Source organism: Lepus europaeus, chromosome 4 (genome assembly GCF_033115175.1).
Source record: "Lepus europaeus isolate LE1 chromosome 4, mLepTim1.pri, whole genome shotgun sequence".
NCBI lineage: Eukaryota > Metazoa > Chordata > Mammalia > Lagomorpha > Leporidae > Lepus > Lepus europaeus.
Window position 1 is genome coordinate 56,699,265 of NC_084830.1, and position 107,963 is coordinate 56,807,227.

At 40.7% G+C, this 107,963-nt stretch overlaps 2 protein-coding genes and 1 non-coding gene across 5 annotated transcripts; 1 reads left to right on the top strand and 2 right to left on the bottom strand.

Moving 5' to 3' along the window:
• Positions 1-2,859: 2,859 nt before the first annotated feature.
• On the bottom strand, positions 2,860-62,867 carry CPNE3 (copine 3). Of its 2 annotated transcripts, XM_062188291.1 has the most exons (16): positions 62,760-62,867; positions 42,850-42,989; positions 42,407-42,586; positions 40,885-40,959; positions 39,588-39,659; positions 36,856-36,939; positions 34,627-34,716; positions 29,457-29,555; positions 27,808-27,894; positions 26,475-26,534; positions 25,826-25,959; positions 17,533-17,587; positions 17,402-17,453; positions 14,205-14,338; positions 11,958-12,194; positions 2,860-9,811 (listed from the first exon to the last, which is right to left on the bottom strand). In XM_062188291.1, the coding sequence occupies exons 2-16, from the start codon at positions 42,979-42,981 to the stop codon at positions 9,701-9,703; spliced, it is 1,602 nt and encodes a 533-aa protein (XP_062044275.1). In that variant the 5' UTR covers positions 42,982-42,989; positions 62,760-62,867; the 3' UTR covers positions 2,860-9,700. The 2 variants fall into 2 exon arrangements, with proteins under 2 accessions (XP_062044275.1, XP_062044276.1); XM_062188292.1 differs by lacking the exon at positions 34,627-34,716.
• LOC133758964 (small nucleolar RNA SNORA52) lies at positions 55,678-55,812 on the bottom strand. Its single transcript, XR_009865860.1, has one exon. It is a non-coding gene; the product is annotated as a small nucleolar RNA SNORA52 (small nucleolar RNA).
• An 8,725-nt stretch (positions 62,868-71,592) lies between the features above and the next one.
• RMDN1 (regulator of microtubule dynamics 1) lies at positions 71,593-106,407 on the top strand. 2 transcript variants are annotated; one of them, XM_062188293.1, is made up of 10 exons: positions 71,593-71,840; positions 77,070-77,187; positions 84,456-84,543; positions 87,114-87,273; positions 94,014-94,103; positions 98,442-98,497; positions 100,384-100,471; positions 102,658-102,688; positions 105,713-105,846; positions 106,285-106,407. In XM_062188293.1, the coding sequence occupies exons 1-10, from the start codon at positions 71,712-71,714 to the stop codon at positions 106,321-106,323; spliced, it is 933 nt and encodes a 310-aa protein (XP_062044277.1). In that variant the 5' UTR covers positions 71,593-71,711; the 3' UTR covers positions 106,324-106,407. The 2 variants fall into 2 exon arrangements, with proteins under 2 accessions (XP_062044277.1, XP_062044278.1); XM_062188294.1 differs by lacking the exon at positions 105,713-105,846.
• The last annotated feature ends 1,556 nt before the right edge of the window (positions 106,408-107,963 follow it).

Below are 107,963 nucleotides of genomic sequence, written 5' to 3' on the forward strand. Positions count from 1 at the left end.
GAGGAGATCATCTGCAGCCATTTGGGGAGTGAACCAGTGGATCTGTCTTTCTCTCTCTCTCTCTCATTCTCATGCTCTTTGCCTCTCTGTAACTCTGCCTTTCTTTTTCTTTTTCTTTTTTTTCTTTTTTCTTTTTTTGACAGGCAGAGTGAACAGTGAGAGAGAGACAGAGAGAAAGGTCTTCCTTTTTGCCGTTGGTTCACCCTCCAATGGCCGCCGCGGCCGGCGCGCTGCGGCTGGCGCACTGCGCTGATCCAAAGGCAGGAGCCAGGTGCTTCTCCTGGGGTGCAGGGCCCAAACACTTGGGCCATCCTCCACTGCACTCCCGGGCCATAGCAGAGAGCTGGCCTGGAAGAGGGACAACCGGGACAGAATCCGGTGCCCCAACCGGGACTAGAACCTGGTGTGCCAGCGCCGCTAGGCGGAGGATTAGCCTGTTGAGCCACGGCGCCAGCCTCTGCCTTTCAAATGTATAATAAACACATCTTTAAAAATTTTTTCTGACTATCTGAATTCCCTGTTGATTGCCAGTAGTAAGCTACTCAATAAATATTTATACAAAAAACAAGTAAATACTTCTTACTAGATGGAATAGGTGGTTGTTAAAGATAAATTATTTCCTACTCAGTCAACTGAGAACTCCCTAGAGCTTCCCAACTCCTGTAATCCATCTATGCCCAATTCTAGAAAACAAGGGTCTGTTACAAAATCTGACAATTTTAATGTCTGATGAAAAGACCAAAGATATAGCTCTGCCTTCCCAGGCCATATAATTATACTCTGATCATTTCTTTCTGAGGAGGAAAGACTCCACTACCAAGCCAGAGTACCATTCTCCAAGGACACCTGCTATGATTTTGGGGAGATGGGGGGAGATTTGCCCAAACATACCAATACTTGTGAATAGGTGACAAGAGTGATGGTCTTGCTATAAGCAAAGGTTTGACAATGTTGGAGAGCGGTGTTACCACCATGTGGGAGCCAGCCTATAAACCACTAAGAACTAATAATACCAACTTATAGATGATTTGATATGAAGGTAGGATTGTGGTAAGAAAAGCATCAAACTTGGAAACAGACCTGGAATCAGATACTTAGCAAATGTGTGGCTAAACGGTTGAGTCCCTACCAGAGGTGACCACCATCAGCTCCATCATCTGGGCCTCACCAAAGCCAATCCACTGTGGCCAGATCCCAAGCATGGAAACTCTAAGTTTCTGAGCCCATCAGTATGCCCTAAAATATAAAGTCCTCCAGTTTTTCACACTTGATCTTAGCAAAAGGCCAAGAAGTGATTCCAGTTTTTCAACAACACAAATCTGATCACATAGTTCCTTTGCTTAATCCATGCAGTGCCATCCTGATAGCTTTGCCTTGAGTCAGAACTCCCTTACCTATCCCGGAGGGTATCCCCAGGTGTAAATCCCACCAACCAGTCCACTGCTTCTCCTTGTTCTTCTTTTACCACTTTCCCTCTAACTCTTCATATTCTAGCAAACTCAAACTTCTTTTTATTCCTAGAACATCCAACCACGTATTTGCTGTTGACCTGACACTTTCATAAGTGCTTTTAACCTTCTTCACCAGCAAGCTTTCATATCTAGGGTTGAATAACACATCCTCAGGGAAGTGCTTCTTGCCTCCCAATGGATTAAGTGTATAATACATCTCACACTGACCTCATGCCTCTGTAATTACTTCTTTAATGTTCTCTCTCCTCCATTAGACCATGATTTCTATGAAGGCAGCAACTATGACTGCCTCGTACTTCCAAAGCCCTGTTCCGTGACTGGAACCTAACAAAAGCAATGCAAAAAATGTTTTCAGGATTGGGTAGATACACTGTCTAACTTCACATGACTGATAAAACGTGTCATATATCTCAGCTTATCCAAGCTAGAGCCTGAGAACTTTTCCTTTATTGTACCCCAAAAAATAATTTTAACCTTTCAGTATCATTTTTTTTTAAAGATTTACTTATTTATTTGAAAGTCAGAGTTACACAGAGAGAGAAGGAGAGACAGAGACAGAGAGGTATTCCATCCACTGGTTCACTCCCCAATTGGCTGTGCTGATCTGAAGCTAGGAGCCAGGAGCTTCTTCTGGGTCTCCCATGTGGGTGTAGTGGCCCAAGGACTTGGACCATCTTCTACTGCTTTCCCAGGTCATAGCAGAGAGCTGGATTGGAAGTGGAACAGCCAGGTCTTGAACCAGCGCCCATATGGGATGCTGGCACTGCAGGTGGTGGCTTCACCCGCTACACCACAGCGCCAGCCTCAACTTTCAGTATCTTTTAAACAATTAAATCCCCCAAAATAATATAACATTGCCTTAATTGTTTAATTTAGTAAAATTTGGAAAATAGACCCCTTTATACCATGGTTTGAATGTTCTCCCCAAAATTTGCATTGAAATTTAACCACCTTTCTAACAGTAGTAAGAGGTGGGACCTGAAGAAGTGATTAGGCAGGAGCCTTAGGAACAGATTAATACCATCATTGCAGGAATGGGTTAGTTATTGTGAGAGTGGGTTCCCGATAAAAACACTGAGTTCAGCCCCATTTCTTCTTTCTGTGTGGTACGTGCTCACTTGCTCTTCCGCTATGTTATGACACAGCATGGAGGCCCTCATCAGATGCCACAGCCGTGCTCTCAGACTTCTCAGTCCCACAAAGTATAAGCCACATAGATTCTGTTGCTAATAAATTACCCAGTCTGTGTGTTCTATTATAGTGGCAAGAAAAATTAAGACATTTTATTTTCAACTTTTCCGCTGTTTCAATAATATGTACAGAAAGAACAAAAATGAAACCAAGACACTATTATATCACATCAAGAAATAACTTCATCCAACAGGAATCCAAATGGAAGATATATTTAGTATCAATTCATATATTAGTAACTTATACATGTATTGTCAAGTATGACATTCATTAAAGCACAAGAGAGTCTCTCAATTTCCTCCAAACTTATGGCTTCCTTTGTGTGTCCCTTCCATGATTATCAACTATGCACAAAATGAGACTAGGAGAGAACCACTGAAGACAGCTTTCCACAAAATTTACAAAATGAAGAGGCAAAGTAGGTCAAAACATACCATAAGCAACAGGGAGCCCTAAATTCACTTAGAAAAGTTGCCTTCTTGCCTCTGGCACGTGTTTGCTCTGTGTGCATGCTGGTAGTTAGCCACCTCTGAAAATTTATTTCCCTTGAATAAATTCGTTTTGGCTGTGAGTTCATATTCTGTCTCCTCTCTGTTCTGGCCCTCTTTTACTTACTGTTGGTACCCTGTGTGAGGAGGGGTGTGGGAGATCAGCCTCTTGCCCAGGGTGTTCCCTCGGAGACTGGTTGCTCCTTCATTCTCTGGGCAAGAGCTGTTATCTCCCCTTCTTCGATCTTTCTTCTCCTTGCTGTGGCAAACTGCCTTGGTCACTCATCTCATCCCCACGTGCACTTTCTCATCTCGGGATGAATTCACAGCCAGCGTCCTTTGCCAGATCTCACCACTGCATGCAACACCGCATCTGTTATCACGCCATCGGATTGGTAAGAGAGGCCCTTGTCGCTTCATGCATGGCCAGCTGACCTCCCCTTTTAAGGCCTCCAGTGTTTGGTGGATTTCCCCCCTCCCTTACCTCTGGGAGGTGTGGGAAATGGTCATCAGCCCTGGCTTAGAACTGGGACACAGGTCTAAGCATGGGGATTCTCACTCTCTCCTCTAAGAGAACTCAGAACTTAGGTTCTCAGTTGAGGTGACTCCTTCTCAAGGGATGCCTTGTGACTGGAGCCTGCTTCCCTCAGGCTAGATTTTGCTTAATCCATGGGTTCAAAAATTTCTCACACTTTGTCCAACTCCCTTCTGGCCTCTTAAAAAAACTTATGCAGCTTGGGCAAGAAACAAGTTGTCTCAGAGACAGCCTCAGTTGACCATTGACCTGGTGTTGGCCTAAGGTGTTTGTTGGGGAACAAACAAACCCTAGACTCAAATTCAATTTAAAACCTAAAGAGATGTCATTGGCAAATAACAATCTCATTCATGAAAATGCCAAGGTAATGACTCTCATCCTAATTTGGTTCAGCTGTTACTGGATATTTTTTTCTTTTTTTTTTTTTTAAGACTTATTTATTTATTTGAAAGTCAGAGTTACACAGACAGAGAAGGAGAGGCAGAGAGAGAGAGTCTTCCATCCACTGGTTCGCTCCCCAGATGGCCCCAATGGCTGGATCTGTGCCGATCCGAACCTAGAAGCCAGGAGCTTCTTCCAGGTCTCCCACACAAGTGTAGGGGCCCAAGGACTTGGGCCATCCTCCACTGCTTTCCCAAGCCATAGCAGAGAGCTGGATCGGAAGAAGAGCAGCTGGGACTAGAACCGGCACCCACATGGGATGCCAGCACTTCAGGCCAGGGATTTAACCAGCTGTGTCACAGCGCCGGCCCCTGATTAATGAATTTTATAATTTAACCAAAGATTAGGGATGGGATTGAGCACCCCCCTGGCTGACACCCTAAAGGCTGCCTCTTGTTGTCTACTTTAACAGAGACCAGGAAGAAGAGGGGCAAGGTAGGCAATAGCAATAGCAATGTAAAGATCAGTTAATAACAGCTTTACACAGTGAAATGTCATTAAACAGACCAAACAAAGCCAATTCCACCCCCAAATGGCATTGGTTTTCGATGCGGGAAGCCAGGGCTTTGGACAAACAGCAGTCGTGACAGAAGCCAGCCTCTGAAGAGTCTGTCAGCTCTGCTAAGAGCTGGGTCCCTGGGAACAGAACTGCCCTGGGATCGAAGGACTCCCAGGTCAGAGCTGCAGATCCTGTTCACCCTCCCTAAGCTGAAAAAGGTCTTCACTCTGCCCAGCTTTCAAAGTAACTACGGCTATTAAGGGGATGCCTAGGGACAGTAATATTGCAAGCAGGACTGTAAATTTCCTTTTAGAGATGCTGCCGATTCAATATTGACCTTCTACTCAGGCCAGCTCTCCTTCCAGGCCAACTAGGTAACAGGCATCACAGGATGTCTTCCCTATGGAGGTTCGCACCTCCCTTATGGTGTCTCTTCGGTACCCCATGTGAAGAGATAGATAGGTCTGGTTTTCACATATACCTGGCGAGGCCTTAACACCCACCTGATTATTATCAAACCGCTCCTGTCACTTTCTACTTACCTCTCAGTGAGAAAACTCCTTCCTGGTTTGAATAGCACATTTCCTAGGTCCTCTAATAATGACTCTGCCATTTGTTTTGGATCCTGTATATTTAATCTGCTTGTTAGATCCGTTTCCTCCAGACTTGAAGCAATGAAATTCTAAATGGCCATGTACATGAAACCTCAGATGGAAGCAGTTTCTGTGAGCTGGCACTGTGCCCCTGCTCAGTAGGCGACCTTATGCTGGAACCCTGTCTTGACTGAGGGTCCCTACTTAGCACCTACTCAACTTGAGGAAGCCAGATTGGTAATCACCCTAACCCCTGTCAGCAGCCTGGGTTTCCATAAGAAGGAGGCATTGAGGGAGCCCGGGACTAGAACCAGGCCAGATCAACTCCACCCCACAGCTCCTTGCCAGTATATACACACCAAAGAAAACAGGAGCATTCTTTCCTGTGGCAACCAAGCATACGTCTGTCTCCCAACAATTTGTAAAGGGACTTGTACTCTTGCCTTCTATATCCCCCTTTGTCCTATACCCTAGACCAATCTCTATTTTCCATCCCTCTAACCCACCTTATCAATAGGGATTTTGGATTCACTCCCTTGCTCATCTCGGGTGTCTTGGCAGGAATTGGGACAGGAATGACTGGACTGGCCATTTCTGTAGACAAGGCAGAGCTGAAGACTTATCCCGCAGTCTCAAAGAAAACAGAAATGACCCAGCATAGCAATGGCCTCATCTCTAGAATGAGATGGATTCAATGGTGGCAGTGGGCCTTCAAAACTGCCAAGGGAGGATTTTGCCTCTTCTTGGGTGAAGAGTGCTGCCTTTACACCAATAAGACGGGTGTGGTAAGCGAAGGGATAGAGGGGCCAGTGCTGTGGTATAGTAGGCTAAGATTCCACCGCAGTGCTGTCATCCCATATGGGCACTGGTTGGAGTCCCCATCTGCTACTGTTTCAATGTAGCTCTCTGCTTGTAGCCTGGGACAGCAATGGAGGATAGCTCAAGTGCTTGCGTCTCTGTACCCACGTGTGGGACCCAGAGGCAACTCCTGGCTCCTGGCTTCAGATCGGCCACGTTTAGCCATTGTGGACATCTAGGGAGTGACCAGCACCAGCAGCTGGAAGACCTTTCTCTCTGTCTCTCCCTGTCTGTAGTGCTGCCTCTCAAATAGATAAATAAAATAAAAGAGAGAGAGATAAGGAATCAAGCACTGATGAAATCTATTGCCAAACTAGCCCTACTTCATTTTACCATGTTTTCTGCCATGGACAATGTCTATTATCTCTTTTGATCCTCATAATCACAGTGCTTCTATTCCTACCGTGTATAATTAACATGTGTCAAAAGTTCTCACAGTAATGAGTGACAGCTATATCCCAAGCCATCACACAGGAACAACACAAGACTGCTCTTCTTCAAGGGATACTCCACTCCACATCAATACCACATACAAGTAGGAAGTAGCCAGAAACTCAGCGCTCCATCTCCCTATCTCTACTCAGAGTCATGACTGTTGGAGCAAGGACAGAGGTCTCAGAGTCATTTTGGCTCATTGCCTGAGAGCAGATCTGGTCACCCAGAGGACTCCCTAGCCTCTGTATTCTTAGAATACAACATTCTTGGTCCCACACCCTGTATTCTTCTCCACCCCACTCTGCATTCTTTTCCAACTAACCTGCTGCACAGAGGAGACCCACTGAGTCTGAAAAGCCTGTAAAAAGCTAGCTCACCTCCACCCTTTCCTCCTACCCACCACGGCCCTTACCTGGCTACCTTACCAGCCCATAACTACATTGTTCCTCTCTGCCATGTGTTTGGTCTGTGTGCCTGCTGGCAGCTAGCTACTCTGTGAATTTATTTCCCATGAATAAATTCATTTTGGCTGTGAAAAAAGAAAGAAAGAAAGAAAAGTTGCCTTGCCTAAGCTGTAAATCCCAAATCAGATTTAAAATTTTTAGTGCTCTTACAATTTCAGTTCTAACCACAAGTGGAGGACTAGGCTCGTTGGTATGCCATTTTCTCAGTACAGGCTAATACGAGAAATATTACATTTCTCCAGGGCACAGTCACTCCAATATATATTTGTAGTACATCTGATTACATGAGATGTGAAAGTCAATTTGGTCACGTTTCCTTTAAATGCATTTTAAAATTGAATGGCACTTGAATGAATGATGGCACAATAATGAAAGGAACTACTTTAATTTAAAATAATATTAAATCAGCATGTGATAAGGTCAAGTATTGAAATTCTAAGAATTTTATAAAATGATAATTTAGAAATCATAAATGCCTGTATTCAACACTGCAGAAGGGGCAGTAATTACCCTAATTTGCTGGAATCACATCTCTCATGAAAAATAACATCTACTGATGCACCTGATTAAGAATGAATTTAAAAAAAAAAACATTTTAAAAAAGGAACAACTGGGCAAAACCAAAATATAAATCTATGAATGCCAAATCAAATCACCAAGGTGTCTGATGTTTGGCCAATAGAAACAATGAATGCTCATGAGCAGCAGTTCCCAGGGCCCTGTACAGGTGTTTGAGATGCTACTGAGGGGTGTGTAAGGAGAATGAGGAGCAGGCAAAGTGACATCTGCCCCAGCATCAGAGAAGCTCTCCTATCTGTTGTACCACACATTGAGAATATGTGTACGCCATTTTGTTAATAGCTTCTATGTTAAAAAAAAAAAAAAAAAAAAAATTCCCCAAATCACAGCAACCTACCTAAGCTATTTCCAAGCATCGCAAAGATGAAATCAGGATGTCTGAAACAATGACTCCAAACAATGGGAGGAATGATCATTGTTCTTTTCCTCTATTGATAAAACCACAGTGACCTGACTAATGAGCCATGCTATACAGGAGCAGACTATGAGTTAAGCATCTTCAGGTTAACAGCACATAGTCAGAGGTCAGCTAGCCAAGAGGGAAAGTGGCAACTGCTCACCTGGGCTAAGCAACCATGACAGCAAGGAGGTCGCTCCCGAGCCAGAACTTGGCATTGAGCTGTTTCTGAGACACGAAAGCTGCTCATGGATGGGAGCTCACTGCCTCCAGACACTGTGGAGAACATGAGGCCTGGGCAGTAGTACAGGTTTTCCACACGCTGAGAGGCCTGTCAACACAGCACTGTGTGCGTCCACTCCAGGATATGTGATAACATACAACTGGAATGTTAAGTTAGTGAGAACTGAACAAACTATGGATATGCATGGTACTTCATACACAGGTCATCAGTAATGTTGCTACTGAATCTATTCTGAAAATACAATGTTCACTAAGTAATATGTCCTAAATGGTAAGAGGAAAAAAATTCATAAAAAAAGGACATAGAAGCTACTCTATCCTGATGTAACAGTTGGAAAAGTGTTGTCTGTTTGATTTTTTCAGGTTTTGTTTTTTGTTTTTTGTTTTTTTTTAAAGTTAGATGAAAGTTTATGTAGGATGCATTCTGGACTTAGGAAATAGCATGGTAACAAAATGTAAAATATGATTTTTGATTAGTAGATAACCACTATTATGAGCTCAAAATCAGAAAAAAGAAATGCTGTTCTGAAAAAGAAGAACATGTCTAGCTGAATCTGTGTAAATCGACGTAGGGGGCCTTAGCAAGGAAAGTGTAGAAGCCATTCTTTTGTAAGTAAAGTCTTTCATTAGAAGGATATGGAATTATGAACTTCATGTCATATGTTTGGTCTTTGTAGCTTTCCTGGGCAAAGCAGTTCTAACCAGTTTAACAATCCCCAATTAAAATAATCTAATAATGTCGACTCCAGAACAACCTATGATATATACATCTACAGAATCCTGAGAGTTGTGTTTAGTCAATGAAATGAATCACAATGAAAACAAAAGATCTAGAAAGGCAAATACAAATGGCTTTCTTAAAGGAGGTTCTTTCGACTTGTTGATTGTACATTTTAAAAATTGTGTATGTGCTTTTTTTTTTTTTCATGAAGTCTCAGGTGAGTGCAGGTTGTTTTGTAAACTGTGCAATGTTTAAATTACAGCAAAAAATCAGGTGCCGAATAAAGGTAGTTTTTACCCTAGAAAGAAAAGGACTGCATACGGGATTACAGGAACAAATGATCAATTTTAAAAAGCTTTCATAATCAGGTGTGGACATTGGCATATAAAACATTAACTGCAAAGTGTGGCTACCTGCAAATCACATCATCCCAATAATTTTCATTCTTTCTGTTGAGAAACATTTAAAAACAGCACTGTCATCACAGGAAAGTCAACCACAACAAAATCAGCTTTTCCCACAATCATTTCTAATTCAAACAGTCTCACTGCAATTACCATAAATCATTAGCAACCATTAAATTCACTGGGCAAAGCTGGATTTGGCATTGACCCCACCAAAAAAGGATAAAATGTATGTGATAAACAGATGTAACATAGAGAACCAGGTTTATATGTAAAGGCTGAGGGTGAAAAGCACGTAACAGGGCAGATACACGATGTTGCGTGGGAGATGGCACTGCTCCACATACACAGGGATTCTGTTGAAGTGGGCGCAGCTCCTTCTACTTCGTAGCTGGTTTCTTGGGAGGGAGGAGTTTGTATGTGTTGAAGTAGCCCACCACCTGCTGGGGAATCTCTGCCAAGACACACTGAGCAAGTGCTTCTTTTGGAGCCTTTTGAAAAACAAAATCAAAGTCACCATCAGCAACCGAATTTTTACTGGCTTTTTGCAGAGAGGCTAGGGTTAACTCACCTCCCATTTACAAAGCAGTAATTCCCTATTCCTAGGTTTGTATCTTTTCTTAGGAAAGGTCTACAATATATGGAAGAAGGTAAGTAACCAATGTTATTGTGACTGCAATATTATTTCTGCTTTTACCAAGTCCTTTATTGGTATTAGCATTTTAGCATTTGATGATTTTGTTTTGTTCTTTAATTTTCAAACATAAGCCTTTCCTTCCTTTGTTAATAACTTTTTTAAAAAAAAATTTCTATTTTGAGAGAACTATAGATTCACAAGAAGCTGCAAAAATAATACAGAAACATCCCAAGCATCCTTAACCAGTTTTCTGCAAAGGTAACAACATCTTATAAATCTACAGCACAATATCAAAACTAGGAAACTGACACAGAAACAGTGATTCACAGAACTTCAGATTTCACGTGCAGTCATTTGTGTGTGTGTGTGTTCCTATACATCTTTTTCTCTATAACCATCACAATAAGCAAGATACAGAACTGTTAGTTACATCACTACAGAGATCCTTAATGTTACCATTTTATTATAATCACACACACACACTCTCCCTCGCTCTCAGTGAAGGTAGAAATATAAAAATGGTATAACCACTCTGGAAAACTTAACAGTTTTTTTTTTTTAAATTAATGGCTTAATTTTCCTGAATTAGTTTTTCTGTGGCTGGTGCCAATTGAGTATCTCATATCACTATTTTTTTCCTTTTTTTTTAAGACTCATTTTATTTATTTATAGGAAAGTTAGAGTTACAGAAAGAGAAGAAACAGAGAAAAATCTTCCAACTGCTGATTCACTCCCCAAATGGCCACAATGGCTGGAGCTGAGCCAGTCTGAAGCCAGAAGCCAGGCACTTCTTCCTGATCTCCCAAATGGGTGGCAGGGGCCCAAGGACTGGAGCTATCTTCTGCTGCTTTTCCCAGGACAGTAGCAGGAGGCTGGATCAGATGTGGAACTGCTGGGACTTGACCCAGCAACCACATGGGATGTTAACGCCGCAGGCTTTAGCTTAAGTAGAACAAAACCATAGATTCACACAAAAACTCACACATGAAGGTTTATAGCATCTTCATGTTTGATAGACAAAAACTGGCAACAACCTAGATCTCCTTGGGTGGCTGAATGGTTAAACTAATACATCCAAATCATGGAATGCTACTCAGCAATAAACAGGAATATGTGCAAAGACTCAGGTGGCCTGAGAGAATTATGCTGAGTCCCAAAAGGCTACATACTATATGATTCCACTTACATAACATTCTTGAAATCAGAAAATCATAGGGCCAGCGCCGTGGCTTAACAGGCTAATCCTCCGCCTTGCGGCGCCGGTACACTGGGTTCTAGTCCCGGTTGGGGTGCCAGATTCTATCCCAGTTGCCCCTCTTCCAGGCCAGCTCTCTGCTATGGCCCGGGAAGGCAGTGGAGGATAGCCCAAGTGCTTGGGCCCTGCACCCGCATGGGAGACCAGGAGAAGCACCTGGCTCCTGGCTTAGGATCAGCACAATGCGCCGGCCACAGTGGCCATTGGAGGGTGAACCAACGGCAAAAAGGAAGACCTTTCTCTCTGTCTCTCTCTCACTATCCACTCTGCCTGTCAAAAAAAGAAAGAAAGAAAGAAAGAAAATCATAGACATGGAGGAGAGACTAGTGGCCTCCAAGGGTTAAGGTAAGGACAGAGGTAGGAAGAAAATGGGTGTGGCTCTAAAGGGGCAGCATGAGAAACACCTGTTGTTCCGTACCTTGATTGCATCAATGCAAACCTGGTTGTGATTTTGCACTATAGTTTTGCAAGGTGTTACCAGAGGAGTAAACTAGTTCAAAAAGTCTTCAGAGAGATTTTCATCAAACCACATCCAGTTTGATAAATTCAACATATCCTGTGTTTTTTTTTTCTATTGTTACTAAGATATAGATAAAAATACATCTTTTTAACATATCTACACCAATATTAAATGAACCACTCATCATAACGACTGCATAAAGCACGGAGGCACACATTCTGACACAATGACGCCAAATCCAAGCAAAGCTCTCACATGCAAATGGATGTGAGGAATGGTACTCACATTCTGGAACTGTCTGAAAGGCACAAACTGCACAATATCTCTGATGGCCACCTCGCCTGATGGAGAGCGGAGACTTCCACCATCACCATCCAGAAACTCCATGGCACTGAAGTCAGCTCCTCCCACTCCAACAATGATGATGGACATGGGCAGCTTGGCAGCATTAACTATGGCTTGTCTGGTTTCATCAAGGTCTGTGATCACACCATCAGTAATGATCAACAGCACGAAATATTGCTGGCAAAACAAGAACATATGTCTACTAAGCAGGTCAAGCTCCCAAACAATAAGAAATGATTAATGCCATCTCTAGCTTGATGAGTCTTTCAGGCTCTTTCTTGCTCCTTTTCCTTGCCAGTCTTTACCCAGGATACCATCTGCATAAAATATTCTAAGGTTCTCTGGTGCCAAGGAAATTGACTCTTAGAAAAACTGCCGGTTCGTTAAAAGTACAGCACACCACAAAATAGAGCTAGCAAAATAGCTCGGAAGTGAGGCATCTAAATGTCAAAGATTAATCATTCACCAAGCAAAGGAATTGATACTTTAATTGAAATATTAAGTATGTCAAAGCATAGATCAAGGGAGTGGCAACTCCACTCTCAAAAGATCAAGTCAGAATGCACAGTTAGCCCAGTGGGTGAGAAGCTAGTTAAGACATCTAGTCCTCTACTGGAGTACTTGGGTTTGACACCCGGCTCTAGCTCTTGACTCCAGCTTTCTACTAATGGAAGGCCCTGGGAGGCAGCAATGATGGCTTGAAGTGACTGGGTTCCAGCTCCCAGCTTTGACGCTGGCCCAGATGGATTCAGAGAGTAAAGCAAAGAATGAGATCCAATTGTGCTCTCTCTCTTTCTCTCTCCCCCTTAAATCAATCAACCAATCAATCAATCCACAAATATTGAATAAATATGGAAGTAAAATATACTTTTTTAAGATTTATTTATTTGAAAGGCAGAGTTATACAGAGAGAGGAGAAGGGACAGAGAGAAAGGTCTTCCATCCCCTGGTTCACTCCCCATATGGCTGCAACGCTGGAGCTGAGTTGATCCAAAGCCAGAAGCCAGGAGCTTCATCAGGGTCTCCCACATGGGTGCAGAAGCCCAAGGACTTGGGCCATCCTCCTCTCCTTTCCCAGGTGCATTAGCAGGGAGCTGGATTGGAAGTGGAGCAGCCAGGACTAGAACCCGAGCCCATATGGGATGCTGGAACTACAGGTGGTGGCTCAATCTGCTACGCCACAATGTGACTCCAAAATATACTTTTTAAAAAATTGATATGGCAGGGGCTGGCGCCGTGGCTCACTTGGTTGATCCTCCGCCTGTTGCGCCGGCATCCCATATGGGCGCTGGGTTCTAGTCCCGGTTGCTCCTCTTCCAGTACAGTTCTCTGCTGTGGCCCGGGAGGGCAGTGGAGGATGGCCCAAGTGCTGGGACCCTGCACCCGCATGGGAGACCAGGAGGAAGCACCTGGCTCCTGGCTTCAGATTGGTGCAGCGCCAACCATAGTAGCCATTTGGGAAGTGAACCAACGGGAGGAAGACCTTTCTCTCTCTCTCTCTCTCTCTCTCTCTCTCTCTCTCACTGTCTATAACTCTGTCAAATAAATTTTTTTAAAAAATGGATATGGCTTAAAGGGGGAAATCTTCCTCTTATTTCTGTCATCTCTGATAAAACTTTTCAGAGAATAGAAAGGTGTTCCATAAAAGTTGTGTTCCATCTATTGGGCCATTTAAGCCTGGAACAAGAATAAATTTTAGAATAGTAGCTAACATGTGCTGAGTGTTCACTCTGACCCAAACACTGTACACTTTACATGAATTACCTTATTTAATTTTTACTGTCTGAGGCAGTTTCTCCCACACTACTTCTAAGTACACCGAAGCTAAAAAGAGAGTTGATATCCTAGATCTAATAGGTAATGGTTAACTAACTCAAATCTTTTGAGCACAGTAAGTAATCTTGCAACAACAACTAATACACATCTCATCAAATCTTAATTTGTTAAGCCTGCATCAAAAAGAAATTACCTGATTTTTTTTTTTTTTGGTAGAACCTATCTACCAAAATGTATTCAAGTTAGAAAAGACTTATGAATGCAAGCATTTTGTGTTGTCTTATTTGTAATGCTCACTAATGTAACAACAGATGTTACTCTCAAACCAAGAAAGACTATATCATTGAAAAATGGCACCAGGTGCAACCACTAGTCTACATTCTTCCTGTCCCCTGGCCATCGAGCACTTACAGAAGCTGTCTGCTGTTGGGTGGCTGCAGCAGCAAACCTGGCCACATGATTGATGATTGGAGAAAAATTGGTTGGTCCATAGAGTTTGATCTGAGGAAGACAGGCCCGATATGCCTCTACAATGCCTTGGATTCCTAGATCAGAAAAAGCAGCAGTGTTATAAATTCTCAAGTGCAACATATATATATTCACATGACTGGCTAATTAAATATCCACACCAACATATAGTGCCTTAAATAATCAAAAGATCCATTGTAGAAGTTCCTCTTAGCTATTTACTATAAAATTCCATTACAAAAGCCTATAAACTGCCCTCTCCCAGAAGGCAATTCTTCTCATCTCAGTCAAGATATTACCTTGTCTATGGTAGGGTTGTTAAATTGTGCTTAATTCTGATGTGACTCTGAATGTGATGGAAATGGAAAAAGAACCATGAAAAAGGTGTCGCATCATACAGCTGATGATGTATGGCAAGAAAAAGTTGCTGATAAAATAAAACATGATTTGTATATATGGCCAGAAAGTCTACAAAAATATTGGGCTATAAACCTAATATGAATTCTAGCTAATTAATTGATGTAAATCTTTATTCAATAGCTGAAAAGTTAAGCATGACATGGGCTATATTGGATTAAACTGGTAAAACTGCATTAGTTTCAAATATTCACTACCAGATTACTTACTGCATTTTGCTGCAGAAACACGAATGTGTTTGTTATGGGGTACTGCCCCTGGATCTGTTGAAATGCGATGTAACAAAGTTAGATAGGGCCATTTGACTAGCTGTGACCAAGGCATGGCAGTGGACATGACATCCATGCCAAAGCAGATATTTTAAGAACTGCCTGATTTCTCAAAGTTTTCTGGATCTTTCCCTCTACATTGGGAGCAGCACATCCCAGACAGGGGCTGCTCCATCAGTCATGGAACAAGGCTGCAGTCTAGACACATGTAAAGTGGGCAAGAAATCACTGTCCCATGATAAGCCACTGAGAAGGAGAGATTGTTTAGTACAACAGCACAACCTAGTGAAAGGTGATGGACATGGCTGGGAAAGCACTGCTGATGAAACGTGTAGCCCCGTCCACACTTGTTGAATCTGCTCTCAATAACAAAAGTGTTTGGGATGTAGGTAGATACCACACATCCCAAAGAATTCCCCACCACACTTGCTGAGATCAACATACAAATCTGCCACAAAAAAAAACTTTTACCATAAACCAGAATTGGTCTCTTGTTTTAAAAATGTCCAACAGAAAACAGATCAACAAGGAAAAGCAGCATATATTTGGTTTAAAAGCTTCACAAGGCCAACTCTCTTGAGTCCTGATAAACTCCTACTAATCACTTAGAACTTAAGAACATGTAACCATGTGAACAACCTTTGAGAACATGCCTAACTCATGCAGAGGTGATTTTCTGTGCAGCAGGTGATGCTGAACTAGGAGTCAGTCCAGTAGTAACAAAGCTCCTTCTTACAACAACCTATGCTGAAGAAAAATGGAGCCCATCAAACTGTTGAAATCTTTACTTTATATATACTAAACTGATTTTCTGTATATAAAGAGAATTGAAAATGAATCTTGATGTGAATGAAAGGGGAGAGAGAGCGGGAAAGGGGAGGGTTGCGGGTGGGAGGGAAGTTATGGGAGGGGGGAAGCCATTGTAATCCATAAACTGTACTTTGGAAATTTATATTCATTAAATAAAAGCTTTAAAAAAAAAGAAAAAAAAATGGAGCCCATAACCACAGCAATAATATTTTCTTCCTTTTGATCATATTAACTTGTTCTTCAATCTGAAGGTGTAAATAATTGGATTTCTTCACAAATAGCAATAGTCTTCAGTTCCTTAACTAAAACTGAATTATGCCAAAATCTTCCCTATGCATTAAAGGAACATGTGGGATGTGTCATTTCTAGGCAAATGAGGACAATGATTAATTATTTAGGAACTGGGGATCAGACGTTCCAGCTTTAAAATAAGGCTATATTGTTTTTCTGTCGAGTATCTCCTTTGTCTGCAGCTAAACTGAATCTTTTTCTGGACTATAAAGCAAACATTAAAAAGCCATGCTTCGTGAGCGGCCCAAAATTGGGCCCATATTATTTACAGGGCAAATAAACCTCTATGATGAATTACCACAAAATTATGCCATCTCTTTTTAATAAATAAAACCTAATAAAAACAATTCTCAAAAATTATTCCAAATTCACCATAAGTATGAAGTACATGTCTTGAAAAATGTAACATTCCTAGGTTCAAATGGTTAGGGGAAAAAAAGAGCCCACAACAGCCATTGGCAGTGCCTCAAGGGAGCACTGAATTAGAATACAAAAGTACCCTGGACACAAGGAGACAAGCCCAGTGCAAACTGCCCCCAGCGAGCTGCTCCAGAGTCTGCTACTTCACGAACATTGGTTCGGAAGAGAAGGAAAGAGCACATTCTTCTGTTAGAAACCTATGCATTTTGTAACAGTCAAAAGGACTTCGTAGAAAATTAGCTTCTTGTCTGAACATTTTTAAATTATACCTCTCCCTCTGTGCTTACCTTTCCTCCTCCAAACCTTTGAATCTTATATAATGAAGTGGGAGACTTGGCAGTTAGGTTGATTGTTCAATGTGGTAAAGAGGAGGAAGCACTTGGCTATTTGAGGTTAAAGAAGGAAGTTAAAGACAAATATCCCCTGCTGTCCTCCGCACAGAGGAAAGCTGCTATAAAACCTCAGCCCTTTGATCCTTCTGCCCACACCACTTACAGAACACAACAGTCATCACGTTAGCCATCTTTCCTTTGTAGAGTGAGACTGACAGACTCTTACAGATCTGTACGCTGAACTACTCATTTTATCGAAGGCTTATTTTTAAATCTATTTATATGTGAAAATACTTTCAACATATGAACATTTTTCTTGATCTACTCCCAAGACTGAGAATTTGTTTTTTTCTATTAAAACTCTGAAGGGAGAAGAACCTGGCCTCCAATCCTCACTATGATGATACTGAATTTCTCCACAACTATCATTGTCACCCTAACCATCAGCCTAGTACCATGCTCCTTATACAACAGAAAGATAAATACATCACAGGTGAAGCTTAGGGATGGCATGTGAATACTTTTAAATCACAAGGAAATAAAATAACAAAGACTAGTGAGGTTTTCAGTTTAAAGTCTTCATGTTTATTTTTTCACTTACCATTACAATAGGGATTGACTGGATTAAAGTTCATTGGAAACTCATGTGATACCTGTCAAAAGACAAAGGGACAGATGAGGCCCGTTTTGTTTTTTTAGGAGGCAAAGTTTTAAAATGAGCTTGTCTCTTACCTGCCACTGAGGAGGTACCTGAGCTCCAAAACCAAAAGCCGGGAACATTTTATCTCTGAAATGGAAGTTTGAAAAATGGTAAGATGTTTGGTTTTTTTCAAAATAGAAAGAGCTTTATCTTCACTCACAATAAAATCAAAACGAACTCATTGCCCCCCCCCCAAATTCCTACATTAAAGACTTAAGAGAAAAAAAGCTTACCCACAGTAACCGCCAGAACATCAACATTGATATGTGACAACTCATTCTAATTATTTTTCTGTGCACTGAGGGAGAAAAATCCCCTCTCCATATGTATTTTATAAAAATGGAATTTATATGCATGTTTTCTACCCCACTCTTTTAAAATGATGTCTATCATTTGATTGGACGAATGTATAAATAAATTCATAAAGCCCTAAAACCATAAGTGTTTTCATTAGCTTATAGCAAAGTCATCTGGCAGCCAAACCTGACTTGAATTGACAAGTCATTATTATAGTATTTATTTATGCCACTTAATATGACTATTCACACATTTGGCCATGGAAATGTGGTGCAAATGCCAACCATCTTTAATCTCTCAGGTTTCTGCAGTAAAATGCCTGAATATTTGACTCAGGGTTAAGAAATAAGGCCTGTGGACCTGAATTTACAAGCATATCATACACATGGCTGCTAAGTATTCCCCTGCAGGGATTTTCCCCCCCAACCGACATCCAATGCTCCACCATCATAACATATTAACACTAGGAGAGAACATACTAATTTTTCTACCAGGTACATTCTTTGTGTGCTAACTCTTTTTTTAGTACATTATTACTATTTGTTTATTTAAAAGGCAGAGATAAAGAAAATGTTCCTATCTACTAGTTCACTCTCCAAGTGGCCATAACAGCCAGGCTGGGACACTGGGAGCCAGAAACTCAATCTAAGTCTCCTACATAGGTGTCAGAGACCCAACTACTTGAGCCTCCCAGGACATACATTAGCAAGAAACTAGAATCAACAACAGAGCTGGGACTCGAATCCAGGCACTATGCAACATGATGTAGGCATTTTAACCACCAGGTCAAATGCCTGCTCCTGTACATTAAGTTTTTTTTAAAGATTTATTTATTTATTTGAAAGGCAGAGTTACAGAGAGGCAGATGCCTGGCAGAGAGAGAGAGAGAGAGAGAGAGAGAGAGAGAGAGAGAGAGAAATCTTCCATCCTCTGGTTCACTCCCCAAATACTACAACAGCTGGAGCAGCACCGATCTGAAGCCAGGAGCAAGGAGCTTCCTCCGGCTTTCCCATGCAGGTGCAGAGGCCCAACGACTTGGGTCATCTTCCACTGCTTTCCCAGGCCATAGCAGAGAGCTGGATCAGAAGTGGAGTATCCAGGACTTAAAACAGCACCTGTATGGTATGCTGGCACTGCAGGTGGTGGTTTTACCTCCTACGGCACAGCACTGGCCCCCTTATACATTAATTCTTAATGGCTTTTTCTACATTGAAGATAAAATCTATCTCATGTCAGAAATATTTTTCCCAGTATGTAGTCTGTTTTTGACTTTAAAATATATCTTCTTTCATTGTTTTTAATATTAATCAATGTGAACACATAAAACTTCTTTCAGGATTTCTGCCTTCACTGTCTTCCTTTTAAAGACCTTTCTCACTGCAATATCATAAACAGTTCAGGTAGCTTTCCTCCAAGACGTATCAAGATTTGTTTTTGCTATTAAATTTCTAATTCATCTGGATAGTGGTTTGGACTAAGATATGAAGCAGAAACTGCTGCTCTCTACCAAGATCCAGTCTTTTTTTAAAATTTTTTTTATTAAACTTTTATTTAATGAATATAAATTTCCAAATTACAGCTTATGGATTACAATGGCTTCCCCCCTCCCATAACTTCCCTCCCACCCACAACCCTCCCCTTTCCCGCTCCCTCTCCCCTTCCATTCACATCAAGATTCATTTTCAATTCTCTTTATATACAGAAGATCAGTTTAGTATATATTAAGTAAAGATTTCAACAGTTTGCCCCCATATAGCAACACAAAGTGAAAAAAATACTGTTGGAGTACTAGTTATAGCATTAAATAACAGTGTACAGCACATTAAAGACAGAGATCCTACATGATATTTTTTAAAAATTAATTAATTTTCTATGCCATTTCCAATTTAACACCAGGGTTTTTTTTTTTTTCATTTCCAATTATCTTTATATACAGAAGATCGATTCTGTATATAATTAGTAAAGATTTCATCAGATTGCACCCACACAGAAACACAAAGTATAAAAATACTGTTTCAGTACTAGTTATAGCATCACTTCACATTAGACAACACATTAAGGACAGATCCCACATGAGATGTAAGTACACAATGACTCCTGTTGCTGACTTAACAATTTGACACTCTTGTTTATGGCATCAGTAATCTCCCTAGGCTCTAGTCATGAGTTGCCAAGGCTATGGAAGCCTTTAGAGTTCGCTGACTTTGAAGATCCAGTCTTAACACTATGACACCTCACCGAGAAACCACTCTTCTTAGCTTCTCTGGGCTGGATATGGTAAGGTAGGTTCTAGCCAAGGCGATGTAAGGAGAAGTGATTCATAAGCCACTTCTGAATCATGTTCCTAAAATGGAGTACATACGTAGTCCCAGGTGCTTCTTTCCTCTTCCCATTCGCTAGAGAAGCGGAGCAGCAGCCATGGACTCAGGGTTGGAAGTGTGAGCTGGGAATTGGGAATTGGCAGCCCTATCAGCCCTGAACTACTCCCCTTTAGGCATTCAACATGAAGGGGAAATAACTCTCTGTTCTGTCAAAGCCACTTTGTTTTGGGGTGTCTATTTTAGCAGCTTGGTCTATAACTAACAGAATAGTATCCTAACACAATCAAGTATGAGTCAGGGATCCAAATTCAATTCTTGTCTACTTTGACAGCTATTATCAAAAATTCTATCTTGTAAGACAGCACTTGGGATGCCCACTTTCCATATCAGAGTGTCTGGGTTTGAGTGCCTGCTCTGCTGTGATCCAGCTCCCTGCTAATATGTACCTTGGAAGGCAGCAGTTGATGGCTCAATTACTTGGGTCCCTGGCATCCACTAAGGAGACCTGGATAGAGTTTCAGACTCCTGGCCTCACTTGGGCCAATGTGGGCATTTGGGGAGTGAAGTAGGAAATGCAAGATCTCTGTCTATCTCTCTCACATGTATCTATTTCTGAACAGCTTGCTTGGTTTCCCCAGTCATGGACTAGCCCCATACTCTAGTTTTAAATAAGCTTTTTTTTTTTTTTTTTTGACAGGCAGAATGGATAGTGAGAGAGAAAGGTCTTCCTTTTTGCCATTGGTTCACTCTCCAATGGCCGCTGCGGCCGGCGCATCTCACTGATCCAAAGCCAGGAGCCAGGTGCTTCTCCTGGTCTCCCATGCGGGTACAGGGCCCAAGCACTTGGGCCATCCTCCACTGTCTTCCCGGGCCATAGCAGAGAGCTGGCCTGGAAGAGGGGCAACCGGGATAGAATCCGGCGCCCCAACCGGGACTAGAACCCGGTGTGCCGGCGCCTCTAGGTGGAGGATTAGCCTGTTAAGCCATGGCGCCGGCCTTAAATAAGCTTTAATACTTGCTAGAGCAATTCTCCCTTCATTTGTTCTTCTTTCTTTTTTCTGAAAAATTCCTTAATTATGCTCATTCATTTTTCATTCTAGAGAATTGTTAGAATCATTTTGTCAGGGTTCCATGGTAATTTTTAATTCTAATTTTGATTAAGTCAGATAATTTTTTTATATTTTACATCATTATCATGACATCTGCCTATCTAGAAATTGTGGCATATATCTCCATTTATTTATTTTTTCCCCAGAAATCTTTTATTTAAGGTATACAAACCATGCATTTCATAAATATAACTTTAGGAACACAGTGATTCTTCCCACCCTACGCACTCTTCCACCTGCACTCCCACCCTTCTTCCTCTTCCCTCTCCTATTCCCATGCGTATTTTTTACTAAGATCTATTTTCAATTACCTTTATATACATAAGATTAACTCTATCCTAAGAGTTCAGTAAACAGTACGACAAAAATACTGTTCCTCAACAGTCGAAACAAGGGCTGTTCAAAGTCACTGCACCTCAAAGTGTCAATTTCACTTCTATAGATTATCTTTCAGGTGCACTATTAGTTACCATAGATCAGGGAGAACATATGGTATTTGTCCTTTTGGGACTGGCTTATTTCACTAAATATGATATTTTCCATCTGCCTATCTAGAAAGTGTGGTATATCTCTCCATTAAAACAGGTTTCCTTCTTTGTATTTCAGTATACTTTTGAAGTTTTCCTCACAAAAGACCCTAGGCCTTTTATTAAACTCATTTTCATTTTCTATTACATCATAAATTTTGATTTTTATTTACTATAATTTTTTTAATAAGCTATTGCTGCTACTAAGAAATTGACTTTTTAAAAAATTTCATATTGGGGCTGGCGCTATAGATGCTGTAGGTTAAGCATATGCTTGCAGTGCTGGCACCCCATATGGGCACAGGTTCAAATCCCAGCTGCTCCATATCTGATCCAGCTCCCTGCTCATGGCCTGGGAAAGCAGTAGAAAGTAGTCCAAGTGCTTGGGTCCTTGCACCCACAATGGAGACCTGAAGAAGCTCCTGGCTCCTGGCTTCAGATAGGCCCAGCTCTGGCAGTTGGGGCCATTTGACGAGTGAACCAGAGGATGGAAGACCTTTCTCTCTGTCTCTCCTTCTCTCTGTATCTCTGTCTTCTCAAGTAAATAAATAAATCTTTAAAAAATTATATTTTTTTTGGCCGGCGCCGTGGCTTAACAGGCTAATCCTCCGCCTTGAGGCGCCGGCACACCAGGTTCTAGTCCCGGTCGGGGTGCCGGATTCTATCCCGGTTGCTCCTCTTCCAGGCCAGCTCTCTGCTATGGCCCGGGAAGACAGTGGAGGATGGCCCAAGTGCTTGGGGCCTGCACCCGCATGGGAGACCAGGAGAAGCACCTGGCTCCTGCCTTCAGATCAGCGCGATGCGCCGGCCGCAGCGGCCATTGGAGGGTGAACCAACAGCAAAAAGGAAGACCTTTCTCTCTCTCTCTCACTATCCACTCTGCCTGTCAAAAAAATAAATAAAAAATAAAAAAATAAAAATTTAAAATTATATTTTTTTGACCACCTTTTTAAACTTTCACTACTTTCTGCTTTTTTTTCGGTTGATACTCTCAGATTTAAATTCTTTCCTTATAGGTTTGTTAGAATTTCTGTAGGAATTTGTCCGGGCCTGGAGGCTTAGTGAGGAATGGCTATTGAGTATTTGTTCCATCCCTTCCGCAAATATTCTTTTTATATAAGAGGCCCATTACAATTATGCTACTTTGAAATATTTAATACTTTGATACTCTTAAATAACAGAGTATTAAACATTCCGGATTATGTAACAAAGTGTTCTATAAAGTAACTTTTCTTTAGATGCAATAATTTTACCTGATATTGGAACTGTCACCTTTGCTTCAGCTTTGCTTGCATTTGCCTGAAAATTTTGCTTACATGCTATGACAGATGAATGAAAAACTCTATCGGCCGGCGCCGCAGCTCACTAGGCTAATCCTCCGCCTTGCGGCGCTGGCACACCGGGTTCTAGTCCTGGTCGGGGCACCGATCCTGTCCCGGTTGCCCCTCTTCCAGGCCAGCTCTCTGCTGTGGCCAGGGAGTGCAGTGGAGGATGGCCCAAGTCCTTGGGCCCTGCACCCCATGGGAGACCAGGAAAAGCACCTGGCTCCTGCCATCGGATCAGCGCGGTGCGCCGGCTGCAGCGCACTACCGTGGCGGCCATTGGAGGGTGAACCAACGGCAAAAAGGAAGACCTTTCTCTCTGTCTCTCTCTCACTGTCCACTCTGCCTGTCAAAAAAAAAAAAGAAAAAGAAAAGAAAAACTCTATCAATACATAAAAAAACTCTCATAAAATAAAAATCAGCAAAAACAAGTGAAAATTTTTCCTGTACACTAACAGATCCAGGAAAAAAAATGTAGATTTTTTTTTCCCATTGTTTAGGAAACCTTCAAGAGGACCTATTCAAATCTATTCCAAATCTAACCATTGAGAATATTTTATAGCAATTAGATCACATTATCCCTTAGCTCTTGTCAGAAGTCACCATCAAAAAAATAATTTGAGGGACAAGTATTTAGCACACCACCACTTGGGATACCCACATCCCATTTTGGAGTGCCTGGATTCTAGTCCTGGCTCTGCTCTCCATTCTGGCTTCTTGCCAATGCACATCCTAGGAGAAAGCAAATGATGGCACAAATCACTGGGTCCCTATCAACCACATGGGAAACCCAGACTGAGTTCCTGGCTTCAGCTTCGGTCTGGCCCGGCCCTGACTACTGGGTGCATTTAGGGAGTGAATCAGAAGATAGAAAACCTCTGTGTCTCTCTGGTGGATGTCTTTCTAATTGTCAAGTAAATAATAAGCAGATAAAGATTTTTAAAATAAAATATAATATTTTGATGACTTCCAAAAAAAATAGATCTGTTAAGAGATAGTATCAGAGGGCCGGCGTTGTGGTGTAGAGGGTAAAGCTGCCGCCTGCAGTGCCGGTGTTCCATATGGGTGCCGGTTTGAGTCCTGGCTGCTTCACTTCCTATCCAGCTCTCTGCTATGGCCTGGGAAAGCAGTGGAAGATGGCCCAAGTCCTTGGGCCCCTTTCACCCATGAGGGAGATCCAGAAGAAGCTCCTGGCTCCTGGCTTCAGATCGGCACAGCTCCAGCTGTTGCGGCCATTTGGGGAGTGAACTAGCAGATGGAAGACCTCTCTCTCTCTCTCTCTTTCTCTCTCTCTCTCTTTCTGCCTCTCCTCTCTCTGTATAACTCTTTCACATAAATAAACAAATATTTAAAAAAAAAAAGAGAGAGAGATAGTATCAGGGCCAGGGTTGTAGCAAATCGGGTTAAGCCACCATCTGCAACACCAGCATCCCATATGGACACAGGTTTGAGTTCTGGCTGCTCCACTCCAATCCAGCTCCCTGCTAATGTGCATGGGAAATCATCAAAAGGTGGCCCAGGTCCTTAGGTCTCTCCACCTATGTCAGATTCAGAAGAAGCTCCTGGATGCTGGCTTCAGCCTAGCCCAACCCCACTGTTGCAGACATTTGGGGAGTGAACAGTAGATGGAAGATCTCTCTCTTTCTTCCTCTCTCCCTCCCTTCCTCCCTTTCTCCATATCTGCCTCTCTAACTCTGCCTTTCAAAAAATAAAATAAGGGGCTGGTGCTGTGGCGCAGCAGGGCTGGTCTGAAGCACCAGCATCCCATATGGGTGTCAGTTCAAGATCCGGCTACTGCACTTCCGATCCAGCTCGCTGCTATGGCCTGGGAAAGCATTAGAAGATGAGCCAAGTCCTTGGGCCCCTGTACCCATGTGGGAGACCCAGAAGAAACTCCTGGCTCCTAGCTTCGGATTGGTGCAGCTCTAGCCATTGCGGCCAATTGGGAAGTAAACCAGCGGAAGGAAGACTCTCTCTCTGCCTCTCCTTTCTCTGTGTAACTCTAACCTTCAAATAAATAAATAAATATTTAAAAAAAAATAAAATAAATCTTAAAAAAAAAGAAATAGTTTCTAGGGGCTGGCATTTTGGCGTAACGGATAAGGCCTGTGATGCCAGCAACCCGTGAGGGCACCAGTTCCACTCTCAGCTATTCCACTTCCTATCCAGCTCCCTGCTAATGGCCTGAGAAAAGCAGTGCAACATGGCCCAAGTGTTTTCCCCAGCCATCTATGTGGGAGACCTGTAAGATGCCCCTGGCTCCTGGCTTCAGCATGGCCCAGTGCTTGTCATTGCGGCCAACTGGAGAGTGAATCAGCAGATGGAAGATTCTCTCTCTCTCTCTATCTAACTGTGACTTTCAAATAAATAAATAAATCTTTTTTTAAAAAAAGATATATATTCCCATATATAGTTTCTACTAGTGTTTAGAGAATGTGTCATCTAGATTTCAATCACACACATGACTATACCTTAAGAATAAAATCCAAGGAAACCACATCAAAGAAACAAGAGCCTGGCCGATGTCAGCTGTCTACCAAATAAGTAAGCTATATAAAATAAAATGTGTTACAACTAATCATAGCAGGAGATTAGAGATCAAAGGTAAATGCTAAAATTGTCACAAAGAGAAAATCAGAAAAGCTACTCTCACCCTACCAACTATAGCAGCATACTGGCAAAGAATACAAACTGCCTTTTCCGGGGAATTAGGAAACAAGCATCTTAGTTTTCCTAAAGTCATACTCACGCATCATAATCCTGAATGACCAGTCCCACAGACCAGATAGCAGTCAAATACTCATTCACACCATTGGGACTGATGTAATGGAGGGAGTCCGGAGACCTTGGGTCACCATTGGAGCCAGTGAAGTCCACTCCCACCTGCCAAATAGCAATTACAACCCTGATTTTAAAGGAAACTGCAGCAGACAAGACAGCAACATTCATCCCAGAGCCTGCTACTGCCATTTCCTAATACATACCTACCAGCATTTCCATTGACAATTACGCAAGTACAGCCTCAACTTGAAACAACCTGCTGTTCCTATTTTTATAGCCATCTTAAATCACAAATTATTATACCCATGACTTAGGCTTTTTTTTTTTTTTTTTTTGCAAATTTATTTGACTATCGCTTTCTATCCCTTAAATCATGGCAGGATAACCATGGTTGGTACGTATCAGCCTTCTCTTAAGAGGACGAGATCCCATGAACAAAGCCAAAAGCTTCATGATGAACCTCAACAACACGTCTGAGGTCTCTGAGAAGCCCACGTCAACAGACTATACATTTTTACCACAAAGTCTGTTTGGCAATAAAAGAAAGAATCCTGCAAAATGGAGGAAAATAGAAAGATGCTCCAGCCAATGTTGGAAAAATTCAGCGTGTTACTTACAGTAAAATTCAGCTGACATCCTCCCATTATATAGTCAAGGAATGTGCATTCTACTGTAATCTAAAAACAAATGTCAATCTATTAGACAACAGAACCAATAAGCCCTTTTTTGCACAGGTTTGTAAGAGTTGTGACTTGAATAGCACATGATAAAAACAGGTGAAAAATCACGACCACATTTGAATTTAAGGCACCCCATCCCTACCTACAAGTTCATGAATCAGTAATATTTGACTTCAGCATTGTAGCTTAGCAGGTAAAGCCATCTCCTATAATGCTGTCATCCCATTTGGGTGCCAGTTCAAGTCCCGGCTGCTCCCTGTCTGATCCAACTTCTCTCTCTCTCTCTCTCTCTCTCTCTCTCTCTCTCTCTCCCTCAATCTGTATCTCTGCTTTATTTCAAATAAAATGAAATAAAATAAATCTGAAATTATAGAAATGTTTATTGGAATTTTAATATTCAGAGATGGAATATACTCCCTTGTACATTTTAAGAGATTACTCATGAGTCTAATATGTTGAAAGATTTAACAACCATAGTATTCAAAATTTAAAGAAACAAACAAAATTCCACTTGTTTGGTAGATAAAATTTTGGTTTTTTTCTCCTACACTTGTAACATCTTATCTTGAAATTATGACAGGACAAGTGGCCAGGTCAGGCCCATTAACATAAATAAGCTGGAAAAATACCATGGTACCCACATTTCCTAAGATAATGAAAAACTATAATACTTCCTACAAATATTCCTTTGCTAAAAACTTATTAAGCGGGGACAGGCATTGTGGCACAGCAAGTTAAGCCACCACCTATGATGTTCACATGCCAAACTGCAGTGGCTGACTCAAGTTCTGGCTACTCTGCTTCCAATACATTCCTGGGAGGCAGTATAGGATAGCTCAAGTACGTAGGTCCCTGACACCAACATAGGAAATTTCGATGGAGTTCCAGATTCCTGGCTTTGGCCAGACCCAGTCCAGCTATTGTGGGCATTTGAGGAGTAAACCAGTGAATGGAAGTTCTTGTTCTCTCATTCTCTCGTTCTCTCGTTCTCTCGTTCTCTCTCTCTCTCTCTTTCTCTCTCTCTTTCCATCTTTTGCTCTGCCTTCCAAATTAAACAAAATTTTAAAAAAAAGGTAGGTATGCAAACCTTGGAAACAAAGTTACTTCAAAGATTTCCTTACTGTTTACTACTCTACTGTTTTCCTTAGTGGTGACCAGAGGCTCATGTGATTTTCAGCTACCTAAAATTTATGTATTTGTTATAATTCATACTGATAGAAGAAGTCAAAATGTAATCTCATCATATCATAAATGGCCAAGACCAACTGACCTCACACTGTTTCACACAGATAACACCTGAATTCTTGTAGCTTTTTTTCTTTTGCCTCTTTTTTTCATTAATACATTCAAATTCAATCTGTAGGAAGAAAAGACAAAATGTAAATTTTTACTAGCAATATTAGAAATGCCAATGTGAATTTAAGTGAATGACTTCTCCCCATGGAATCAAACAACTTAGTATTACAAGTCTATTGCAAAATGCAACTCCAAAATAATTATAGAATACATTAATTATGTGAAATTTATCAGTTAAATTTCCAACAATAAAGATACTTCTAAAAATGGAATATCTTAAAATGTTTCTCAAGTACAAATTTTGTCTCTATAGATGATTTCCTTGTGAATGTTCCCAGTAATAATCTTTCCTCTTTAAAATAAAGGAGATAAAATATTACTCCTGGAAGTTACCAATACATATTCTACTTAGAAAAGGAGAAAACTTAGTGTGGTAAAACACAAATATATGAAGCCCAACCTTACGATTGCAAATATCATCTCTTTCCACTGAGAAGACATATTAGAAATACGTCTAATATCTAATGCTTCCTTTACAGTTTCTTCTACCAGACAGAATGATCTTCCTTCTACTTCCTACCCATCTGTTTGTCTTGAAGGGTTGGCCCAGGCCATCCTTCTCTATAAACGTTCCACTGCTGTCCTAATCTTTTCTGATTTCCATCCATTCACAACCATAAAATGTTTAGTTACATACCCTATATTATTCTCAAAGTCTAAAAAGTCTTTTTCCTTTCACAGGAGTATTTCTGTATAGGATACTCTAGTATTTGTGACCAGTATTTGATTTGTGACCAGAGAGTAGTCAGGACTGGAGATCATTATTATGACTGTTGAATAGCCTACCCCCATTACGGTTTTCCCCCTATCATTTAGAACAAATAGCTCATGTACAGTCTTTGACAGCTGCTCAGCCACACAGGATGGGCCTCAGCTCTAGAACACTTCTTTATCATGAGACAAGATTCCTCACGGCCTGTGTTAGGCTTATTACCTGCATGGAATTATCTTTTCCAGTTTCAGATTCAATGAGGACTCTGCTGCTTAAGCCTGTGCATCATTGGCCCTTAGGACCACGCCCTATGGGGGAGAGACACTCTCCTTCTACCACAGAACAAGTGAAGTGCACACAGACCAGCCATCCTCAGTGTACACATAGGCAATTTTCCAGTGTTGGATAACAGAGAGACCCACTAGCCTGGGGGCCTGGTGCCTACACTGAAACCAGTCTTCCTCTGCCTCCTCTATGTGAGTCAAGTATTCCGTCCAGTGTTTGATTGTGTTGTTACTCTTGTTTATTTTGACACCATGACACAATGGGCAGAAGTGTGGACTTCTCTTCCTAGTAACTGACACTGTCATGATCTTTGCTTTCTTGCTTACTGCTGGAGTCCCCACCTGGTATTGGTCACTATCACATAGTGCTCTGCTCAATAAAACTCATAACCCAAGTATGAATTTTGGAGAACCTAATTATAAAATAAATAAAACCCATATATTTCAGAGCATTTGCAACCTAGAGTAAAAACATAAGGAACTACTTATTATGTTCATGGGAAAAAAAGGAATAATTGACTCATACCCAAGCTGTAATATATATGCAAATACAAAGATGTAACTTACAGGTGAGTTTCTAGAGGCTTCTTTCAGTTTTGTCATGGTGGTTTGAAATGTTCCAATCAGATCATGGGACCCATCGTTGTCATAATCGTAACATTCTACCTGTAATTAATGTAATAAAATATGTAAAATCCAATAACATCATTTAAAGTATTAGCTGCAATAAATGTGCCCTTCTAAGAACTTCTCTTTTAATTAAAATAAACAAAAATGTTTAATAGGCAGTTTCTACTGTAGAAGCAGAACTTCCTAGAAAAGTGATACTGAAACACTTTGAAACTCCAACTATCCTGGGAATTGGATTCCTCGATAAGAGGGAAATCAAAACCACAAATGCTGTTTAAATTCCACTTTAAGCAGTTTTCAGCTTTTCTATGATGCCCTGTATAAGAGCTCTAAGAACAGGCAAAATAGAATTACATCTACTCTCTCATCCACGTCTTTCCCTTGTTATTACTACCCAAAGGCTGAAAGATATTATCTGGGGAAAGAAAGGAAATCAATATCCTAGGCAGCTAAAAATTATATCATTAAATCCTAGATAGTTTAGAATTACGGGAAATTATTTTATTAGCTGCAATCTGGTGAGGCTAGGCTTCCGTTGGGGGTTAGGCATGATGAAGTGAGGTTTACAGCATTCTGAAAATCACAGCTCTTATAATAGAAAGGAAAATTCCAAGGCAAGACTACTTGGTCTACCGAGGAAGATTCTGTACTGGTTGATATTTACTCCTATTTCCATGTAAGCTAGGGTAAGCCTTACATCTGGCTCTTATTAAATGCCTCTCTCTCTCTCTCTCTCTCTCTCTCTCTCTCTCTGAAAGCACACAGAAGACAAGTAAGAGTATTTGTTTTCCATGTTGCTTTCTGCTGAGTTGATAGATGTAGTCAAAGAGTAGGCACCATAATACTGAAATATTCCTTGTAACAGGAAAAAATAAAGTGCCATGAACTCTTAGCAGAGGTATGCAAGGGAAGCTAAAAAATGATCATGATCGTGAACATCCAGCACCAGTGATTGCATAGTGCTTTACCATCTCAAAACAGATTATTTCATTTCCAAAGATGAAGATTATGTGTACTGTGTACATTCTATAATAGCTTTGTGGGGCAGATAAAGTTGGAATCCTGTTACTGTTATTCCCATAACCAAAACCTGGGAAAAATTCAATAAAAAGTCTTGGAAGACAATATATACGACTTGTGTGGTAACCAACACAAGTAAAGGAAAGCTGTGTCAAGGACGCTTTTGAATCCTTCTATACCCTGTATCTGGGAAGCAATTTGCATTTGCCCTCAGCCTACCTGAGCTACTATCTCGCTATTATCCTTCACAAAGTTATGTTAATCACCAAGCAAAAGTGCTCAGGAGTTTTCTATGTTCACTTGACAAAAGAACTGCTTTTCTTCTCTGTTCTTTGAATTTAATGATTATTATAATTCAAGACCAAAAAAAAAAATCAGTCAATAAAAAACAAGCAAGACCTAGAAATGAATTTAAAGTAACAGTAAGGGATTTTATTTCTGTAAAGAAATGCTTTGCAAACATTCTGACCACCAACCAAGTCAGATGGTTGGACTCTTGTCCTAAACATTTAATATCCAGTTTTAGAACCAAAGGCCCTCTATCTGACCCTCTCATATGTCAAGGGAAAACAAAGCTAAAAATTCCCATGATTTTTTTCTTAAAGGAAATAAAACCTACATAAGGTGGAAAACTACCTTAACATTTTAATGAGTTTTAGCGGACATTTTTCAGTTAAGAACTTTATATTTAAGATTTACACTCAGCTTAAATCTAAGACAAAGCTAAGCTTTGATAAAGTCAAGATTTCTCTTAAACAAAGCTTTTGAAGGATTAAAACTATAAATCTGCAGCCCGTGTTGTGGCACAGCAGGTCAAACTGCTAACTGCTTCCTGTGATGCCACCATCCCATGTGAGTCCCAGGTGTTCTGCTTCCAATCCAGCTCCCTGCTATCATAGCTGAGAAAGCAGGAGAAGGTGCCCCTGCCACCCACATGTGAGATCTGGATGCATTCCAGGCTCCTGGCTTCAGCCTGGCCTAGCCCTGCCCTGTGGGGCCATTTGGAGGATGAACCAATGAATGGAAGATCAATTGATCTCTCTCTGTCTCTGTTTCTCGCTCTTCTGTAACTCTGACTTTCAAATACATAAATCTCTTTTTAAGAAACACACTGTAAATATATTTAGACTCACTGAAATGTCAGGAATCTAAAAAATATTGTTAAACTAAAAGTTCTGATTAGTCACTACAATAAATTCACAGTAAAAGCTCCCTTGTATCCCCTTAAAGGCAGATGAACATTGCTATTGCTAGCATATGTACAAATACAGGTTGAGGTAAGATTATTTGCATCATTTAATTTCTTTCTTCCATTGGTTGTCTAACAACATCGTAACAGTGCTTGTGAAATTTAAAGGTACGTATATATACATATGTGCATATGCATATATGTAAAAGAACACACACATCACACAATACTACATTCAGTAAGGCATTCCCATTTTAGGTAAAGTGGCAGCATGCATGATTATTTCTGATTCACTTGATCTTATGGAAATAATACATGCCAGAATGATAACGCATTGCAGCAAAGAAACTACTGAGATTCTGACTTTGTTCTCTGTTCTATAATGACTTATGGTGCCACAAACAAATTTCAAATGGTAAGAGAATCACAGATGTATTTGTGATTTCTGATATTGCAAACAAATATAGAATTGAAGAAATAAAGTGAGTGATGATAAGACAAACCAAGTTGTGTATAATTAAAAGCAAACAGAGACACTGAAGAATGGAAGACACTCACCAAAGAAATCTAGGAAAATCAGTTTACTTACTATAATAAAATAGCTCTGTAAGCATGGCACTGTGAGTAAAAAAAGTTTAAAAACATTGTTTCCTTGTTAATATATAATTACAACAATCAGATACTTGAAGCCTACACATTTTCCCCAGACTTTTGTGACTTCTCAGATCTAATGATGCTTCCTAGTTTTAATGTGAAAAGCAAAATTTTAGATTTGTTCTAATCAAAAAGAAAGTAATGCTTATAGCTACTTCATGACTATTATTTTGTACCTAGATTTTCACTGTTGTTTGAAATACCAAACAAATCATATTTACGGGGGCTAGCACTGTGGCGCAGCGGGTTAACACCCTGGCCTGAAACGCCAGCATCCCATATGGATGCCGGTTCTAGTCCCAGCTGCTCCTCTTCCAATCCAGCTCTCTGCCATGGCCTGGGAAAGCAGAAGATGGCCCAAGTCCCTGGGCCCCTGCACCTGCGTGGGAGACCCGGAAGAAGCTGCTGGCTCCTGGCTTCGGATTGGCGCAGCTCCAGCCATTGCGTCCATCTGGGGAGTGAACCAGCAGGTAGAAGACCTCTCTCTCTGTCTTTAACTCTCTGTAACTCTGTCTTTCAAATAAATAAAAAATAAATCTTTAAAAAAATCATATTTATGTTGATTTTTCAAAATACTCTCTGCAAACTAGGAACAATTCTGTATGGATTCAAGAAACAAAGTAGTTTTCAGTGGTAATGGCATCTCTACTGTATTTAATAGTTCACAAAATTTTCACTTTTGTTAATTGCATTTTAACTTTTTGTAAGGCATAAAATATTATCTCCATTATATTGAAAGAAATCAGGTGATTATCCACTCTTCATTAGCTGGTAAAAGGGCTAAGTTAAGCTTTAAACTGTGGTCTGACTTCAAATCCTGTACCTATTGCACAAGCAGTACCTTTCCCCTTTCCTTCCTTCCTGTTTTCACCATAGCAATTACAGAAAAAAAAAAAAAAAAAAGGAAGAAAGAAAATGAAAACAAGAAAAAACAAAAATCCAAGTCTGCTCACTTCTGAATGTAAAAAATGCTTTCATCTGGGATCAAGTAAAGATTATGACCCTAGAACAAAAATATCCTAACTACACAAGTATTTGCATGTTTGTGTGTGTGTGTTTGGGAGATTAGAGGGCTGTAAACACCTATAAATAAAAATATTTTTAAAAAACACAGACACTTTGATTTTCCCTGTTCCTACTCTACTTCCCTGACTCTCTAAAACTAAAACTTATAGCTTTCAAGGAATTCTATCTTGCTCTGAAAATAGGAACAGAAATGCCACCACTATTCACCTCCTATGCTAAGGGTAGGAGGGTCCTCTGGGTTCTTAGGCAAGGTCGGCTTTATTGACAAGGTACACACCAAAGGCAGAGATCATAGTTGCCGATTCCTATTCACAGAGCAAAGGGATCTTGTCAAAAGGAAAATAATATTTTAGTTGAATGTTTTATTTTTAAAAATAAAAGAAATTTTATATTTTTGATCAACACTTTAGTTAAACATGTCTCCTGCATAAAACTGACAATTTTATTTACCAGAAAATATTTCTAGTTTAGTACATTATTAGATGTAAAATTCAGCTCCAAGAGCCAGCATTGTAGTATATCAGGTTAAGCCACCACTTGAAATGCTGTTATTCCCGTATCAGAGTACAGGATCAAGTTTGGCTGCTCCACTTCCAATCCAGCTTCCTGCTAATGCACCTGGGATGTCAATGGAAGATGGCCCCAAGGGCTTGGGTCCCTGTCACCCAAGTAGGAGAATTTCTGTCTCTTGGTTTTGGCCTGGCCCAGCCTGAGCTGTTGCAGGCATTTGGGGAGTGAACCAGCAGATGGGAGATTCTCTCTTTCTTTCTCTCCCTCCTTCTCTCCCTTTTAAATAAATAAATTATTAATATTTAACACATAAGTGAAGACATGTGTTTTTAATGTGTATATTAAGACAGTCTCTGATTTATGACGGTTGGATTTAATGATTTTCCAACTTTAACACAGTGAGAAAGAATATGCATTCAGTAGAAACTGTTGAGTTTTGAATTTGGATCTTTTCCTGGACTTTTAATATAACCTCTAATGTTCTCTCATGATGCTGAGTAGTAACAGTGAGCCGGAACCCCAAGACACACAATCAGGAGGAGAAACAACTCACACTCTCTTTAATGCACTGCATTGCTGAAGCTGAGTTATGTGGCAGGTTAGTTGTATTAACTGCACTTTCAATTTGGGATATTTTCAATTTATGATGAATTTATCAGAATATAACCCCACTGTAAATTAAGGGGCCTGTATATAGTTCCAAATTACCTTAATGGTTTTGTCCATATCTCCATAGCACAGAGAATTAAGAGAGATTTTAAAAGGTCTCCAAACAGGATTCAAGTTATTTTTAATAACCTATAAAAAAGGAAGGTTCAAAGATTTGTTAGAAAAACATACAGCTCATAACATTTTGCTTTTGTCCTTTCTAGGTTTTTGCTATACTCTCACCAAGCATCCCTCACTTCTTTACTTAACTATTTCAATGAAAAAATAAGTATGACATTTCTGTACAATTATTACATTAAAAATATAATAGATTGTCCAGCTGTGGTATATTCTGGGGAAACAGGGAAACTATTTGCGAAATACATAAACCTATTACAAAGTACATTTAGAAGCTATAGAAGATTATCAATTTTTTTTCCTTTAAGAAACTTGGGGTTTCACTACAGGATGCCATGGAATACAATAGGGAAGAATCTTGCTGTGTTGACTTTGAATTGAAAAAACAAGTCTAAATTCATGATTGAAAAATGTAAAATTATATATGTATAAATAATAAATTGATAGACATAAATAATAAATCGATATTATATATGCATAAATAATAAATTGATAATATTATATATGCATAAATAATAAATTGAAGTCACCTAAAAGCAATGGCATCACAGTAGCAATGAACATATCTAGCATTCATATCTTGGTGTCTCACTATTACTTTCTTATCTTACAGGAATAGGTGCCTTGAGAGAAATGGCTCATTCTAGTTCTGAGACAAGGAATGTTAAAGGCAAACTGAGCATATACATTACCGTAATAGAAGATAAATGCTTAAATATTGATAAGATCATGTTAAAACAACCCTAGAATCATTTGAAGACACTCTCCATGACCAAATATGACTTAAACTGAATAAGAAAAATGACACTATTGAATTATATCATGTTACAATAATCCATGAGTTTAAAATTATACTAAATATTAAAGGAGAAAAAGCTAGAGAGAAGAGATAAAAGAGGAATTCCTACTAAGTTGAGTAAAAGAGATGAAAGACTGGGGGGATCACTATTTCACAGCCCCCAACATAATGACTGATTTAGGACGTAATCATCAACTGATGCTAAAACCACTGGGTAAAATGCCAAAGAACAGGAAACGCATACAATCTCAAAATATCATAGTACATACTACTTATTGATTAAAATGGGAAAAAATGCGACTTTATGATAGTGAGATCTGGTGGTAGCCACATTGGGCAGCTTGACTCCATGAGCCCCCTGATGATGTACAAGAAGGTACACAGATAATAGTCTTGACAGAAATGTTTGAACTGGATCTGGTTATGAGAAACATAGTGCTAGACAATCTGGTCAGTAGATCCAATGGCATAAAATACCAGAGAGGTAGGGAGAACATACATTCTATTAGGAGAATGATAGCCAGATGATTGGAAAAACAAAACAGATATAAAGACCTGCATGGTACAGCTGAGAAAATCTGAAGATGAATTGAAAGATGTTACTTAATCAATGTTAATTTTCTTAGGCATGGTTGTGTAGGATGTCCGTGTTCTTGAGAATTGCCTGCTATAGCATTTAAAGCTGCAGTCATGATGTTTGCAACCTACATTAGGATGGTTTTCAAAAAGGGAAGTACATGTGTGACTAAGTTTGTATGCGTGCATGTGTGAGAGAGAACATAAGTATGTGCAGGTGTGATCATTTGGTGAATTCACGTGAGGGGTACACATTTAGTGTTCTTTATAGGGCATAAAACTTTCCCAAAAAAGGAGACATGGCAGCATAAAGGGAAGTATGCTGACCTTGTGTCATAAATATGAACTCAGATTAATATTTTCATAGGGGCTGGTATTGTGGCGTAATAGGTAAAGCCGCCACCTGCAATGCCTGTATCCCACATGGGCACCGGTTCCTGTCCCAGCTGCTCTACTTCTGATCCAGCTCCCCACTAATGGCCTGGGAAAAGCAGCAGAAGATGGCCCAAGTGCTTTGGTCCTTGCCACCCATATTGGGGACCCAGAAGCTCCTGGCTCCTGGCCTACCCCTAGCTCTTGTGGCTATCTGGGAAATGAACCAGCAGATGGAAGATCTCTGTTTCTCTCTATGTCTCACTCCCTCCCTGTAAATCTGACTTTCAAATAAATCAATCTTTAAAGAATATATATTTTTATATATATGTAACTTTTAAAAATTCAGATTACTATCATCCCAAAGGAAACTTGCACCCTACTTTTCAGATTCAGTTATTTACCTCTGTTCGATAAACCATCAGCCAGTTTCCATCGGACATCTGTTTGTGGAATTCCAGGTATGGGTCTGACTTTCCAAACAGATCCTACATGTAAAGCAAGCAAGCAAAAAAAAAGCATATGTTCTCCTCTGGAACCATGTGTGATCATACTTTATAGATGTTAACAGCCACCTCAAGTGTACATAGTGCAGAGGTACTGATGTGTACACAAATTCCAACCTTTCTCACTACCTTGTAAACATGCTGTCCTTTTAATGGGAACTATTAAGGTATTTTTGATAAATACTCCTAATCCAGAATGTCATATATTTACTTCTCAAAAACATTACGGCTTTAAAATATAGTAATCAAATGGACCATAAAATACCTTTTTGGCTTGTTTTCATTGTTGATAGTTTTCATTTACATAGCAATGATAGTTTGATATAAGTGATATCCCAAACATTAGCCAAACCAACTTCATGAGAGATAGTCCAACACCCTTTCACCAACACCATACGTATCTTCACACACACAAAGGAGCAGAAATAGGTAAATGCAATGCACAACAGAAATATTAAAAAAAATAAACTACATCTTCTATTTCCTCTGCACTTACTGTAGTAATTCTTAACAGCATTCAAGTGCAATGAGTCCTCAAAAATACCTTCATTACCATGCTCAATACATACAGAAACTTACACAGAAAATTCTGAAAGGATATACAAATGACCCACAGAAGTTAGGCTCAGTTTATAAAATTATGGCTTATTTTATTTCCTTATTTTTATTTATCTTCATCTTGAAATTCATAGTCTATCACCTATATTACTTATTACTTTTTAAAGGATACTTATGAATTCCACTATAGTATACACAAATATGGCCCTGAATAACTTGATTTCCTCCTGAATTAACCTCAGTATTGAATTGAGAACTAAGGTGGGGCTGGTGCTATGGTATAGAGGGTAAAGCTGCCGCCTGCAGTGCCAGCATCCCATACGAGTGCCACTTCAAGATTTGGCTTCTCCATTTCTGCTCCAGCTCTCTGTTATGGCCTGGGAAAGCAGTAGAGGATGGGCCAGGCCATTGGGCCCCTGCACCCAAGTGGGAGACCCAGGAGAAGCTCCTGGCTCCTGGCTTCAGATCGGCCCAGCTCCAGCCATTGCAGCCATTTGGGGCGTGTACCAGCAGATGGAAGACTTTCTCTCTCTCTCTCTCTCTCTCTCTCTCCCTCTCCCTCTCCCTCTGCCTCTATGTAACTCTGCCTTTAAAATAAATTAATTAATTTAAAAAAAACTAAGGTAACATTACTTCCCTTTCAGGCATAAAGTTTATTGTCAAGGAAATAACAGATTTGGTATAGTCAAAAATATAAACATAAGACGATGAAGAACTTTAAGAGGAATCTTATTAAGTAAATGAAATAAGCCACTTATGTCCCATTTTAGCAAACAAATAATTAACAATACTATCATATACAGAAAAGTTAACTGTTTAAAACACATTAACAGGGATGTCTTGATTTATCTTAAAAACAATCCTATGAAAGGCAGAATATCCTTATTAACATTTTCAAGGTCAGAAAACAGCCCTTATTTGAAGGTGAAAGAAGCTATACTACGACAGGGATGGGAGTGGGGAATATAAATATAAATACATACCTATACACATGTCTGTATCCACACACATATATGCTTGTATGTGTGTTTCTATGCACATACTCACATAGGAGGAATATTCAAAAAAGTTCATGAAAAGTAACTATTGTGAAAAATTCATGCATGGATTTCCAAAATTTGGAGAACCAAAAAAGTTTATTTTTAATTGCATTTTTTCCATGTGAAGTGTCCTCATATATACACATAGTTAGACACACACACAAATAGATTTTTAGAAAAATGAACAATTTGAATTATAAGATATATATTTCAAAAAATTATTAACTATATGGAGAAATGAGGAAACAGGTAGAACCATAAAGAAAAATTAAAGTTTTAAACATACTTTGTTTTGTTGGTTTGGCTTTGGAATTATGTAAATCTTTTACATGATTATAAGGCAAAATTAAATTAAAATGGTTTTTAAAATCACCTTTGATCAGTTATCATGGATTCCTTCCTTGGATGGATGGATGGGCAGGTAGACCAATAGATGAGTACAAGGAGAGGGTAGATGAGTAGATGGAAGCATGCATGGAAGATGGAAGATGGATGGAAGGAGGGAAGGAAGGAAGGAGAGAGGAAAAAAGTAAGGAAAGTAGGGAGTTTATAGTATCATTAACACTTGGATTTAACTCCTCTTTTAACCTAGACAAACCCTTTGATTGCAACTAGCCTTGTAGGGATGGAGAACCTTTTTCTATCAAGGGCCATTAGGATATTGATAACACAGGCCATACAAAATTATCAACTTAAAAATTAGCTTGCTATAGATTTATTGAATTTCAAGTCCCACCTGTGGTTGCCCTGGCAGGGCCATACCAAATGATTTTACAGGCTGTTGGCTGGACGTTCCCCACCCCGGAGAAAGAGGTAAGGGGAAATGGCTTTGTTTATTTGCTTAAACATGCACACATACACTTTCATACACACACAGGCAAACACACAGAGAAAAGCAGAATTTTAAAGTAGCTAAATCTCTGTGTGATGCTCAGATGATGAAGTTCACAATTTTAATTGTATTATCTTCTCAAAAAGAGAATAGTGATAAGTAAAATGACATGCTTCTTGCCATGGGCAAAATCTACCCACCTTATTATCCAGTTTTCTGGCTTCCATTTCAAACAAGACCACTCTATTATCCTTTATTTCTTCAGCTGAGATCTATACATAGATAAAGTAAATGAAAGACAATACATTTTAGGGATTCTGATATACTCACAAAGTAAGTACCTAACAGTATATAAATATACTAATAAATATACTAATGTAAATGGTAGCATTAAAAAAGATTTGCTATTATTTCTTTTATGTAGTGAAATAAATATTTTCCCAAGTCTGTGTTATGCAACATCATTTTTAAATGAAATTGTCCAAACTAGGTCTTCCCCACTCCAAAGAAAAATCAAAGCCCTGAAGAGTGATGGATACACACTGCTCCAGACCAGCTGGAGCTCTCCAAACATTGGGTAGTAGGAGTAAATCAGACCTACAGAAATCTATAAACTGAAATATCAGACCGTTTGTTTTTCATCCAAGCAAGCACTTACTATACTTTAAAATAAATCCCAGAAACTCACATTCTAAGAGTGTTAAGGTCACTACTGATAAGGTTATCTGTCTCACAAGCCAGCATCTCCAGCAAGGGCAACCTTATGCCTTTGGAAATCTAACCTAGGGCAAAACAGCTGTTCACACACAGGAACTTGCAACACAAGAACTTAAACACATTCTCTCAAGGAATCTTCTATCCTCAGAGAGAGTTAAAGTTAGAAAATTATCACTCAAGACAATGGTTATCTAGGCGGAAACTCTAGAACACAAGGTATTGAAAAGCTTGGCATTCTATAATTTGAAATGTAAACTGTGACAGAGCATGTATTTGTTTGCCCAAGCCAGAAATCAGAAATTAAAAATCTGTATGGGAGGATGGGCAGCAGAGCACAACCACAGAAAGAAATGATGGTAAAGAGTTTATAGACTGGAAGGTCATGCCATAATATGACCTCCACTTGGAATAAAAATCGACTGAACGGTTCTTGTCATATTGGAAGCCAAACTGATCCATTCAGATTATTAAGCAATTTCTCTCTAATTGACACTTCCATGGAGGAGGAGCATGTATTATCAAAGTGCACCAATCACTACATGCAACTTAAACAACTTTTGAAAGAAGGGATTGCCACACTGCATTTTTCTCCTGTTTGGCAGCACTCATTGTTCACGTGAGCCTTATGGTGTGATCATTATAAGATACAGGTGGACGGAATGCAACATTTGAGATCAAATGATAAAGCACAGCTACAGAATATGTGTCTGATATGTACAGTTTCAGCAGGTCCTAATTATGTTAATCTTCTGAGATAAAAGACAATTATCCTATCCTTACCGTAATGCTCCCTTTCCCAGCAAGTTTGCCATTTTTTAGCACCAGTGGTCGGGTTAGCTTCTTACTGGATACAATCTGTTAAAATTGGAAAGTGATATGAACAGCTACTTTACTTCAACATATGAATATTTTAACCGAATAGTCTCAAAAAAAGAATATAAAGTTCACTTAAAATTATCAGAAATGGCAACATTAAGTCCATTCCTTAAAGATGTAGAGATTATAAAGACACTTAAAATGCATCTATATATGTAAACTCATTGCAAAAGATTTCCAAGAAGTCCACCCTGGCAGATACAATCTCCCTACCCACTAGTTTCTTAACTAACTACTTCAAAGTTTAACTTCTTCCTCTTAATGGAATAAGAGGGCTAGATTTTCATCAAATATAGAAATCACTATAGGTAAAATATGGACATTTGAATAAGAACATTTGTTCGATGGGATTCTACTTTTTAACTGACATATAACTTCAATATCTAACTTCTACAAAATATCATTTTGCTTAAAATAATCAGGGTACTTCAAAAAGTTCATGAAAAGTGGATTAAAAGACAATCTTGATGCAAAAATTTCAAGTATATGCAATGTTAACATAATGCACATTTTCCATGGACTTTTCGGTGCTTCCTTATATAGTATACCTAGATACTTTCTTTTTGCTTTTTTATTGATTTGAAAGGCAGAGTTACAGAAAGAGAGAGGGAAAGACAGAGAGTGAGGTCTTCAATCTGCTGGATCGCTCCCCAAATGGCCACAATGGCTGAGGCTGGGCCAGGCAGAAGCCAGGAGCCTGGAATTCCATCCAATACTTCTACATGAATGCAGGTACACAAGTACTAGGGCCATCTTCTGCTGCTTTCCCAGGTATGTTATCGGGGAGCTGGATAGGAAGTGGAATGGTGGGTGATGAACCAGCTCTTGTCATATAATAGGAGCACAGATAATAAGCAACTACAGTAAGCATACTATACTATGTTTCTGCAACTGCAGACAGTGTTGAGTGAGCTGAGGGAAGAGCTCCAAACTAGCCTAGGAGATCTGAGACGGTTTGCAGGGGAAGTGAGGTTTAAATTGTCACACATAAGGTTGAGAAAGAGCAAGCCAGGTAAAGGGGTGGTGTTGTGGTGTTGGGGTGTTGGGCGTCAAAAGTGTCAGAACATTAAAGAAGTTGCAGGGCTGGCACTGTGGCGTAGCAGGTAAAAGCCGACACCTGCATTGCTGGCATCCCATATGGGCACCGGTTCAAGACCTGGCTGCTTCACTTCCAATCCAGCTCTCAGCTATGGCCTGGGAAGGCAGTAGAGGATGGCTGAGAAGATGGCTCAAAAGAGTTTACAGGCTTTGTCAGAAACATAGTCTCTGCGCTTATGAAAAATAAGGTATACTCTGTAATGTTTGTGCCAATCATACTAACAGATGAGCTCTTTAAGGTGATTACATGGTTTTCAACTTTTAAAATCAAATCAATAAACACCTACTTAAAAAAAAAAAAGAGAATACAGCAACTATTTATACTTACTTGTCCAAGAGTACATTCACATTCTCCTAAGAAGTCATCATCGCTCAGCTCAATTGTTTTGTTGTCAATGTCATAAATTCCAAATTTCAATTTCTGAACCACTTCAAAGTAGTAATCAATAATAAATGTCTTAGAAAATTTGGGATTCAAGCAATTCTTAATTCTTTCCGTGCGGTCAACCTACACCCACCCCCCAAAACAAAACAATTTCTTTAGGTCAAAGATACACTTGGATTTGAACATCTTTATATACTAAGTGTAATTAAGTACAGGCATGACAATTAAAGGCAGTTTCTATATGCGTATAGAAAATGCCCACAAGCAAAGACAAATTTGTTCAAAAACTGAAGTAATAGATGAAACAATCCTTTATTTTTAACATTTTAATAAATTCTTCACATTGTTAGAACAAATCATACTGCTTATCACCTATTTAGTATTACCTCATACCACTGCTGACCACTTGTATTCAAAAATAACACACATAAAGGGTCTGACTTTGATCCTATATCTGCATCCAGAAGGTTGTCACAGGAAATATTCAGCTCCACCTTCGTGACACATTGGGCAGCCATCTCTGGAGCTGTGAGAAGACCAAGGAAATAAAACAAGTGAAACTGTGTCTTTAAGAAATACCCTCTGGCTTTCCGCGCACGCAGTTCGGGTCTGCGGGACACCTTCCCTGGAGCAGGAGCTGTCAAACCCCGCGCTCTGTTCCCTTTTGTGTGGTAACCAATAAAGGCCGTTCATACTGCAAAAGAAAAAAAAAAAAAAAATACCCTCTGAGCAGTCATTTAACCTAGCAGGCCCACATCAGAGTTTGATTCCCAGCTCCAGTTCTGACTCCCAGTTTTCTGCCAATGCAGACCCTGGGAGGCAGCAATGGTGGCTCAAATAATTGGTCCCTGCCGCAGACATGGAAGACCAGAACTGAGTTCCTGGTTCCCAGCTTTGACTACAGACCAGTCTAGCCCACTACAAACATTTGGGAATTAAGCAGTGGATGGGAGTGGTCCCTTGCCACCCTCTTCTTCCTTTCTTCCCTCCCTCTCTTCCTCCCTCCCTCCCTCCCTCCCTCCTTCCTTCCTTCCTTCCTTCTTCCTCCCTCCATCCCTCCCTCTCTCTTCCTCTCCCCTCTTTCTCTCCCTCCTTCTCTCCCTCTCTCTCTCAAATAAAATAAAACACAATAAAGAAGCAGCACACTCATTTCTAATGGAAACAGACAAATTGTCACAATGGGCTCACAGAGTTAACTTGCTGGAAGGAGACTGTTCTGTGTCTCCTGGGGATGTGGGTGTTTTATAGCTTATCCCAGTGATATTGCTTCAGTCAAATTCTCCTACTTTGACAAAACTCACTTATTGTATGACAGTAAAATGAGCTTTTGAAGATGGCAACTAAGATATACCAATCTTTTCAGTCTACTATAAATTTTACAATTCAGAAAAAGTCCAAGTGAATCTTGATCCCTCATTTAAAGGTAAACATAGCATTATACCACAAAACAAAACATTAAACTATAGCATTAAATTTTTAATTCATTTACTTGATAAGATACTGAGTGGGATATTTTCTGCTTTCCAAGAATTTTGGTGAAGATTTAAATCTGGAGAATAAAAGGCTCCAAACAGCCCTCCTCTCCACTTTACCAACCCCACTCCACCCCCCAACTCTGCATACTTTGCTGCAGGAGTTCTCAGTCTTGCCTGCTTATTGGAATCACCTTGGGGGAGCATGCAAAGCTACTGATGCTGTACCCCCAAATAGCAGTTGAATTCAAGTGCTTTAGGATGCAAAATGGGCATTAGCTCCCTAGAAAATTCCAAAGTGAGGATCAGGTTTGCAAAGTCACTGTTCAACATAGAGCATTCAGCAAATAGGTGTGGCCCATCTTTCTTCAGGACTTGCTATGAAATGCAGGCTGGCCTACTGAAGGCATGCAGCATTGAGGCTGAGCCACTTTCCTCTCCAAAACCTAAGGAAGAGGAAGGGAGTGCAGGTGTCACTGAATAGATAAAAGGCATTACACTGTCAGTTGGATGTCCACTTAATTTGCTTCTAGAAGTGGAGGTTGATGGTGGTAGAACAGGTTCTATGGGTGGTAAGTTATTTCCTCCCTTAAAATGTGCAGTATTTAATCACTTTTGCTCCACTGAGATTTAGCTGAAATTCTAGGGCAACAGGAAAGTATCCAAAACTCACTCTATATATAGCGGTAGAATTTCTGTCCTATATAAAATAACTAATCAAGTTTGAAAAATCAAGAATTACTCTTATAGGAGGCCTTTGGCAATGTCCAAAAACAACTCCTATCTTACAAAAACTCTTAAGGATTCTATCAAAACAGTAGCAATCACCTATCAAAAATCAATACTAGCATTTAAGGAGCTAGGTCTTAGGAGCAATAGGTAGAAATTCATTTTTTTTGACATAAATTCATTTTTAAAACAATGTTATACATATATCTTCACTTAGAGAACAACTGAAGGTATTGTTTAATGAAAACAAAGTTCACAAATTCCTATTTGCTTCCTAAACCCCCTACACAGGGATATTACAGTAGAACTAAAACTATTATATACCTTTATTTTTTAAAGATTTGTTTATTTATTTGAAAGTCACAGTTACAAAGAGAGAGGAGAGGCAGAGAGAGAGAGGTCTTCCATCCAATGGTTCACTCCCCAATTGGCCTCAATGGCCAGAGCTGCGCCTATCTGAAGCCAGGAGCCAGAGCCAGGAGCTTCTTCTGGGTCTCCCACGCAGGTGCAGAGGCCTAAGGACTTGGACCATCTTCTACTGCTTTCCCAGGCCATAGCAGATAGCTGGTTTGGAAGTGGAACAGCCAGGTCTTGAACCAGCGCCCATATGGGATGCCAGCGCTTTAGGACAGGGTGTTAACCCACTATGCCACAGCACTGGCTCCTGTTATATACATTTATGAAGTCAAAGGTTTTTTGTTGTGGTAATTTGGTTTGGTTTCGTGCCATTTTAATATACATCAAAAGGGTTAAGTGCACATGCTGACAATATGTACAAAAGATATCAGGGGAAGGAAAAATCGATGAAGCAGCTGAGGCCATCCAGTGGGGCTGGGAGGAGGGTCTATTTGTCCCGCAGACACAGGTAGAATGTTCTATCACATGGAGGCTTCCAGCTGTGGCTGAAAAGCTTGTCTCTAGACTGACGGGCATCTCCCCTTCTAATAGCTTCTTGTGCTACCTATGTAGCACATAGATTTAGCACATAAATCATACTTTCAGGGTGATTGCAATCTTTCACCCAAAGCTGACAGAGGAAAGGGCTGAGGCCCTGGGGAGAGCCAGCCTGGCTCCAGAAGACCCAGGCTATTTTGTGTTACCTTGCAGATTTAAGTCACTCCTCCGGGTTGGTTGCAATCTTTCACATAGAGTTGGCAGAGGAGGGGGCTGAGTCCCTAAGCAGGAGACAGGCTGTCTCCAGGAGACATCCTCCCCCATCTCCCATCTCTGTGAGCTCCAAGCCAATCAACATATGCATGTGAAACCCCCTTCCAATGGGCACCCCCAGTAGAATGATCCAATGAACAGATAATAATGCCTTAAAAACCCTGGGCACTTCCTCTAAGCAGTGTCCCATTCGGGCACTCCGCCTGGTCTCCTCTTGAACCAGACACTTTTCTGTCAAATAAAAGTTTCTGCCTCTTTGCAAATTGTTTCCGGCTTTTTATTTCTATACTAAGCTGAGGAAAAGAATCCACGAAACTCACTCCAGCAACTGCCCTCCCCTCGGACCGGTAAGACCAATCAGACAAGAATTAACAATGTGGGGGCCGGTGCTGTGGCTTAGTGGGTAAAGCAGCCACCTGCAGTTCTGGCATCCCATATGGGTGCTGGTTCAAGTTCTATCTGCTCAACTTCCAATCCAGCTCCCTGCTAGTGTGCTTGGGAAAGCAGCAGAAGGTGGTGCAAGTGCTTGGGCCCCTGCACCTGTGTGGGAGACCCAGAAGAGACTCGTGGCTCCTGGCTTTGGCCTGACCCAGCCCTGGGTCATTGCGCCATTTGGGGAGTGAACGGGCAGATGGAAAACCACTCTCTCTGTGTAATTCTACCTTTCAAATAAATAAATAAATCTTGAAAGAGAAAGAATTAATAGCATGGGTGAGACTTAACACTCTCTGGGCTCAGAAGGATTCCTCCTGAACATAACATGGGAGACAAAAGAGGTAGGAAAGAGCAGGATATTGGAAGACAGTAGGGACACCTCAGCCACTGTGTGTCACAGACATGAGCATCTAGGTAAGAGAAAGCAAAGCCAGACGTGCAGAGAGGACAAGTTTAGTACCTGGAGAGCCAGCTTGAAGGATGTAGCGGGTGGCTAACAGTGCTACTGTAAGTTCTCAAACTGGGGACAACAGGGTGAAATGGCTCTCTTTAAAATGTCACCCATCAGGATGGGCATTGTGGCACAGTGGGTTAAGCCACAGCTTGTGATGCCTACATTCCACGCTGGAGAACCAGTTCAAATCCTGGCTGTTCCACTTCTGATCTAGCCCTCTGTTATGCGCCTGGGAATCAGCAGATCGTGGCCGAAATACTGGAGTTTCCGCTACCCACGTGGAAGAACCTAGAGTTTTGGCTCCTGGCTTTGGCCTAGCCCAGCTCTGGCTATTGCAGCCATTTGGGAAGTGAACCAGAGGATGGAAGATTTCTCTCTGTCTCTCCCCTTCCATCTGTCACTGTATCTTTGAAACAAATCAATAAAGCTTTAAAAGAAGAAGTCACCTGTCAAATCTCTTCTAATTCTATAGTGTCTCACAAGTTAAAACACTCTTACATGACACCTATAATGTCTCTTTATCAAATAGTAATAAGACAGAGAATTCAGAACCAAAAATTAGCAAGTCTTCATACCACCCAGTTCAGAATATTAGCTATTCTTTTCTGAAGTACATGCCTACAATATTAGAGAGCATTTCTGTTAATTACTATAATAATTGTCCCTCTTAACTTTGATTTATAAAAAATTTGAAATGCTAAAAACAAAACAAAATGCAAGAAAAAAAAAAAAAACTGGTAGAAAGGAGAAATCAGGGCCAGCATTGGGGTGCAGCAAATTAAGCCACCGCCTACAATACCAGCCTCCCATATGAGCATGGGTTCAAGTCTCCGTTTCTCCACTTCTAATCCACCTTCTTGCTAATGTGCCTGGGAAAGCAGAGGAAGATGGCTTGAGTCCTTGGGACCCTGCCACCCACATAGGAGACCTGGATGGAGCTCCAGGCTCCTGGCTTCAGCCTGGCCCAGCCTGAGCCTTTGCAGTCATTTAGGGAGTGAATCAACAGATGGAAGATCTCTCTCTCTGTAACTCTGCCTGCCAAATAAATAAATCAACCTTGGGAAAAAAAAAATGAAAAGGAGGAATCATCACAAAACACAGAAACACAGAAAAGACAGAACAGTTCATCTGAAGCCCATGTCCATGAAGTCCTTACCATACTGACCCCAGGACCTCCTTCTCAATCTCTTCTTTGGATTTTCCAACATCCTTTAAGGCTGTATCACCACCTGGTCTTTGTCTATACTTACTTCTTCTTTGACCTTAAATCTCACAACTTCAGATATCTGGTTGGTATCTAAGACTCCCCGAACCAATACCCCAATATGCCTTGCCCCTCACCTTCTATGTACAATCACTTTTCCCCTTTTTTACATCTACTTACTCAGCCCTGAAGTACCCCCACCTCCTTGACTTGCCCCTTCCTGTTCACTGCCCCATATCACAGGCTGTAGGGACAAAGTGCTCATCTGGATACCATTATTTAAGGCATGAATTTGGACCAGATCCCCTACCTCTCTGTTTCCTCGGGATTTCCTCATATACAACATGAAGGAAACTGTCCCTACCTACCTCAAAGTGTTATTGTGAAGACTGAATGAGGTAATATAGCTAGACAGTGCCTACTGTATGCTAAGGGTTCAGATGTTTATTATCACTATTATTATTTATAATTATTATTTTCAAACTGCTTGCCTCCAGGGTCTGATCTTCCCTTACCTATCCCATGTTACATATATATATATATATTTTTTTTGTCTGCTTGTTCTATTTTTTTTTTTTTTTTTGGACAGGCAGAGTTAGACAGTGAGAGAGAGAGAGAGAGAGAGAGAGAGAGAAAGGTCTTCCTTTTTCCATTGGTTCATCCCCCAAATGGCCATTACGGCCGGCGCGCTGCACCAATTCGAAGCCAGGAGCCAGATGCTTTTTCCTGGTCTCCCATGAGGGTGCAGGGTCCAAGCACTTGGGCCATCCTCCACTGCCTTCCTGGGCCACAGCAGAGAGCTGGACTGGAAGAGGAGCAACCAGGACTAGAACCGGTGCCCCAACCCGGACGAGAACGCAGGGTGCCGGCGCCACAGGCGGAGGATTAGCCTAGTGAGCTGCAGCGCCGGCCTCCATGTTACATATTTTTTATTATTATTCCATTCCATGACAATTTCCCTGATTATTCCAAGCCACACCAAGTTGCTCCTTAGAATTTCTGCTAATATTAACATATCCCCACAGTAGAGCAACAAGATCAAACGTGAATTAAGACACCCCTGTGCTGAATCCTGCATCCAGTGTTAGCTGTGGGACCACATGTAAGTGACTTCAGTTCCCTGAATCTTGATTTCTTCATTAGTAAAAGTGGAGAAACTATAAGGACACTTGCACATCTACTGTGTGCCAGGCACCTTACTTTTTGTATCTAACACAGAATAATCAGTAGAATAAATGTTTAGTTATATTTTTCATTTTCACAAGGTAGTTTAAAGTATCATAAGTGGCATGTCAGCAGCACCAAGCATGACGCAGCATCCTGTGAACGACACAGAATAGTAAGGACTGCTAAAGCTCATGCAGAACACCATGTAGAGAATCTCCCACCAGAAACCAGAAGTCTTCGCATTTCCAACCATGGGGACAATGAAGCAGATACTTATGTGCAAAGTCACTCTCACAGCAAAGAGACATAACATATCACAAAAGCATTATTTTTCCCTAAAAATGTTCCTACAAAAGCTACCAAAACAACATGCCAGGCAGAGCAAATTATGTAACAAATTTTTGACAGTTAAATTACCACACTGCTGCCAGGAAATAAGTTTCTTCTATTAGCAGCATTCTTCCTTGAAAATGACTCTGGCTACAGCCTCATTTTCCTCTGGAAACCCACATGACTGAATGGCAAATGAAAAAAATTATATAAACATCCAAGTTTAGAGTCTTGTTAATAGCAACATTCATGAAGTTGCTCTTTTCATTCCCTTTCTATGTAATTATCCAGTACACAATGTACAATTTTTTAAAAAAAGGATATCTTATCCACAAACTAGGATGGAGAAAATAAAACATGCTTTGTACCCTCTGAATGAAGAAAATAAATTTGAGTAGAATGAGTGACCAGGGAGATGAATGAATGCTTGAGTATCTAAAGAATGAGTCTATATATTTTGGTCCCCCAAAAGTAGGAAGAAGGACAGATGTTTAGCCAGTCAATTAAGGGCTTGATTAAGATACCCAAGTCCTACATGAGAGTGCCTGGGTTAGATACCAACTGGGCCTACTGCTTCCTTCCTATTAATACAGACCCTGGGAGGCAGTGGTACATCCACATGTTAGACCTGGATTGCATTCTGGGCTCCTGACTTCAGCCCAGTCCATTGCAGTTATTTGCAAACTGAATTAGTGGCTGGGAATGCTTTCTCCCAAATAAAAAATAATAATAATAATAAAGAGTAAGATAGCAGAAAGACAAGACAGAAATAGTTCTTAGATTAAACAGGAGCTTCCCTACAGTATAGGTGACATAATGGAAAATCCTTTGGTTCAAATTTATCTGAAATACAAATAATTTCTAGAAATGCTAAACATATCACATTCTCTCAGTAACCCTAATTTTCTGACTCAACATCATAATATAAATAATGCAAAGAAATAGAAAATTAAGACCATATTTGAAGTGGGGCCTGATGTGTAAAATTTAAGACACAAGTCACCCATGTTCCATTTGAAAATCCTGAAGCTTATCACCTTCCTTTGTTTCTGTCACCCCTTAAACCTACTCAACCTATTCTAAGATTTATTCAGTAGAGCTGTCACGGAGATTCTACCTACTGCAACCTCAAATCTCTCTCAAAACAGAGATGCAGATCCATCCCTACACCCATAGTCACAACCCTTCTTGAGGTCTCTCCACCCTACTTGCTACTGTAGTAGTCTTTTAAAGGGCCTTTCCATTGCCATTCCCTCTCCATTCACATCATGATTTCATCACCCTTGATTGAAAAAAAAAAAAAAAAAGTCATTACTGGCTATCTAGGGTCTACCATAGGCCAATAAGCCAAGCCTAGAATTCATAGTCCTGCCCACATCTGTCCCCAGCATACCTGGGCATCTAAGCTCCTTAAGATCCACAACAAATAATACTTCATAAAATTACTACTGATACCGACATGCTATTGTGATCCTAGTTTCTTTCCACTATTGTTACTTGTATGTTGCTCATCACCCTGTCCATGTACTGCAGGCTGAGACAGCAACCATGCCTCACTGCTTCCTCTTCTCCCTGAAGATGATGACATCTGGCACCGGTTATTTGTAGCAGAAACAGTGAGAACTTCAGAGCCCATATGTGTGGCTCAAATTTCTTTCTTGTCATTTATTTTGGAGTTTCACCCTTGCCAAATTACCAACTAAAACTAGATTTCCTCATCTATAAAATAGAGATTACAAAGTTACCTGGCAAGGCTAGGTTTCCAGCATACTCACCATATATTAGATAATCCATGAATTATAACAACTATTTTCTCAACTACTTGAACATTTTAATTGATTGTCTCAAAATAGATGATTTATTTTTAAGCAGTAGGACATAAAGCACCCAACTTTGGATTTATACAACCAAAGTTAAACAACCTTGATTATAGAAAATTTAGGAAATAAATAATAAATTAATAATAAAAATATACATAAATAAATGGCCGGCGCCGTGGCTTAACAGGCTAATCCTCCGCCTTGCGGCTCTGGCACACCGGGTTCTAGTCCCGGTTGGGGCGCCGGATTCTATCCTGGTTGCCCCTCTTCCAGGCCAGCTCTCTGCTATGGCCCGGGAAGGCAGTGGGGGATGGCCCAAGTGCTTGGGCCCTGAACCCGCATGGGAGACCAGGAGAAGCACCTGGCTCCTGGCTTCAGAACAGCGAGATGCGCCGGCCGCAGTGGCCATTGGAGGGTGAACCAATGGCAAAAGGAAGACCTTTCTCTCTGTCTCTCTCACTATTCACTCTGCCTGTCAAAAAAAAAAAAAAAAAACATAAATAAATAAAAAGGGTTTACTTTTTTTTAAGGTTTTATTTACTTATTTGAAAGGCAGAGTCACAGAGACAGACAAGGAGACAGAGAGAAAGAGATCTCCCATCCACTGGTTCATTCTCCAAAGGCCCACCAGGGCTGGGCTTCTTCTGGGTCTCCCACATGGGTGCAGGGGCCCAAGGACTGCTTCCCCAGGCGAATTAGCAGGGAGCTGGTTGGGAAGTGAAGCAGTCAGGAGCAGAACTGACATCTATATGAGATGGCAGCATTGCAGGAGGTAGTTTAACCAGCTGCCACAGCACAGGCCCCTTGTTTACCTTTCCGGTTGGTGTACTCGGAACATGGAGGAAGGGAGACAAGGCTAGTGTCCCTGACTCATTATTTGTCTGAAAACAATTCAGAGGAAGAATTTAGTTCCACTAAGTAATAATGCCTTCAGTAAATTTCCTTCAGTCTTTAGCTACAAAATGAGATAGTTGGTCTACATTTAAAAAAATTTTGGAAGTTCCTTTTAATTCTTACAGCATGATTCACCAGCTGCTATTCCACAGTGTATCCTACATGGCCTCTGCTCAAAGTCAGCAAGGGCAACCTTGGGGCAGCTGGAACAGGCCCAGCAACATCAGCAGTAAACCACTATGAGTGTTTCTCAAACAGGATTCTCAGAACAGTAATAGTGTCCCCTTCCGAAAACAACCTAGCCAAAATCCAAGAGCTGCTACATTACTGGGAGGTCCCAGGTAAAGTGGAAAATGTATACATTACTGTATGCCCATCACTATGCGAAAGTATGGATCATGATACAATCATAAAACACCTTGAAGCTCATTGTAATAATAGTGGCGAGATCCATTCATTCAATAATTATTAATGAATACCTTTAGGTGTTTTAAAGCAGGGGGTGGGGGCAAAAGCAAAACAAGTACCTAGCATACAAATAAACAAGAGCATAAAATTCTGTGGTAAAGGCAGGGTGCCACCAAAGTACTCTTGAGGCAGAAGAAGGTCCCTGGAAGAGAGTTCTACTTTCACTGAAAATTAAAACTTATATACTTCACTATGTATTTTTAAAAGTATATTTATATACTTCATTATAAAACAATGTAAGTACATGCTGCCACTGACTGCTGGATTTTTCTCCTTACACTTAAGCAAGTAGGAGAGGAAGGAGTGGCAAGAATAGGGAGAAAGACAATTATTCTGTACATGTGGACAGTTTTTTGTTTCTTTACAACTTTCAAAGTGTCCCAATTTACAAAAACCCTGAGAGTTCAGCGGGACAGGAATACTAAATGCTAAGAGTTTCCTATGTTCTATCTATGACTCTAACATTAAACAATCAAGTACCTGCTTCGACTGCCCCAGAATATGTAGATAATTTTCAGAACATCATTAATTTTCAAAACAATGCACAGTGGCTACTAGGGGAGAAAAAGAATTTGTTTCAAAAAAGTTCAAGTTACTGACTCATCCAAAGTCACCAAGCTAGTAAAGGGCAGCACCAGGGCAGGAGTCCAGTTTTCTCCTGGTCAAGCCCAAGTGCCCTGAGGACTCAACTCTCCCCCCTAACAATGACTTAGTCTAACAGTAACATTCTCTAATGGATTTCCTTATGGCTTGTTACTTGGTATATCAAATGTAATATTCAGTCTGACACAGATTAATAATGAAATAAGACCTTTACAATTTGAGAAGGCAAACAGTAATATCTTCCTTATTTACTTTAAAGATTTATTTATTTATTCTTAAACAAATGCAACCAGAATAACAGTAGTTTGCCAAAGAAGTAAAGGAACTGGAATGGTTTATATTTATGTGATAGCAGTACGTCCTCTACAAGATAGTCCACTAGATCATAAATTACTGAAGGCTAAGCATCTTATTGCTAGTCCACTGCTAATCCTTTGTCTTTTTTATCCCAGATACTCAGATACTGTCCCAGAATGGGATAGTGAATTAGGTGAAGCATAAAAGAACATAAAACAGAGAAAAGGGCATGATTTCTTTGCATGTGAGAAAGGGACAGACAGGAAGGATGAGGAGTTTAAAAAACTGAACACTGGAGTAGGTATTTGGCCAAACAGTTAAGAAGGCAGTTGGGATGCCCAAATCCCACATCAGGGTATCTGGGTTCAATTCCTGGCCCCGGTTCATGATTTCCAGCTTCTAAGGATGCAAACCTGGAAGACACAGTGTTGGCTCAAGTGATTAGCTTTCTGCCACCTGTGTGGGAGACCTAGGAAGGGTTCCTGGCTTAAAGCTTGGACCCTGTTCCAGCTCCACCCACTTACAGGCATTTGGTAAGTGCAGTGGATCAGAGCTCTTTCCCTGTCTCTGACTCTCAACTAAATAACTTAAAAATTAAAAACTAGGAGCTGGTGCTGTGGCACAGTGGGTTAAAGCCCAGGCCTGAAGCACCAGCATCCCATATGGACACTGGTTCCAGTCCCGGCTGCTCCACTTCCAATCCAGCTTTCTGCCATCGCCTGGGAAAGCAGTAGAAGATGGCCCAGGTCCTTGGGCCCCTGCACCCGCATGGGAGACCTGGAAGAAGCTCCTGGCTCCTGGCTTCAGATTGGTGTAGCTCCAGCCATTGCAGCCATCTGGGGAGTGAACCAGCGGATGGAAGACCTCTCTTGCTGTCTCTACCTCTCTCTGTCACTCTATCTTTAAAAAAAAAAAAAAAAAAAAAAAAACTGGACTCTAAGGGCTGGTGCTGTGCCGCAGTAGGTTAATCCTCTGCCTGCGGCGCCAGCATCCCATATGGGCACCGGTTCTAGCTGTGGCTACTCCTCTTCTGATCCAGCTCTCTGGTATGGCCAGGGAAAGCAGAAGATGGCCCAAGCACTTGGGCCCCTGCACCCATGTGGGAAACCCAGAAGAAGATCCTGGCTCCTGGCTTCAGATCAGACCTGTTCTGGCCGTTGCAGCCATTAAGACCTTTCTGTTTCTCCCTCTCACTGCAACTCTACCTCTCAAATAAATAAACAAAATCTTTTAAAAAAAAAAATAGACTCCAGTTTTGTATCAGTCACAGCAGAATGGTTGGCATGTGGACAAATGTTGCATCTTCTCTAGGGCTGTTTCTTCAACAGTTAAATCCAATCATTGAATCAATCCCTTTAAGTACCTCCTAAAGTGTCTTCCAGTTAATGTTCTATGACTCTAATTTAATTACAGTGCAGATGGAATTTGTTAAAAAGTGGTACTAGGGGCCTGAGCTGTGGTGCAACAGGATGCAGGCATCCCACATGAGTCGGTTCAGGTCTCTGCTGTTCCACTTTCAATCCAGCTCCCTGCTAATGGCCTGGGAAAGCAATGAATGGTGGCCTGGGTGCTGGGACCCCTGCCAGTATGTGCAGCCCTGACTGTGGTTCTGGGGTCCTGGCTTGTGCCTGGCCAAGCAGCCATTGGGGAGTAAACTAGCAGATGGTCTCTCTCTCACCCAACCCCCTCCCCCCCCACCCCGCTTCAACCTCTCCCTCTCTCTGTAATTCTGCCTTTCAAATAAATAACTAAATCTTTTTTAAAAGAAGTGGTACTAAAAGACTTTAAAAAATATATAATAGAGGGGCCTATGCTGTGGTTCAGAGGGTTAAAGCCATGGCCTGCAGCGCCAGCATCCCATATGGATACTGGTGCAAGTCCTGGCTGCTCCTCTTCCAATCCAGCACCCTGCCAATGGGCCTGGGAAAGCAATGGAGGATGGCGCAAGTGTTCAGGCCCCTGCACCCACATGGGAGACTCAGAAAAAGCTCCTGGCTTCCTCCTGACCCAGCCCCAGTTATTACAGCTGTGTTTTTTTGGTTTTGTTTGTTTTTCATTTTTCCCCTTCTTTTTCTTTTTTCCTTTTTTCTTTTTCTGTCTTTTTCTTTTCTTTCTTCTCCTTCTTTTCCCCTTTTTTCTTTCATTCTCTTTTTCTTTTTCTTTCTTTTTTTTCAAGTCACATAGATGTGCCCATGGCCTGAGCACACCGAAGCCTTGCTCACAGGCTAGGGTGAGGCTTCCATTGTGCTCTGGTCCACAAGAGAAACCTGGAAGGCCACAGGCTGGCCAGCAGAGATTAGGATGGATCCCATTGCGGCCACTGGAGGAGTGAACAGCAGCTGGAAGATCTCTCTCTCTCTGTCTCTCCTTCTCTCTCTCTCTCTAACTCTGCCTCTCAAATAAATAAATCATTTTTTAAAAAATAATTTTAAAAATTTAATAGAAAAACCATATTTCATAATCAAGAGGATACATGGAAAGAAAAGGATAGAGTTTTCCAAACTCAACCTCCATTTCCCACTATCAGGAAAAATACAAATCTAGATATTCCTGACAAGTTAGATACTCTTGTTTGAAATTGTTACTAAAGTCTCAGATGACCTGAAAAAAACAATGTACTTCAACAAATAAAGCACAGGACCAGTCCATCAAGTATATGCAACATGATGAGGAAGTAAGCTTTACTAATATCCAAAGAATCTCACATTATGAAGAGTTTGTATATATCACAGTAGCAAAAGGAATCAACTTTTGGTCATGCTTTAAAGAAAAAAAGTTTCCAAATTCTTGAACTATACTGAGTAATATCAGTTGCTGACACTTAGACATCAGAATTGGGGAAAGAAGATATTAATATGAAAGTGCTGACACATGATCACTCTCACTTCAAAACTAAGCACACGTTTTGGCACTTTTATCTTGTCCTTATTGCTACAAAATGATCAATCAGCTAAGACTCCTTCCTTAATTTCTCCAAATAATTTCTAAGATATACAGGTCTATTCCATGATTCATAGCAGGCAATGGAGTTTACTTAATATGCGCTTCAGGTTACATTTTTCTAATCCCTTGGCCACTGTATACACATTTTAGAAATGTCCCCGATTATATTTCCAAGCCTATCAAGTGAACAGTTCATTACAGGTTCACTTAGTGAGGTGTTAACAAAAACTACAAGCAGTGACAAAATCTAAATATTTACACACTTTATGAAACTTAACATCATGGCAAAGTTGGCTATAAAGTACATATCTACAAAATAAAGTATCTTTTATCCTCAATTAAAACCAGAGCTGCATCCCACAAGTGGGAATTTCAGTATGCTCTGTTGAAAAAGGTTTAAAATGATAAGCACTCAGTATTAAGTGGTTGGCCAGCTATGCAGCAGGCAGAATGGACTGTACATTAAAGCACATAAACTTGCTGAGACTAATGTCCCTCAGGGTTCTTATTCCGCTCACACCACTTTAAGAACCTTTTACCTTCAGGGGATGAACTGGCCACCAGAACGTCTCACCTGCCTTAGTATCCATTACGCCCCAGCAGTAACGGCGCGGTTTCCAAAACCAGGCTCCCTTTCTTCACTTTTTAACTGGATATACATAATATTTAATTGGGCAAGACAGTCATAACATACCCTGTCACTACGTGCTCCTCTCTAGTTCATAACGCATAAATGATAAAAAATCCCTTTAGTTTAAAGCTGGGACAACTACAGGTGCTTTAATTCTCAAGGTTTACAGATTATATATTAGGCAAAGATGGCTGTGATGCGGAAATATTTGCTGACTTCAAGAGTAGTCATTTCATGGTTGCTTAGTACATTTATTTCAACTGTTTTTACCTTTCTGGAAAATTCCCTTCCCAAGCAGCCTATTTGATGGAACAAAGACATAAGCCTCAGCCATTTCCCACTCACTGCCCAAAAGACAGATAGACACTGGAATTGACTCCTTGCCCTAGATCTCAATCAGGGCAAGGCCTTCACACCCCACCCTGCATTCTTTTCCAGGTTCCCAAGGCTCTGCCCAGTTCCAGGAATTCACCTCTGCCTGCTGCCCCCTACCCCCACCCCCATCCCTAGCCCTCCTAAAGTATAAAAAGGCTCAGCCCTTGGGGTCAGGGCCTTCTGCCATGTGTTTCATCAATGTGCATGGGGGCATTTGGTCAACCACCTCTATGGATTTATTTTCTCTGAATAAATTCAGTCTAGCTGTAAATACGTACACTGCCTCCTCTCTATCCTGTACCTTTTTCCTAACATTTATGGTGCCCTGTGTGAGGAGGAACCAATCTGCAAGCCTTTTCCAACAACAAGGGGCATCTAGAAAGGACTCATGGTGGTTTCTAGATGGAAAGCTAATACTCCCTTTTTTTCTCCAAGCTACTTTTCTAAAAATACCTCCATTCTCTCTCTCACTCAAACTCAAATTCTCTTCTTCACTTCCTGAGATCACACACATACCTAACTCCTGCCATATGAGAGACTTTGCATAGCATATCTCAGATGTGCAGCAACTGTCAAACTGCTAACCCCAATTCTAATATCAGGGCCCCCATTCCCCACTCATCAGGCCCATGGATCACTCCCCAGAGAGGACTGGCAGATTGACTTCACCCATATGCCACCAGTTAGGTGAGCACGTTACCTTCTGGTGATTGTGGACACCTGCTCCTGGTGGGTGGAAGCTTTCCCCACTACTAACAAAAGAGCGTCCACTGTTTCAACTATATTATTAAATGATATTACTCCAAGATTGGGATTACCTGCTTCCCTTCAGTCAGACAATGGGCCAAAGTTTTCCTCTCAAATTACTCGACTGGTATCCGCCTCTCTTCATATCTCATGGCATTTTCACATTCCTTATCCTCCCCCTTCTTCAGGGAAAGTAGAAGGGGTGGATGAATGGAATTTTAAAACAGGCTCTAACTAAACTCTCCACCTACGACCACTTAGACTGGGTGAAACTCCTCCCTTTAGCTCTGTTAAACAGATCTCTGGCCGGCGCGCCGTGGCTCCATAGGCTAATCCTCTGCCTAGCGGCACCGGCACACCGGGTTCTAGTCCCGGTCGGGGCACCGGATTCTGTCCCGGTTGCCCCTCTTCCAGGCCAGCTCTCTGCTATGGCCCGGGAGTGCAGTGAAGGATGGCCCAAGTGCTTGGGTCCTGCACCCCATGGGAGACCAGGAGGAAGCACCTGGCTCCTGCCTTTGGATCAGCACAGTGCGCCGGCCGCAGCGCGCCGGCCGCGGCGCCCATTGGAGGTTGAACCAACGGCAAAAAGGAAGACCTTTCTCTCTGTCTCTCTCTCACTGTTCACTCTGCCTGTCAAAAATAAAAAAAATAAATAAATCAACAACAACAACAACAAAAGAAACAGATCTCTTCCCTGGAAGCCCTTAATGCTTAACCCAGTTGAAATTCTCTATGGACAACCTCTCCTTTCACTTAACTTCCCTCCCCTACAGAACTCTGAAGCCATTCCTCCCTCTTCTTACAGAAATGTGCTCTCACTTATGGACCTATGCAGACACACACCTACTCAAACCACACTCTGCCTCCCTACTCCATTCCTACCTTTCTACCTGGTGTCTGGGTTTACCTAAAACAAAATGAGCGGACCCTACCAGGTAATATTGACTACCCCCTCTTGGGTACATTTTACTTCATTAAACTAGTAACATCTCCATCATGTAAGTCTACTCCCACAGGACCCACCTCTCTCAGGTGCAGGGGGGTCAACAATGAACAAAACAAATATCACTGGGCCCCACTAGGTTACACTGAAGGGAGCCGGACAATAAGAAAGACAAAGAAGTAAAGCCCATCGGATGCTAGGTGGTGGTGAGTGCTAATGAGAAAATGAAAGCAGTGCAGGGGAGCAAGATCTATTGAAGGTGGGCTGTAGCTTTAGGTATTTTTAGAAACTTCTTTTGACAACATCATGGGGAAACATGTTTTTGATTTTCACTTCTTTTTCAAAATCGTGACCCCAAAACAATGAAAATGTGGACAGGCAAGTTCCTCTTTACAGTTGCAGATAGCTGTTTTAAGGCTTGCTGGCTATCACCTTGAAGTTTACAGGCTTGGTCAACAGAGACCATAAAAGCTCAGGAAATTGAGGTAGTCTGATGACAATGCATTTTGCAACCACAGTGTTGCTTTGACAATTTCCACAGGAACTAGACATAACATATCCTTTTAAAAAAAGTACATTTCAAAATTATTTACTAAACAGGTTATATAGTATTTCCTACTCTTGTATGGGGATATGAATATGCTAACCTCCTAATGCATATTGGCAAATTTGACCATTACACAGACTAACTTCAATGCTTTTAAAGTTACGATTCATACTGGCGAGCTATTTTATACTAAAGGAATAAATAGCCTCTCCAAAAAACTACCAATATCATTTCCTATCCGAGCTTCTTCAAATACACTTAAGTCAGAGTAATCAGCTTCAATGTAGTTATCAGAATCTTATCAAATGTATATATATATATATATATATATAATATCTGCTTTTGATTATCACTATTAGAAACTTTACTTTCAAGTGGAAATGTAAACCTCCTTATGAGACAATCTTTTAACAAATCTTCAACCAAGTAGTCCACCTAATTCTTTGAATTTTAATCTCATTCCAATCAACATAAGCAACAATATAAAGGGAAAATATTGGTGGGAAGGAAGCCCCACTACAGGGTGAAGGTAATGGTGGGTTTCTTAAAAGAATGCTCACACTTGCTGAGTACTACCAATGGATGTGCCACTTGAAATATCATGCTATGATAAGCAGTGGTGGCCCACTGTAAACCTCAGAGGTCAAAATGTCACATAATCATGTTTCACATCCAAAATTAATGGTTTTTTTCTGTTGTTTTGCTGACAGGCATACTTTCACTGACTAAAGAATGCTTAGGGGGCCAGTGCTATGACACAGTGGATAAAGCTGGAGCCTGCAGTGCTGGTGTCAGTTCAAGACCTGGCAGCTCCACTTTCAATCCAGCTCTCTGCTATGGCCTGGGAAAGCAGTAGAAGATGGCCCAAGCCCTTGGGCCCCTGCACCTGTCTGGAAGAAGCTCCTGGCTCCTGGCTTCAGATCGGCCCAGCTCCAGCTGTTGTAGCCGTTTGGGAAGTAAACCAGCAGATGGAAGACCTCTCTCTCTCTCTCTGTCTCTACCTCTCTGTAACTCTGTCTTTCAAATAAAAAAAGAAATCTTTTTGTAAAAAAAAGAATGTTTAGAGAAAGAGAAAGGGAGGGAAATTCTAACAATAGTTTAGAAAAAAAAAAAAAAAGCCCAGTGACAATACCAAAAAAGGAAGATGGTTAAGAAAATCACCAATAAAGCTATGCAGAGAATTGATAGGAGCTGGGGTACAGTATGAACTGTGTATCTGGACAGATGCTGCAAATGAAATAGGGCAGGCATGTTAGCATTAAAAGCATTGTGGCATATTTAAAATGTTTTAAAATGTATAATAGGTTTACATTTATGTGAAAATGAGATGATTGCCTATGAGGCATTCACAAGCATTCATACCTCAGGAGAGGTGTCTGGTCAATAAGCAACCCTTAGGGGCAAAGAAGTATCTTCCCCATCCTGGAACCTCTTCCTCAGAGACCAGACCTGAGAAGAGAAATCCTGAAGAGAACTACATACTACATTGTGAGGCTGGTGTCAGGCACCTTTTAAGCTGTGAGATCCTGAAACTCAGTTTCACCTCACAGGCAAAGAGCTTCACTAGGGCCTAGTCCCGCAGAACCATCCCTTTGACGCTTCAGAGTAGGTGGGATGCATTTTTCCAGCTCATCAACCGAAAGGAGCTGCCCTTTTAAAAACTTTCACAAAGGCAAAAAGTGGTCTTGAGCACCACAGCTCAATGCCTGAGACATCTATTGGTATCCCTCTAAGTGCAATCATATGGTTTCTGTTCTCAGTTCCCTTGTCTTTTCCTGTCCTTGGCTACTTCCCTCAACCTAGGTGCTAGGCCTGCACAGAGTTCTATGACTGGCAGCACCCAGGAGTTGGAGTTGGAGTCAGTGGAGTCCAATGAATGACCACAGCACAATGTATGTAGCTATATATAGCTTACCACTATGTGCCAGGCACTTTTCTAAGTGTTTTATACATATGATCTTATTTAATCCTCCTAACAGCCATCGAGGAATTTTTATCTCCATTTCACAAACACAGAACCAGGCCCTTAAAGGATAAGTATGTGCTGAAGGTCACACAGCTAATCCATCTCCCAGCATAGACTGGAAACCTAGTCTCCAATTTACACCAAAGAATAATGGTCTTTTATGCTAATTCAATGAGCATGTGCCCTAAAATCAGACAGACCTGGATTCCAACTCTAACCCTATGCTGACCTCCGGTTGATCTGGCAAATTATTCCGCCTGGCTCTCCTGAGTATGAGACAGAATAACCACACCAGTAAAGTGTGCGGTTGTGTGTCTTAAGTGAGCTGACTTCTGTATGTCCAGCAGAGTTGCTGTGGAACATCCTAATCAACAGTCGCTGTTCAGTCCCCCCTTTCGCCCATTTGAGTATTCGATACAAAGGCAGCATGAGAAGACAACAAAGAAAAGCAGAAGTTGCAGGTAATCACCAAGGGCAATATTAATGGTGGTTTGTTCAGTCCCTGAGGTTCTGGCACGCAAAACTAATCCAACTGTACTTCCTCCACTCCCCAAACACTGCACAGAAGATTTTGGAACCCGGAGCAGGAACAGGAGCTGCTAGGATCCGCCTTCTCACAACGTCGCTGCCTTCCCCGAAATCCAGTCCCCCCTTTCCCTCCCCACCTCGGCAGCTCCTCCGAAGCGCGCCCCCTGCATCTGGGCACTCGCTTCGCCAGGAGCTTCTGGCAGCGGCTCCATCCCTCTCCCCGCCCCGGGAGGCCGGCAGGTTCGGGCGCCGCCCGACCAGGTGCGAGACCACAGGCCCGGGCGGTGCCTCGCGGTCCGGGGCTGAGAGCCGAGCCCCGGCTGCTCCCGGAGTCCACGGCCTCGTCAGGCCTCAGCCCTCCCGTGCGGCGGCGGGAGGGCTCCCGCGCGTCCTGCCGAACCCCGCCGCCCGAAGCCCGGGGTGCGCGTGCGGTTCAGCGCCGGGGCGAGGCGGGCCCCTCAGAGCCGAGCCGCCGGGCCCGGATTCTCCGATCAGGGACTGTTCTCCCTCAGGCAATCAGTGGGGTGCCGGGGCCACGCCACGCCCTCCCCGCGATCGGGAGCGTGGAGCACTCACGTGCAGGGATTGGGGTGTAAGTCCAACCAGGGTGCGGACCAGGCCGCCAGCGTTCGCAGGGTCGCCGGGGCGGCCCAGGCTTCACAGGAACCTGGGGCGGTCCAGGCAGAGGGGCGGGGTCCTGGGGCGGGGCTTAGGCGTGCCGCCGGCCGCCGCCCCTCCCGCGGCTCCGCCCACTCCGGCCCTAGCCAGCCGTGAAAGCCACTAGTTTTGCTGATGTTTCAAGACTGCCTTAGGGGTCACTCGTGTTTACCGAAAACCAGAACTTGGCTATAGGCGTTAAAGCTGATGGTTTAACGGAAGGAAGACCTTTCTCTCTCTCTCTCTCACTAACTCTGCTTGTCAAAAAATAAAAAAAATAAAAATAAAAAAAGCTGATGGTTTGAGGGCACCAAAATAAACTAAAGTATATATATATATAATATATATTTTTAAGATTTATAGTTTATTTTAAAGGCAGAGGTGCAGAGAGCCAGTGACAGAGAAAGGGATCTTCCATCTCCACGTTCACTCCCCATCCTGGTCTCCCACTTGCCTGGCAGGAAACCAAATACTTGAGCCAATCTTGTGCTGTTTTCCCAGGCGAATTAGCAGGCAGCTGAATGGGAAGTGGAGCAGCAGGGACGCCAAGCGAGGCCCATATTGAATGCCTATTTAACCCACTGTGTCACAACTGCCAAGGACAAAATAATGTAAATAATTGAAGACATTCATACCATTTCTGAGCCGAGAGACTCTCAACATGAACATAGTGAAATACTCGCTCTTCACCGTGCTTGAGGGTGTTCAGTGTGCACACTACCCGTGTTATTTACATCCTCGATTTCATTTAGTCCTCACGACAATTTTGTGACGTATTTAGTGCAGTTATGCCCGTTTTGCAAATGAGAAAACTGAGATCTAATTACAAGCAATTGGGTAGCAACTTGGTAGCTGAGTTGGCTTACTTGCCTAAAGTCGCAGATTCAACTCATGTCAAAGAGCCCACTTGACTGCCACTAGACTCAACAAACCACTGGAAAACATTGCTGCATGTGAAGACTTGAAATTTCTGCCGCCTCCCCCCAAAAACAGGGACAAAACAACAGGCAAACACATTGGAAACAGTATTTGCCACAAAACTGACAAGCAGTTAGTATATCAAGTTCATTTAAATTGATAAGAAAAAAATCAATAGAAAATTAGAAAAATAAAATTTTAGTGTTATATAAGAGGTGGAAAATGAAGCAAAGGACATCTTAAATAAAAACTTTACTCTTAATCCCAAAACTGTCAACTAGACATTTTTAAAGCAATCATATTGCTGCAATTGAGGATTCATTCAGACTTGTGATAAATCAGTGAGCAAGACAGGCAGTGGCTTTTCTACCCCAGGCAAGGGAACAAATAGTAAGTAAATTATTAAAGAAAAAAGAGGTTTCAGACAGTCCTAAGTCCATGAGGAAAGTAGTACACGGCGGGTGAGGTGATAGAAAGGGAGTTAGGGGTGATGGGGTCTTATTTAGATTAGGGGTCAGGGAAGGCCTCCCTAAGGTACTAATATTTTATCTGTATCATAAAAATTAAGGAGCCAGTCATGCAAAGATCAGGAGACAGAAGAACGATGGCAGGGGCAAAGCCAGGAACGAACTTCACAAATTCCAAGTGCAGAAACAAAGGCTTAATGGGGAGTGGAGTACAGTGGGAAAGTGGGAGGAGCAATGTTTTATTTTTGCTTTTGCTAAAATTGTTGGTTGTACTTCTTATTCCATTTTTATATTTAAATGAAGGTTCTTGGACACCACTAATTTGATTGCAAGTTTCAAAATTCCAGAATGCATATTATCTAAACTTAACCTTCAGAACTTTTATCTCCACTAAAATAAGAAAAAGTAAGACAAGGGGTGATTTTGTATTTTTAGTATCCAAAAGGCAACTTACCATTTGAATACATAATGCCATAGCTATTCCATGTATCTATCTATTCCTTTCAACTAAAGGCTAAATTCCATTCTACATTTGTTCTTATACTATCTCCTATTAATTCAACAGGTATTAAACACATATTATGTACCATGCATACCAGGTGCCTCAAACATGAGACTCAACACCTGGTGGAGAGTTAAATACATGTCGAAATGAAATATTGATAAACACTCTCCTAGATGTTCCTATGCTTCATAAGCTATTTCTTATATCTTTTGCTTTTTTGATCCTCATGTCCCCCCAGAGGTTAGTTTTTAAGATCTTTTCTTTTTTTCACTTACATCCTTAATTACCTCATCTGCTTTGCAGCTTTGAATTCCATCTCTGTTCTTGAGGCTACCAAACTTTCTTTTAAAAAAAAATAATTTATTTATTTGAAAGGCAGAGCTACAAAGAGGCAGAGGCAAAGAGAGAGACAAATTTCTTCCATCTGCTGGTTCATTCCCTAGATGGCTGCAACCGCCAGAGCTGAGCAGATCCAAAGCCAGGAGCCAGGAGCTTCTTATGGGTCTCCCAGGCAAATAGAGAAGCGTAAAGACTTGGGTCATCTTCCACTGCTTTCCCAGGCCATAACAGAGAGCTGGTTAGGAAGTGGAACAGCCAGGACTCGAACTGGTGCCCATATGGGATGCTGCCACTGCAGGCAGCAGCTTTACCCACTATGCCATAATGCCAGCCCCAGTTTTTATAACGTTTCTCTGAAACTCCAGTTCCCAACTGCCTTCCTTTATACTTAGATGTTGGATTAACCATCATATGCTCTTTGATGGATTGCATCAAATTTAGTGGCTTAAAACAGAAAATTATTTATTATCTCTCATAACTTTTGTGGTTCAGGAATTTTGGAATGGCTTTACTGGGTGGTTCTGGCTCATCATCTTTCAAGATATTGCAGTCAAATATTAACCAGGGCTGTCATTCAAGGCTGGGTGGCGATTGAAGCACTTACATTCAAAGTGTCTCACGTACAGGACTCATGCTGTTTGTCAGCATGACACCTCAGCATCTTCACAGGGCTACTGGCAGCCTCCTGCTACCAAACAATAATTCAAGAGTCTAAACTGGAAGCTGTAATGATTTACTATTTAGCATATCACACACTATCACTTTTGCAGTACTCTGCTGGATAAACAGACCAGTCTTGATTTAGCGTAGGAGGGAATTCCATAAAAGGGTAAATCCAGAAGGTAAGGACTATTAGAGGCTGTTTTGGAGTCTGGCTACCACATTTGTCTAATGCTCATTTTGTGAGAGGCCAGAGCCATGCCATGACAGGCTTCTCACAAGACAGAAAAAAACTGACTAGGCCCAGGATGCACCTGGTGTGAGAAGATGAAACCTGGCACCAGGCAGTCCTTGGTCTGGTCCACAGGACCAGGTGGAGGCAACCAATAAGGTGGGCGGTCCTTGGTCCTGCAGGGCCAGGGGAAGGAAGGAATACTTGTTTGCCTGGGAACTACAAAAACCCCAAGAACAAAGAGAAGGGGTCTTGGTCTCCCAGCACTGCTGTGCGGGAGGCTGGGGCCCCAGCATGCTGGACCTACAAATGAAGTCCCTTTGTTCTTTGCATTACGGTGAGTCTCGCTGGTTCTTTCTATCTGGGCAATCCGGAACACAACAATTTCAAATCTAACATACACAACAGCGACCTCCTTCTCAAAGCTGTTCCTTCCATAGTATTCTTTGTCTCACACAAAGACAAAGCACTTTTATAGTTTGGACTGAAATTCCTGGAGTCATCTGTGACAACTGTCACATCTCATCCCACCTGTTGTGTTGTGGTTTGTCAGCTAATCCTGTCAGCTGCCTTCAAAGATGTCCATGTACTGACTACTCATATCTCCCAGCCTACCCCAAGCCACTGCTCTTTCTTCCTAGACTTTGTAACACGCTAGCACCTGCTTTCTACTTGCTCCTTGTGAGTCTATTGGTTCAGTTATAATGTTCATTAGAGAATGTCAAAATCACACACACAGGCACCAAAGTTCTTACAATTGTCTAGGAGGTCCTACACTAATTAGTCCCCCATTTCTTTCCTACTCTTTTCTCACTCTTTCCCATCTATGTGACTTACCATTAACAGGAATGCCATTTGTCTTTGCGATGTAAGCATTTGAACTTTCATTTTCCTTTAAATCAAATGTACTGCCCGAGGTAACCTCATGGCTCACTGCTTCTTCCTTAGGTCTTTATCCAGTTGTCTCCCTCATTGAGGTTTGCGGTGACCACCACCCTAGGTAAAATTGCAAGGCCTACACAGCAATTCACTCTATTCCTCTTCGGCATTTATTGCTATTACATCTTTTTTTTTTTTTTTTTTTGACAGGCAGAGTGGACAGTGAGAGAGAGAGACAGAGAGAAAGATCTTCCTTTTTGCCATTGGTTCATCCTCCAATGGCCGCTGCGGCCGGCACGCTGCAGCCAGCGCACCACGCTGATCCAAAGGCAGGAGCCAGGTGCTTATCCTGGTCTCCCATGGGGTACAGGGCCCAAACACTTGGGCCATCCTCCACTGCACTCTCAGGCTACAGCAGAGGGCTGGCCTGGAAGAGGGGCAACCGGGACAGAATCCGGCACCCCGACCGGGACTAGAACCCAGTGTGCCGGTGCCGCTAGGCGGAGGATTAGCCTGTTGAGCCACGGCGCCGGCCCCTATCTATTACATCTTTAACTTATTTATTTCACTTAATGAATATCTTTCACTGACTAGAATATATACTACATTAAGAATTATTTTTTCCAGGCCAGTGCTGTGGCATAGCTAATAAAGACACTGCCTGCAGTGCTGGTATCCCATACAGGCACAAGTTCGAGTCCCAGCTGCTCCACTTCTGATCCAGCTCTCTTCTATGGCCTGAGAAAGCAGTAGAAGATGGTCCAAGTCCTTGGGCCCTGCACTCATGTGGGAGACCCAGAGAAAGCTCCTGGCTTCAGATAGGTGCAGCTCCAGCCGTTGTGGCCATTTGGAGAGCAAACCAGTGGATGGAAGATCTCTCTCTGCCTCTGCCTCTCTGTTACTCTACCTTACAAATAAATAAATAAATCTTAAAAAAAATTATTTTTTCACTGTATCTAGAATAATACCAGGCATATTATAATACAGAATAAATACAAATATTTGCTGAACAAATGAAGAAATTATGCCAGGCCCTGTTACAAGCCTAGTCACATTATAGTGAAGGTTCACATTACCAACTACCAACTCTATTTCCAAAATATATTCAATTAAATAACCACAAAAATAAAAACATAATGATAAAATGCTTCAAGGGCCGTGGAGGGGAATGAAAGTATATTAAGGGGGCCGGCGCCGTGGCTTAACAGGCTAATCCTCCGCCTTGCAGTGCCGGCACACCGGGTTCTAGTCCCGGTTGGGGCACTGGATTCTATCCTGGTTGCCCCTCTTCCAGGCCAGCTCTCTGCTATGGCCCGGGAAGGCAGTAGAGGATGGCCCAAGTGCTTGGGGCCTGCACCGCATGGGAGACCAGGAGAAGCACCTGGCTCCTGGCTTCGGATCAGCGAGATGCGCCGGCCGCAGCGGCCATTGGAGGGTGAACCAACGGTAAAAAGGAAGACCTTTCTCTCTGTCTCTCTCTCTCTCACTATCCACTCTGCCTGTCAAAAAAAAAAAAAAAAAAAAAAAAAAAAAAAAAAAAAAGGTATATTAAGGGAATCAAGAGACCTTTCTCTAAGGAAGTGACATTTATGGTAAGAGCTGAAAGATGAATAGAAATAAACCAGGTAAGGAACAGTTAAGTGGGGGTTAGGGAGTGGGGGAGGAGGTAGCAGAATGGGAGAGATTCCTGACAGGAGGTTTAGCTCTGTCTGGAGATATTTTGAGTTGTCACAGCTGGGTTGAGGTCCCAGGGCTACTTAGCAGGTAAAAGTCAAGGAGGTTGATAAATATATTTCAATGTACAAAATAGTCCCTCACAATGAAGAATTACCTAGTCCAAAATGTCAATAGTAACAAGGCTGAGGAACCGTGCTATAAACCAACAGTACTATAGATTTTGAAAATGCCATGTTTGGGGCTGGCGCCGCGGCTCACTAGGCTAACCCTCCACCTGCGGCGCCGGCACACCGGGTTCTAGTCCCGGTTGGGGCGCCGGATTCTGTCCCGGTTGTCCCTCTTCCAGGCCAGCTCTCTGTTGTGGCCAGGGAGTTCAGTGGAGGATGGCCCAAGTGCTTGGGCCCTGCACCCCATGGGAGACCAGGAGAAGCACCTGGCTCCTGGCTTGGGATCAGCGTGGTGCGCTGGCCACGGCGGCCATTGGAGGATGAACCAACGGCAAAGGAAGACCTTTCTCTCTCTCTCTCTCTCTCTCTCTGTCCACTCTGCCTGTCAAAAAAAAAAAAAAAAAAAAAAAAAAAAAAAAGCCATGTTTGGTGCAACAGTTAAGACGGTTCTTCAGCTGCCTGCATCTCATAGCAAAATGCCTGGGTTCAAGTCCCAGCTCTGTTCCTGATTCCAGCTTCCTGCTAATGTACACTTGGTGAGGCAGCAGTGATGCCTCATCACTGGACTCAAGTACTTGAGGCCTAACATCTATGCTGGAGATCCAGCCTGTGTTCCTGGCTCCTGGCTTTGGCCTGGCCCAGCTCCAGCTGTTTTGGCATGTGAGAGTGAAACAGTGGATGGAAGATCTCTGTTTGCTTCTCTGCCTCTCTGCCTTTAAATAAAATGAAAATAAACATTAAAATTTAAAAAATTGATGTCCCGAAAGACAAAGGCTGAGGTAATGTTACAGATTTAATGAAATTTAAGAAATATAAAAATTAAATGCAACATATAATCCAAATTTGATTTCAGAAAAAGGAAACCAAGGTTGGTATGAAGGAGGGCACTAGGAACTTGGTAAAATTTGTATGTTAAATAATAGTATTTTATCAATTTCAATTTCCTGAAGTTGATAATTACATGAAACTAAATATCTTTTTTTTCTAAGAGTGAAGAGTTATAATACTTGTCACCTACACTCAAAATAGTCAACAGGAGAAAACAATAATAGGAACATGGTATATATATCAAATGGAATATCTATACAGAAAGGATAAAGTCAATGTGAGAAAATACTAACAATGGTTGAATCTGGGTGCATGAGAGTTCCTGCAACTTTTCTAAGTATCTAAATTTTTAAGTAAATATTTAATTAAAAAGTCACTCTAAAATATCCGAAATTAACTTTCAGCTTTATCATGGCATCCAGTAGTACATATTATTTAGCAATACTGAGGCAGTCACCAGTAGAAATATGTAAAAATAGGAGAAAGTAATTACTCCTGAGAAAAAGACTAGAGTTCAGGAAAAATATAAATAGATAACAGTGATGTAATCTTAAAAAGTGATGGCTGATTTAGTGAGAACTGGTGTTGGCAAAAATAATGTAAGAGAAGGAACACTGTGCTTGGAGTCAGAAGACAAAGATTCCAATTTTCTGACAATACTCAAGTCTCTTAGCTGTGTGCTTATAGTAACGATTTTTTTTTAAGCTGCAGTGCCCCAATTTGTAAGCCTGGAATAATTTTTTCACAAGGCAGATGGGAAAATAAAAGCGTATTAATTCTCTACGTGGTACTAAAAGTATCATACACGTGCAACTTAATTTTTTAAATTTAATTAGTGTTTATTTGAAAGTCAGAATTACTCAGCTAGACACGGTAAGAGGTCTTCCATCCACTGGTTTACTCCCCAAATGGCCACAATGGTCAGGGCTGGGCCAGGCAAAGCCAGGAGACAGGGGCTTCATCCTGGTCTCCCTCACGGACGCAAGGGTCCAAGCCCTTGGGCCATCTTTCGCTGCTTTTCCAGGCGCATCAGCAGGGAGCTGGATCAGAAGTCACCATCTGGGATGCTGGAACTGTAGACTGTAGCTTAACCCACTGTGCCACAGTGCTGGCCCCTGCAACTTAATTTTTAAAAACTATAACTAGCTTCCCTGATTGCTCATGAAATTTTTTTTTCATGTAATCCATACAGAAGACATTTCATAACAGCCTGTGTTGTAATCCATATAATAGGTACCTCGTTTGCAGCCAGTCCTGAAGTGGGATTGAAAATCTTTTCATTCCCTGTGAAAGAATCCCACTGTGACGAGAAGTGTATTTTATTTATTTGAAAGATACAGTTACAGAGAGAGGTAGAGACAGAGAGAGGTCTTCCATCCGCTGGTTCACTCCCCAGATGGCCGCAATGGCCGCAGCTGTGCCAATTCGAAGCCAGGAAGAGGACTTGGGCCACCTTCCACTGCTTTCCCAGGCCATAGCAGAGAGCTGGATCGGAAGAGGAGCAGCTGGGACTAGAACCAGCGCCCATATGGGATGCCGGCACTGCAGGCCAGGGATTTAACCCGCTCCACCACAGCGCCGGCCCCAGCAACCACTTCTTAAAAGGTCATTTCCACTAGTGCTGTTCACTTAGCCCCACATCCCTTTTCGCCTCTTCTCAGGCTTCTCTCTCCTGCAGTCTCTCAATCTCTTCCTTTCCCCTCCTCACGTTGAGGAAGTTTAATTCTTCCAAGTATTTATTTCCAAAAAACCTTGCTCTAATGCCAGGTTTCACCCTACGTTTGAAGGGAGACGAGAATTACAAATAGCGAATCTTTTCTCTCCTACATCTATCCTCGGGTCTATTTCTGAGCTCTCAATTCTGTTCTGGTGATCTATCCTTGAGCCAAAGGTGATCTGTCCTAGAGCCAAACCCACGAGAAGACTCCGGGGCGCCGGCGCTCCCTGCCAGCGCCCGGAAGATGGCGACGGAGCGCCGCGGGCCTGGGGCGCAGGCGCGGACCGTCTTCCAAGCCCCACCCACTGGGGTATTTCCCGTCCCCGGCACCGTGCACCGGAAGCCGGAGGGGCAGAAGCGGCGCCGGCTAGGAAGCGAGCGGGCGGGCCTGGGCTTCTTGGGCAGGACCGAGGCGCCTCTAGCGCCGCCGCGTTCCGCAGCGCCGGGGAGGCGCGAAGGGCGGAGCCCGTCAGGTGGTGGTGATGGCGCTGGCCGTGCGACTGTGGCGCTGCCTCCCTTTGGGACGTGGGGCCGCCCTGGGGCCCCGGCTCCTGACCAGGACTTCGGGCTGCCGCGCGCAGCGCAGTCCCTGGCGATTCGGCGGCTCTGAGGTACCTCCGCTGACCCGACTCCCGCTCGCTGGGCTGTGGGCAGGCGGCGGGCTCGCGCCACCTGTGGGAACGTGCATTGAGGCAAGAACTCAGGCCAGGTGCGCCGCCGCGCTCCCCGTGACCGTGGCGGGCCCACCCCCTTCCGCGGGTCTCTGCACGAAACCCGGGGTTGGGTCCGGAAAGGAGAGGGGTAGGTCTCCCGCGAGGAGCTGGCCCCCTTGCGGTGTGAAGAACAGGTGTGCGGAGGACCCCCGCGCCACTGTGAAGTCATTTTCACTTTGAGCAGTGCCAGCTAACAGCCCTTGAGGCTCTCAGAAAAGGTTGTGGTGTGATTTTGAAGATTCCAACGGCTCTAGGTTTTGCTGTTTTAATATTTGAGTTGCTTGTGTAATCTGCCCAGTGATCAGGAAATATACAGGGGTGTTGGTTGGTAGGGTCACTTGTGGCATTTCTATCTTTAGACTCTTCCTGGGCCTCTTTCATTCTAACTGCCTACTCAGTTAAAAAAATTTTTTTTTAAAGATTTATTTATTTCTTTGAAAGAGTTACACACAAAAGAAGAGGCAGAGAGAGAGAGAGAGAAAGAAAAGTCTTCATTCTCTGGTTGACTCCCTAAATGGCCGCAACGGCCGAAGCTGTGCCAATCCCATGCCAGGGGCTTCTTCCAGGTCTTGGACCATCTTCTGCTTTCCCAGGCCATAGCAGAGAGCTGGATCGGAAGTGGAGCAGCTGGGTCTTGAACCGATGCCCTTATGGGATTCTGGCACTGCAGGCAGGCAGTGGCTTTATCTGCTATGCCACAGTGCCAGCCCTGCATGTATTTCTGATTTTTGTCTAAAGGTTATGGGAAACCATTAAAATGTTTTAAGTGCAAGTTATTTAGTCAGATTTGCATTAAAAACTTTATCTTATGTCAAGATGGGCTAGAGTGAAGGCTTGAATCCAGGCAAGGGATCTTTACTTTAGGATAGGTGAGTAATGCGGTAATTTAACCCTTAGTGGTAGCCATGGAAATGGAAATAAGTGTATGCATACCTAAAGTTTCAATGTGGGAGGCTGAACAGGGAAGAGTCAAGGAAGTTTCTAAGGTTTCTGACTAGGGTAGCAGCATGGATGGTAGTGCTCCTTACAGGGGTATGACTAAAGAGATTTGGGGAGTTTTGGGGAAAATGGGTTATATTTTGGACCAGTTAAGGGGAATGTGCTATGACAGTCAAGTTGACGTGGAATAGGCAGTAGTCGTCTGCCTGTTACTTTGAGATCTGGGTAAGAGATACAGATCCAGGGGCCTTTGACATATAGTTTTGTTTGTTTGTTTGTTTTTTGACAGGCAGAGTGGACAGTGAGAGAGAGACAGAGAGAAAGGTCTTCCTTTTGCCGTTGGTTCACCCTCCAGTGGCCACCGCGGCTGGCACACTGCAGCCGGTGCACCGCGCTGAATCGAAGGCAGGAGCCAGGTGCTTCTCCTGGTCTCCCATGGGGTGCAGGGCCCAAGGACTTGGGCCATCCTCCACTGCACTCCCGGGACACAGCAGAGAGCTGGCCTGGAAGAGGGGCAACCGGGTCAGAATCCGGCGCCCCAACCGGGACTAGAACTCAGGGTGCCGGCACCGCAGGCAGAGGATTAGCCTATTGAGCCACGGCGCTGGCTGCCATATAGTTGTAACTGAAGCCATGGTAAATTAAAGTAGTTAATAAATCCAGAAGAAGACCTAGAGTTTATCATGGAAGAATTATAACAGGAGGAGGAGCTGGCAAAATTTTTTAAAATTTATTTGAAAGGCAGAGTTACAGAGAGACAGGCAGATAGAGAGGTCTTCCTTCTGATGGTTCACTCCCCGGATGGCTGCAATGGCCAGAGCTGTGCCAATCCGAAGCCCACGTAGATGCAGAGGTCCAAGGACTTGAGCCATCTTCTTTGCTTTCCCAGGCCATAGCACAGAGCTGGATCGGAAGTGGAGCGGCCGGGACTCAAATCAGCACCCTTGTGGGATGCCAGCACCGCAGGTGGCGGCTTTACCCACTAGACCACAGTGGAGCTGGCAGGATTTTTAAGAGGAAAAGCAGTAGAGGATGGTGACATCCTTTCCATCTAATTATGAGTTTATATATTTTAATTCATTTTGGCTCTAAGGTTGGTACAGTCCACGTTGTAGGAAATGTGTATCTCAGAGTGAGTCTGCTTCTTTTGTTCAACAAATATTTTTGGAGAACTCTTATATGAAAGGTATCGTGTGGGGTGTTGTAGGTACAAAGTGAAATGGCATATTCTCATGGTTTTAGTCTCATAAGTTATCAATGTCTTAGATTGCCACTGCATCCTTTTTTGTAATGCTTATTAATTTTCAAAGAGTGATAGAGAGAGAGGAAGAGAGAGAGAGAGAGAGAGAGAGATCTGCCATCAGCTGATCTATTCTCCAAATGCCTGCAACAACTAAGGCTGGGCCAGGGCAACACCAGCACCCTGCAGTGCCATGTGAGAGTCTCCTACATGCGCAGCAGGGCCTCAAGGCTTGAGCCATCATCTGCTTCTAGGATGCATTAGCAGAAAGCTGGATTGGAAGCAGTGTGGGCTGGATTCCAGCTGGCATTCTGACACGAGATAAAGGCATCCCAAGCTGCTGTACCATGACGCCCACCTTAAGCAGTCTGGTTCTTTTAATTTGTTTTTCAGTCCAGAAACATGATTTTTACTTATTTTCCCAGAGATAAGAAAAAAGTTGCTTCACTTAACCAAATTGGCAAGAGCCAGCTAGTAAATTAATTTATAATGAGAAATATTTATCTCAATCTCTATCAGCTTCCCAGAGGCACCATTTTCTTCCCTATAAGAAAGCTAAGATTTTATTTGTTAGCATTATTTTAGCAGAGAAAGTTGAACACTCTTTCCATCAAATTTCCTAAAGCTGCTGTAGTGTACATAACCTTTTCTACTATTTTATATCCCTGCCAAAATAATAAAAAAGAGATATTTACTGATAAACTCATATTTTCTTTTAAGATTTATTTATTTATTTGAAAGTCAGAGTTAGAGACAGAAGGAGAGGCAGAGAGAAAAAGAGAGGTCTTCCATCCACTGGTTTACTCTCCAATTGGCCACAGTGGCTGGATCTGCGCCAATCCAAAGCCAGGAGCCAGGAGCTTCTTTTGGGTCTCCCATGTGTTTGCTGGCACCCAAGGACTTGGGTCATCTTCTACTGCTTTCCCAGGCCATAGCAGAGAGCTGGATTGGAAGTGGAGCAGCTGGGACTTGACCCGGTGCCCATAAGGGATGCTGGCACTGCAGGTGGTGGCTTTACCTGCTATGCCACAGTGCTGGCCCCCTCATATTGCCCTCTAGGCATCACTACTGCACACACGTACTCTGCCCATATTCCATTGAAAAGTAAGTGCTAAAAATGTGATTATGACAAAATTAGTTTACCACTTTGCTACTGATTTGTTTTTAATCCAGTTGTTTGCCATATCTTGAATATTTATGCTCAAGAAAACAAAGCATTCAGCAAATTGAAATGAGGAACCAATAGAGGGGAAGGAACAGTCATTGAGACAGAGGAATCTCAGGATAGTAGTATTTCAAAAGCAAAATGAGGAGTATTTCTAGAGTAACAAAACAGCAAGTGTTGGAAAAAGGGCATTAGAGAGGAAACTTCTGAGGTTGATGGATATGAATGTCATCTTGATTGTGGTGATGATGGTTTTATAGGTTTATACATACATCTTAAATTGTACACTTTACGTTCAGTTTATTATATGTCAATTATATATCAAGCTGCTTCTAAAAATTAAACATCCATTCATTTTTTTAAGAGTAAGTGATAAATTTTCAAATGGTGTGGATAGATAAAGAAATATGAGAATTCAGAATTGACCATAGGAAATACTGGTGGAACATCTCTCATGTGAAAATCTGAAAATTTTGGAGCACCCACAGGCAAAACTTGGGCACAACAAAAATATGGTAGCCTAAGGTGTAGATGAAATATAAATGAATTTTGTGTTTAGACTTGGGTATATCAAGCTATCTCATGGTATTTATGTAGCTTATTTCAAAATTGTAAAAAATCCGAAACACGTCTAGTCCCAGGCATTTTGGATGAGATATAAAACCCATAGCTACATCCTTGATAGCATTGTCTAGAATACCATCAGTGGAGTTGTGGGTAGAAAAGCATAATTTGTATGGGTTCAAGAGAGAATGTGAAGAGAAGAAGTAGAGATAGCATAGTAAATTTTAAAAAATAATTTTGCAAAAAACAGAAGTTGGTAAGTGAGATTGAAGGAGATGTGGAGTCAAGGGGAAGCTTTATTTTATTTTTTTAAGAATTGGTATAATATAGCTTATTTTCCAACAAGGATAGTATGGCTGGTTTTTATGCTGATGGGAATGAATCAACAGGAAGGGGAAAATGATGCTATGTTAGAAAGAAAAATTGTGTAGAAATGGAAGAGTTTTTGAAATGGTACCCATATTTCTTCCTTTGACATTCATCTCAAAAATCTGGCCATAATTGTGAAAACTAACTTCCAAATCTGTTTGGATATATTCTTTATTTTATTTATCATTTACTTAGAAACCACAAGTTTTATGGGTGACTTTTGAAGATACCATCACTTAAAGCTGTGTACATTTTAAAATCCAATTATTGTTTGATAAGCAGAGAAAGACAAGGGATCTCCCATCTACTGAATCTCTCCCTAAATGGCCACAACAGCCAGGCTGTACCATGATGAAGCCAGAAGTCTGGGTCGCCACATGGGTGGCAGGAATCCAGATGCTTGGGCCATCATCTTCTGCCTCCCAGAATGCACACCAGCATGCAGCTGCACTGGAAGCAAGAACCAGGGCTCAAAACCAGGCACTCTGATATGAGATGTAGTGATCCCAGGCAGTGACCCAACTGCTATGCCAAATGCCTGCTCCTGTTGCATACAGTTTACAATATTCATGCCTCCACAAATAAATTGTAGTTCTTCCAATCCAGCACTTATTAGCGTGATGCTGATGATTTTTAGATGAATTACCACTTCCTCCTACATGGTATCTTTTTCTTACAAAGGTATATAATTTTAAAGAGGGATTTGCTGAAGTAGTAATTTTTGAGCTTCTAGTATTCTAATGATTGATTGCTTTGAGAGTGGGGGAAAAAGTTGATGTAATTTTTGTTTGGAGTACCAGTTTATGCAAATTATCTAAGTTTGATTATTCTAATTATATTGTTTCCATAGGTGTTGGCACATCCAGGACCTTTAAAAAGAGGCCTTTTCTTCTCAGCCTTGTCTTACTTGGGTTTTGAAACTTACCAACTCATTTCTCAGACTGCTGTGGTTCATGCCACAGCTAAAGGTAAACCTAAATTAAATATCTGGAATACTTATTTTGTAAATTATCTTGTTTTAATCCTATAGTTATCTTAAACTGATATAGAAATTAAGATTGTTGTGGTTTATTTCTTTTTGTTTTTTTTTTAATTTTTCACTGTACTTATTAGTCTACTTGGGTATATAAATATGTATACATACACACGCTAAATATAAATGCACATATGTATAGTTCTTTCTGGAAACAGACTGCTTCAATGATAAAATAAGCCATCACTTCTTTAAATTTTGTAGGACTCATGAGCTAAGAATGTTTTACCTTTTTTTTTTTTAAAGAGTTAAGATTGTGGGATTGTAGGTTTAAAAAAAGAAAGAATTGCCACAGAGACTATGTGTGGTCCACAAAGCCTAAAATATTTACTTTATGGATCTTTACAGAAAAAGTTTGTTTTATAGAAAAATTCTGCTTTATAATGACAGAATAATGATTTTATTTCTCTTTAATAAATTGAAGAAAAAGCTCTAGTACTTTGAGATAGAAGTTTTTTATTTACAGACGGAATGTAGCTTATCAATTGTTGAAAACTTAAAAAATTCCATTAGATTTTTATTTGGCCTAATACAGATAGGTAAATAATGTTAAGACATGCCAATTTAAAAAAAAAAAAAACATTGAATTTAATTAAACCAGTTGTCCGTATAGACAGAATCAAAATTTCAATATATTATAGAAGTACCATTTATTTAAAGATTTATTTATTTGAGGGGTAGAGTTACAGAGAGAGAGAAAGACAGAGAGAAAGGTCTTCTATCTGCTAGTTAACTCCCAAAATGGCTGCAATGGCTGGAGCTGTGCCGATCTGGAGCCAGGAGCCAGGATCTTGTTCCGGGTCTCCCACATGGCTACAGGGGCCCAAGGACTTGGGCCATCTTCTACTGCTTTCCCAGATCTTAGCAGACATCTGGATCGGAAGAGGAGCAACCAGGACTTTAACCGGCACCCCTATGGGATGGCAACACTGCAGGTGGCGGTTTTACCCGCTGTACCACAGTGCCAGTCCCTGAAATACCACTTTAATTTGTGGGTTAATCCTTATAGATTTTCACAGTCCTTTTTCATCATAAAGAAGTTGATTGTGGAAAAAGTAGATATTTGATTTTGAATAGGTGGTCTTTAAAGTTTTGATAGAAGAATTTGAGAATAATGCCAAAAAATTACTACCTACATACTGATTTCTTTTTTACACAGCTATCTTGTCTTTTAATAATGCACATAATTGAAAACTGTTATGCTTTTCATTTTTGAGGTCGTATTGTTTTCACGAAGGACAAAGCAGTTTTGTTACTGGCTCAATGACATATTCTGGAAAATAGTTACATTAATTATCTTTTTAAAACTCCCTAGACTTTTCATCATAATTTTAATTTTCACAGTTTTATTACCACATTATAGTGTGAATTTTTGAAAAGAAGCTCAAAAAGTTAAACTTTCTTTTTTTTTAAAAAAGATTTATTTATTTACTTGAAAGTCATAGTTACACAGAGAGGAAAGGCAGAGAGAGAGAGAGAGAGGGAGGTCTTCCATCTGCTGGTTCACTCTCCAGTTGGCCACAACAGCCAGAGCTGCACCAATCCAAAGCCAGGAGCCAGGAGCTTCTTATGGGTCTCCCACGTAGGTGCTAGAGCCCAAAGACTTGGGCCATCTTCTACTGCTTTCCCAGGCCATAGCAGAGAGCTGGATTGGAAGTGGAGCAGCTGGGTCTTGAACTGGCATTCATGTGGGAAGCCAGCACTGCAGGCAGTGGCTTTACCCGCTATACCACAGCACCAGCCCCCGAAGTTAAACTGTAAAATCAGTGTCATAGTTTAAGACCTTTATCTTTTTATGTCTCTTTTGCATCTATCATTCATAGTTTCAGTGTGCTTTTAGTACTTTACAGAAAAGGTCACAAGATTTTACACTTTCCTAAGTGTTGGAAATGGGAGTACTTCATAGTGATGTGGATTTCAGATTTCAATTTATGCATGTGGGAGAAGTATACTCAAAAGTGGAGTTACTGGAATCAATGATAGTCCTATTTTTAGCCTTTGAGGAAAATCCATCCTGTTTTACATATGACTATAGCTTTAGTTTCTTTGTTTTGTTTTTAAAGATATATATGGTGCTGGCATTGTAGTGGTGGCTTAACGCAGTGTGCCATGACTCCCATCTAGCTTTAGTTTCTTAAACCAAACAAACAAAACCCCTCACTTTATGGGTGGTTGAATGAGGTAGTCCATATAGTTTGTGAGCTTACAGCCCATAGCACTTGAAAAAACATTGATAAAATAGAGAAACAATTTTTTATTTAGAAAATGGCACACATTTCTACAAAAATATAACTATTGCTTCTGAGAAATTTTGCTTTGTTATATATCTCTCTTCTATTTGCTGTATGTTTTATGAATTGGTCTTCAGGTTTCATTCATTAAAACTTCTACCTCATATCTCTTTAGATTTGCTTCATGTTCATTGAAACCAGTTCAAAAGCTTTTTCCTCTTGTAATTGCTGGGACTAAATTGCATTCTGAAATAGCAGTTTTTAAAAATTTAATTAAAGTTTTAAAAGCACGTATGTTACTGACTTTCCAACTGAATGGTAATATAGGATTGTTTAGCTAGTACTATGCCTATATTGACTACAAGGTGGTACCAGATGCACACTTGTTAACAGTAACTAAAGGAACAGTAGGAATTATTTTATTATTTCTTTCAAATCGACAATATTAACCCCCCTTAAAAAAACAGATACTCTGCTGGCACCATGGCTCACTAGGCTAATCCTCCACCTATGGTGCCAGCACCCTGGGTTCTAGTCCCGGTTGGGGCGCTGGTTCTGTCCTGGTTGCTCTTCTTCCAGTCCAGCTCTCTGCTGTGGCCTGGGAGTGCAGTGGAGGATGGCCCAAGTGCTTGGGCCCTGCACCCCATGGGAGACCAGGAGGAAGCACCTGGCTCCTGGCTTTTGGATCAGCACAGAGCGCCGGTTGTAGCGGCCACTTGTGGGATGAACCAACGGAAAAGGAAGACCTTTCTCTCTGTCTCTCTCTCACAGTCTAACTCTGCCTATCCAAAAACAAACAAACAACAACAACAAAAAAAAAACCCAGATATTCTAATCCATTCACAGTACTGTTGTGTTGTATGTGAAAGTTCCCTTGTGTAATTGTGTAATGCTTAAAAGATTAGTTAATTGGATATGCCCAACTTGCAAAAAAGGATCATAAATCACTGCAGTTGTCTTGCTTTTCATATACTTCTTTAAAAATTCCTCTATTGATAAACCTGCAAAATGAGATCAGTGCTTCGTCATTTATATTCATTTATATTACTTAAGGGCATCTCTGAGGGTGCCACTTTTAGTATTGCTAAATAGTAATTCTATTGTGAAAGATTTGCCTTGTTTTGATGATGTTGCTACTTAGAGCCTTGGATCTAGATACTGAGATCTTTCTAGTTTTTAAATCTTCTATAAAAAAAACTTAAGAAATGAGGAATTGTGCTTGTTAGAGGAATATCTAAGGAGTATTTTATTTTTGTCCTGATACCTCTCACATGGCTAGAGTACAATTAAAAAAAGAAATACTAGGGGCCAGCATTGTGACATAGCAGGTAAAGCCACTGCATTCGACACTGGCGTCCTATACATGTGTGTCAGTTTGTGTCCTGGCTGCCCTGCTTCCAATCCAGCTCCCTGCTGATGGCACGAGGGAAAGCAGTGGGAGATGGCCCAAGTGCCACCCACGTGAGAGACCTGGAAGAAGCTCCTGGCTCCTAGGTTCAGCTTGGCCCAGCCCTGGCTGAAGTAGCCATCTGGGGTGTGAAACAGCAAACAGCAGGTGGAAGATTCTTTCTCTTTCTCTCTCTTTCTCTTTCTCTGCCTCTCTGTAACTCTTTCAAATAAGTAAATAAATTAAAAAAAAAGAAAAAGAAAAGAGAAATACTAGAAAACCAAATGAATACATATGCAGTTTATTACATCATTGACATTTCTTTCTTTAAAAAAACTATTAAGAATTATCATCTAATGCATATTCATTTGAGACTAAGTTTAAGATGTCACTGTACTGTTGCAGGTTAATTGACATTTCAGCTGTCTTAGGAAAAACTACTCATTGCTTAAGTTGAAACTATTCATTTTAAAACTTTCATCCATTTTATAGAGTATATCTATCTCTTTTTGTCAGTAACAGCTTATTTTGAAAATATTTTCAGGAAAGTACAGAGCATTAAGTAAAACGTCAGCTGATCCGCAGATACGTGGAGTAGTCTACATGCTCCCACCTAGGGCCAATCTGAGTCTGTAGTACTTTAGTAAGTGTAATTTTTCTTATAAATTATACATTGTATGATTTATAAAATTTAAAATCAGGCAAATAAATTACCTATCTATATACACATACATGTACACACAGCCTGGGATGCCATATAGAACTATACTGTAGAATAAAGATATTAGAGCTCAGTAATTTGAGATGTTACAAAATAATATACACGACAAAGCTTATTCACTAAATTTCTACAGTTTTCTTTTAATTGCTTGGGTGATGAGAAGTAGAATTCCTGTTTTGAGCAATAATCAGTTATAGGGAGTCAGATTATTTGAATAAAATTAACTTTGATACTTAGAATACCCATTTAAATAAGCCAGATAACCATATTTCATTACTGTTGTGTTAGTTTTCTGTCAGTGCTGTAAAATACTTAAGGACTTGAAGCAGTACAGACTTGTTAACAGTTCTGTAGTTCAGAGGTCCAAAATGGGTCTCAGTGGCTAAAATCAAAGTGTTGATAGGGCTGCTAGGGACCTTCCAAGGTCCTGGAGGAGAATCCTGTCCCTTAATTTTCTCATCTTCTAGATGAGCTTTCCACATTCCTTGGCTGAATGTTCCCTTACTGTATATTCAGAGCCAGCTGTCTCATCCTTCTGACCTTGTTTCCATTGTCATATCTTCTTGTCTGACTTTTCTTCCTTTCTCTTCCTCTTTTAAGGACCTTTGCATTTACATTGGGCCTTGGATAATCCAGGATAATTTCCTATGGACATCTTTGGGGGCCATTATTCTACCTATCACAAATATCAGCTAATGATGCTAAAGTTATTACTTATTCTTTATAAGAATCTTTGGGCTGTTGAAATGAAGACTTCTGAGAATCAGCCAAAACACAAAATTTTCATGTAAAAATATAACATAGAATTGCATGGAAGCAATCTTTAGAAAGTTAACCAACCATTTGAAAATTATTAAATTCCACAGTGCCTAAACAGATTGAAGTTAGGATTATTGAGGGGAAAAAAACTCGTTATTTTAGTTTTTTTGCTACTGTCATTTTTTGTCCATTAATATGTTTGCATGATTATGTTAAAAAATATTTCACATAAATTATCATGTCATAGATATCATAGATTTTTTGCTGGCCTAGATTTAAATTTTTTTTTTTTTAAGATTTACTTATTTATTTGGAAGTTACTGAGAGGCAGAGGCAGGGAAAGAGAGGTCTTCCATCTGCTTATTCACTCCCCAAATGGCTGTAGTAGCAGGAGCTGGGCCGATCCAAAACCAGGAGCCAGGAGCTTCTTCGGGGTCTCCCATGCAGATGCAGGGGCCTGAGGACTTGAACCATCTTTTACTGCTTTCCCAGGCCGTAGCACAGAGATGGATTGGAAGTGGAGAAGCTGGGACTCGAACCAGCACCCATATGGGATGCAGGCACTGCAGGCAGTGGCTTTACCTGCTATGCCACAGCGCCGACCCCTAGATTTTAATTTTTTAAAAGCTTCAAACGGGCCAGCATGGTGGTATATTGGATTAAGCCTCTGCCTGTGATGCCAGCATCCCATGTGGCTGCTGTTTTGAGTCTAGCTATTCTACTGGCAATCCAGCTCTATGGTCATGCACTTAGGAAAGCAGCTGAAGGTGGCATAGTGCTTGGGCCCCTGCCACCCATGTGGGAGACCCAGATGGAATTCCAGGCCTCTGGCTTCAGCCTGGTCCAGCCCCCACCAGTCAAGCCATTTGGGGATTGATTGATCCAACAGATGAAAGATGACTTGCTCTCTCACTCTCTGTGTGTTTCTCTGTCTCTCCCTCTCTCTGTAACTCCGCATTTCAAATAAATACATATTTTTAAAAATTATTAAAAAATTGGGGCCAGTGTTCGTGGCATTGTGGGTTAAGGCTGCTGTCTGCAGTGCTGGCGTCCTATATGGATACATTTAAGTCCCAGCTGCTCTACTTCTGATCTAGCTCTCTGCTAATGTGCCTGGGAAAGCAGTGAAAGATGGCCCAAGTGCTTGGGCTCCTATACCCAAGTGAGACCTGGTTGAAGCTCCTGGCTCCTGACTGTGGATGGGTGCAGCTCCCAATGTTGCAGCCATTTGGGCAGTGAACCAGCGGATGGAAGATTTTTCTGTCTTCTTCCTCTCTCTAATTCTACCTTTCAAATAAATAAGTCTTAAAAAATTATTTAAAAATTTAAAAAATAAAAAACTTAAATAAACTGATAAATAATAAAGAAACTAAACATTGCAGTGTTGGCTTGTAAGTAGGATTAAGTAGTCAAATACAGATGACAAAATTGTGTGTGTTCCTAAGTAGCAATTGGGATTTTCTGAAATTGAAACTTGTTTTTCAGTAAGTAGTAAGGCTTTTCTTTATGGTATTATACTTCTAATAAGGCTTGTGTATTTTGTAGTCACATATGTACTAGTTGTGAGTTGACTGGAATGTAATACCAATGAGATTCCAGTGTTATTGACTTCCTCTCAGTTCTTGATGACAGTTCACATTTTTCCTTAACAATGTCTGTGTATATGTTAGGTCATATGGGAATCTAGTAAAACAATGTTTCATTCCACATTTAGTGCTGCAAGTGATAAGTTACATCGTCATTTGTATAATGGATGATACATAACAGCACCACAATAAAGATTTTGTCTGCCTAGTGGGTATATAGACCAAAATTTCTCACAGAAAAACACTTTTTTTCATTAAAAAAGAATCTATCATATTTCCTCAGGATCAGAATAAGTTTTCTAATTTTTAGTTTTCAATAAATCACTTATTACCATAGCTTTGTATTTGTTTTTACTATACTTTCATCTAGATTCCTCAGAATCTTACAGAATTTTACAGGTGATTTTTCTATCTTATTTCATTTGTTTATATATAAAAGTGTTTATGTTTCTTAGAAGTATTGCCACCTGACTTGGGAAAACCAATTTTACTGCCTTTTTTCTCTCATAATCTTTGAAGTTGAAGAAGTTCTTGAACAAGCAGACTACCTGTATGAAAGTGGAGAAACAGAGAAACTTTATCAGTTGCTAACTCAATACAAGGAAAGGTAGGCAAAGTGGTATAGATATGGCTTTATAGTTTCTTGAAAATTTTTGTGTTGTTAATGATTAAAGTCATCCTTAATCCCTGAAATTTTTGTAATGGATTATTTCACTTTTTATTTCAAAATACTGTTTCTTAGCATTTAAGTTATAGTATACAGTTTCTTTTTTACATTAAAAACTGAAAATTGTTACTTGTATTACTGGTTTAGAAAAAAGTGGTTCTTATTCATTCTAATGGAATGTTGAAACTTCTTTCCCATTTTTCAATCTTGCTTGTTTTTTTTAATTCTTTTTTATTTGACAGGTAGAGTTACAGACAGTGAGAGACAGAAAGGTCTTCCTTCTGTTGGTTCACTCCCCTAATGGCTGCTAGGGCGCTGCGCCGATCCAAAGCCTCCCGGTCTCCCATGCAGGTGCAGGGACCCAAGCACTTGGGCTATCCTCCACTGCCTTCCCAGAGAGCTGGACTGGAAGAGGAGCAGGCGGGACTAGTACCAGGTGCCCCAACTGGGACTAGAACCCGGGGTGCCGGTGCCATAGGCAGAGGATTAGCCAAGTGAGCCACAGCGCTGGCCCTTAGTTTTGCTTGGTTTCATACAAGAAGTCGTCGAATATGTTTACCCTATCTATCTATATTGTATATGTATCTGTCTTTTTAAAGTAATTTCTTATTGGTGTAAGATTTAAATGAATTCCCTAGGATTTAGAATGATTGTATATCCCATTAAGTGTATATCACTTTAGAGGACCAATCTTTCAGAGAAACCAGAAATACCTTCTTTTTCTACTTTTAGTATTGGACTGTATGTTTAGTCTAGCATAATCAATATTTACTCACTTTTCTTGGAGGATAGGGGTGGAGGGAAACTCAACCCTTGGCATGTGTCAAATAAGGCTAAGTTTCATTTCCAGATCACTAATTCAGCTCATCTCCTAAACTAAAAATAATAGGTCATTTTCAGCTAACTTTCTTAGATTCCTGAAGTCAAGTTTTCCCTCAAGATCCATCAATTTCTCTTCATAGATATCTAAAAGATAGTCTTGCCTTCTGCATTTTTCCCTTTAGTAACTTGAGATGGCTGGTTTGACATTGTATAGTCATTTCAGTGATAAATTGAATAACAAATATGTTATCACTATCTTTGGATTCAAAATTTTATTGTTTTTGTAAAAAAAAGGTTTAAACACAAACATTTTATAAAACTGAATGCAAAATTTTAAAAATATTTCTGTTAATTGTGGTTACTAATTTATTGACCATTTCTTATTTTCTATAGTTAGATTGAAGTAACAGTTCTTCCAGGAGTCTAGTGCTCTTACTCGAAATAAACCATGCATCATGTCATGTCATTTACACATAGGATTTTCTTTTAGATTGCGTTATATTCGTTCATCCATTCATTAACAGATATTTGTCACATACCTATTCTGTGCCAGGTGCCGTAGTTTGGATAATTTTGTTTGTTTAGGATATGACCTTGTTATAAAGTTTATGTATTTAATGGTACTGTATAAACCAGTTAGTGAGTTGTATGAAGCACAGTGCTAGGGAGGGCAGACTTTTTTTTCCTATGATTGATTTGTTTATTTGAAAGAAAAAAGAAGAGACAGAAAAGAAGAGACAGATCTTCCATCTGCTCATTCACTTTCCAAATGGCTGCAATGGCTGGCACTAGGCCAGACCGAAGCCAGGAGCCTCTTCCAGGTCTCCCACGTGGGTGCAGGGGGACCAAGTACTTGGGCCATCTTCCACTGCTTTTCCAGGCACATTAGCAGAGAGCTGGATCAGAAGTGGAGCAGCTGGGATTCTAACCGGCGCCTGTATGGGATGCCGGCGCTACAGGCCTTGGCTTAATCTGCTGCACCACAGTGCTGGCCCCAGGAGGTCAAACTTTATGTTATATATTGAATTGTATGGAGCAAGCATTTATTCAAGTACATATTTTCTTTCTTTTTTTTTTTTTTTTAATTTTTGACAGGCAGAGTGGACAGTGAGAGAGAGAGAGAGACAGAGAGAAAGGTCTTCCTTTGCTGTTGGTTCACCCTCCAATGGCCGCTGCAGCCGGCGCGCTGCGGCCAGCGCACCGTGCTGAACCGAAGGCAGGAGCCAGGTGCTTCTCCTGGTCTCCCGTGGGGTGCAGGGCCCAAGGACTTGGGCCATCCTCCACTGCCTTCCCGGGCCATAGCAGAGAGCTGGCCTGGAAGAGGGGCAACCGGGATAGAATCCGGTGCCCCAACCGGGACTAGAACCCAGTGTGCCGGCGCCGCAAGGCGGAGGATTAGCCTGTTGATCCACGGCGCCGGCCGTCAAGTACATATTTTCTATGGTGTTTTTATTTTAAATACTACAGGTAAGTTAATGTTTGTGAATAACAATGAATATTTTTATAAAAATTTTTGCAAATAACAGTTCTATATACAAAAAATTTAGCATTATGAATAATGATTTTGGATATCCTGTTGCTTGTTATTTCGTAACTAAACTGTGAGCTCATAATGTATATATTAGTGAGGTGTGCTTTAATAATTTTTAAGTATGAGCTGAAATAGTTGTTTTTTCATTTCAAATTAGTGAAGATGCAGAGTTACTGTGGCGTTTGGCACGGGCATCACGTGATATAGCTCAGCTTAGCGGGACCTCAGAAGAGGAGAAAAAGCGATTGGTGTATGAAGCCCTAGAGTATGCAAAAAAAGCACTAGAAAAAAATGAATCAAGTTTTGCAGCTCATAAGGTGAGTTGCTTAAAGTGACTAAGCTGTTGTGTACTGAGGGGTACATTGCTGTGTAATCTAATGTACATAAGGAAGAAAAATTCTATTTTTAAGAAGGGAAGAAATTTATTTTTATAACATTTTTCAAAATAAGTAGTTTTTTGCTTCTTAAACATTTAGTTTACCCTCATTAATGTTTGATAAATTACTTTTCTTAATGCTTAATTTTAAACAAATGTGATAATCATTTCATTAATTTCCTATTTCTAGAAATACAAGCACTTGTCAAAAAATTTCTCATTTTTATCACATTATATTTCTATTTTATGTAGAAGTAGTAATATACCAGTATATATTAAATACTGAGACTGACTAGTATATGACTTTTTTATTTAAAGATTTATTTATTTATTTGAAAGGTAGAGTTACAGAGAGAAGGAGAAAGAGAGGGAGAGAGAAATGTTCCATACACTGGTTCCTCCCGAAATGGCCACAACAGCTGGAACTGGGTTAGTCCAAAGCCAGGAGCCAGGAGCTTCTTCCGGGTCTTCCACATGGGTGCAGGGGCCCAAGCACTTGGGCCATCCTCCACTGCTTTTCCAGGTGCATAAGCATGGAGCTGGATAAGAAATGAAGCAGCCGGGACTTCAACCAACACCTGTATGGGATACCATCACTGGAGGTAGTGACTTTACTTGCTACCCCATAACATCGGGCCTAGTATATGACTTTTCACATGTAACTTAGCTAGTTTCTGGATTTTCTAGGGGGTTTAGAACAATGTTTTTCCTGGCTGGCTTAGTACAGCAAGATAAGCCACTACCTGTGGTCCTGGGGTCCGATATGAGAGCTGGTAGGAGTCTGGCTACTTCCAACTCACCTCCCTGCTAATCTGCCTGGGAAGACAGAGGAAGATGGCTCAATATAGAAGACTCAGAGATACAACTCTATAGATTCCTGGCATCAGCCTGACCCAGTCCTGGCTATTGTGGCCATTTGGAGAGTGATCAGAGGATGGAAGATATTTCTCTATTTCTCTCTCTCTCTCTCTCTCCCTCCCTCCCTCCATCCCTCCCTGTCTCCCTGTCTCCCTCCCTCCCTCTGTAACTTTTCCTTTCAAATAAATCTCTACAAACAAAACAAAGTATTTACAATAGACTAGGGTGAGTTTAGGGGAGGTTGTTAGCATCTAGGGTTAGGACATTTCTTAATCACATTGGACTGCCCTTGGTAAAGCACTCCCTCCCTCACTGAGTCATTGTGACAGCCAAATTCTTCTTCTTTTTTTTTTCTTTTTTAAGATTTATTCTTATTTATTTGAAAGAGTTACAGAGAGAGGCAGAGGAGAGAGAGAGAGGTCTTCCATCGGCTGTTTCACTCTCCAAATGGCCACGACGGCCGGAGCTGAGCTGATCCTAAGTCAGGAGCCAGGAGCTTCTTCCAGGTCTCCCACATGGGTGTAGGGGCCCAGGGACTTGGGCCATCTTCTGCTTTCCCAGGCCATAGCAGAGAGCTGGATCAGAAGGGGAGCAGCCAGGACTAGAACCAGTGCCCATATGAGATCCCAGCTCTTCCAGCCGGGGCTTTAACCCACTGCGCCACAGCATCAGCCTCCACAATCAAATTCTTAACCCTCAGGTTTCCAAATGCTGTTTTACGTTTAATGTCCTCCCTCTTATCCCAATAGAACCACTGGTGGCCAATATAAAAGGATAAAACAAATTCTTTTAAATTTGAGGCTTTCTTTTATAACTCAGAATATAAATAAATATTTATATATTCCATTTTTGTAAATGTTCTTTGTGCACAGCTGTTAGGAGTATCTTACAAATGTCATTTAGAGCAAGTTGGTTGATAATGTTGAGTCTTCCAAAATCTTATTGATTTTTTGTCTGCTGTTCTAAAAGTTACTGAGAGAGGAGTGTTGGACTGTCCAAGTATAATTGTACATATGTCTTTTTCTTTGCAGTTCTATTAATTTTTACAGTGTCTACTATAAATATTTTAAAGTACTATATTAGGGATATAAACATTATGTTTCAGTTTTCTTGGTGAATCAACCCCTTTATCCTTGTAAAATGAATCTCTTTATGTCTAGAAATATGCTTTGTTTTACGATCTACTTTGATATTAATGTAGGCAGTTTCTTTTGATTAACGTTAGTATGGTAATCCTTGTCTTCACTTGCTTTTTTCCTTGCCTGTTCCTGACCAATATCATTTAATTTTTAACTCAGAATTTGTGTCTTTTAATATGCATTCTTTATAGGCAGGTGATAGCTCTTGCTTTTATTTTATTTTCATGTCTTTGGTAGCATTTTTATTAAAATATACTTTGCATTAATAAAATTCACAATTTTATAGTATACACATAGTGCTTTTTAGCATGTTCACCATAGTGTACAACCATCGGCACTGTCTAGTTTGAGAATACTTCAGTTACCTCAGAAAGTAAACTGTAGTACATTACCAATTACTCTGAATTCCTCCCTCCTCCCACTCCCTGGCAAGTACTAATCTACTTTCTCTATGAAATTGCCAATATGTTGCCTTTTCTGGTCTGACTTCTTTAACTAAGTGTAATATTTTTAAGATTCATCCATGTTGAGCATGGACAATAATTCATTCCCTTTTTTTAGCTGAGTAATATTCCATCAAATGGATATGCCGTTTTTCATGCATTTATCAGTTGATGGGCAGTTACATTGATGGGCAGTTACATTTTTTCCATATTTTGTTTGTTATGAATATTCTTGCTATAAAGACTAGTGTGCAAGTTTTTATGTGGACACCTGTTTTCAATTTTTTTATTGAAGTAAGTTTCAGCCATGGTCAGATCAACCAGATAGAAAATCAAAAAAAAGAAACAACAGAGCTCATTGACATTATAGACTAAATGGACCTAACAGATATCTACAGAACTTTTCTTTCTTTTCTTTTTTTTTTTTTTTTTTTTGACAGGCAGAGTGGACAGAGAGAGAGACAGAGAGAAAGGTCTTCCTTTGCCGTTGGTTCACCCTCCAATGGCTGCTGCGGCCGGCGCACCACGCTGATCCGAAGCCAGGAGCCAGGTGCTTATTCTGGTCTCCCATGGGGTGCAGGGCCCAAGCACTTGGGCCATCCTCCACTGCACTCCTGGGCCATAGCAGAGAGCTGGCCTGGAAGAGGCGCAACCGGGACAGAATCCGGCACCCTGACTGGGACTAGAACCCAGTGTGCTGGCACTGCTAGGCGGAGGATTAGCCTGTTGAGCCACGGCACTGGCATATCTACAGAACTTTTCACCCCACAGTTGCAGAATATACTTTCTTCTTCTTTTTTTTAAAGATTTATTTATTTATTTGAAAGTCAGAGTTACACAGAGAGAGGAGAGGCAGAGAAAGAGAGAGAGAGAGAGGTCTTCTGTCCTATGGTTCAATCCCCAGATGGCTGCAATGGCCGGAGCTGTGCCAATCCAAAGCCAGGAGCCAGGAGCGTCTTCTGGGTCTCCCATGCGGGTGCAGGGGCCCAAGGACTTGGGCCATCTTCTACTGCTTTCCCGGGCCATAGCAGAGAGCTGGACAAGAAGTGGAGCAGCCGGGTCTTGAACCGGTGCCCATATGGAATGCCGGCACTTCAAGCCAGGGCATTAACCCACTGCGCCACAGCACCAGCCCCAAAATACACTTTCTTCTGATTAGTGCATTGAACTTTCTCTATGATAGACCACATACTAGGCCATAAAGCAAGTCTCAGCAAATTAAAAAAAAAAATTGAACTTATACCATGCATCTTCCCTGATCACAATGGAATGAAGCTGGAAATCAACAACTGAAGAATCTCTAAATCACATGTGAACACATGGAGACTGAAGAGCATGCTCCTGAATGAACAGTGGGTCAAAGAAGAAATCAAAAGAGAAGTCAAAAAATTTCTGGAAATGAATGAAGATGATCCGTACCCCCATGTTTATTGCAGCTCAATTCACATTAGCTAAGATATGGAATTAAACCAAATGTCCACCAACTGAGGACTGGATAAAGAAATTACGGGATATGTACACCATGGAATACCACACAGTGGTAAAAGAAAAAACTGGGTGTCATTTGCAACAAAGTGGATGAAACTGGAAAAATCATACTTAGTGAAATAAGCCAGTCCTAAAAGGACAAATACCATGTGTTCTCCCTGAGCTGTGATAAGTAATAGAGCACCTCAAAGGTAATCTATGGAAGTAAAATTGACACTTTGAGATGAAGTAACTTTGAACAGTCTTTGTCTGGACTGTTGAGGAACAGTTTTTTTTTTTTTTTTCCCCATACTATTTGTTGAACGCTTAGTATAGAGTTAGTAATATGTGTATAAATTTATTGAAAATAGATCTTATTAAAAAAATAATGCGAATAGGAGAGGTAGGAAGAAGTATGGTGGGAGGAATCACTATGTTCCTAACATTGTATTTATGAAATGCATATAGTTTGTATTCCTTAAACAAAAGGTTTTTTGGGGGAAAAAATACAGTCCTGACCTGCATTCTGACACATGACTGAATTACTTAGAAAAATTTTGATTCTTTTAGATTTTGCTTTAAGGTTGGTTAGGCAGAACTAGCGCAGTATTTAATCTAGGATTGCTGTTTTCCCACAGTTGCTATACCCAGCCCTTTGTGCACTCTGGGCTTCTAGTCCTTTTAGGTAGCTCTTTTCCTATTTTGACATAGTTTTTTCACATACAAGTGGTGCTCTTTATTCAGGTGAATACTTGGATGCCTTTCACGTTTTTCTGGATTTTTAGCTCTTGAGGGGGAAGCATTTTCCTGCACAGTTTTCTGTCCTGCTAACTCTATCCATAGACTTCTGGTTTTATCTCCTCAAACTAGGGAGATTGTCAGCATTGGCCTCTTTATACTCTCCCTGGGCTGCAGCATGAAAATCTCTCAGTAGTTAGGTGGGGCATTGATGATGCTCATCTGATTTGTTTTAAAAAGATTTACTTATTACTTATTCATTCATTCATTTAAAAAGCAGACAGAGACAGAGTGAGAGATATTTTCCATCTGTATGCTGCACTACGCAAATGGCTATAACAGCCAGGGCTTGGCCAAGCTAAATCCAGACATTCCATCCTAGTCTTCCACATGGGTGACAGGGGGCCAAGTACTGTAGCCATCATCCATTGCTTCCTAGTTACATCAGCAGGGAGCTGGATTGGGAGCTGAGTAGCCGGGACTTGAACCAACATTCTATAGGATCCAGAGCTGCAAACCAGATCAGGAGCATAGTAGCCAGAAGTTGAACCAGCACTCCATTATGGGATTAGCAGAATTGCCAGTAGCAGCATAACCCACTGTGCCACACCACCAGCCATTTACTCATTTCTTGTCTCCAAGGTGTCACTGTTGCCTTGGTCTAATATCTTGAAAATCTTTATTTCTTACATATTTTCTACCTTTTTTTCTTTTGTAGTATTTCAGACAGAAGGGGAACTCTGGTATCTATTGCTCCTTCTTGACTAGAGTATCTATTTAAAACAAAGCTTTTCTTTAAAAATGCCAGCTCACTAAACATTTTGGAAATTGAAAAAATTACAGATATTTTGGAAACAAAATCTGTGATCACATCATTTCTTGCTACTATGATCATTAATGAAGAGCCTTGTAAAGTAAATGACAATCTTGTCAAGGGTAAAATTTTTAGGATTCATCTTTAAGCTTGAGTTTGCTTCACATGGATATGATAGTTAAATGCACAAAGATGGTTTTATCCTGAGCTCTGATACATTGAAGCAGATCAGACACCAAGTTTGAAACACTGTATGACCCTTCAAGTCAACTTGATTCAGCCAACTGGAAAGCTGCCAATGGAATTTAAATGAGCATATAGTCTATAGATCCGGGTGTGTGTGTGTGTGTGTGTGTGTGAGTGAGTGAGAGAGAGAGAGAGAAACTATACTTTTTTTTTCAATTATATCAGAATATAAAAGATTTTAGTGGATAGATTTAAACAAAAGTTGTGTTAAAGTCATTTTGGTTGTTTATTATAATTCTGCTAAAAACAAACATAAAAGAAGGGGCATTTGCTTAGAGCAGCTGTTGTATTTAATAGAACTCGAAAGCAGAATGCATTTGGCCTTAAGGAAAAACATGATTTGATTGTGCTGAGGCTTCCTCATTGTCTGTCTGCTGTTAACTGCAAGTCTTTATCACAATAAATTTTTCTCTCCTTTCTTATCTTAAGTCTAGTGACGTTCCACAGCACCTGAGCTTATGAAGCTTGTATACTGTTTAGTTTATTTCCTGGGGAATAAACTCAGATTGTCTAAATTTGGGTCTGTTGTCCAAATATGGCTATGGAGACAAGGTCACAATAAAGTGATGTGGTTGTTCTTTCTATAATAAAGCAGATATAGGAGAGGCAGCTTCCATAGAAGAGAATAATGGAAGGTGAAATGATGATCATTCAAGTACAGATTTTTCTGTATTTTTACTAAGATCATAAAAATGATCCATATTCCTCTTTTGTTGGTAATTTAGATGATTCACCACCTTTTATCTTGTATTATTCTCTATACATATGTTCTGTCCCTAAGATCCTGGAGGCCCATGTCCACTTTGCCTTGTAGTGTACACTTTGCTTTGTAGTATCCACTACGTTTAATACAGCCTTTATGCTCAATATCTTTTTATTGAATGAGAATGACTTTAGAGGAGTAGACATTGTTTTCTTGTATTGAATGGAACATTAAGAGTAACTGCCCTTATACCTCTTTTTTTTCTACTTTTAGTGGTATGCCATCTGCATTAGTGATGTTGGAGATTATGAAGGTATCAAGGTTAAAATTGCAAATGCCTACATTATCAAGGAGCATTTTGAGGTACTATTGAATTATTGAAATTTATGAATTTTAAAAGTAAGTTATTTTTCTGAACAGATTTGTTCCAGTTACCTATTACTGTCTAGCAAACTACTTAAAACTTAGCAGTCCAGAGCATTGACAGTTATTTCTTAGAGTTCTGTGAGTGCTTCTGCTTTTCTTTGTTTAGCTGCAGTTACTTTGACAGCTACATTCAATGCGTATGTGAGCCTGGATTGTTCAAGATGGCCTCTCTTGGAGCTGGCTGCTGTGGTGTAGTGGGTAAAGCCGCTGCCTGCAGAGCCGACATCCCATATGGGTTCCAGTTCATATTCCGACTGCTCCACTGCACCTGGGAAAGCAGCGGAAGATGGTTCAAGTGTTTGGGCCCCTGCCCTGCCATGGGGGACCCAGAAGAAGTTCCTGGCTCCTGGCTTCAGATTGGCCCAGTTCTTGCTGTTGTGGACATTTGGGGAGTGAACCATTGGATGGAAGATCTCTCTCTACCTTTGCCTCTGCCTCTGTCTGTAACTGTAACTGCCTTTCAAAAAAAAAAAAAAAAAAAAATAGCCTCTCATCTACCAGAGTTTCTCCCACTTGTTTTTTTCCCCTGTTTAGTAATGTAGCCCAGGCTTCTTTACAGCATGCTAGTTGGCTTCCGAGAATGAACATTTGAAATGTTCCAGTGTGCAAATTTGCATTAAGCATCTGCTTGCATCCTACTTGCTGATACCCTATTGCCCTAAATAATCACGTGGCTAGCTCAGTTCTTTCAGAAGGAACCAGCTGCACAAGGCTGAAGACCTCAGTGTGGTCTATAACAATGTGTTTAACCTATTTGACATACCACTCCCAATAATAATCATCCCTTTTTAGATTATACACTGTGTGTGTGTATTCTGCCTGTGTGTTGTGGTTTATATTTCTTCCTGAAGTTAATTTACTTATTTCTGCAAGTTTCTTGTTAAGCTGCTAAAAATTCTGTAGGAGTCTTTTTATTTCATATTGTTCATGCACACTACTCCATCCTTAAAAAATAGTACCATGATGAAACCAGCATTTTTATTTCTCTTTTGATATTGCAGATCATGTAAAAATACAAAGGAAGAAAAAAGCAATGTAAAAATTCATGGGGATAGCACTGGATGTTAACTTTGTAGAATTTTATGGTTGTAGTCTCAATTCCTAGTTTATATAACAACTGCTAAAAAGGAACATTTGGAGACAGGAAACCTAATTCTTATGTAGGCATCAGTAGAAATATGTATATCTAATTACATTTTATAATTTACATATTTCACATTTTCGGATGTTTGAAATGAGATTTATTATGTTTTCAGTGGTCTCTTACATTATAATTGACATTGTTTTTTTCTTTTTAATTTTTTTTTTAAGATTTTTATTTATTTATTTGACCGAGTTACAGACAGTGAGAGAGAGAGACAGAGAGAAAAGTCCTCCCTCCACTGGTTCACTCTCCAAATGGCCACTACGGCCGGCGCTGGGCCGATCCGAAGCCAGGAGCCAGGTGCTTCTGCTGCTTCCTGGTCTCCCATGCAGGTGCAGGGGCCCAAGCACTTGGGCCATCCTACACTGCCCTCCCGGGCAGAGAGCTGGACTGGAAGAGGAGCAGCTGGGACTAGAACTGGCACCCATATGGGATGCCGGCGCCGCAGGCAGAGGATTAACCTACTGCACCCTGGTGCCGGCCCCTTCTTTTTAATTTTTTACCTAAAATAATGGTGTGAAATACAATTTTTAGAATTTTAGATTGAGTGAAAAACAGCAATTTTCTTAGTGGCAATAAGTAAATAGCTTAATTATTTCATGCCTCAGGATATAGAAATTCATAACTTCCAATGTGAACAATGAAAAATTGCAGAAAACATTAATGAGATGGCTATTGATTAAACAAAACAACTACAGTATTTCTATTTACTTTCAAGTGTATATGTGTAAATATACAAAGAATGAATAATATTTAATATTTATATACCAAAAAAGTCATTATAGTACTTCTATTTTGAATTCCATTATCACGTCTGAAGTCTTAAGGAATTAGCACCTGTGAATTGGTTTTGGAAGACATAATGGGAGGAAGGATTATAATGAAAAGGCTTTTTTTTAAAGTAGTCCTTCTCAAACCCTTCCCATAAGAAAACTAAACCCTTGTGCCCCAGGACACCCACTGCATGTGACGAATTATCTTTTCTCCATGCATCTCAAGTGGTACTGGCTCTATATTCTCTTTCACAGGAGATGGAAGAAAATGACTACTCCTACAAGTTTATGCAGCACTCCAATTGGGAAAGGTTGCTTAGTATTTTAGTTATAAGTGAATACTTTAAAATGCATTGTGCTATAATCATATCGCTGTATTGAAAGAGAGGTAAAACAGCTCAGTGCTGACTTTTACCCATATTAGGTAAGCAAGATTTCTGCCAAGTTATTCTTGGTCAGCTTTATTCAAGCAATTGTCTCTACTGCTACTATGAACATTAATTAATGTAAGCTGGGAATTAAGTTCCTGGTGTTACATTATGAAAACAGGAAACTGATGGTGGTGATACAAAATATCATTACATGAAGCATCTCCTGTTATTTGCTCATTTTAACCACAAACTTATGAGGTAGTTGTATTTCTATAATTCAAAATTCAGTCTTAGCAAGAATATAAAATATGTTATGTTCAACAAATTAGAGGACACTGAGCTATGAACCCTGGCAGTCTGGCTTTAGAGTACATGTTCTTAACTATTATAAATTTGTGCAAATGTGTATCTCAGGCATTAGCAAACTGAAAGTGAAAATGTGAGATTTTTTTTTTTTTTTTTTTAATTTTTTTTTTTTTTTTGACAGGCAGAGTGGACAGTGAGAGACAGAGACAGAGAGAAAGGTCTTCCTTTTGCCGTTGGTTCACCCTCCAATGGCCGCCGCGGTAGCGCGCTGCGGCCGGCGCACCGCGCTGTTCCGATGGCAGGAGCCAGGTGTTTATCCTGGTCTCCCATGGGGTGCAGGGCCCAAGGGCTTGGGCCATCCTCCACTGCACTCCCTGGCCACAGCAGAGAGCTGGCCTGGAAGAGGGGCAACCGGGACAGGATCGGTGCCCCGACCGGGACTAGAACCCGGTGTGCCGGCGCCGCTAGGCGGAGGATTAGCCTATTGAGCCGCGGCGCCGGCCGAAAATGTGAGATTTTATAAAAGCATAAACTAGCAAGTCTTAGTCTTAATATTTTAAATAGTCTTATTTTTATCAGGGTTAATGTTAATCTGTGAGATTTCCTTAGTAGCTTTCATAAAAGTAAATATATAGATAAATATATAAAATATATATATAAAATACATAAATATATAAAATGAGGAATTTCTTTAAAATTATTCTGTAGTTTCTGCATTACACTAATTCACATAGTAGCAAATCAGAGTTTATCAGCATATTTTACATTGTATATATAATTATTTGATTCACATTTTCTATGAATAAATAGTATTTTCCTGTAGTAAGGACAAATAGGAAGTTGAACAAAATTCCCATATAAGAAGAGATTTTCTAAAATTATATACTTTTAGCTTTTCTTTTAGTGAATAGTTTTTTTCAACATTCAAGATATGGCCAAAATAATAAAAAAAAAAAACATTTATTTTTCCTTTAAGAAAGAAACATTGAAAGTTATATATTATTGCTTTTTTAGAAATTAGATTTATATATTTTATGATTTTTCTCATGCTTATAGGCCTTGCCATCTGTTTCTAAACCTTATAACACAGTAACCTTAGTACAAATCATTAATAGTGTATTGAGACAAAATTAATCATTAAAGAATCAGGAGGAAGAAAGTTGAAATTCCTTATAGAAAAATTGAAACATAGAGCTGTGATTTTTTTTTTCTTTATAATCATGGCTTTTTTGTTTAAAAATTTATTTTATTTGTTTTTTTAAGATTTATTTATTTTATTTGAAAGAGTACACAGAGAGAGAAGAGGCAGAGAGAGAGAGAGAGAGAAAGGTCTTCCATCTGCTGGTTCACTCCTCAATTGGCCGCAACGGCAGGAGCTGCGCCGATCCTAAGCCAGGAGCCAGGAGCCAGGAGCTTCCTCTGGGTCTCCCATGCGGGTGCAGGGGCCCAAGGACTTGGGCTATCTTCTACTGTTTTCCCAGGCCATAGCAGAGAGCTAGATCAGAAGTAGAGCAGCCGGGACTAGACCCAGCATCCATATGGGATGCCGGCACTTCAGGCAGGGTGTTAACCTGCTGCACCACAGTGCCAGCCCCTAATCCTGGCTTCTTTAGCAGACACAGTAAAGCATTTACTGTTGTTTAAGGAAAAAAAATGATTGATTTTTCTCATTTCTTGATAGAAAGCAATTGAACTGAATCCCAAGGATGCTACTTCGATTCATCTTATGGGTATTTGGTAAGTGAACTTATATTTAAATGGTATTTAATATGATTTTTCTTTGTTGTACATATAAATATTTTGTGATGTATAAAAAGCAAAATGTGGGCCAGCGCCGAGGCTCACCAGACTAATCCTCTGCCTGCGGCGCCGGCACCCCGGGTTCTAGTCCTGGTTGGGGCGTTGGATTCTGTCCCGGTTGCTCCTTTTCCAGTCCAGCTCTCTGCTGTGACCCAAAAAGGCAGTGGAGGATGGCCCAAGCCCTTGGGCCCTGTGCCTGCATGGGAGACCAGGAGGAAGCACCTGGCTCCTGGCCATTTAGGGGCTGAATCAATGGAGGGAAGACCTTTCTCTCTGTCTCTCTCTCTCACTAACTCTGCATGTCAAAAAAAAAAAAAAAGCAAAATGTAAAATATTTAAAAATACTGACTTTAGAATGTTGAATCCATTAATTTACACTTATGGATGGAACATAATAAATTTGTGAGTATATTAAACATGTTACTGAGGTCATTTAGAAACATATACTTAGCCTAAAAAGGCCTTAAAATTTTTTGTTAGCCTGTTAAATCCCTTTTGTTGTGAGACTGTTCTCATTTACCATGCTAAATAAAATTAGGTTAGTCTTTGTAAAATAGTAGGATGCCCCAAGAAGATCTTCCTATTTTTTTTTTTAAAGATTTATTTATTTATTTGAAAGTCAGACTTACACAGAGACAGAAGGAGAGGCAGAGAGAGAGAGAGAGGTCCTCCATCCATTGGTTCACTCTCCGATTGGCCGCAATGGCTGGAGCTGCACCATTCGGAAGCCAGGAGCTAGGAGCTTCCTTCTGGTCTCCCATGTGGGCCATCTTCTACTGCTTTCCCAGGGCATAGCAGAGAGCTGGATCAGAAGTGGAGCAGTGGGGACTCAAACTGGCGCCCATCTGGGATGCCAGCACTGCAGGCGGCCGCCTTACCCACTACACCACGGCGCCAACCCCAGATCATCTTATCTTAAAGTGTATCAAATACAGTCTTGACTCATCTGAGAAACAATATAATCTGCCTTTCAGTAACTTCCCATTTTCATGTGATCCTATGTCCAGTATAGATCATAGTTTTGCTGGTGTGTCAGTACATCAGTGTGTTAATCTTGCTTGTTTAAGAGTCTTTCTTGGAGATAGGTTGGTCACTGTTTTCTTTGGGTTTAGACTGTAGAACTAAGTATTTAGTGTCATTCAAAAAAGTAAATGTAAATTGTGCTGTATCAAAAGTCTTTTAAAAATGAAATAAGTATCTTTCAGGATAAAGGAGATGATAAAGGACATAGTAAATTAGCAGTGATTGAGCGAGAGTTACTAAGTCAGTAAGTAAGCAGGATGGAGACAGTCTGTGCCTCAGGAGTTCAGAACCTTGTTAAAGATGGAAAACTTTTTCCCATACTTATTTCTGAAACTTCTAAATGTCTTTTGATGTTAACTATCTGTTTTACCTCTTTAAAAAAGGGGGGCTTAAATTTTTGGTTGCTATTGTTATTTATGTACATCTTGTTTAGTTTTGTCTTTTTTTTTTAAGTTTTTGAAACTTCTTTTGAGTTTTTCTTATGAAACAATTAATAATGGTATTATCTCAGTTTTTGTATGGAGTAGATGGGAGAGCATCATTTATTCTAGCACTGGTACAAAGTGAGCATTCAATGGTGGATGATACATTGTAAATATATATAGTATTCAATATATCGATATTGTGTTCAGTATTGTACAATATTGATATTGTACAATATTGAATACAAAATATATTGTATTATCATTACTCATACTATTCTTTCCTGTTTATATTTAATCCCTACTAATGGACCATATCACTCTTTGGATAAAAGAAGATATAATTTTGAATGTAAATGTTATTTTATTTCTCCGTAGGTGCTATACATTTGCTGAAATGCCTTGGTATCAAAGAAGAATTGCTAAAATGTTGTTTGCAACTCCTCCTAGTTCCACCTATGAGGAGGTAGTATGATGTCCTTTGTTAAGTTAGTACCAATTTCTTAACTACAGCACCATTCTTCAGTGTCCACACATATGGAGCTGATTCAGTGAGGGACTTGTCCAAGTTACTAATGACCTAATCCAAAGGCTTAATACTTATTATCCATGACTGGTGAGTGTTTTTTTTTGTTTTTCCTTTAGGTGAGTGGCTAATAATTCTAGTACATAGTCAACTAAAATAGCTCATAGCTAAAATCTACCTAAGTTTTGTGTTTGAAATCAATACCATAAAAATTAAAACATGTACCCAGCATGTTTTAGGTGCATTTCACACAATAATACAGTCATTTAGGAAAACAAAACATCTGTTTAAGTTAATAGAAGAACAACAATTACAACATTTTATTAAAAGGGGTTATGGAAGGCTCACATTCTCTCATATTTTCATATAGCCTTTTGCTTTTCCTGGTAAGAATGAAACTTGAGGGGCAAATGGTTGGCCTCATGGTTAAGATGCTAGTTATACCTGCATCCTATACCGGAGTTCCTGGGCTCCATGTCAGGCTATATTCTTGATTCTAGCTTCCTGCTAATGCAGACCCTGGGAGGCTCAGGTGATTGGGTTGCCATCCACTTGGGAAACCTGGAATAAGTTCCCAGCTCCTCAAGCTGTTCCCTGCTGGGAGACCCTATGGGCATTTGGGGAGTAAACCACCAATGGGAGAGAGCCCTCTCTCCCTCCCTTACCTCTCAAATAAAAATAACCATTAATAAAAATTGAAAGGGATTTCTGGCTAAACTCTTTGGGCTTACTCATCACAAAATTTTCTGAATAAGGAAATAGGCAATAAAATAAATTCCCAATACTTGTATCATAACAAGGAGTTCCTGTGCTCTCTCCACCCCAGGACACTCTGGTGTTGATTTGATGTTTAGAAAATAGTTCTATGATTAGAACACAGTTGTGAAATATTTTAAACATAGGTTTTTAAGAATTTATTTGAAAAGCAGAGAGACCAAAGAATCTCTCATCCACAGGTTCACTCCCCAAATGCCCACAACTACCTGGGCTTAAGCCAGGCGGAAGCCAGGAACTAGAAACTCAATCCAGGTCTCCCACATGGATAGCAGGAAAAAATTACTTGAGCCATCCACTTCTGCTCCCCAGGGTGCATATAGCAGGAAGCTGGAGTGGAAGCAGAGCTGAGGAGACTTGAACACCCAGCCTGCCAAAATGGGTTGTGGGTGTCTTAAGCCCTGGCTTAATTCTGGTGCCAAATGCCCATCCCATATTATTATTAAAAAGAATGCATCCCAAGGAGAAAAGGATACAGTCAGCTGTACGCTAACAGATTTGTAATATTTCTGAGAAATGTCATTAGATAATGCATTATAAAACACTTTAAGTGGGACTATATTAGCAGTTAGATTCACAGCAACATTTTTTTTTTTTTTTTTAAGATTTATTTATTTGAAAGTCAGAGTTACACAGAGAGAGGAGAGGCAGAGAGCGAGCAAGCAAGCAAGAGAGGTCTTCTATCTGCTGGTTCACTCCCCAATTGGCGGATTGGAAGCCAGGAGCCAGGAGCTTCTTCCAGGTCTCCCATGTGGGTGCAGAGGCCCAAGCACTTGGGCCATCTTCTACTGGCTCTCCCAGGCCATAGCAGAAGAGTTGGATCAGAAGAGGAGTAGCCAGGTCTCAAACTGGTGCCCATATGGGATGCTGGCGCTTCAGGCCAGGGCGTTAACCTGCTGTGCCACAGCAATGGCCCCCACAATAACATTCTATTTAGAAATTTCTGTAGACTTTTTACAGAATTGTACAGCCCTTTTATCACTGAATAAATTCATCTTTTGATAATATCTGGTTTTTACTAGTAGTCACAGTTAGAATTTAAGAGAAAATTCAAAATAGTTAAGTTATACATGAAAATGTTCCTTTTCTGTACATGATGCAGGTTTGGTAATGATGCTAAGTTTGGTACAAGTTGGAAGAAAACAATCATTTGTGGTCCACACATTGTAATGTTCTAATTAGTCAACAGTATTATGTTCAGTTTAGCTATGTTAACTCTCATTGTAAAAAAAATTGGACTTCAAGGTGACTTATTTCCTGACATTTAATATATTAATAGACCTTTGAGAAATATTTTTAATATTGAGTCAGTTTTAATCCTTTTCCTAATGTTTGGTCTCTGTTTTTAACAGGCATTAGGTTATTTTCACAGGGCTGAACAAGGTAACATTTTTTAATTTCACTTATTAATACACTTAAAATTGCATGAATGTTGAATATATAGTAAAATTTTTTTTAAAAGATTTATTATTTGGAGGTTGGCGCTGTGGCGCAGTGGGTTAAAGCCCCAGCCCATATGGGTGCCAGTTTGAGTCCTGGCTGCTCCACTTCCAATTCAGCTCTCTGCTATGGCCTGGAAAAGCAGTAGAAGATGGCCCAATTCCTTGGGCTCCTGCACCCATGTTATTTATTTATTTCAAATAAATAAAATAATTATTATTTTATTTATTTGAAAGGCAGAGTTACATAGAGAAGTAGAGCCAGACAGAGAGGTCTTCCATCCCATGGTTCACTCCCCAAATGACCGCAACGTCCAGAGCTGAGTTGATCTGAACCCAGGAGCCAGGAGCTTCTTCCAGGTCTCCCACTAAGGTGGCAGGGGCCAAAAACTTGGGTTGTCTTCTGCTTTTCCCAGACATTAGCAGGGAGCTGGGTCAGAAGTGGAGCAGCCAGGACACGAACCAGTGCCCATATGGGTTGCCAGCGTCACAAGCAGTAGCTTAACCCACTATGCCGCAACACCAGCCCCAGTGTAGTAAGAATTTTTAAAACAGGAATTTTTCAGTTAAGAGCACCTGATTAGGAAATAGGCTACTACTGAATTAGCATTGTAATTCTGGAATGAACTTTCATTTGATGTAATTCAGCCTGCCTTTTTGAGAGGAGGCTATGTCAGGTTGACTGCCTATTTAAGATTACACAACTAATTAGAGGCATTTAAATGGGAACCATGGTTTTAAATCAGGTTAATTTTTGCTCAGTTGAAGATATTTTGTGAAAAAGAGTTTCATGTTATTTTTTAAAAATGATTTATTTATTTGAAAGGCAGAATCACAGAGACAGGAGAGACATGCAGAGGGACCCTCCACCCACTGTTTCACTACCTAAATGGTTGGGGCTAGGCCAGGCCAAAACCAGGAGCCAGAGCTTCTGGGTTCTCCCATGTGGGTGCAGGGGCCCAAGAACTCGGCACATCTTCAGCTGCTCTCCCAGGCATATTAGCAGGGAGCCTGGATAAGAAGTATAGTAGCTGGGACTCGAACTGGTGCCCATATGGGATGCTGGGACTGCAGGTGGCAGCTTAACCCTCTGGGCCACAGCACTGGCCCCAGTTATTCTTGTTTTGAAAAAAAAAAAAAAAAAAAAACAAAAAAGAAAGACTGGCCCTACAAACTATCACTGGCCTATCCTGAACTTATCCTTCTTAATATTAATAATACTTGGTAAGGAAGTAAGAGACAGAAGCATGTTGTCAAATATCAAATACACCATAAAAATCACTGCAGCTATATTCCTATAAAATTTAATCATTGGGGCTGGTGCTGTGGTGTAATAGGTTAAGCTGCGGTCTGTAGTGTGGGTATTCTATAGGGGCACTGGTTTGAGTCCCAGCTGTTCATTTCCAGTCTAGCTGCCTGCTAATGTGTCTTTTATTTGAATGTGCTTATGTGTAAAGAAGTATGATAATTTGGGTTATGGGCAAATTGAGTAAATTCTATCCATGATAAAATATATTTTAAATATAGAGGGCTCCAAATTGTTAGGAAGACGCTGTTGAGAATGGAAGTTAGCAAGATAGTTCTATGCTTTCATTCATGGACCTTTTTTTTTTTTTTTAAGATTATTTATTTATTTGAGAGGTAGAGTTAGAGAGGGAGGGAGAGACAGAAAGAAAGGTCTTCCATCTGCTGGTTCACGCCTGAGATAGCAGCAATGGCCACAGCTAGGCTGATCCGAAGCTAGGAGCTTCTTCCCGTCTCTCACTTGCTGGGTGCAGCGGCCCAAGCACTTGGGTCATCTTCCACTGCTTTCCCAGCCCATAACAGAGAGCTGGATCAGAAGAGGAGCAGCCAGGACATGAAACGGTGCCCATATGGGATGCTGGCACTACAGGAAGAGGCTTAACCTACTGCACCACAGCGCCAACCCCTCATTCATAGACTTTTTAAAAATCGTTGTTTAAATTTTGACACATGACAATTGTACATATTTAAGGGATTCAGTGTGTGATAGTTTGGTATACTTATATATACATGTATATACACACACACACACAGTATATACTGATCAGATCATGGTAGTTGCTTTGAACTCTTCTAGTTATTTTATCTGATAAAGTGTAAGCTATAGCCGTCCTAGTGTCTAGTACATTAAAACTTACTCCTCTTATCTTAACTATTTGTTGGTACCCATGATCTCACATCCTTTCATTTCCTCTCCCTCTTCACAGCCTGTTACACTGTGTCTGGAACATAACATGCACTCAATGAATGAACAAATCATGATGGTATATACATAGATAAATCTGATCATTTACTTAACGTCAGGTCTACTTAGCCATAGAGAGAGTAAGAAACAGCTTCTGCTCTTGGGACTTTATAATGGAAAGAAACATGAACACGACTAAATGTAACATAAGAATGAAGAAAATGCTTTATTAAGTGTACAAACTTTAAAATACCATGAGAAACCAAAGGAGAAAAGCAGCAGCTAACAGAGATTATACCTGGGCTGACCTGGAGAGTGAATAGGATTTTAAGAGAAAAGATGGGGAAATTATTTGGTGAGAGAAAAGCATGAACAAAAAGCCTATGAATGTGGAGGTAAAAGAGTTATATTCCAGACATTGTTTTAGGCACTTGGGATTACAATAGGGAACAGAATAACTAGAGAAAAAAAATCACTGTTAGGAACTTATATACTATTAGGAAGCTCAACTTCTCACTTACAAAAGAGATACCTACTTTATAAAATTATTATGAAATGAGGAATATGTGTAATAGAGTGCCTAGCACAGAGTAGACATTCAGTAATGATTATTTTTACAGATATTTCAGTTATGAATAGCCAAACAAAAGAAAATTCAGTTATCCTTATCCTTTATTGACCACACAAATTTATTAGAATTTAGACCAGTGAATTAAACTTCTCAAAATAAAAGCAGCAAATGTTGTTCCTTTTATACAGTGGATCCAAACTTCTACAGCAAAAACTTGCTGCTTTTAGGAAAGACATACCTGAAGCTACATAACAAAAAACTTGCTGCTTTGTGGCTACTGAAAGCCAAGGACTATCCTGCACACACAGAAGAAGATAAACAGGTAAAACCATCTCTGGTAAAATAAGGCAGATGGATTAGCATTGAGGCACTATTAAACAAAGGTGAATTTAAGATCTTTAAAAGTGTACTTGTCCAAATGCATTCCATTTCAAATGTGAATTCATTGACATCTGTATCACTACTATATAGATTTTAATGAGCAAATGTTAGAGGAGTTGCTGGCTGTAGTACAGAATTGGTTTTGTGTGACACATATTGAAGATGAAGTAAGATGTTAGCAACGTGAAAATCAAGGGTTGTGTGCTAAAGTGTAAGAGTTCTCTGAGAATCTCGCCCAGTCACTGTCAAGAAATTCTTACAGTTTCCTGTCCTGGTTTCTGGAAACTCTTAGAAACCAGTCTACCTTAAGAACTTAAAATTCACAAGTTGATCTCCAAGCGGTGTGGTTTTATTTGTAACATGTATTTTTCCATTTTAGATACAGACAGAAGCTGCACAGTTGCTTACAGGTTTGTGACAAGAATGGATAACTTTTCAGAGAAGACAATATGTAAAATACCTAACAGATACTGCCTTTTCATTGAATTATAAAGATAATACATTAACCAAAACTATCCTATGGCTCTTTTTCTCAGTTCTTTCAATGTTGTGACTTTTTTTTTTTTTTTTTTTTTTTTTGAGTGTGAGAACTCCCTTGCTTGGATGCACTCCCCAAATTGGGCTGGACCAGGGTGAAAGCTGCAAGCTAGGAACTCAATCCAGGTCTCCCACATAGGTGGCAGGAATCCAATGACTTGAGCCAAATCTGCTGCCTCCGAGGGTTGCTTGGCAGGAAGCTGGCATTAGGAGCTGTAGAGGAATTAAACCCAGGTACTCCAATGTGGGAAATGGACATCTGAATTGCTATGCTAATCACCTGCCTCTGTTATGACTATGTAACAGATTAAATACATGAGAACAAAATTCTAGATTTCTTCATAAATAACAAGATAAGTAATTACCATTATTGCCATAAGAAGGATAGTAGTAAATCTCTATGGCTCAGGTGGAGAAGTTATTATGCATATGAACACAAACCATAATGGAGAGGTGGGGTGAGGGAATTAATGAAATCACCTTTATTACTTACTAGTTCAAATATTTTTATTTAAAGTAAGCAAATTTTATGTATGCCATGTATAGGTTTAGGGATAATGAGATTTCTAAGGATTGATCACATCAGGATGGGAGGAGATCAAGAAGAAGTTTTGTGGAAAAGGTGGGATATAGGCAAGCTAGTTACCAAGTTAGATTTGATGCAAACTTGAGATTTTACAGAGAAGGTGCAGTGAAAGTTAGGCAGTTAGGCTGTTGAGGGTTCTTGGTATAAGGTAGTTAAATGATGTATCCTGGAGCCAACTCCCATAAGGTTTCCTTTTTTAAATGTGGTATAGTCTCACAATTTGTTAATAGGCAAAGCCTAAATTCTATTTGTTAAAGAGATAAAAAGAATATGTACCTTCATGGTAAAATGGAAATTAAGATGTTTTAAATAGGCAAGATAGTGCTACTTTCTTGAGGCTAGGTTGCCACCACTGCAAAATCTTAAGTTTTGGAAAAAGGAGTATCTTGAATGCCACCTAGATTGTCCTGAATTCCAGATTGGCCTAATTGACCACACTTTTTTATTTTTAAAGATTTTTATTTTATTTATTTGAAAGAGTTACACAGAGAGGTAGAGACAGAAAGAGATCTTCCATCCATTGGTTCACTCCCCAGTTGGTTGCAACACCTGGAGCTGTGCTGATCTGAAGCCAGGAGCCAGGAGCTTCTTCAGGGTCCCCCACATGAGTGCAGGGGCCCAAGGACTTGGGCCATCTTCTACTGCTTTCCCAGGCCATAGCAGAGAGCTGGACAGGAAGTAGAGCAGCTGGGACTAGAACTGGCGCCCATATGGGATGCCGGTGCTTCAGGCCAGGGCTTTAACCTGCTGCGCCACAGCGCTGGCCCCTTGACCACACTTTGAGAATCACTGTTCCTCTTTATTTTTAGGGACTCTAATTATATGTATATTAGAACTAACATAATTATCTCTTTCCCTCTGATGTTTCTCTTAATCTTTTTATTTCTTTAATTTTCTTGATTCTTTTTGTTTCTCTTCCATGTCCGTTATTTTAC

What these genes read in the sequence shown, in the direction of transcription:
- RMDN1 (XM_062188293.1), top strand. Translation starts at nt 71,712, where the DNA reads ATGGCGCTGGCCGTGCGACTGTGGCGCTGCCTCCCTTTGGGACGTGGG. An exon ending in GGTTCATGCCACAGCTAAAG is followed by an intron (nt 77,188 to 84,455) that starts GTAAACCTAAAT and finishes TAATCTTTGAAG; the next exon opens with TTGAAGAAGTTCTTGAACAA. An exon ending in ACACAGAAGAAGATAAACAG is followed by an intron (nt 105,847 to 106,284) that starts GTAAAACCATCT and finishes TTTCCATTTTAG; the next exon opens with ATACAGACAGAAGCTGCACA.
- CPNE3 (XM_062188291.1), bottom strand. Translation starts at nt 42,981, where the DNA reads ATGGCTGCCCAATGTGTCACGAAGGTGGAGCTGAATATTTCCTGTGAC. An exon ending in GATGTCAGCTGAATTTTACT is followed by an intron (nt 25,960 to 26,474) that starts GTAAGTAACACG and finishes GCTATTTGGCAG; the next exon opens with GTGGGAGTGGACTTCACTGG. An exon ending in CTTTCAGACAGTTCCAGAAT is followed by an intron (nt 9,812 to 11,957) that starts GTGAGTACCATT and finishes GTTTTTCAAAAG; the next exon opens with GCTCCAAAAGAAGCACTTGC.